We start from the raw sequence: 144,179 nt of genomic DNA on the forward strand, positions 1-144,179 counted from the left end.
ACATATATTTCTATTACATTTGAATGTTCCAGTTGATTCATTACCTTTGTTTTGTAATTTAGATTTAACTAAAGTGTCTTTAATGCTTTGATCACGTCTGTAAGCTATCATGGGTGGTTCTTGAAACATATCTTTTGTAGCGGATTTATCTTCAGTCAAAATTGAAAAGTTATCGCGGACAATGTTAATAACCTTCTTATGCATAGGATGATACGTGAGGACAGAGGTATGCGGTCACAAGCATTTGTATTATGTGTAGGTTGCAATGTGTCTTTGTGCGTTAACTGGCAAACTTTTCTTAGAGATTTCACAGTAATGTCAGATGGATATTCGCGTGCATTGAAAAAATCGATCATCTCAGATGCTTTGATGTTAAAGTCATCATCATCGCTACATAAACGTCGAAGTCTAACAAGTTGCGAATACGGTATAGCATTCTTACAAGCTGGAGGATGCGAAGAGTTGTAATTTAGATAAGTGTGCGCGTCAGTAGCTTTGTAGTGAACGGATGTAGAAAGACCAGGTTTATCAATAGATAAACTAATATCAAGGAAAGGCACACACTTGTCAGATATTTCATGAGTAAACTTTATAGCAGGATGAAAATTGTTCGCAAAGTTAATGAACTCATTAAGTTCATCTAAAGTTCCCGACATAACACCAACACAATCATCAATATACCGTTTGAATAAATCTGGTTTCTTTCCCTTAAAATCTCGTAACACATTCTGCTCAAAATACCCCATAAAGAGGCAAGCAAAGTTAGGTCCCATTTTTGTACCCATGCTTATCCCAGAAACTTGCCGAAAAAACTTTCCATTGAAGTTGAAGGCTGTAGTATTAAGTACAAGTTCAGCGAGACGTAGTATTGTCGATGCGGGATATTTAATTGAAGTATCTAGTTCAATAAAATGTCTCATTGCGTTAAGTCCATCTTGAATAGGAATTGATGTGTATAAGGCCGTAACATCCATTGTAAAAAGATAAGCACTCTCAGATGAAAATATATAATCTTTAAACAAAACTACAGCTTAATTCTTGCTATCTTTGATGTAGGTTGGCAGATTTTGTACAATTGACTTCAAGATTCCATCCAAGAACTCGCTAATAACAACTGTAGGCGCGTAACAAGTGGAAACAATAGGTCTACCAGGACTGTTAGTCTTGTGTATTTTAGGTAACATGTAAAAGCTAGGACAAGTGGCGTCAGAATTAATCAATATATGGGCTGTAGAAGGAAGCTCTTTCTTCTTAATCATACTATTTAAAGTCTTCTTAACAATACCAATATCAGAATCAGTAGGGTCGAAATCAAGTGGCTGATATACGTCAAGATTAGAAAGTTGTCTTTCTCCCTCTGTAATATATAGGTCCCTTCTCCAAACCACAGTAGCACCACCTTTAATAACGTATTCATGATTACCTTTAAGCGATCTAATGCTAAAATGGTGGTAAATATTGAAACTTAAATTTTGGTAGTCAATTGAATAATTTTACCGATCTGGGAGTATGTTCCTAATGTTAAGTCCAAAAGGTTTTGTGGTTTTAAGTAGGAATTCCCAGTGGTTTTCTTTGTCTTTGTGAGTTTTGTCGCTCCATTTGACATCGTGGTCTATTGCAATAACTCTGAAATGTGCAATCGAGTGACCAGCTGAATTAAAATGTTCGGCTACAGGTTGATCAAGCTTTAATGTTTTGATAGCTGATCTATGTTGTGTCATTCTCATACGAAGAGTTACCACTTTGGTTCATACCGTTAGATTAGAAGCCATTTTTGTGTCAAATAATTCGCACGACGCTGAGGACGCGCGCCTTTATTTTTTGTAACGTTTTCCATAAAAAAACACAAGTGAACTTTATAATTTACTGGATCACATGCGCGCAATATTCTTTGCCGCAAGTACTTATGGGCTTAACTCTTATATATATATATATATATATATATATATATATATATATATATATATATATATATATATATATATATATATATATATATATATAAATCAATGATGTTGCGTAGCACTGTGTATATACACAATATTATTTAAAAAACCGTTGCGAATTAAAGTTGGAATTTATTCTGACTTGTTAAGCCTCCACTGATTGTGAGGGCGTTTGTTGTATGAGAGAATGTATCTGGTGGGTGAAAATCTGTGATAATACCATACATGGCTCTGTGGTCTAGTGGTATGATACTCGCCCTGTAAGCGAGAGGTTGCAGGTTCGAATCCAGCCAGAGACATTTTTTCATACAACTAAAAAATACGGAACTTTCGCCAATGAGCTATGCTCGACGCGATTATGAGATCATGTTCCGAATATGAGCACTGTTTCTATAATTTACAGTATATATATATATATATATATATATATATATATAAATCCAAAGGCAAATTACTGAAAAAATGACAATGCTGTGGGTATCAGTGGCTGGATCTCAATGGAGATACAAAAATAAAAAGCGAAAAGCTAAATCAAAACGATAAAGTAAACAGCCAGAAAAGTTAGCAGAGCTTTCGGGCAACACTAGCCCTTCATCAGTACAAGTGAAGGAATTTGGATAACGTCAGAGTATAAAGCTGGCAAGTGCTGCCTGGGTGGACAGGAATAAAAGAAATATAACAAAGGGAGCCAGGGTGGACTCTGAATAAGAGTGGAAAACAAAGAAGGTAGCTTGGTAGAGATATAAACAATTTTGGAATGAGACTAAAAAACAGCTTAAATGGTGTTTCCGACACTGTGCCGATGTTGTGATGCCATGCCTCATTTACATTTTAAATCAAACTAGAAGGCGCTATAACCTATGTTCATGCAGAGCCATATATATGGCTCTGCATGAACATAGGTTATAGCGCCTTCTAGTTTGATTTAAAATGTAAATGAGGCATGGCATCACAACATCGGCACAGTGTCGGAAACAATGATTTTTATGATTTTTTTTTATATATTCATAATCTATATTTAATAAGCTTTAAAATGAGGCGTTGTTTATTAAAATCACTTTCTAGCTCAGGAAATCTTTATTTTGATAAAATCAATAAATAAGTTACCAACGCGGATTGGCTGGTCCGATCAACGCGACAAGACTCTCTGTCAAAACTCGGTATTAGAGAGGTTTCACAATCTTACAATAAAGAAAATGGCTAAGTCACGCACACGTATTCGTTTTCGTAAGCCAGTAAAAATAGGGAGTGTTCACAATCTGACGAATACGATAACGAAAACGGATACGTCACGCACACGTATTCGTTTTTCGTAAGTCTCTTAATCCGTCAATAACTAATAGCAAAACAAATAATACTCTAAAAATAAATTACAAATCTTATCTAATATCAAAATATAAAGTAAATTAATTATTTCGATCATATTAATACTAAAATTAAATTTAATTAAGCAAATCGTATAAATACCGTTTGTCCTTCCTGTCGTCCGTGTCGTGTTTGTATCGTCGTACATGTCCGTCCCTGTCTGTCAGTAGCGCAGCTAGGTACGTGTTGCTTGGTGCTTGGCTGCCAAGGCCGGCCTAGCCTAACATCAAAGCGAGTGAGGACTTTAAAAATTGCTATTTATCAAAATTTACCTGGCATTTTAGCAAATTACTTTAGTAAACTACTTTCAATAAAAGTATAATTATATTATAATCCTGAATAATTCCTGATTCAAAATGCAAAATGTGCAAAATAGATCAAAAACTATACTCGCTTTGTAGTTACGAATATGACTGATGATATTCGTCAACACGAAAACGCTTTACGAATATGAAGTGGGGATCAGCTCAAAAGTTTCAGAAATATGTAACGTATCCGTTTTTTTTATCGTATTCGTGATGTTGCGAAACCTCCATATTCTGTTTCGCATGGCAACGAAATATTGAGGGCACCGTCCAAAATAGGACTGCGGTAAATTTGAACGAAGCGCAGGTACGTGTTTCTTGGTGCTTGACTGCCTAGGCCTAGCGTAACACTTGAGGACTGCTATTTATCAAAATTGATCTGGCATTTTAGTAAATTACTTTAGCAAATTACTTTCAATAAATCTATAATTATATTATAATCATGAAACATTCCTGATTCAATTGCAAAATGTGCAAAATAGATCAAAAACTGTACTCGTTTTGTAGTTACGAATATGACTGGAGATATTCGGCAACACGAATACGCTTTACGAATATGAAATGGGCATCAGCTGAAAAGTTTCACAAATGTTTGACGTATCCGTATCCGTTTTCGTTATCGTATTCGTAAGGTTGCGAAACCTCCCTATTATCTCCCCAAATAACGGCTAACTAGTCGAAAATATATCACTGTGTGGTACATAATATTCTATTTTTTTATTTTTTTTAAATATATGGATAAAAATATCGATTAATTCCTAAATATTCACGAAATGTTGAAACGTTAATTAAAAAAACTACGGTGGAAACCATGCTGTTTCATCGTAAACAAAAGCGTCAGCCAATCAGAGAGCGTAATTTATCTCTATATCCAATTACAGTAAAGGATTCACAGATTCTTGTTAGAAATTTTAGCAACATAACACCTTAATAAAACCAATTTCCATTCGCTATATTAAAGACAATCCCTTAGCTTGTTAAAAATTATGGTAGCTGATATATTTTCGAACAGATAGCTACCAAACATGACGTCATTCGGATTAACGGTTTGTTTACAAAAGCGCCTAAAGAAAGTTGATTTTTAGTGAACAAAAGTACAATTTCCTAATAGATTTTCAATAGAAACGACTTAAATAATTGCAAAATACACATACTTGTGATATTTTCTCATGAACAAGAGTTTGATATGTTAAAGATAAGTGTTTATAGTATCGTTTTTTATTGACATTTTAAAATAGGTAGGTTAGGTCGTTTTTCACATTCTGAACTTCAAGGCTAAATATCTCAAAAGTTCGGGATGCGACTATGCACCGCCTTTGTGATGCCAGGACTCAAATGGTTTAAATGTTGCGGTCCGCCTCAAAGTATCTGGGGTAAACCATCTTGAGGGTTGATTTATGGAAAAGGAAGAAATAATGTAAACAAAGTAAAATAAAAGTTTCTTTCGGATCTGGACACTTTCCGATTAATTTTTGGTTAGGCCCGGCGCACACTAGAGCTATCGGCTTAGCCAACTGGCACGGGTAACACTTGGCTCACTTAAGCCCGGCGCACACTAGAGCTTTCGGCTGAGCCAACTGGCATGAGTAAAGATCCTCCTCGAAAAATACTCAACTGTTTTTAATTATTGAACATTAATATAGTAGCAAGTTATTTTAATAAAGCCCGGCGCACACTAGAGCTTTCGGCTGAGCCAACTGGCACGAGTAAAACTTGGCTCACTAAATACATTGCCGCAAACTGTGATCGAGTTCTATCGGACGCACACTAGACGCCTTCAGTACGCGATTTTCTGATTGGACAATTACTTATTACGCTATACACGCGCTGACATATTATAATATATCAGAACATGTCATCAAAGAATATAAATATTTTATTATCTTTGATGTCATGTACAGTGGCATTTTTGAGTGAGCTATCTGATCACGTTCGGCGCACACTTGAGGAAAGTGACACGCGTGCCAACAAATATTAAACACGATAAATATTTTCCTCAGCAGCAATTTCTCACGAATTCCCCGGCGCACACTGTGAGCAAAGTGTTACCCGTGCCAGTTGGCTCAGCCGATAGCTCTAGTGTGCACCGGGCTTTAGACACCTTCCTTCTTTGACCAACACATCGTACGATATTACTTTGACAACGACTTATTCCGGTTCAAATTTGTCAGCCGGAATGGCGTCCATGGATTACAAACGTCTCACGCAGTTATCTATTTTGCGCCGCTTAGCGACGCTATACAATCTTTGATCATACACCAATGGTATTATATAGCCGAAAGCTGAATGGCAAACTACAATGTTATCGCAGTTCAAAATGTGATTCTCCGACAGGATAGTGGCCAAAGATCGTATAGCGCCACTACGTGGCAAGATATGGAACTGACGCTCGAAAAATGATAATTGCATGGGCAGCCATTCCGGCAAGCGGATTACCCAGTAGGCAATGCGGCACGCCACCTAAATCAATGTAGGCCTAAACAAATAGGATTTACATCTACGCGATAAACAGTACGACTTTATTTTATCTTTTGCGTCAAAATGAAAAAACATCTATATAAAATTCGATTATATAAATTTACTCCATTTGATATGACACTTACATATGCGTATATCATTGTCCAACCTCAAACGGCTACATAATAAACACTGACTGTATGGAGGACGAATTTTGTAGGCAGTCGGTTGAGGTATAGTTATAAATAGTGTCGCGGGGCGCAGCGCAATGCTTCCCACTTCCCGCCCAAGGTCGGTCGCGTTTGGCTTAGGCGGGGATGATGGCACAGTTTATGTGCGAGAGAAGCATTTTTTTGGAGATGAATTGTAATAATTGCCAAATATATTGTCCAAAACTGTCTTTTTATTTTATTTTTTTAAATTAATGGGGGCAGGGGGATGTTCTTTTCCCTGTTCGGAACCTCTCTTTCTATTTTGTGTGCTTCAGGCCTACAAAGTTATTTATTTGCAAGGAGAATTTTACTACGATCTGCCACAACAGTAGTATACTGTACATACATTACTAGATACAAAAACAATTGTTACATTTTTTTTATTTAAAAAAAGTATTAAATATTAATTTTAAAAATTCATAATCATAATTTGTTCTTCTGTGGGACAACCCACTTTTATTAGCTCAAATTTCAATATTACGGACAGGATTAAAATGCAATAAAAATACTGAAAAATCTAACTTCAAAGTTTTTTATACAATATTAAATGATATGGAATAATTAAATACACTCAATAAATAAATTACGAATGTATGGTTTTAGCCTTCTTAAATACAAGGAAAATTCTATAATTATTTTGATTTCTTGTATTACAAAAGAAGCCAATAGGCCTAAACAACAGTACTGATAATAACTGAATTATGGTTATTTCCTTTCACTTTAAAGTCTATGTATATGAACAATGAGGTGTGTGAAAATAGTGATTTTATTTGTTATCCCATAGGATACTGCTCCTTTTCAAGAATCAAAAATATAAATTATTTAATATTACTAATCAAATATAATTGTCCATCAGTTATGGCCTTTGTATTTAATTCTTGTGTAAAATACCACTGTGCACTCAATCATCCATCTTCTCAATAGTAATTATACAATATAATGACAGACTTATATCTTTCTAAAATAAGGAAAAATATATCATTAAATTATTTGGTCACTTTTCGAACTGTTATATAATCATTTGATTACTTATTATAGTATTTTAAAATACTATACATTTTAAAATTCAAAACAAAAGTCAATATACTATTTGTAATTTAAAGTGTGAAAACCTAAGGTGTACCACTTCAATGGTTTGTAAATTATTTAAGTGACAAACAACACTATACATCTGTATAGGGGGATTACCACCTATCTGATAGGACAGTGATTAATTCACTATTGGTAATCCTTGGCCACATTGCCTAAAGACAAAATAAATGAAATAAAACAAAATACATCGATCAATGGTATTGCCTCTGAGCTGCGGCCAGTTTCGTGTGGTGTGCCACAGGGATCCATCATTGGTCCGCTTTTATTTCTGTTATTTATTAATGATTTAAATTATATAAGTGATTGTGCTGAAATTGTTAGGTTTGCAAATGATACCAGTTTATTTATTAATCATTAGGACATCTACCAAGCTATTAATTTAATTAATCGTTAACTAAGTAAAATTGCAAGCTGGTTATTATCTAATAAGCTTTCGTTAAATATTAAAATAACCAAATTTAGTATTTATCGTACAAATCCCAACCCCCTAACATTCCTAAATTATATTACGGCATCAGCAAAATTGAAAGAACAAAAGCAACAACATTTCTTGGAATTTGTATTGAATAATACTTATCTTTTATTTCTCATATTAATACAAATTCATTAAAAGCATCAAGTGGTCCAAGTGGTCGGTGTTGTTCTAAAAAAACTTAAACATGCCTTGCCTTCATCCGTTTTACAATTAATTTCTAAATCACTTTTTTGCCACTTTAATTTATGTTATAACCGTTTGGGTTTTTACTTCAAAAATTAATTTAAATTGTATTTATATTTTGCAAAAAAGAGCTTCAAGAGCAGTTTATAATGTGCAATACCACCATTCTGCTCCTCTTTTTGATTTATCTCATACAATTAATATTTATGACTTACTTACAAAAAATATTTTATTTATGTTTAAATTCAAACATAATCAAATTCCCAGACAAATTACCAAACTTTTAGTTCTGTTCATAATTATTATACCAGAAATAAATATTATAATGCTTATGATTGCTTAAATACGGAGGTTGGCAAGCATGATCCAAAATATGGAATTCTCTACCAGAAGAACTCAAAATTATTAATTTTATATCTTGTTTTAAGTTCAAATTACATGGATACATTGTTTCTATTATTATTGTTTAAGTTAATAATTTGTTTTAAGTTAAATTATAACTACATTCGTTAAGTCAAATGCATTTTTGGCTCAATATCATATTGTTTTTTTTACATGTTTCTTACCTTACTTAAATATCTTACCTGGACTCCAAATTTAAAGCTTAGTTAAAATGGATAATAATGAAAAGATTTTAAAATTTCGACAAAAAAATGACTTTGTATGAATCCTTTTAATGGTAATAAACAACACACTCAAAATTAGATTCAAATACCTATTAGAACATGATAAATAAACAAATTAGATTTTGGTATAAAACGTTCGCAAAATGGCCGACCAACTGACACGCCATCTTCATATGAAAGTTCTATACGCACGTACGTGATCGTCAAGTTTTAATTTGAAACACCCGGAGTTGTATCGACGACAGCAGTCGCTATGTGATTGGTTAATGAATTTCAATACAGGCCAATCACCGTCTTGTCTCGTTCGCGGACTGTGTGTAAACAAAATAAACAAATCCATCATATTTATACACGAGACTCAGGTGTAAGCCCCCTGTTGCTGCTGTCGTAGAAATATTTTACAAATAAATAATGTGTCTGCAAAGATTGTACGTGAAGAACCGAAGAAGGATGTAACTCACGCAGACTACAAAGTAGGCTAGGTCTAGTAGACTATTTCTTCTTCTAAATTCGCTAGTAGGTAGGCCTTAGAGTAGCCGCCGACGTACCTCCAGGAAGTGGTCAAGGCGGCACGTATAGTGGAGCAGTTAAAGCCATAAAAATAGCCAAGTTGTGCACTTTATTACCAAAGCATGAAACTTTCCACAAAGTTTTTTTGATGTATATAGATTCAAAATATCGGGGGGTGCCAAGTGTCCCACGTCCGGTATGGCGGCCATCTTGACTTCAAAATGGCCACCATAAAAACAAAAAGTGTTCATATCTTGGCAACTATAAACAGAAGAGACTTGATTCTGGTGTTAAATTGTTCACAAACCACATATTTCTATTTGCTCTTATGAAAAGTTTCGTCCAAAAATGACCGGAAATGACGTTTCTTCCAGTTTGACCTTTGACCTCTTATCTGTATATCTGAGTAACTACTGATCATTTTCAATCGATTTTGGTGTCATTTTGTTCAGAATATAGACATTTATATTTGTAGTGATGAAAAATTTTCACATAAAATGACTGGAAATACAATTTATAACCTTTGACATATATAATTATGTGAACATACTGTATGTGGTTTACATTGGTATAAATGCACCTAATTTTTATACCTAAATAAATGACACTTAACGCAAAAATGACCAGAAATTATTATTCTGAATTTTTGACTTTTGATGTGATAGGATAGGCATAAAGTATGACAGATCACTGAGCTCATCTATGCCGACTTGTTTGCTTAACTGTGATGTGTCAATCGTTAGATAAAAGTTTTGGTCCTCTCTCCTTCATCTTTTTTTTTTTTATGTATTATACCATATGTTGAATTGAATTGTGAGATGCCATTTGGAAAAATGTTTGATGTAAAGTAGCATTCTTTCGTTGGCCTCTTTGATGTTGCATATGAGACAAGTTCGGAAAGTTCTCATTTTCATGAGTTAAGAGAAGAGAACACCGTCTTTCAAAGTACTTACTACAAACTTATCCTGCATTTGTGCAGTAGACCTACTTTCATTAGTAAAAAACTCAGATAATTCTTGTTCATTTTCGTTGCATCTAAAAAAATGTACTCCATTTTTATGGTAATGGGTCTTTGCTGTAAACCTTTCATCAGAATCATTTTCCTCCATTTTTTAGCAAAATCCGAACCAAATCAATTATAATTATTCAAGTAATCCTCAAATTAGTGATATGGACCTACAATATACTGTTCTGTACAATACCTTTTTAGGCATCCACCTAGACTTTCACTTTGAAGGTCTTGGTCTCCAAATCATACAAGAAACAATGTCTGATTTAATCAATCAAAGTAGTGGATCCAGACAAAGAAGGGGGTGTAAGACCATCCACAGACAAATAAGGGGGTGTAAGACCATCCACAGACAAAGAAGGGGGTATAAGACCATCCACAGACAAAGAAGGGGATATAAGACCATCCACAGCCAAAGAAGGGGGTGTAAGACCATCCACAGACAAAGAAGGGGTGTAAGACCATCCACACACAAAGAAGGAGGTATAAAACCATTCACAGACAAAGAAAGGGGTATAAGGCCATCTACAGACAAAGAAGGGGTGTAGGACCGTCCACAGACAAAGAAGGGGTTGTAAGACCATTCACTGACAAAGAAAGAGGTATAGGACCATCCACAGACAAAGAAGGGGGTGTAGGACCGTCCACAGACAAAGAAGGGGGTGTAAGACCATCCACTGACAAAGACAGTGGTATAGGACCACTTACAGACAAAGAAGGGGGTATAAGACCATCCACAGACAAGGGGTGTAGGACCAATCACAGACAAAGAAGGGGGTGTAGGACCATCCACAGACAAAGAAGGAGAGGTAAGACCATCCCCAAACAAAGAAGGGTGTATAAGACCATCCACAGACAAAGAAGGGGTATAAGACCATCCACAGACAAAGAAGGGGTGCAAGACCATCCACACACAAAGAAAGAGGTATAGGACCATCCACAGACAAAGAAGGGGGTGTAGGACCATCCACAGACAAAGAAGGGGGTGTAAGACCATCCACTGACAAAGAAAGTGGTATAGGACCACTTACAGACAAAGAAGAGGGTATAAGACCATCCACAGACAAAGAAGGGGGTGTAGGACCATCCACAGACAAAGAAGGGGTGTCGGACCATCTACAAACAAAGAAAAAGAAGGGGATGTTAGACCACCCACAGACAAAGAAGGGGTGCAAGACCATCCACACACAAAGAAGGGGGGTATAAGACCACCAACAGACAAAGAAGGGGGTGTAGGACCATCGACAGACAAAGAAGGGGTTATATGACCATCCACAGACAAAGAAGGGGGTGTAAGACCATCTACACACAAAGAAAAGGGTGTAAGACCATCCACACACAAAGAAGGGGGTATAAGACCACCAACAGACAAAGAAGGGGGTGTAGGACCATCGACAGACAAAGAAGGGGTTATATGACCATCACCAGACAAAGAAGGGGGTGTAAGACCATCTACACACAAAGAAAGGGGTGTAAGACCATCCACACACAAAGAAAGGGGTTTAATACCATCAACAGACAAAGAAAGGGGTGTAATACTATCAACAGACAAAGAAGAGGGTATAAGACCATCCACAGACACAGAAGGGGGTATAAGACCATCCACCGATAAAGAAAGGGGTGTAAGACCATCTACAGACACAGAAAGAGGGTTAGGACCATATTAACCCAGGAAGCATACAAAAAGAAGATGCAATCAAAATAGGGGTACCACTTGGAGAACAATACATTGTAGAATAACTGAGGCTTAATTGTTGAAATAAAGGGTTCTTTGTAAGGTCATTAATAATATATTGATATAAACACGATCATCATACTAATTATTTGAAATTCAAATACAGTCTATCTCGAAAAGAAGCTCATACTATCACCTTTTTGAGGTTTTACGGTATTCCATACATGTATGTTATTTCCTCTGTCAAACTATTAAAACTTTTAGCGAATCAGAAGGTGCCAACATCGTTGAACTAATGGTACCACCAAGCACAATGTTTACCATTTGTATGTACTATATACAATTTAAGTCCATTAATCATTTAATATAATTACGCCTATCAGGTAAAAGTTCAAAATTAGGTGCATTTAAGACCAACAAAAACCACATACAGTATATTCACATAATTAAAAATCAATAAATAAATGTCAAAGGTCATAAATTGTATTTTCGGTCATTTTATGTGAAAATGTTCCATTACTACAAATATAAATGTATTCATTCTGAACAAAATGACTCCAAAATCGATTGAAAATGAATAGTAATTACAGAGATATACAAATACGAGGTCAAAAGTCAAACTGTAAGAAACGTCATTTTTGGACGAAACTTTTCATTAGAGCAAATAGAAATATATAGTTTGCGAACAATTTGAGACCAGATTTAAGTCTCTAATGTGTATAGTTGCCAAGATATGAACATTTTTTTATTTTATGGTGGCCATTTTGAAATCAAGATGGCCGCCATACCGGACGTTGGATACTTGGAACCCCTCGATATTTTGAATCTATATACATCAAAGAAACTTTGTGCCAAGTTTCATGCTTTGGTAATAAAATGCACGGCTTATGTCATTAACTGCTCTACTAGTAGACGTATGTACACGGCGATGTAAATAAAAATGGTAAGATCGTGTTAAACTTGTTTTTGGCTTTGAATTTTGTTACTGAATAATATACATACTAATGATTAAAATAGAACAGAGATGGGGCAGAGAGGCTTTATAGTTTATTATTATTTTATTTAGTAATTACATAATAAACCTCTTTCTGATTGTTACGGTACAAAGTCATAAATGTAATACTATACTTATAAATAGGTAGGATTGAATAAAAATAATAGTAAATTTTCATCCACTTATTGTTTTTATCTTTGCAGATACATGAAATGGCTTTGAAAAACTGTAATAGTAAGCCTACTAGTAATACTCCTATGTAAAGCACCTAGAGGGGTCAGTGATCCATTAGGCGCTATATAAATACTGTTTATTATTATTATTATTATTAATACAATTGTAAACATCAACACATTCTATGGCAGAAATAATGTATCAAAATGAGTTTACAACAAGCAGGATTTTTTAAACGGGACATAAATTACTTTTGAGGCCTGAGTCATACATTTTAATTCCATCAACACCAGTCAGCTCCATCATGGATGGATTATTTCGTAAATTTTCATTGTATATAGATTTGGCTAAATAAATAGTATATACAAAAGGAGTATATAGTCGCTTATTTTTCTGTATACCAGACTCGCTATTTGGATGGTTAAAAACAAACACTATATGATGCACTGCTACTGGTGTAATAGATTCTTAAATTTTTATTAACAGCACCAGCATGTCTGGTAGTATAGTACCATTGTTAGAGTATGACTGTAACCATAGCATTCAAGGCTAAAGAATTATTATGCATATTTTACTATTCGTCATAAGTTTTTAGTTCTGTAATTTTAATTGTCTACGCTCATTCTATACTTTGTATATTAGCATAAAATACTGCATGTTTCACTATCGAGCAAGCATGATCCAAGTAGCATCTATATCAAGTACGCTTGGAATCTTTCTATTCACCTTGAAAAAAAGAAAATGCACAAGACAGTTTAATTAAGGACAGAAAGACAAATGTATACGTTCTATATTCCATATCACATGTTTAGGCTTGAATAAATATCTTATTTTCAAACTTTTGCATTCTTCTTACTCATCTCATCCATTTTTGTCTTGGTGAAAAGGGAGGGTATTTTATATTCTTCTCCCGCCGAGTTTATAGCCTCTCAACCCGAACACGAATATTATAGAATAATGACAATTGTCAAAAGAACGTTTTTAATCAATTTTTATCGTCTGGTTATTGCCATGTTGTAGTTATTTTATATATTTAAAATCCTTTTTTTTAATGTAAAATAACGAATGCATATATGGTTTTAAAAACATCAATATCAATCATTTTATGTATATATATAGCAAATGTTTTTATTACAACTACTTTTAACGTTGTAACATATAAACGAGGGTAGAAAGTATGCTTAACATATATAATATTTATAACAGAGTATGATAATAAAGTGGGAACGAACCCACACAAGGCAAAAATGTAGGCTTGATCAACAGATACTTTATTATACTAAAATAAATTTAAAAAGGTTATGGCAACGCTCAGTCTGTTACCTTAATATATTATAATTTGACTCCATTCCAATCAATAAAATGAATTTGCTTATCCCATCTATCAATTATAATAGTAAAACTGTAATATAGACCTGAAGGTAGGTAAGAATACTAACGAATTGTTTATATTATACTGTATTAATAATATATGGCATAAATCAATACAGTTTTTATACGCTATGGAGGTTAAAAAACACCTTGATACAAACTCAAATACTAGGTCTAGCCCGTTAGCGATTTTTTTTTTCGTACATAAGTTAGGGACCCCATGTGAAAGATAGCCGAACTACTTCCTAAATATAACTAAACCTAACCCTCTAAATAATCTCTCTCTCACTACAAAGTAAAAGAAGTAGCTCATGGGAGTCGAACCCCATACATCGACATGTAAAGTCCATAGTCTTATCAACTCGACTAGCGAATTGTAGTTAGCTTAATTCTTACGTCACACTTGTGGATATGACTAATGAATATTCATGTTTATTTTGTGACGTTTCACGAGGGGTCCCCAACTTATGTACGAAAAGAAATATCGCGGCCCGTTAGACCATTTATTAGAGGAAATCCACCTATATTCACTGTACTGTAAGAATCCTAATATTTATGAAACGGTGTTGCCTAGCTAGGCCTTTCCTAGACCATGCATGGAATAATCAAATGATATTATAATAATGTCTTAGTCATATCCAAGGTCAAAATAACGAAAACATATAAAAATGAGTTACCGTAGTGTTTACCTACCGTCAACCGTCCCGAAATTGCTGAAAATGTTAAAAAATGTTGATAATTTTTTAAAAACATTTATGTTTTCCCCCAAGTATTAATATCCAGTGTTAAATAACGAAAAAATAAGAGCATGAGTTAGTGTTTACCAACCGATATCGTGAGCTAAAACATAGTCGTGTTTGCACGCAATTAACACTTTAGGCGATCTTGTCAAATGTAAAGCACCTTCAGCCGTTTTGCTATTCAATATTGAACTTGATTTTGCTGATAGGGCATTGACCAGGTTCCTCTTTCACCCCTCCAAATCGTAAATTAAAAATACGTGAGTATCGTTCATATCGTTCACGGTTTATCATAATAGCAAACACTTTTACTTGGAATGGTCAAGTCTTCGCAAAAGTTGATGTAAGACGAGACAGATTATGTCACGAGTTACAGGTACTGATATATTATGGTTTTTATTCGTTTTATCTTGCATATAAATACATTGTATAATCCGGGTTCTAAAATGAAAACAAACAAATGAAAATGAAAAACTCACAAAGAGATTGTTCTTTCTGAGTAAAATATTTGAAAACGAGATAATGATCATAATGAGGATCATTGTCAAGTGTATAGAAAGAAAATTAATGAAAAAAGGAGGTAATACGGAATTCAAAAATGTAAAAATGTTACTGATGAACTGTATCACTGTAACGACATTTGGAATAAACTAAAATGTGTTAAATAATATGATTTTATGTAATGACATAAGATTATATGAATGTGAATAAAGTGGTGTTTGCGCCACAAAGAGAAAAAGAAGCAGTAACGCAATTGACAATTTGAAATAATACAATAATGTTTATTGAATAAATTGACTGGTATTTTTACTAACTTATTATTATAATAATAATATTTATTCGGTCATCAATGTAAAAATAACCAGGAATGAGAATAGGCTAAAGCCCAAACAGATTCTGCACTCACTCCATACAATACAATCAGTTAAAGATAAAACCATATACAAGAAAATTATGTGTACTTTAGTTCAATTTCAGTTGTTTTTATGTTGATTTCATATATTTGTGTTTCTTTATTATTAGTGTTTTAAAGAAATGATACCTCTTAGAAAAAAAGATTAATATTATTGTTGCTTATACTTTTTAATGCAAATAATATACCGAACGAAGCGAGCTCACCTTCTAGTATACATTACATTGAAAATAACATCGTTTTACAACTACAGTACAAAGTACATACACATTAACGTGATTTCCAATTAATCTTAAATCACTTTTTATATTCGTTTCTTTTTATATGTATTTTTAAAGATTTATGTATGTTTTTACTTTGTTTTATTACAATTAATCTTCAACCATCTTGGTTAAGACCTTCTTGAATTTTCTACGCTTGCTGATGCAATTGTTTTCATTCCTTCCTGTTTTTAAGCTCAGCATAACATTATTATATCAGTGAGATTGGTTCGTTTTAAGTTCGTTTCCCGTAATTTCAACCATGTTTTGTAAAAGTATAAATGCTGCTAAAGTTAACACTTCGTTGTAACTATGTTGAATATGTCTTTATTAAACTGATCTTTATGTATATTAACCATATATCCATTTACTTAAAAGTTGTTTCCAATATCATTTTACACGTTTCCACAGTAAAATCAATAATGTGACCCAAAAAGGTTGCATAATGGTGATTCAATAATTATTTTGTATTTATGTAACTTATTGTTTGATATTAAAATACCAAATAAAATTGTTTTTGTTTACAAAATACTTTTACCATTATCTCTTTAAGTGAAGCAACAAAGAAGCAAGACACCCGTTAAAATTGGCCTTGTTTCATCATCTAAAACAGAAGCCGTCGCACACTGGAAACAGCATCAAGTTACAAGAACAGTACGTAAACAACGGGTGGTTTTTACCAAAGAACAGCTTTTTCACCTAAATCAGATATTCGCTCAAAAGAAATATTTATCTGCAAGAGAATTATATAATATTGCAATACAACTTAAATTAAAGCAAGAAGAGGTAAAAAACTGGTTTCAGAATAATCGCGCCAAGATAAGAACAAAAAATAATTCACAAAATTTAGAATTAACTCAGTCATACTACATGTATGAGCCAGGCATGATTGAGTGTTCGATATTGAATTGTTTTTATCATAATAATGGGTGCTATACTATGCTATATCCTATTATAGGTCATAAACAGTAAATTGTATAGAACTAACCGATTGATTTCGGTACTCTTTTAATATACATCTTCATTTAACTTTATTTTAATAAAGATGACTATTATGTTTTATGATTATGGTTTATTAGAATCACAGTTTTGAGAAAAAAGAAGTCAAAAAGATATCTCTAGTAGGCCTATCCTACTGCTGCATGTATCAGTCCCGGCTACAAAATGATTATCCAGCTTGTTTTTTTTTATTAAGTTCACCAATCTAAATGAGTGCAAACTACTTCTAAGATACCGCCAAATTGGTATTAGTACATTGAAATTGTAAAATGTTCTTTCTTTTATGGTGTTTCCAAATATTTACTGTATAAATAAAATCCAAAACCAACATTACTGAAATAACACTGCTGTGGGTATCTTGTATTCAATGGTATGTAGATCTTAGATAATAATGCATAGAATAATATTTCAATTTGAGTAGTAGTAACAGTAAAATAATAATCTTTAATATAATAATAATCTTTAATATAATAATAATCTTTTTATATGCAAAAAAAAGGGAAATCTTTTCAGGTTATTTATTACATTTTCTTTTTGTTGTTCATTAATAAAATATATTTGTTGTTTGATTAAAGTAATAAGATTAAAAAAAACTTTCTAATTTCTTTGTAGTATGGACATGGACAAAACAAACATTGCATTTGCAAACTTTACACATCGTGTTTCCCTTTAACTTCCTGTCAATCTTCCCTTTTTGTTTTCAATATCTAAAATTCCCTATATTAACTTAGTCATGATTTGTTAAACTTTAAGTTTTAATATCAATATGAAAATCTTGATTTAGATAAATTTATTTGCAATATTTCAACCTTAAAGAAAGTTCGTTTTTCTCGATTTGCCTTTCAATATCCTGTAGACGTAATATTTGTCTAGCAAACGATCTTCTACATGCTGTGCCATCCAAACATATCCAACTCGCATTCTTTACTTGCATCGCTCAACATTCTTCGTTTCTCTCAAAATTATTTTTTTTTCTCTTAACTAATCAAAACTCGTAGCAGTTTGATATGAATCTTACTTTACTAGTGTTTAAGATATATAACCATAAACGAATAGTATCTAATATGCAAGGAACATTCATCGGAAAACGCCCCACTACTGAAAGATTTGTGGAATTACTTCCGATTCCAAGGGCATATTCAAACATTGTGTGTGCACCATTTCAACACTCTTTAAACTGTGACATCCCCATATTTCGTATTAATAGGTGAGTATTGATATTACTTTTTTTTAATTTTTTTTTATTTCATACTCATCCAACAGCGAGTAACCCGCCAATTACAGACTACATAAACAAAGACTTATTATTAAGTCTTTGGGAGTGGAGTTGTAAATTGTCATGAGAAAAAAACCCTGACATATGACAGGACTTGAACCCAGGACCCTTAGATTGGTAGCCAAGCATCATAACCACCAAGCCACAGCTCCACTCCATTTCAAATTAAATAATATGGTCCCATCATTAGGAGGTAATTAAGTATTTAAAGTTAGTTAGTATCTATAGTATTATTCTATTCCCCAAGATAGTTAAAAGAACCAATGTCAATGGAGTTTCTTTTATAAACCATTGTTCAATAGTTTTTAGTTTACCCCCCCTCCCACCCCACAATTTTTAATGCTTTAATATTTTTCTACATTTACCGTGAATCCCTACGGTGGCCCACAACTGCCACGCACACTATATAAATCATATTAGTCACACAATTAAAGAAGGAATCACACAATTAAAGAAGAAATCACACAATTAAAGAAGGAATCGTATATAAACAAAAGAAAGCATGAAAATATAAAACGAAATGCACAAATAAAGAAGAAACGCGCAATTAAAGAAGAGCTAAGCACAATAAGAAGTCCGCAACAAATTCGAAAGCTCCTCCCACAATTAAAGAAGTCCGCAACATGGGGTCAAATGGAAGAAAATCAATGACTGGAAATGAGTCTATGAAAAGTTTACAAACATTTCATCATCATGGCGCCAGCCATGAGTAGCCAACCGATTAAAGATGTGTTGAATAACCTAAAATTAATTCATCTTTTAACAAATTTTGAGAGAGAAAGGGTAAATTATTATTATTAAATGTTAGGCTGACACTAGGCTAGGGAGGCCTAGCTAGCCTAGGCCATAAATCAAACCTTTTCTCTCTCAAAATGGTCAAATTGCAAGTTCTCTAACACATTAATCAGTGTCAATGAAATGATTAGTCATATATTGAAATAGCCTTCAAATTCATTTAATTCAACCAACCAAACACTCTACATGCTGCATCTATATGTTTTGTAAACTTTTCATAGACTCATTTCCAGCCGTTGATTTTCTCCCATTTGATCCCATGTAAAAGGTTAGAATTTAATTGCGCCGTATAAAAAAGGGCCAAATCAAAAAGAGCCGAACGTAATGCAGAAAGAGCCGAATAAAAAAAGGGCCGAATTAAAAAGAGCCGAGCGTAATGGTAAATGGGCCGAATAAAAAAGAGCCGAATGCTGAAAGAGCTGCGTAATGGTAAATGGGCCGAATAAAAAAGAGCCGAATGCTGAAAGAGCCGAACGTAATGGTAAATGGGCCGAATAGAAATGCGACAAATGCTGAAAGAGCCGAACGTATGGTAAATGGGCCGAATAGAAATGCGCCGAATGGTAAAAGAGCCGAACGTAATGGTAAAAGAGCCGAATAGAATTAAAATTTGCTGCCGGAGAGAGCGATGGCGTTCCATACTTTTCAACCTTATTTTTGTAGTTGAGCCTCTTGACCTCAAAATGTATTTTATTCCTACACCAAGATAATATAGTTCCACATACCATGTGCTTGTTTACTAAGAAAAATATTAATTTTAAGTGCTAAAAAAACAGTTTTATCCCGATATGAGGCCTTTTATGATTCGAATATTTCATAGTAACAACCCATCTACCATGAAAAATATCTGTTTTGTCCATTTTAAAAATAATTTTTGGAAAATTCCGAGAGGCTCAACTACCAAAACGCCATTTTATGGTATGATGTCATCGCAAGCCAATCAAACCTTCGCATTCGACCGCTCCACATGTCTCACGGTTGAACGATTGTCACATGGTGTCAGGCCTGTCCAATTACACGGCCGGGAAAATAATGCATTGAAATTCTTCGAATGAGGTTAAATAAACACTCTTTTTTTTTAATATAATAAATAAGTACTATCATATTTGATTGAATTTTACAATGTTGATATACAAAATATATTACTTAAAACCGTGATTTTATATAATTATTTTTACGAAAAAAATGACTAGTTCATGCAATTGTCGACTGAGGGCGCAATTTGTTTACATCATTCGTGGCTAAAAACGATCATTTTCGGCGATGTTTTAAACCCTATATTTCGAAAACTACAAGTCATATTTTCATAATTCTTTCTTTATTATAATATTGATACAAAATACTAACAGGCAATGTATAACTTGTTTGCAAAATATTAACTTTTAATTTTACATCGTTATCCCTAATACTACTAGGCCTACTACTACTAGCCTAGCCTAATAGGACTAGCAGGCCTAGCTACTCTAGGGCCAGGCCTAGCTAGGCCCTAGGCCCTATAGCATAGAGGGCCTAGTAGGCCTAGTAGGCCCTAGCTAGACCTGTGCTCTCTAAAAGCCTACATAGAAGCAGCTTTCCGGCTTAGTTAGCCTGGCCTTGAGTAGGCTAGCCTACTACTAGTACTACTAGGTAGGCCTAGCCTAGTATTACTCTAGTAGGCTACCTAATTAAAATTATGCCGTGGCTAAAGATACGGTACCGTATTCTAACTTCTGTTTACTAAAGGTACGGTAAAATTGCATTACGTCATAACCAGCCAATGGGGTGCTGGTACGTGTGTGACGTCATCGTATAAGGACTTTGTGGATTTTTTTCGTATCGCGAAAACAGTGATCAACCGCATTTTCTTTATGCTTCATTTATCGATATTATCGCCGTCGTGTGTGATAAAAACTAAATGTAGCCTACGTCTGTTATTATTATTGAAAAGCCAAAACATGTTGATTTTAATTCTAGAATACAGAAAACCGTTTCAAAAGAGGCCTAGGCCTACTTACTACGTACTATAACCTCATTATATGAGTTTGTTTGTGTAGGGAAAGCGATGCCAGGCTGGGGCCAACTGCATGTGTGCGCTAATTTCTGTAACTCGTCAGCCCTGGGGCTACTGTCTAAATCATAGTATTTGAGGGCCCCTTTATATACAACGGATGCGATATGAAAAAAAGTCCTTATATGATGACGTCACACACGTCCCACCACTCCATTGGCTGATTATGACGTAATGCAATTTTACCGTACCTTTAGTAAACAGAAGTTAGAATACGGTACCGTATCTTTAGCCACGGCGTTAAAATTAGGCCCAGGCTCTACGCCTAGCTTGGCCTTCTAGGCCTCCTATATATTATTAATATATTATTTAATTATTATTAATTTTAGTTTTAATAAATTTACAGTATTCATTACAAAAACTGTAAATTAATATTATGAGGATTATATACAGTATATACCCTATATGTATGCAATGACATAATAGGGAATATTATATGTAATAATTACAATATAAATAATAATGACAAAAGCATCATATATTAACATTTGGTTTTGCTCATCACTGCATATTTAAATTAGTATGCAATCATATTACATTTAATAAGTTAAGTTAATTTTATAAAATTGTTATAATAATTATTAATGTTATACTATTGACATTGTAGGTACATATATAGCAGCAACCTGAAGTGGCTAAGCAGATTTGGACCATACCTACCATCTATATAGGTAAGATTATTTTACTGTTCAAGAACTAGCAAATATTAAATTGGATGTTAAACAGTTTACCATGCTATTAATTTGTAATATTAACAATCAATCACTACCACTGGCTGGGTAGGCTTTTTATTTTGATATACTAGCTAGACCTGTGCTCTCTAGCACTAGCAGCCTAAAGAGAAGCAGCTTTCCAGCTTATTTAGCCTTGCCTAGAGCAATAGGCTAGGTATAAGTAGGCTACCTAATTAGGCCTAGGATCTACGCCTATATATTATTATTTAATTATTATTAATTTTAGTTTTAATATATTTACAGTATTTATTACAAATAATGTTTATTATGAGGATACCTGGCTATATATACCCTATGCAATGACATAGGGCATACGCCTACAGTACCCTGTATGTAATAATTACAATAAAAATAATGAATTTTAATAATCGTTTTTGCTCATCACTGCATATTCAAATTAGTGTGTATGCAACCATAGTAAATTTGATAAGTTTATTGGTTATCCGCCTCAAGCGGATAAGCCCTTGGAATTGTTGTGTTTCTTTTTTTTTTTCTTTTTTTATTCTTCTTTCTTTCCGCCACTTTTGTACGCGACATTTCTCTGCAACGTGTTAACATAAAATGTTGTAACTTGGTAAACATTTAGACATTTAACTGAAGATGTGCAGCCAAGCTTTTTTGCGAGGTCAGATCCACGTAGCGTAAGTTACGCGCGATTTTCTGAAAATCTTAAATTGATCATAACTTCGAAACCGATAAATATTTTTTAACGTAACTTTCAGCCACGTTTTCTTCACATCAATGGCTAACTTTTTCGATCTTTAGCACATTTTTGAACACGAGAAAGTTTGCGCGTAAATTGCGTTTGAAATTTTAAAATGTTCCAAATTTGTACACGCTGTTTCTCTGCAACGCGTTAACATAACATGTTGTAACTTGGTCAACATATAGACATTTAACTGTAATTGTGCAGCCAAGCTTTTGGACGCTGCAAGAGGCGCGTATCGTAAGTTACGCGCGATTTTCTAAAAATCTTAAATTGATCATAACTTTGAAACAGATTTTTTAACGTAATTTTCAGCCACGTTTGCTTCACATCAATTGTTAACTTTTTAAACCCTACCGAATTTTGTAACATTCGAAAGTGCGCGCGTAAACGGCGTTTGAAATTTTAAAATGCTTGAAATCAATTTCTGATTAAATTAGAGCACGATTCAGGTCATTTTAAGCGTTTAAAAATTGCCACTGGTGCGCACATTTTTACGCGCTCACGGCGCAGGGAACGCGTATGACCCTTTCTTTTGCATAAATTGTGTTTTTCAAACTTCGGTTAACACTTTTACGTTATTTTATTCACGTTTCCACTTGAAATGACGTTCTACAAGCACGTTAAACTTGACCGGTTGCGCACGTAAAACGTTAAAAAATGTGAAAATGTTGCAAAATATGTCTACTTTTAAATATGATACAGTTCATCAGAACGCCAGGTTACCCCTATTTTTTATTTTATTTTCTTACAGTGTATGAATCATAGGTGTGATTTATTATAGTGTTGAATGTTAAAACGTGTTTGATGGCTACATTATTTGCATATTAAATATAATTTTTGAAATTGTTATCATCAAACAAACAATAACATTTTCAAAGAGCAGAACAATAAACAAAACTTTTATATTTTTTCTTCACATGTTGAATATATAAAACTTGAAAGTATGCACTTTCGTAATATGTTTAAAATTTGTGAAGATTTCATAATACTAATAGTTAAACTTATGATTTAGTTTGATATGTAATAATGAACTTCCATCGAGGGGTGTTCACGACATACCGAATGAACGAGTAATTTTTCTTCGGATTTTCTTTAGCAGGAGTTCATATGGCTCGATATGTAGTGCAACCGACTTTGGTATCAGAGGTACCGGGATCGAATCCCATCACGGGAAAGCAATTAAATAAAAGGATTTATTAGGCTATTACACTGAAAGGGCAGTTTTAATTTCGAATAGGCTACTTTTTGGAAAAGGCATAGCTGAAAAGTACTTGAATGCGCAAGATACGTTTTGTTGCGGGCGGATAACCAACTCGTCCTAAAGTGACGAGTTTAAGTTCTAGTTTTAATTAATTCTTATAATAATGTTATACTATATTTTAAGGTACATATATAGCGGCAACCCGAAGTGGCTAAAACATTTTGAACAGATTTGGAACAATACCTATACCTACCATCTATATTGGTAAGTTTATTTTACTGTTCAAGAACTAGTAAATTTTAAATTGTGTTTACCATATGCTATTAATTTGTAATATTAACAATAAATTATTACCACTGGCTGGATAGGCTAGGCCTATATTATAGGCCCTATTTTTATTTTAATATACTAGCTAGACCTGTGCTCTTTAGCACTAGCAGCCTACAGAGAAGCAGCTTTCCAACTTATTTAGCCTAGAGCAATAGGCTAGGTATTAGTAGGCTACCTAATTAGGCCTAGGCTCTACACCTATATATTATTATTTAATTATTATTAATTTTAGTTTTAATATATTTACAGTATTTATTACAAATATTGTTTATTATGAGGATACCTGGTTATATATACCCTATGCAATGACATAGGGCATATACGCCTACCCTCTATGTAATAATTACAATATAAATAATGAATTTTAATATTCGTTTTTGCTCATCACTGCATATTCAAATTAGTGTGTATGCAAACACAGTAAATTTAATAAGTTAATTTTAATTAATTCTTATAATAATGTTATACAGTACTATTTTTTAGGTACATATATAGCGGCAACCCGAAGTGGCTAAAACAATTTAAACAGATTTGGAACAATACCTATACCTACCATCTATATAGGTAAGTTTATTTTACTGTTCAAGAACTAGTAAATTTTAAATTGTGTTTATCATGCTATTAATTTGTAATATTAACAATCAATCACTAACACATGTACAGTACAGCAGTAGTACTATCAATCAATAGTAATTGAAATATTGACATACTATAGTATTACTTTTACATATTTATTATTATATTAGGCATTGTTAAAAGGAAATTAATACAATGCATTGCAATATTCCTTTAACATTTAAAAATGTACAATATTTTATGATCATTAATGTTAATGAATCATTCTTTGTTGGCTTTCTTGCATTTGTTGGGTTTATTATTTCATTTTGTATCATTGGAGATGTGAAAATAGCATGTACTGCCAAGTCATGGGCTTCAATTTAATGCAGCAATCGATTTATGTATATTAATGTATGGATGTTGGTTTGTTTGTTTTTTCGTCATTGTTTTGTCAGTTTGGTGAAGTTGTGAAATTTATAAATAAAAAAAAAAAGAAATCATAATACAAATTCAGTTAAGTATGATTTTTGCACACCGAGAGACGCACCCCCTGGCGCATATACCGATGTGGTCTTTCGTCAGTATTCATCAAGATCAAGATTAGTACTTTGGAATTCTTTCCTATTTAAGCTATTTCTTATCTGACTTGAACGACAACACATTATGATAAATTGATAGTACAAATCACATCCACGTCAAATAGTGATAATGGGAAATTAAGTGTTCCGAGAGCCTTTTTAATTTAAAAGTTAGCCAGAGCCTTTTTCGATAGGCTATAAATAGAAAGTTACCGAACATTTCGAGCGACGCGAGTTCTGACTTCCGTATTTTATAGGCTGTCTAAATTTTCTTTTTAACTCGTTTATATTAAATTATATTGCTGTTTAATTGATTTCTGTGTATTAGGAATATTTATATTAAACAAAAACCACAACAGTACCAATTTTTGTTGATTATGGATTCATTTATTCGAATTCTAAGATAAACGTCTAAGCCAAGTGTAAGCGTAAACAAAGCGAGTCATACGACGAAAACAAGAAAGTGAAAACTAACTAGTTTGTTAAAATAGTTAACATTAATTTGGAATTTTTAAATGAAATTCTGAAAACGGTATAATATAGTCTTATATGTATTTTCTAAGATTTCCAAAAATAAGCTTGGTGTTATTTTTCAAACAAATTCTATAAGGAGTTGAATATAGGTCTGTTTTAAGCGAAAGCACGGTGCGCGTAGGCCTAGGGAGACGCGGCAGGGCTGGAATAATCGTTTTCTTAGGCGCGGCGAAGAGAATGAGGAAAGATGCGCTTCATCATTGGCCCCTCGATTGTTATTCTTGTTAAGTGGCTCATTCATAATCTTAAAATATGAGGACAAAGGGCTTAGAAATTTTGAAATAAAGTGTTGAACTTTCATTTTTCTTAAAATTATTAAGAAGTGGGTGGTGGGGCTGTCTGCAAGCTAGGCCTGGACTGTTTAAATTGGTAAAATACTATAAAATCAATACATTCTTGGGGCTAAATAATTAATGAAATTTCACGATTCCCTTCTTTTTATTATAATAATGGAGCAATAAATGAAATACACACCATTTAACATAAAACCTTTAATATTATCACAAATTAGACAACAAGTTTTGTACATCAAATTAACATCTTTTGTACTAGGCCTTTTTCTATTTATATTTATAATGATTATTTATTGCCGATTTATAAGATTTATAACTTTATAAGAATTACCGCACAACAACCAACCTCCGCTTGAACCTTTAAATAAGTAAATTAGGAAAATATCAAGTTTTTAAAAATTAAATGTCCTTTGGCAATAAAAATCTGTAGATATCCATAAAATTACTGTATGTGTTGTTTCACATATGCCGGTAAATTAATGAGAAATTGTTGTTGATTAATGCTATTTCTATTGTATTGAAGTATGCAGACAGCTTAATAAGAACATCCCTCTGTGATCTGTAAAAAAAAAAAACATTAATAAATTAATAATAATCATTATTTAGTCTAAATATTTGTAATCATTTATTTTTATTTCCTTAGGCCTAGGCCTATAAATACGCGCGCCTGACAATGAACACGCGCCAACAATACACGCACTACTCCACTATAATAACAGGCTAAAGCCTAGCTCTCTTACCTGTAAACTAGGCATAGACTATATTGATTTTTAAATAAAATAAAAGAGGCTTTGTAAAGTTGTATGATTAAAAACAACTTTCCTATATATTATATAATGTTCTTATTATTTTAAAAAGCAACATTTTTAATCTTATGGTGTAAAAAAATGATATTAGCTACAACCATGTGTTCCATTTTCAGCAGTAAAATAACCAAAAAGGCACATGTTTAAGCAGCCATTAAAAAAAAATAAAAAATAACACCAACGAGATTTTTTTATTAACTACTATTGAAAAATTAAATATCCAGAAAATATAAAACCCACCTTCTCAAAAAATTAGGTTGTTTTATTACAGCCTCAACAAGTTAGACGAAATTTTAACATTCGAATACCCTAAAATTGTTTAAAAACATCGGTGTAATTCACCCTTGTTTGACACAGATATAATGGCTTTGTCGATAAAAAAACAATATCACGTGGTTCGTAGATGCTGTGTCAAAAAGGTTTTCATGAATTATTCATTAGTAAATAAAACCAAAAGTTCCAATTGGCCAGTTTGCAAAAACTTAATATTTATTTTTAAAAACAAAGTTGCTTCCGGGTAATTGTTCACGCTGTCTCGTGTGCAAAAACGATTCGCTGCCGATAGAGGGCTCACTACTTTTTTTCCCTGGTGAATTGAATGTGAAATATTGAAGAAATTCATAATAAAATTGTAATAATATATGTTTCTATTCTATAATAAATAATAACGACATGCATATATTTCGGGCGACAACGTTGATTGGGGTGCATGCAACAGATGATTTATTGCGCGATTATTTTTTATATTTTAAAACATAATGTTTAATATTTGGTTACCCTCACATTTACAATTATGACCTGTAGGCAGTAAGCAGTAGCTCAAAAGAGGCTTAGAAGGATTTCTTTTCCACCTCTTGGATCAACATTTTGAAAGTTGATATTGTGAAATGACTAATGTTATTGTTACCCACAATATATCAAAATTTCTCTTATTTTCATATTTTGAGCAATGGCTTCTCAAACGTACCCAAATACTGCAAAAACGGCACTTTTTGAAGTCTGGGGTTACTTTTATGGGCCAAAATCTTTAAAGGTCATTTTTCAAATGTTATACTTTCTCTGTGAATAGTCTACTAGTATATTGTGTACACTTATCGACAATTTTAAAAATAAGTATTTCGTATGTGAGGAAAACTGAAAAATTAAAATTATTTAGTTGTAATTGCACTTTTCAAGATTTTTAAGACATAATATCTTCGTAACTAATTGACATACCATATATATTATTCGAGAGGGTTGTCAGGCAGCTTTAGGAATTTTTTATTTATGAAGGTGCAAAAACTGAGATTTGGCTAATTTTATAGATAATTTTAATATTCTTCGTTGTTTGAGCAGTTATACAGTATCTTGATAATCAACTCTTACTATGTATATATATAATTATATATTCATGCAATGGGTGTCCTAGTGAGTTAGTGACACACAAGTGAAGTTTCAACGCAAATGAAATTATTATGCAATAGTATGATTGTAATGTAACTGCATTTTTAGGTGATCATTTAGAATAAAATGATCACCTATTGTTATTGTATCAAATCTTTATTTTTAGTTTTCCGCATTGAGCGGATAACTCCTTGTAATTGTATGAAATCATCTTTTTTTTTTTTAGTTATCCGCTTAGTAGCGGATAACTCCTTGTGATTGTAGTGGATCAATATTTTTTTTTTTAGTTATCCGCTTAGTAGCGGATAACTCCTTGTGATTGTATTGGATCAATATTTTTCTGTATTATTCTTCTTTCTTTCCTTCCTTTTTGTGAGACGCGTTTCTCTGAAATGGGTAAACATAACATTTCATAACTTTGTCAAAACATGGGCATTTATGTGAAGTTGTGCACCTCCTATTTTGAATGACGTCAGAGTTGCGCAATGTGACTTACGCGCGATTTTATGATTTTTTATGATTGATCTTAGATTAAAAACCAAGCATAATTTTTTTTTTTACAATTTCTGAAAATTTAAGTCATATCAAGGGCAATCTTTCTGTTGATTAAAAATGGCATGTTTTACAAGAAGTTACGCGCGCACGTGCATTTAAAATTTTAAAATGCGCAAAATTAATTTCTAATCAACTTTTTACGCCATTCATGACATTTTGCGCATGTCAAAATTTCCCGCGCACGCGAACAATTTTACACGTGCAGTGCGCACGCAGCATGAAAATCATGTTTTTTTCTATTAAATTGTGATTTTCCAGCCTTTCCTAGTCATTTTTAAAAAGATTAACATCATTTCAAATTAAAATGACGTCATACGTACACGTTGATTTAGACCATTTGCGTGCGTTGTAGTTGCAAAAGTTACAAAATATTGTCAAAATTATGCCTATTTTGAATCTATTATAACTCCTCAGGATCAACCGTTACCCCTGATTTTTTAAATTTAATATGAAAGCAGTTATGTTGTAGATATGAATTCATGCAGAATTTTTTCTTCACGGATGTTGTGACGTCATCATATGGCCACACAAATGTAAAATATAGGATTTTTGTCTCTTTAGTTATTGCTCATCACATTCAATGGAGCGCATCACGCTTATCCATCTTCCATTTTCACCGAGATTTTAACATTGTCTAGGTCAATCAACTATCTTTCGCATGAGTTAAACATATTCTAATTTTGATGACGTCATCATGCCTAAAAATTTTAATTACGTGGGTCATTAATTTCATCTTTACAGTAAATTTTAATCTGTTATAGCTCGTAAGAATAAAATGTGATAATCACGATTAAAACGTTTTCTGGAAGCTATTGGATTGTAGATACGAATTCATGTAAACATTTTGCCAATCAGATGTAGTGACGTCATCATATGGCCAGTTGAATAAAAAAAGTTGTATTTTTATATTTTGCGTCATAGTTCATCACATTTAAAAGAGCGCGCATCTATATTTCACGTATCCAAATTTCTTCTACAGGTTAATATGTTGTTGCTGAGATAATATCCTTCCGAAATTGTTATTTTAGTGTTTCATTTTGATACCGTCGCCATGTTAAAAAATGGTATAAATGACGGGTCCCGTAATTTCACCTATTCTACACTGTATGTAATATGTATACAGATTATACTGTTTATACTGATACTATGATACAAAATTGACAGAATTCAGCACTAACAACATATCATATTCTTCAGATCAGATCAGGTCATAATGCCATTATCTTTTTCTGTGTGCAAAATTCCAACGAGTATGACGTGCACGTGGCGTTTGTCGTGCGGATAACTAACTCGTCAAAGTGACGAGTTTCATGTCTAGTTAGTTATCCGCTTAGTAGCGGATAACTCCTTGTGATTGTATTGGATCAATATTTTTCTTTTTAGTTATCCGCACTTGGCGGATAACTCCTTGTTATTGTATGGGATCAATATTTTTTTCTGTATTATTCTTCTTTCTTTCTCGCTATTTTTGTGTAGAGCGTTTCTCTAAAATGTGTAAACATAACATTTTATAACTTTGACAACATGTGGGCATTTACGTGAAGTTGTGCACCTCCTATTTTTGAATTACGTCAGAGTTGCGCAACGTGACTTACGCGCGATTTTATGATTTTTTATGATTGATCATAGATTAAAAACTAAAAGTGATTTTTAATTGACACTTTGTGAAAGTTTAATTTATATCATGCGCTAACTTTCTGTTTGAAAAAAATTGCGTGTTTTACACAAAGTTACGCGCGCACGCGCATTTAAAATTTCAAAATGCGCAAAAATAATTTCTAATCAACTTTCTACGCGTTTCATGTCATTTTAAGCATGTACAAAATTACCGCGCGCGCGAAAAATATTACGCGCACGGTGCGTATAGAGCATGAAAATCATGTTTTTTTCTCTTGAATTGTGATTTTCCAGCCTTTCCTAGTCATTTTCAAAAAGATTGACATCATTTCAAATTAAAATTACGTCATACGAACACGTTGATTTAGCCCATTTGCGCGCGTTTTAGTTGAAAAAGTTACAAAATGTTGTCAAAATTATGCCTATTTTGAATGTTTTATAGCTTCTCAGGATCAACGATTACCCCTAATTTTTTTAACTTAATATGTAAGCAGATATGTTGTAGATATGAATTCATGCAGAATTTTTACCTCACGGATGTTGTGACGTCATCATATGGCCACACGAATGTAAAATATAGAATTTTTTTGTCTTTCGTTATTGCTCATCACATTCAATGGAGCGCATCACGCTTATACGTATTTCTTTTTCTCCGAGATTTTAATATTGTCTAGGTCAATCAACTATCTTTCGCATGAGATAAAAATATTTTAATTTTTATGACGTCATCATGCCTAAAAATTTTAATTACGTGGGTCATTAATTTCATCTTTACAGTAAATTTTAATCTGTAATAGCCCGTCAAAATAAAATGTGATAATCACGATTAAAACATTTTCTGGAAGCTCTTGGATTGTAGATATGAAATCATGTGAACATTTTGCCAATCAGATGCTGTGACGTCATCATATTGCAAGTTAAATAAAAAAAGTCGTATTTTCATCTTTTGCATCATAGTTCATTATATTTAAAAGAGCGCGCATCAATATTAAACGTATTCAAATTTCTTCTACACGTTAATATGTTGTTGCTGAGATAATTTGCTTCCGAAATTGCTATCTTAGTGTTTCATCTTGATACCGTCGCCATGTTACAAATTTGAATAAATGGCGGGTCCCGTGATTTCACCTATTCTACACTGTATGTAACATGTATACAGATTATACTGTTTGCATGTATATACTATATGACACAAAATTGACAGAATTCAGCACTAACAACATATCATATTCTTCAGATCAAGTCATAATGCCATAATTTTTTCTCTGTGCAATATTCTAACGTATGACGTGCACGTGGCGTTTGTCGTGCGGATAACTAACTCGTCAAAGTGACGAGTTACATGTCTAGTTCTGTATTATTCTTCTTTCTTTCCCATTTTTTTGTGAGTCACGTTTCTCTAAAATGTGTAAACGTAACATTTTATAACTTTGAGAACATGTGGGCATTTACGTGAAGTTGTGCATCTCCTATTTTGAATGACGTCAGAGTTGCGCAACGTGACTTGCGCGCGATTTTATGATTTTTAATGATTGATCATAGCTTAAAAACCAAGCGTAATTTTTTTTTTACCCTTCATGAAAATTTAAGTCATATCAAGGACAAACTTTTAGTTAACTAAAAATGGCGTGTTTTACAAGAAGTTACGCGCGCACGCGCATTTAAAATTTCAAAATACGCAAAATTAATTTCTAATCAACTTTCTACGCTGATCTTGACATTTTGAGCATGTCAAAAATTCCCACGCGCCCGCAAATTTTTACGTGCGCGGTGCGCATGTAGCGTTAAAAACATATTTTCTTCGCTTGATTTATGTTTTTCTAGCCTTTTTTAGTGGTTTTACCAACTTTTAAACCATTTTGACTTAAAATCATGTCATACGAGCACGTCGAACTGAACAATTTGCGCTCGTTTTTGATGAAAAAGTTCAAAAATTCGTCAAAATTATGCCTTTTTTTAAACAGTCGTAATTTCTAAACTGCACGGTCAACTTTTTGTGGATGACATTTTCTGGAAGTTGATGAGTTTTAGATATCGAATAATGTATTAATATGGCTAACCGGATATTGTGACGTCATTGTATGGCCACGCGAATATAAAATTTAAGATTTTTTTGTCTTTCGTAATAGGTCATAACATTTAATAGAGCGCATCTCCACTTATCCCTTTTCCATTTTCACCCCGATTTTGATATTGTCTAGGTCAATCAACTATCTTTCGCATGAGTTAAAAATATTTTAATTTTTTTGACGTCATCATGCCTAAAATTTTAAATTACGTGTGGCATTAATTTCATCTTTACAGTAAATTTTAATCTGTTATAGCTCGTAAGAATAAAATGTGATAATCACGATTAAAACGTTTTCTGGAAGCTACTGGATTGTAGATACGAATTCATGTAAAAATTTTGCCAATCGGATGTTGTGACGTCATCATAAGGCCAGTTAAATGAACAAAGTCGTATTTTCATCTTTTGCCTCATAATTCATTGCATTTAAAAGAGCGCGCATCAATATTTCACGTATTCAAATTTCTTCTACACGTTAATACGTTGTTGCTGAGATAATTTCCTTCCGAAATTGCTACCCTAGCGTTTCATTTTGAAACCGCCAACATGTTAAAAATTGGAATAAATAGCGGGTCCCGTAATTTCACCTATTCTACACTGTATGTGATGTATACAGATTATACTGTTTATACTGTATATACTATATGACACAAAATTGACAGAATTCAACACTAACAACATATCGTATTCTTCAGATCAGGTCATAATGCCCTAATCTTATTTTGTGTGCAAAGTTCTAACGTATGACGTGCATGTGGCGTTTGTTGTGCGGATAACTAACTCGTCAAAGTGACGAGTTTCATGTCTAGTTCTGTATTCTTCTTTCTTTTTGTCATTTTTGTGCAGAGCATATCTCAAAAACGTGTAATGTTAACATTTCATAACTTTGTCAACATATGGGCATTCACGTGAAGTTGTGCTTTTTTATTTTTGAATGACGTCAGAATTGCGCAACATGACTTACGCGCGTTTTAACGAATTTCGCGTATTTAACATAAATCAAAAACCATATAACAATTAAAATTGAAACTTAGCAAAAGTTTAATTTATATTCAGCGCTAACTGACTGTGGAAAAAAAATGGCATGTTTCACACGAAGTTACGCGCGCACGCGCGTTTAAAATTATAAAATGCGAAAAATCAATTTCTAATCAACTTTCTACGCGTTTCATGTGATTTTGAGCATGTAAAAAATTCCCACTCGCGCGCATATTTTTACGCGCGTGGTGCGCACGTAGCGTTGAAAACAATTTTTTTCGCGTGATTTAGGTTTTTCCAGCCTTTTCTAGTAATTTTACCAGCTTTTAAACGATTTCGACTTAAAATCACGTCATACGAGCCCGTAGAATTGGATAATTTATGTGCGTTTTTTATGAAAAAGTTCAAAAATTCATCAAAATTTGTCAAAATTATACCTTTTTTTAAACAGTTGTAGTTTCTAAACTAAACGGTAAAAGTTGTTTTTATTACGTATTCTGGAAGATGATGAGTTGTAGATATCGTATCATGCATCAATATGGCTAACCGGACATTATGACGTCATCGTATGGCCACTCGAATATAAAATATAGGGATTTTTTCTCTTTTGTCATAGCGCATCACATTTAATAGAGCGCATCTCCACTTATCCGTTTTCCATTTTCACCCCGATTTTGATATTGTCTAGGTCAATCAACTATCCTTTGCATGAGTTAAAAATATTTTAATTTTTATGACGTCATCATGCCTACAAATTTAAATTACGTGTGCCTTTAATTTCATCTTTACAGTAAATTTTAATCTGTTATAGCTCGTACGAATAAAATGTGATAATCACGATTAAAACGTTTTCTGGAAGCTATTGGATTGTAGATACAAAATCATGTAAAAATTTTGCCATTCGGATGTTGTGACGTCATCATATGGCCAGTTAAATAAGAAAAGTCGTATTTTCATCTTTTGCGTCATAATTCATTACATTTAAAAGAGCGTGCACCAATATTTTACGTATTTAAATTTCTTCTACACATTAATATGTTGTTGCCGAGATAATTTCCTTCCGAAATTGCAACCTTAGTGTTTCATTTTGATACCGTCTCCATGTTAAAAATTGAAATAAATGGCGGGTCCCGTAATTTCACCTATTCTACACTGTATATAATATATACAGATTATACTGTGTGTACTATATACTATATGACACAAAATTGACAGAATTCAGCACTAACAACATATCATATTCATCAGTTCAGGTCATAATGCCATAATCTTTTTCTGTGTGGAATATTCCAACGTATGACGTGCACGTGGCGTTTGTCGTGCGGATAACTAACTCGTCAAAGTGACGAGTTACATGTCTAGTTAGTTATCCGCTTAGTAGCGGATAACTCCTTGTGATTGTAGTGGATCAATATTTTTAGTTATCCGCTTAGTAGCGGATAACTCCTTGTGATTGTATTGGATCAATATTTTTCTTTTTGGTTATCCGCAACTAGTAAGTGGCGGATAACCCTTGTGATTGTAAATATCTTTTTTTTTTTCATCTTTATTAGTTATCCGCTTAGTAGCGGATAACTCCTTGTAATCGTCCTGTTTCATCAAATTTTTTTTTTTCTGTATTATACTTCTTTCTTTCTGTCATTTTTGTGCGTCGCGTTTCTCTAAAACGTGTAAACAGAACATATCGTAACTTTGTCAACATATCGGCATTTACGTGAACTTGTGCACCTCCTATTTTTGAATGATGTCAGAGTTGCGCAACGTGACTTACGTGCGATTTTATGAATTTCAATGATTGATCATAGACTAAAAACCAAACATAATTTTGTTTTGAAACTTTGTGAAAATTTAAGTCATATCAAGCGCAAACTTTCTATGGATTAAAAATAGCATGTTTCACAAAAAGTTACGCGCACACGCGCGTTTAAAATTTTAACGTGCGAAAAATCAACGTCTAATCAACTTTCTATGCGTTTCATGTCATTTTGAGCATGTCAAAAATTCCCACGCGCGTGAAACTTTTTACGCACGCGGTGCACACGTAGCGTTAAAAACATATTTTTTTCGCGTAATTTATGTTTTTTCAGCCTTTTATAGTAATGTTACCAACTTTTAAACAATTTCGACTTAAAATTACGTCATACGAGCACGTCGAATTAAATAATTTGCACGCATTTCTGGTGAAAAAGTTCAAAAATTCGTCAAAATTATGCCTATTTTTAAACAGTCATAGATTCTAAACTACATGGAGAACTTTTTTTTAATTACATATTCTGGAAGTTGATGAGTGGTAGATATCGAATCATGCATTAATATGGCGAACCGGACATTGTGACGTCATCGTATGGCCACGCGAATATAAAATATAGGATTTTTGTCTCTTTCGTCATAGCTCATCACATTTAATAGAGCGCATCTCCACTTATTCGTTGTTCATTTTCACCCCGATTTTAATATATTCTAGGTCTATCAACTATGTTTTGCATGAATTAAACATTTTTTAATTTTTTTAACGTCATCATGCCTAAAAATTTAAATTACGTTGGTCATTAATTTCATCTTTACAGTAAATTTTAATCTGGTATAGCTCGTAAGAATAAAATGTGATAATCACGATTCAAACGTTTTCAGGAAGCTATTGTATTGTAGATACAAAATCATAAGAAAATTGTGCCAATCGAATGTTGTGACGTCATCATATGGCCAGTTAAATACAAAAAGTCATATTTTCATCTTTTGCGTTATATTTCATTACATTTAAAAGAGCGCGCATCAATATTTCACGTATTCAAATTTCTTCTACACGTTAATATGTTGTTGCTGAGATAATTTTATTCTGAAATTTCTACTTTTGCATTTCATTTTGAAACCGTCAAGATGTTAAAAATTACAATAAAATACGGGTCCCGTAATTTCACCTATTTTACACTGTTTGTGATATGTATACAGATTGTACTGTGTATACTATGTATATGACAACAAAATAACATTATTCAGAAATAACAACATATCATATTCTTCAGTTCAGGTCATAATGCCTTAATATTTTTCTGTGTGCAATATTCTAACGTATGACGTGCACGTGGCGTTTGTCGAGCGGATAACTAACTCGTCAAAGTGACGAGTTACATGTCTAGTTCTTCTTTCTTTCCCGGATTTTTGTGCGCAGCATATCCCCTATTGCTTGTGACTATATCATATATATAACTTTTTCATCATATGGACATTTATCTGAAGTTGTGCACCTCCATATTTTGAATGACGTCAGAGTTGCGCAACGTGACTTACGCGCGATTTTATGAATTTCAATGATTGGTCATAGATTATAAACCAAAAGTTATTTTGTTTTGACACTTGGTGAAATATTAAGTCATATCATGGGCAAACTTTCTATGGATTAAAAATGGCATGTTTTACAAGAAGTTACGCGCGCACGCGCATTTAAAATTTCAAAATGCGCAAAATTAATTTCTAATCAACTTTCTACGCTGATCATGACATTTTAAGCATGTCAAAAATTCCCACGCGTGCGAAAAAAATTACGCGTAATGTGCGCACGGAGCATGAAAATCATGTGTTTTTCTCTTGAATTATGATTTTACAGCCTTTCCTAGTCATTTTAAAAAAGATTGACATCATTTCAAATTAAAATGACGTCATACGAACACGTTGATTTAGACAATTTGCGTGCGTTTTAGTTGCAAAAGTGACAAAATATTGTCAAAATTATGCCTACTTTGAATCTATTATAGCTCCTCAGGATCAACCGTTACCCCCAATTTTTTTAATTTAATATGTAAGCAGATATGTTGTAGATATGAATTCATGCAGAATCTTTACCCCTCGGATGTTATGACGTCATCGTATGGCCACACGAATGTAAAATATTGGATTTTTGACTGTTTCGCTATTGCTCATTACATTAAATAGAGCGCATATCGCTTATACGTATTCCATTTCCTCATATATTTTAATACTGTCTAGGTCAATCAACTATCTTTCGCATGAGTTAAAAATATCTTAATTTTTATGACGTCATCATGTCTAAAAATGTAAATAACGCGGTTCACCTATTTTCATCATTACAGTAAGTTTCAATCTGTTATAGCTCGTCAGAATAAAAAGTGATAATCATGATTAAAACGTTTTCTGAAAGCTATTGGATTGTAGATACAAATTCATGTGAATATTTTGCCAATCAGATGTTGTGACGTCATTATATGGGCAGTTGAATTCAAAAGGTCATATTTTCATCTCTTACGTAAAAGTTCCTTGCGTTTAAACGAGAGCGCATCTCTCTTTTACGTGCCCAAAATTCCTCAAATTTGTATTAATGTAATTATTTAGATAATTATCTTAATATAAAATATCTTTATATGTCAATTTGATGACGTCATCGTGTTAATAATTGGATTTAAAAGATGGGTCTCGTAATTTCGTCTATGCTACACTGTATATAACATACAATGTATTCTGTAAATACTGTAATATGCTGTATGCTACAAAATAGGTTTAATTCAACACTGTAAACATACTTAATTCATGTCATAGGATGGCATAACAATTGTCGAAGTTCATATAGTTTAAAGTATGTGCATGTTGCGTTTGCGCGGATAACCCGAACTCGTCAAAGTGACGAGTTCAAATCTAGTTGGTTATCCGCAACTAGTAAGTTGCGGATAACCCTTGTGATTGTAAATATCTTTTTTTTTTTCATCTTTATTCTTCTTTCTTTCCCGGATTTTTGTGCGCAGCATATCCCCTATTGCTTGTGACTATATCATATATATAAGTTTTTCATCATATGGACATTTATCTGAAGTTGTGCACCTCCATATTTTGAATGACGTCAGAGTTGCGCAACGTGACTTAAGCGCGATTTTATGAATTTCAATGATTGGTCATAGATTATAAACCAAAAGTTATTTTGTTTTGACACTTGGTGAAATATTAAGTCATATCATGGGCAAACTTTCTATGGATTAAAAATGGCATGTTTTACAAGAAGTTACGCGCGCACGCGCATTTAAAATTTCAAAATGCGCAAAATTAATTTCTAATCAACTTTCTACGCTGATCATGACATTTTAAGCATGTCAAAAATTCCCACGCGTGCGAAAAAAATTACGCGTAATGTGTGCACGGAGCATGAAAATCATGTGTTTTTCTCTTGAATTATGATTTTACAGCCTTTCCTAGTCATTTTAAAAAAGATTGACATCATTTCAAATTAAAATGACGTCATACGAACACGTTGATTTAGACAATTTGCGTGCGTTTTAGTTGCAAAAGTGACAAAATATTGTCAAAATTATGCCTACTTTGAATCTATTATAGCTCCTCAGGATCAACCGTTACCCCCAATTTTTTTAATTTAATATGTAAGCAGATATGTTGTAGATATGAATTCATGCAGAATCTTTACCCCTCGGATGTTATGACGTCATCGTATGGCCACACGAATGTAAAATATTGGATTTTTGACTGTTTCGCTATTGCTCATTACATTAAATAGAGCGCATATCGCTTATACGTATTCCATTTCCTCATATATTTTAATACTGTCTAGGTCAATCAACTATCTTTCGCATGAGTTAAAAATATCTTAATTTTTATGACGTCATCATGTCTAAAAATGTAAATAACGCGGTTCACCTATTTTCATCTTTACAGTAAGTTTCAATCTGTTATAGCTCGTCAGAATAAAAAGTGATAATCATGATTAAAACGTTTTCTGAAAGCTATTGGATTGTAGATCGAAATTCATGTGAATATTTTGCCAATCAGATGTTGTGACGTCATTATATGGGCAGTTGAATTCAAAAGGTCATATTTTCATCTCTTACGTAAAAGTTCCTTGCGTTTAAACGAGAGCGCATCTCTCTTTTACGTGCCCAAAATTCCTCAAATTTGTATTAATGTAATTATTTAGATAATTATCTTAATATAAAATATCTTTATATGTCAATTTGATGACGTCATCGTGTTAATAATTGGATTTAAAAGATGGGTCTCGTAATTTCGTCTATGCTACACTGTATATAACATACAATGTATTCTGTAAATACTGTAATATGCTGTATGCTACAAAATAGGTTTAATTCAACACTGTAAACATACTTAATTCATGTCATAGGATGGCATAACAATTGTCGAAGTTCATATAGTTTAAAGTATGTGCATGTTGCGTTTGCGCGGATAACCCGAACTCGTCAAAGTGACGAGTTCAAATCTAGTTGGTTATCCGCAACTAGTAAGTTGCGGATAACCCTTGTTATTGTAAATATCTTTTTTTTTTTTCATTGGTTATCCGCAACGAAGTTGCAGGATAACCTCTTGTGATTGTACGAAATCATCAACATCAACTTTTTATTTGTCTTCTTTCTTTCTGTATGATTTTTGTGGATCGCTTTTCTCTAAAACTTGCAAACATAACATTTTGTAACTTTCTCAACATATCGCCATGCACATGAAGATGTGCAGCGAAGCTTTTCATGATGTTTACAATTGCGCAACGTGACTTACGCGCGATTTAACGATTTTGTCGTATTTAACATAGCTCGACAACCAAATAACATTTCAACTTGAAACTTTGCAAAAGTTTAATTTATATCATGCGCTAACTTTCTGTTGAAAAAAAATTGCGTGTTTTACACAAAGTTACGCGCGCACGCGCATTTAAAATTTCAAAATGCGCAAAATTAATTTATAATCAACTTTCTACGCGATTCATGTCGTTTTAAGCATGTCAAAAATTCCCACGCGTGCGCACATTTTTACGTGTGCGGTGCGCACGTAGCATTGAAAACGTATTTTTTTCGCGTGATTTATATTTTTCCAGCCTTTTCTAGTAATTTTACCAAATTTTAAACAATTTCGACTTAAAGATACGTCATACGAGCACGTCGAATTGGACAATTTGCGCGCGTTTTTTATGAAAAGGTTAAAAAATTTGTTTAAAATATGCCTTTTTTTAAACAGTCGTAATTTCTAAACTAGACGGTCAACTTTTTGTGGATGGCATATTCTGGAAGTAGATGAGTTGTAGATATCGGATCAGGTATTAATATGGCTAACCGGACATTGTGACGTCATCGTATGGCCACGCGAATATAAAATTTAGGATTTTTGTACCTTTCGTCATAGCTCATCACATTGAATAGAGCGCATCTCCACTTATCCGTTTTCCATTTTCACCCCGATTTTGATATTGTCTAGGTCAATCAAGTATCTTTCGCAGGAGTTAAAAATATTTTAATTTTTTTGACGTCATCATGCCTAAAAATTTAAATCACGTGTGGCATTAATTTCATCTTTACAGTAAATTTTAATCTGTTATAGCTCATAAGAATAAAATGTGATAATCACGATTAAAACTTTTTCTGGAAGCTATTGGATTGTAGATACGAAATTATGTAAAAATGTTGCCAATCGGATGTTATGACGTCATCATATGGCCAGTTATATAAAAAAGGTCGTATTTTCATCTTTTGCGTCATAATTCATTACATTTAAAAGAGCGCGCATCAATATTTCACGTATTCAAATTTCTTCTACACGCTAATACGTTGTTGCTGAGATAATTTCCTTTCGGAATTGCTACCTTCGCGTTTCATTTTAAAACCGTCAACATGTTAAAAATTGCAATAAATAGCGGGTCCCGTAATTTCACCTATTCTACACTGTATGTGATATGGATACAGATTATACTGTGTATACTATATATGAATTTAAATAATAAAATTCAGCAATAACAACATATCATATTCTTCAGTTCAGGTCATAATGCCAACGTGAACACTTCCTTTTGTCCTCAACCTATCCCCTTAATGTTAATGTTGCACCACTTGCGCGGCGGATAACCAAACTCGTCAAAGTGACGAGTTACATGTCTAGTCTTTATTCTTCTTTCTTTCCCGGAATTTTGTTGCAGCTATATCTCAAATATTTGTAGACATAACTTTTTATAACTTTGTCATAAGATTAACCTGTAGCTGTAGATGTGCAGGAAACTTTGTTATATGACGTTAGAGTCGCGTAGCGTAAGTTACGCGCGATTTTATGAATTTCAATGATTGGTCATAGATTATAAACCAAAAGTCATTTTGTATTGACACTTGGTGAAAATTTAAGTCATATCAAGGGCAAACTTTCTATGGATTAAAAATGGCATGTTTCACAAGAAGTTACGCGCGCACGCGCATTTAAAGTTTCAAAATGCGCAAAATTAATTTCTAATCAACTTTCTACGCTGATCATGACATTTTGAGCATGTCAAAAATTCCCGCGCGCAAAAAAAAATTTACACGTATGGTGCGCACGGAGCATGAAAATCATGTTTTTTTCTCTTGAATTATGATTTTCCAACCTTTCCTAGTCATTTAAAAAAAGATTGACATAATTTGAAATTAAAATGACGTCATACGAACACGTTGATTTATACCATTTGCGCGCGTTTTAATTGAAAAAGTTATAAATATTGTCAAAATAATGGCAATTTTGAATCTATTATAGCTCATCAGGACCATCCACGACCCCCAATTTTTTTAATTTTATATGTAAGTAGATATGTTGTAGATATGAATTCATGCAGAATCTTTACCCTTCGGAAGTTATGACGTCATCGTATGGCCACACGAATGTAAAATATAAGATTTTTTACTCTTTCGTTATTGCTTATCACATTAAATAGAGCGCATCTCACTTATACGTATTCCATTTCCTCAGATATTTTAATATTGTCTAGGTCAATTAACTATCTTTCTCATGAGTTAAACATATTTTAATTATTATGACGTCATCATGTCTAAAAATGTAAATAACGTGGGTCACTTATTTTCATCTTTACAGTAAATTTTAATCTGTTACAGCTCGTCAGAATAAAAAGTGATAATCATGATTAAAACGTTTTCTGGAAGCTATTGGATTGTAGATACGAATTCATGTGAATATTTTGCCAATCAGATGTTGTGACGTCATCATATAGCCAGTTGAATAATAAAAGTTGTATTTTCATATTTTGCGTCATAGTTCATGACATTTAAAAGAGCGCGCATCCATATTCTACGTATCCAAATTTCTTCAACACCTTAATATGTTGTTGCTCAGATAATTCCCTTCCAAAATTGCTATCTACGTGTTTCATTTTGATGACGTCATCATGTTAAAAATTAGATTGAAAGATGGGTCTCGTAATTTCATCTATGCTACACTGTATATATATAACATATACAGTGTATTCTGTTATAATACCGCAATGATGACGTCATCATGTTAAAAATTAGATTGAAAGATGGGTCTCGTAATTTCATCTATGCTACACTGTATATATATAACATATACAGTGTATTCTGTTATAATACCGCAATGATATAGGTACAATTCAGCACTGTAAACATTTTTAATTCATGCGCGATTTATGAAATTTGAACAAACATTTATTTTTCAATGAAACTTGGCAAAAGTGTATTTCATAATATGGAGCAACTTTTGACATGATAAAAATGGCGTGCTACGCAAAAAAATTAGGCGAATACGCCTATTTGAAATTTCAAAATGCGCAAAATTAATTTCTAATCAATTTTGCGTACATTTCAGGTCAGTTTGAGCGTTCCAAAATTTTCTAATTTTTTTTTGCGTTTTGCGCACGTACATGTGCGCACAGCTCGTTCAAAGCGTAGAAAAATGGTTTTTGCAATTGATTTTTGTTTTTCATACCTTTTGTAGTAGATTTAATTCATTTTGATGAACTTTAATCGCAAAATAACGACGCACGTGCACGTTAAACTTTAATAATCGTGTGCTAAGGAATAGGTAATACAAATTTGTGCAATAATATTCCTATGTTTAATCAGTTACAGCTCCTCAGGATGGTAGCTGACCCTATTATTTTTTAATATTATGGAAGCTGATGAGTTGTAAATATCAATTCATGTAAAAGTTGTACCTACCAGATGTTCTGACGTCACCATATGGCCACTCGAATTTCAAATATAGGATTTTTTTCTATTTTGTACTAGTGAATCCCATTCAATAGAGCTCATCGCGCTATACTAATGCATACAATATTTTCTGCTAGATTTTGATATGTTTTTACTCAATCAATTCTCTTTCATATACGTTTATAACATTTTAATACGCCATCATATAACAAAATTAAAATTACGTGAGTTATTTAATTTTAATGCAGATATAGTATTATTGAAAGTTAGACACTGGCAATATTATAGTTTATATATTTGTACTGTTGATATACACTGTGATCAGTACTTTTAGCTTAGTTGGTCATCGTGAATTTATTAGACACATATTTATTGATACATCAATACACGATTCTCATTTAAAATTATCTGAAATTAAATCTCTAATGAACTACATTACGATAGGCCTATTAATCTTATATCAATAACTGAATGCTTTGCAGCGTGTGAAAGAGCGAATGACTGCATTGATAGGTGCCTTAAAATGGATACCATTTTCCTTGAAGAAATAAAAACATTCCATTGTACACCTAAAAAGGAAAAAACTAAATAAAATAATATTCAAATTGCAGAACAATATTCATACTATAATAGAGATGAGATTAATATGCCCATGATTCGTAAATAAAGATAGAAATGTATTTTACTCACCTGGTATTGTTTCTCCAGTACGAGGTTAGAGTTCCCTGCCTCTCATTCACAGAGAGACATACTAACTTTAAGTATGTCTTTATACTCTTTTTCAAGTTATATTTTCAGTTCGTATTCAGGAAGTTCTTTTACTCAAGTTCTTGTAAAAATTCGACTTTCAAATTCTTTACAAAACATGTTTTTTTTAGTTTCACTTTCGTGTGGATTAACTATATATTAATATATTTTTCAGTTTATCTTTACCAGGATTGCACATGATTGTAGTGACAAAACAGTATATATTCCATTTTATCTTGTTGTTTTTTCGTTTATTAAACGTAATATAATATAATATTCTTAAAACAACATTAAGTTGAAAAATGTAAAATATTGCAATTAAAATTTAATTTGAATGGCTTCATGATAGCTATAATATATTGGAATTACTTCAGCCTGTACCGAATCAAGACCTTTGCTATAGACATGATCAATCAATGTATTATTTTCAGTTGTAGAACTTGTGACATGTTGTTGATACCCATTCTCTAACATTAATGTATTCACTTTAGAAGGTTTTTTGAAAAGATTTTCATTGAAATCACCCATTATAATACATTTAGTACATACTTTATGTATCTCTTCCAATAATTTGCTCAAATGCTGACAGAATTGTTTCATATCATAACTTGGAGGTCGATAAATTACAGACACAACAACTGAAATTGGACTTGTTATTAAAAATGAAATTGCCTCTATATCAATAATACATATGTTTAATCTGCTTGAAAACGTGTTCTTTGAATACACAGCAACGCCACCATGAGCCAGATTTTTTAATTTTGAAGTCACATCATTCCTATTAGAATATGAGTCATATCTTGATTGATGATACAATTTATACGGCTGTATATCTACATCAAAAAAATCGTCATCCTTATTCAACCATGTTTCAGTTAGACATATAATACTAGAATTCATAAACAAATCATTACACTGAAAATCAACAAAGTGTTGTTTAAGTCCTTGAATGTTATGTAACATTATTGAAAAATTAGAATCCAAATCATGACTTTGTTTATCATATGGTACGTATGAATTCCCCTTTGCAAAAAAACCGTATACGAACGTATACGATTTACATACGTTTCGTATATGTTTCGTATAGGAAGTCCACTTCGTATACGAAACGTATACGTCAATTCGGAAGTTCCTGCCCGCATAATAAACACATACGAACCGTATACGATCATTTATAAACAATTTCCTAATTATACGCTCCGTATACGATCCGTATATGATCCGTATACGACGACGCGTGTATACAAACGGCATCGTATTACCAAGCGAAAAGGGACTGTCCCTCTTTTTACAAGACGACGATAGCATACGTTTACGATCGCAGGAGCATCTTGACTTCAATAATTAATGTACAATTTGGTTTTTTTTCAGTCGGTATATGTACATTAAATTCCCTATGATGATTTAGCTCATAGTTTTCGCGAATGAAAATTTGGTGCTGTATTTTACTAGACGTTGTTTTTCTAGCAAGCATAAAAACCCACCCAGGCTGTTCTGTCTTGTTTATCCCCTCTGCTATTTCTTTACCTTTTGTATGTTCCATTAATAAGTGAATCACACAAAATGTGCTGTTATTAATTTGAAAGTGCTTTAAATAATATTAATGTACTTGGAAATAAATAAGTAAATATTAAATTGGGCCCGCAGTATATTAAATTTAAAACGAGTAAGTAAAATCCATAAATTACGATTTAATAAAAATGTAGAATACATGTGGCTCCCTATTATATATATGGAATGATCCAAATAAATTCGCCCAAAACGTGCCTGTGTTATGTGCGCTGCATGCATGCATCACATGGATGGATCAGATTTCATTCATTTTCAATCATCATTGTTGATTTTTTGGCTACGGGTTTTGACTCACCATAAAAAAAAAATGGGATGTAGGCCTAGTTACAGTAGGCCCAGGTAGATAGTAAATTCGATGACTTCTAGCTAGCTAGGCTATAGGCATATTGTAATTGTATATATCGAATATGCAGCAGCTCCAGTAAACAAAGAGTTAACTAGGCCTGGGGAAAATACGCCAAGGAAAAGAGTCTGTGGTACACTCATTGTGAAAATAAGCTATCATTTTAATGAATGTAGTACGAGTCTAACTCCAAATAAAGATATAGAACACATTTTAAGAATTCAAAGTGTTGATCTTTTTTAAGAATCTGATATATACCCTGAATCATCTTTTTACATAATATACAGCATAAGCATGTACAATCTAATTTAATTGTCACACAATTGAATTAACAAAGGACAAGGATTTCAAATAAACTGTTACAAATAAACAATTATTAATGAAATAGTTGGGGTATTGTTGGGTCCATGGGAAATCAACAATGTTTAGTAGACTTATTTAATTTGTTATTTAAAGTTGAGGGTAGTTATTTTTTAAACAATTATTGGAATACCATGAAAATAAAGAAAGATATGTTTTATGATTTCTTAATCACCAAGCAGAAATAATGAAAGCAATTCAATCTGTTCGCTACCGGGAATAAATTGAGATTCGATATAATTGTATTTACTATCACCACTAATTGTGTTTTTTTTATTCATATATAATTCATAATTCATACAATTTATATATATTCAAAATCCGAATGTATTCATCGTTAAATAATAATTATTACTTCTGTTTTGGGTCATGGTTTTCCTCTTCGGCATTGCCGAATTATTGTTACTCCATCTCCATTGCTACAACACACGTCGCGGAATAATATCGCTTAACATAACGATGTAATTTGACCACCCAAAGCTCGCACGTGGCGTGACGAATTGAGAACGACGAACCCGATGATTCACCCGATGATATGCATGATTGGCCACCAGGGAGCCGAGTCGACCACGAGTTGGAACTGTAGGCAACCGAGCGACGCTCGGTCGTCGTCGGCGGCTGCACTTACTGACCTCTGTCATTTTTTATAAAGGAAAACTGCAAACAACATCGTCGATTTGTGAAAATGGCCCCTTGTTTTTTCTAGGCCTACCTAGACCTAGTAGTATACCTGTTTAGCGTACTTTATTTACTTGCGAAAAACGTTGTTTGAATTTTATCGGTAGCCTAGGCTATCTAATAAATATAGAAATAAATATGATCTTATGTTCTAGCTCCTACTACTTATTAATACTACTAGAGGCCTATCTAATGGCTGGTGCTAGCTAGAGGCCTAGCCCTAGTAGGGCTAGGCCAGAGCCTACGTACGTATTTGTTGTAATGACAATTTAAATGTTTTATTTAGCTCTATTCTACTCATTACTGCTATTATAATTTATAAAATGGCCTAGTTTGTTCGTATATGATTCGTATACGTCCCGTATACGATATTCTTATCATGAATAAACAACGTATACGTTACGTAAGCTAAACGTATACGACGCAAACTCTTTGTGGAGCAACAGAGTGGAAATAATGTAAACAGTGAAATCGTATACGATCCGTATACGTCGTATACGTTTTCAGCGTATACGGATCGTATACGGCTTTTTTGCAAAGGGTCATTTTATATAAGCATTTCTGTATGTGTGGATCACAATAAATCAGCTTGGGATTAAAGTTTTCAATGGTAAGTCCAGATATTGATGTAACACGACTGAGTCCTACGTATGCTTGTCCAGGCGCAAAAGTATTTTTAAGAGAAACCAGTGCTTTATTCATTGTCATTCCTTGCACTTTATGAACTGTGCATGCATATGCTAATTTGAGAGGAAACTGCTTTCGACTATATTTGTTCCCAATAGATTCCTGAAACATTTCAATTGCCTGAACACCAATTTCATTATTGTCAAATTTCACTTTAATAGATACTGGTTTAGCGCTTTGACTGGTCTTAATTATTTCTTCAACATGTCCCATACATCCATTTGTTAATCCTTTTTTAACATCTACATTTTTAATCAACATCACTCTGGCATTAAGTGCAATCCACAAATAATTTAATAAACTAGATTGACGTGATTTTTGAGGTTTGTTACATTTTTTGTTTTGTTTCTTGCTGTTAACCACAACATCCTCTGCTTCAATGCATACAATATCTGTACATGTCTTATGCAACATTTTCTTATTCCATTCATTCACTTGCTTGTTACACGGGTAAATATGAACAGCATCTTCACATTCTTTACCTGTTTCACGTGATTTTAAAACTAATAAATCTTTATCAGACAAACATTCATTTCTTTCTTTTGTACGCAGTTTGTTTAACAATAGAGCAAATTCTTTATCTTCTTTTTGTCTCATGATTTGACCTAACTGTACTTGCTTAAAGTTATCTATCCACAATGAGCTTTCAAATGTATCTTTATATAAAGAAGTACCCATCACAGGGGGCAACTGATAAAAATCACCAACTGCAATTACTGAAATATTACCAAATGGACTGTCATTGCGTACTTGCTTGATTTGCCTTAATCTTCCATGAACATACCAAAGTAACCTTTGATTTACCATTGATATTTCATCTATAATAACAATCTGCAACTGACTCAACTGATTACGAAGTGCACTTATTTTTTCTTCTCCAAGTGGTTGATATGGAAATGAGATACTAATCGGGATAGACAAAGCGCTATGTATTGTTTGACCTTTAATATTATATGCTGCAATCCCTGTAGGAGCTAATTTTAATATTGACAAATCATCAGGGTTCTCCATAATTTTGCCAAGAATGCGTGTTCCTTCATTAAAAATACAATTTACCAAATGACTTTTCCCAGTACCAGCGCCTCCAGTTATGAAAGTGTAAAATGGTTCAGGTCGTTTACCATTAACTTTGTCTAAGCACCATTGTCTTGTCTTATAAAATATATGTTGTTGTTTTTCATTTAAAGATCGAATCATTTTGTTTAATTCTGGTCTTGAAATATAAGATGAATTAGACTCTACCTTAGATGTATGATTTTTTTGAAGTCCAAAATCTGGAATGAAAAATTCGTTTTCTTCATCATCGATGTCTACATTTGGCTTTGGATTGTCTAACCTTTCTTTTTCAGTTTCTGGACATAAAAGACTCCATGCATCTTCTTGTGGTCCAAATTTTGCTAAAAACTCTTTTGCGTCTTCAACATCGTCAGCACTTTTTTCATACTGTTTCATGTTTCCTTGAACTATGGACTTTACTCTTTGCAATTTACGATTACCACATAATTTAACAGATCCGTCCTCATAAAATTGTTCATATGTTTGAAAATTTGGTGGTTTTAACTGTTCATCATTTCGAAACGGTAAAAATAACTGCAATATACTTAGATAATATTTGTCAGGATCTCTATCCATATGAAACCGAGGGTATCGGACTATAGCATTGCTAGTTTTCGTTCTTTTTTGTATGAATCCAAATTGCTTTTTTAATTTAAATACATTCTTTTTTTTTCCTTTCATTTCTGATGTACTTAATATTCTATAATTAGAACAAAATGTTGCAAGGCACATTTTATTAAATTCAAAACTATTAGGTCGAGCTTTATATTTATCAAGCTTATTTGGCAACCAGGCACAATCGTTATCATCTGCTTTGTTTTTAATTACACTTAGTGGTAAACTCATTCTAACAGGATTAGGTCCTACTGGAATATATTCCACTTTCCTTGAACATTCCTTTAATCTCAAACCACAGACACGATAAACACTTTCTTGGGCAGAAACTTCTCGATTATTCATGTACACATTACCAATTTTTCGTAAACTTTGTCTAGCATCTTCATTTCCTTCTTTCACTTCTGATGCTGTATGAGATAAAAGTAAGCCCATTTCCCGTTCAGATTTTGACAAATATTGCACAACGTAAGTAATACATGCATATACATTTGTTATATACTGAATATCCATATTAGCATTCCATGCTCTTAATAAGGAAGGATTATACTGATTTACCCATGCGTCTTGAGGGTTTCTCTTCATAACAATCTTTTCTTCAGTAGCTATACAATTATTTGCCTTCTCAAATGCACTTTGTGTAATACCTAAACTTTTGAAAAGTTCTTTGGCATTTTCATATGGTTCTTCATTAGTCACAGCCTCTTTTACTGAGGTTAATAAGTCTTTTGCTTGTTTAGTATCATCATTACCTTCACTCACAGTAGGTCTCATAACAAATGTTTTTTGAGAAGGTTGTCTTGGAAAGTTAAATCTACAAATTGTTCCTTTCTTCTTACACGATTTAGAATGCCTTTTACTGTGAATCTGCACACTGGTAACAATTTCATTCAATTCAGGATCTACAGTTTGACATGGAACAGAACAAGAAATATATTTATCAACAAAATTAATAACTTCCTTATCTTCATCTGAACAAAAAACAGGAGCATTTTCAACCCAAACTAACATATGAACATGTGGACTTCCTCTCATTTGAAATTCAATTCGGTAAAAATAATCTACAACTTTACCAATAGGTTTTGATTCAGACAAAATTACATTTTTCAAAAAAGTGTGAAAACGTTTGTCAAACATTCTCGCAACAGTTACTGGATTCGACTTCAACAAATTACATTTATCTGCCCATTCTAATTCATCAATGTTTCTTTTGTCTCCTGTTTGACTTAATAATGTAGTCATTATTTCTTTCCAACGGAAGTCAGCACTTGAGAATGAAAGAAAAAATGTTGGTTTGCCAATCTGTCTAACCATTGCCATTACGTCCTTCTGTGTTGCTTGCCAGTATGGTGGAGTCCCACGTATTTGTTTTAAAAATTTATAACCCTTGTCAGATTTTAAAATGTCCTCAATTGTGTTAACATTTTTTAAATCTGCAACAGTTACTTTGCTAAAATCATCCTTTTTACTTGATCCCTTTCGCAATGCAATGGAAATACTTGATAAAATTTGTTGAAGTTCATATAAAGATTGAGCATAAAATATGAATTCAGCATTTTTTGCAAATCTGTTATCTACATGCATTAATCTGTTGTGGAAATAACGTCCAAGTGTTATTTTAACATCTCTGGTGTCATGGAATGTTGGTTGACCTGTTGGAAATAACACTGGAAATGATTTTGCTTCATTACTTTCATTCTTTAACAATGCAACGGGGCTATTGTTTTCACAAGGCGCACAACAAATTATATCACGAAAATATTCATCAACCAAATTTTGTCGCCTGTCAACAGGTTGAAGACTTGTGTCAAAAACAGCACCACTCAATCGGTCTTCTACTTCTTCTTCTTCGTTGTTGTCTATACATGTTTGATTATTATTATTATCTCCACTTCCGATATTTTCTTTAGATAAATAATTGTGCCATTCTTCATTAATAGCTACATCAAAGTACCATTTGTTGTGATCTTGTAAATATTCAAGAGCTTGAATAACATTAGCTGTGTTAACAAATTTATATTTATAATAACTTTTGTAAGACAACTTTCGCTTCAATTTTACGGATATTAATTGATCATCAGCCTCTGGTCTAGGCAGCATTTTCACGGTTTCAATAGTATTTGATGGTACACATACGACTGGACCATGTATTCCATGCTGTCCACCTTTGGGTAAATTCATTAATTTCATAAAAGGAATATTTAATCCTATCAAGTGCTGCTCTAAATTATTTAAACACTCAAGCTCAGGAGGAATATCATGCAGTTCTAAATTGTTTGAATTAGCCTCTGCGGGGACTTTTCCATTTAACAATTTCCTGTGGCATGTGAAACAAATCCATAAATGATATCTTGGTGATTCGACAAATTGACAAGGATTATTACATTTGTTATTGCAAATATGCAAATACTTTTCATTTATACACGTCCTATTTTCGTACTTAGCTTTAGAACACTTCATAACTTGATTTTGGAATAACAATTTAAAGCATACACAACAAATATATTCAGGACCACGAGAAATTTTTTCCCTGAAGTTTTTCAAAATAAACTCAAAATTACTCTTTTCTGTTTTTCTCTTTTCCATATTCTTCTGGTTTTTCTTAAAAACTTTTTTTCGGAACACTGGATCACGATGATATTTTTCTGTAAATCTTTGCTTACAACTTTGTTTACACTTTTGTCTGAATTCCAAATTGACACGATATTTTTCTGACAATCTCAGCTTACAATTTTGTCTAAATTTCGAATTACTCCGATACTTCTCTGCTAATTTTTCCTTATACCTTTGACTAAATTTTAAATTATTCCGATACTTATCAGCTAATTTTTGCTTTAAGGTTTCTCTGAATTTGGAATTATTACGATACTTTGATACAAATTTTTGCCTCAAATTTATTCTAAATTTTTTGTCACTGTGATATTTTTCGGAAAATTTGAATTTATTTTTGGATTTTGTGTTATGTCTAAATATTTTATCATTGTGGTATCTTTTCAAATTTTTCTCTTTTTTGGTTAATCGGTAATCAAAATTAATTTTGTAATTATGTCTCGCTTTATTTCGTACTTTAACATTATATTCAGGTTCACATCTATACATTTTGTGTTGTCTTTCGCTGTTTTCCTTCCTTTTTTTGAATTTATAATCATCATCACCATATCTTATTTTTTGTGCTTCCTTTACTTTACGTTTTTTTTCTTCTCTGTACTCAGGGTCACTTTGATATTTGTTTCTATTATTATTTGTTTCTTCTGATTTATCTTTTTGCCGTTTCATTCTTTGTAGATTCTTTTGCTTTTCTTTTCTATTTCTATAAGATTTTTTCTTTTTTCCTTTCAAAATTCTTACTTTACTTTCAGAACTTTCGACTGTTTTACTATGTTTGTGTTTTGGTTCTATGTCTTCAAATGTGTCACATGTTTCTTTTCTCATTAGCTTTCGTTTCTTTGTTGAAGAATTATTTTTCAAACAAATCATCTCTGTTTTTTCTTGAACATAATTTTGACCGACATCGACAGATTCCACTACATTAAAATGTACATTCATGGTGTACACAATATATATACCATTATCAGTTGTAACATCATCTATTCTTCCGGGCTTTTTAGCAGAAAACAATTGCCACATCAAAAGTTGATCATTGAATGAATAAATATCTGTCTTAAGCAAGTTTGCCATTGCACTTATTTCAGTATTGGACGCCCACGTTCCATTATCCATAACTCTTTTTTTAAACACATATTCCTTGACTGATCTATATTCATGACTAAATGTATTAATAAATAAGTCATCAGTCTCCAATAAATGATTAGTAATCGCTTTTCTTAAAAGTAAATGATTATCTTCAGTCCCAGAAATAATGTATGAAATTGCACGATAAAAACAATTACCATCACCTGTAATATTCGTAATTTGAAGAGGATGTCCAATCAGACTAGCTCTGTTAATACCACAATTCTTACCGGTATGGTCACAATGAATGCCTACTTCATTACACATGTTTTTCTTTTGTGCTTCTGAGATCGGAATAAATTTAAAGTTCTTGTCAGGTCTTTCTCCATACTGAACATTAACAATTTCAATATCACTATCACTTTGCCGTCCATTACTTGATGATACATTATGTTTTTGGCCTTTAACTTTGGAATCAATATTCTTGTCAGGTAATCTTGTACTACATTTATGCTGGTAAGACGTACTAGGTTCATCAACATCGATATTTTCTAAGTTGTTTTGTTCACAATTATCATCTAACATGACAGCTGAAGCGGAACATAAAAACATAGACTTATTTTGAACATTTACACCAGTCAGTTCAAATTCGGTTTCATGTAAATTACAGTTCATTGACCTTGCTAATCTTATACAATAATCGTACACACCTTGACAAGATGTACTGTAAAGTAAAATACTCTTTCCATGCTCACTAACACAACCAATACGATCTCTTGCATGTGGATCAAATATAAGGAAACCATTTACACGTTTGATAATAGAAAATGTGCTTCTATTGAAATTCATAAAAAATGCATCATGTTGGTGTAATTCTTGTTCAAGAGCTTGGTGTAATGATAAGGCTCCATATTCAGCCATCAATTCGAGATTCCCATCTATTATGCCAAACACTGATTCTTTGGGAGATATTACAAAGGTGTTATCCAAAATATCCAATTCTTTCGGTAGTTCTGAAATCATCAAAAGGTCCTCATCCATAGTGGAATCTTTCTGAATGTAACAGTACAACTCGTTTCCAAGAGTCAATATTGTATCAAGGTCTTTGGTGTAAAATTCATTTCCATTCCTCTTTGTAGAATAAAGAATAGCTACAAGACTATTTGCAACACACTGTTTACCACCTGCAAAGCCAAATCTATAATTCCCTTGATTGAAACTACCCTGTGCTAGAGTTATGTTATTATCATTACTATTATATAGTTGTAATTCATTTATTGATTGTGTATTCTGCCTTATTGTTGTATTCTTTTGTTTTGGTCCCTCATCGATTATCAATTCTTCCGAAAAATAATTTTTTGTTAAAACTTCAATATCCACATCGATAGTATGTTGGTCACATTTAGGTTTAGTATGGGACATAATTTTTTCAGTCACTGCTTTTTTGGATCCGTCATCAATTATCGATACTTCGTTTTCCTCAAATTCACAACTTGCACATGTTTGATTTTTATGATCTGCAACATTACTATCAAATCTATTAGTTCTGTCATTCATTTTGCTACTATTTTGTGCTTTCACATCGTCAGTCGCTGTGTTGTCGTTTTCTTCAGTACATTTCATTTTAAAGTCGTCATCAGTTTTCATTTCTAAATTGTTATTTTTACCCATGTTCTTTAAAATAGTATCTTCGCCAATCTGTTCCATATTATCGCAATCATTCTTGTGGTGTTTTAAATTCAGGTCCATATTATCTTGTGATTCTTTGTTATCAATCTTCTTACTTTTGACAAAACGACCCTTGTTATTTCGTGAACGTTTCAAACCACCACCTGATTGTTGTTGTATTCCGTTTGTTACTTTTGTATTTTTCAAAACATCACACATAGGCTTACCATTCGTTTCGTCATTTTCCTTGTATTCTCTGCAAGTACTTTTATTCATGTTCCATTCTACTTTGTTAGTATATCGTCTTTCATAGAAATCTTTTACACCTTTACCAATATATTTTACACCTGGTTCTATAATTATACCATTTATAACGCGCTTTCCCCTTTTCTTATTTCCTCTATTTTTACATCTTTTTTTTCTGTTGTCGGTTCTTTTCTTTGATCTCACCCTTATCCAATCATTACCAAGTAAATCTTCACTTCCTGTTTGTTGACATTTTAATTTGGCATTATTACGTTTTTCTTTATTTTTCGTTAATTCGGGAAAGTCTGCAGTGACAGAATCATTAGGTTCTAGAATCGTATACCTATTGAAATGACAGGGCATACCTATTTCACCCAACATATTATTAGCAAAATTACTATACCCACACAATGAACAAATCCAAATTACTCTGGAATCACATAGTTTGTCTTCAAAACTATTTCTTACACATGTCACATGAAAATGTTTACTGCAGCAGTCACATGTTATGTAAATGTCCTCTGCTTTCACTTCAACACTACACAGATCACATTTATCAAACTCTGAAATAAGCGCTGTACCATAAGATAATATGTTCAGGATATCATCAACTACTTCTTTAAATTCAGTTGTATCTTTGATACATTCACAATAGGCATTACCTGTATCTTCACTTTCATTTTTTATAGTGTTTACATCTTCGACATTCTTAGTTGAACAGCATTCATCAAGTAGGTCCAAGATGTCATCCATGACTGTTTTAAATTCTGTTGCTTTATCCATAATTCCACTATCAACATTACCAGCTGTTTTGACAATGTTGCACTCCTTACTTGTCACTTCTTTAGTCGCATACTTACATAAAAATATTACTAAGACAATCACTAACAACAATAGACCATAAACTATTGTTATGAATTTTGTATCCATTATGCAAAAATTCCTTCAAAATACTGAACTCAAATTTCAAATTCAAAAACAATTTATATGTCTTCTACAATTTGAATAAATGTTACAATTAAGTTCCACTTGATATTTGATTTCACTCTTTTAATCGATTCAAACTTTAAAACAATATTGGCTACAGCAAAATATTTGGTAATTAAAATTCTATAAAAAAATATTCAAGTTAATATTATCTTTGGATTCTATGATTTAAATTTCACGTCAATTTTTGTTTCTCTTTATTGATATATCTTTTGCTGGCTTCTTAATAGTTAGCTTCTACAAACTAATTATCAATCAAAGATATATAGGTAGAATTCTATTCTTTTGCAAATTATTCCTTTTGTTTTACAGCAATACCTATTACTTAATGCTTGTTAGTACAGTATTTTGTACTTGTTTCTACAAATAATTCTCTTTCAAGCTTTTGCTTGATATTTTTTTTCAAGACTTCTGTCTATTTAAGCTTCTGCTTAATATTTTTGTGTAAGTTCTATTTGAAATTCTGTTTGATAATTCTGTTTGTTATGCTAAACCCTCGTTGGCACTCTCTTCTGAGAGCAGAATCTCTTCTGAGATTCGGATCTCTTCTGAGATCCAGTGGGTTAATAATATTATAACAGTCAGGTACCTGCAATGAAATAAAGAAAAAGAAAAGTTCAGACATGAAATATTTGGACTACCAAAACAAATAAGGCCAACTCACCACCAAATATGTGAAGATGAGTATTATATCAATAGGGCTATATCTACATCTGATATTAAAATCTGAAAATGTTCAGAGTATATTGGTCTAATTTAATTGTGCAATAGTATTATTATTTTTCAGAACACAGACAATATGGTCAGCATTCAGTATTGTATGTTATAAAGGGCAGAGACAAGAACAAAAAGACAATTCACTCCCCTTTCATAGATAATCTACCAACTCCAATGAACTTATATAGATTGGCTATCGGGCGGACATGAAAGTGATAAAAACAAGAAGTAAACCATAAATATGGCCACCGTAAATATGTTTAATATATATCAAATAATAATATAACATAACAAATTCTGTTCATGCCGTATTACGTATATACAATCAATGCTAGCAGTGGTAGTGCATGACTGCGTATAAAGCATGGCAGGTGTGTTCAATAGTCAATTACAGCCGCCATACTGTTGGGTCCCCTCTCCTCTCAATGAAGAATCACTTATTAACTGCAATAATTTTGGAGTCTACCCTCTAGCCAATCTACAGTAAACTCATTTACCAAAGACTCACATAAACAATGTATGAGAAAGGTGCAACCTATTATGTAGTCACTGTCTTCACAGCTACTGTACAATCTACAAAATACAAACATACAAGAAAAATATATTTTTAATACAAATTTAACAGAAATATTCATCATATTATTGATAATTTTCAGTATTTACATACAACTATCTAATTACAATGATTTAATGGACAAATAATTTTACCAACCAAGTGACAAAGAATTTCACCAACCAAGTATACGTTGAATAACAATTATTTTAAGACACGCGGTCCCAATTCAACTACCATACTATTCTCAATCAATGTCTATTTCCTCACAATCTCATAGCATAGCTAAGAACAGAATGATTAGGGCCTATATTTTTATTCCATTTGAACCAAACAATTATTTAAAACAGTTCCTTTATCTAAATTATGTCAATCTTCTGTAATATAACTGGCTAAAAAAATATGATACTCCCTATCAGTGAGATCCCGGTACCATCAATATCAAATAAATAAATAATTTATTTTCTTTACTTACAAAATTTAAGAGGTTATTAGCTTAAAAAAACTATAACAGCAGAAACAATCTGGCAGATGTTCAGCACAGCTAATACTACAACAGGTAGAACCTAAAAACAAAACATATAAAGAGAAACTTCATGTAAAAATAGTACAGTAATCCAATTGATATCAAGAAGCGAAAATACTATTTATATATACTACTCAAATGCCCCTTTTCTTAATATTTTTTTGTAAGCTAGTCTAATATTTATACTGTATATATAATTAAAACAAATTTAGTTCATTATTTAATAAATTTCTAATAATATAAGCTAGGCCTAGGCTAGGAAAACCAGCATATAAAACTCCATAAACCTACAGTACAGCCGAACTACCATAAACAGTGTTTTATTTTTTAACAATCACGTTCCTATGCCTAGGCCCTAGATAGGAAAGTGTATAAGTCCTAATAATATAATACAGTCTAATAGCCTACTTACTAAGTCTACGTTGATAATTATTTTAAGAAAAATTTTCCCAGACTACTCAGTAAGTAAGACTAAAAGTGAACAAACTATTCATATAGAAGGAGGACAATCCCCAATTTAGAAGTTACGATTTTGACATCTATTAGGCCTACTAACTAGGCTAGGTAGTAGGGATAACGATGCAAAATTAAAAGTTGTTATTTTTCAACCAATTCAAACAATATCTGTTAGTATTTTGTGTCAATATTCTAATAAAAAAAGAATTACGAAAATCTGACTTGTAGTTTTCGAAATATAGGGTCTAAAACATCGCCGAAAAACATCGAACGTTGTAAACAAATTGCGCCCTCGGTCGACAATTGTATGAACACTAGGCCTAGCCGCCTACGCCATTTTCCCCTAAAATATAAATTACATATAGGCCTACTAGGCCTTAGGGCCTAGGCCTAGCTAGGCTAATTACGTTTTATAGTAATTTATTTTATATATCAACATTGGAAATATCAATAAAATATGTATAAAGTTGTTTATTTAACGGAATTCGTTACAAATTCATTGCTCTAAATTTGTGTAATAACGATCAGTAGAGAGACCATGTGACTACACGGTATACACGCCATCCACAGAAAACATTCCGCTGTGGCCACCAATCACAAAAACTACAAACAAGCCTTCCGCCTGTGTAACCCACATTCACATAGGCCTAGCCTACGTAAACAAAACTACAAATCAAACAATCCACATAATTTCTTACCTATTTCTTATAGTATTGAAATCTTAACAAACTTGAGTTTTGTTATTATTATTATTCGCCGACGTTGCGATTCGATATAGAATACAATTTGTAATATTTTCAGAGCGACTCTGTAAAATCAACATGGAGTCTAGTTATCCACGTCGTCAACACTTTTTCTCCTTTCCTCCCTATATAATACATCTTCCGCTCGCTCAAATTTCACATACACAGTATGGCATGCAATATTCGCCAAAAAGACTAATATGAAACGAAAAACGAAAATAGTTTCCACGTAGTAGGCAGGTATCTCTACGTGTATATTGCACGTTGCGTTTGCGCGGCGGATAACCCGAACTCGTCAAAGTGACGAGTTCAAATCTAGTTTTTTCTGTATTCTTCTTATTTCTTTCCCATTTTTTTGTGAGTCACGTTTCTCTAAAATGTGTAAACATAACATTTTATAACTTTGACAACATGTGGGCATTTATGTGAAGTTGTGCATCTCCTATTTTGAATGACGTCAGAGTTGCGCAACGTGACTTGCGCGCGATTTTATGATTTTTAATGATTGATCATAGCTTAAAAACCAAGAGTAATTTCTTTTTTACCCTTTATGAAAATTTAAGTCATATCAAGGGCAAATTGTTAGTGCACTAAAAATGGCATGTTTTACAAAAACTTACGCGTGCACGCGCATTTAAAATTTCAAAATGCGCAAAATTTATTTCTAATCAACTTTCTACGCGTTTCATGTCATTTTAAGCATGTAAAAAATTCCCACGCGTGCGCACATTTTTGCGTGTGCGGTGCGCACGTAGTATTAAAAACATATTTTTTTCGAGTGATTTATGTTTTTCCAGCCTTTTATAGTAATTTTACCAACTTTTAAACACTTTCGACTTAAAGTTACGTCATACGAGCACGTCGAATTGGACAATTTGCGCACGTTTTTGATGAAAAAGTACAAAATTTTGTCAAAATTATGCCTTTTTTTAAACAGTCGTAATTTCTAAACTACACGGTCAACTTTTTGTGGATGACATATTCCGGAAGTTGATGAGTTGTAGATATCGGATCATGTATTAATATGGCTAACCGGACATTTTAACGTCATCGTATGGCCACGCGAATATAAAATTGAGGATTTTTGTATCTTTCGTCATAGCTCATCACATTTAATAGAGCGCATCTCCACTTATCCATTTTCCATTTTCACCCCGATTTTGATATTGTCTAGGTCAATCAACTATCTTTCGCATGAGTTAAAAATATTTTAATTATTATGACGTCATCATGCCTAAAAATTTAAATTACATGTGGCATTAATTTCATCTTTACAGAAAATTTTAATCTGTTATAGCTCGTAAGAATAAAATTTGATAATCACGATTAAAACGTTTTCTGGAAGATATTGGATTGTAGATACAAAATCATGTAAACATAGGCAAATCGGATGTTGTGACGTCATCATATGGCCAGTTAAATAAAAAAAGTCGTATTTTCATATTTTGCGTAATAGTTCATCACATTTAAAAGGGTGCGCATCTATATTTTACGTATTCAAATTTCTTCTACACGTTAATATGTTGTTCCTAAGATAATTTCCTTCTGAAATTGCTATCTAAGTGTTTCATTTTGATACCTTTGCCATGTTAAAAATTGGAATAAATGGCGGGTCCCGTAATTTCACCTTTTCTACACTGTATGTAATATGTATGCAGATTATACTGTAGTGTTTGCATGTATACTATATGACACAAAATTGAATTCAGCACTAACAGCATATCATATTCTTCAGTTCTTGTCATAATGCCATAATCTTTATCTGTGTGCAATATTCCAACGTATGACGTGCATGTGGCGTTTGTCGTGGTGCGGATAACTAACTCGTCAAAGTGACGAGTTTCATGTCTAGTCTTCTTTCTTTCCCAAAATTTTGTGTCACGTGTATCTCAAATTCTGATCAACATTACATCGTATAACTTTGTCAGAAGATTTACCTCTATCTGTAGAAGTGCAGGACAGCTCGTTTTTTTACTTTAGAGTCGCGCAGCGTAAGCTACGCGCGATTTTATGAATTTCGCGTATTTAACATACACTAAAAAGCAAAAGTCATTTTGTAATGACACTTGGTGAACATTTAAGTCATATCAAGGGCAAACTTTCTATGGATTAAAAATGGCATGTTTGAGATAAAGTTACGCGCGCACGCGCGTTTAAAATTTCAAATTTCGAAAAATCCATTTCTATACAACTTTCTACGCGTTTCAGGTCATTTTGAGCATTTCAAAAATTCCCACGCGTGCGCATATTTTTTACGCGCGCGTGCGCACGTAGCGCATAAACATCCTTTTTTTTCTTGATTTTTGTTTTTTCAGCCTTTTCTAGTAAATTTACCAATTTTCAATCAATTTCGACTTAAAATCACGTCATACGAGCACGTAGAATTGAACAATTTGCGCGCGTTTTTGAAGAAAAAGTTCAAAAATTCGTCAAAATTATGCCTTTTTTAAAACAGTCATAGATTGTAAACTACGAGGAGAACTTTTTTTAAATTACACATTCTGGAAGTTAATGAGTTGTAGATATCGAATCATGCATCGATATGGCTAACCGGACATTGTGACATCATCGTTTGGCCACTCGAATATGAAATATAGGATTTTTGTCTCTTTCGTCATAGCTCGTCACATTTAATAGAGCGCATCTCCACTTATCCGTATTCCATTTCCCTCAATTTTTTTATTTTGTCTAGGTCAATCAATTATCTTTCGCATGATTTACCATTTTTAAAATTGTTATGACGTCATCATGTTCAAAAGCGTCAATAACTTTGGTCACTTCTTTTCACCTATTCTGCACTTTATGTAGTACGTATACAGTAGTGTATACCGTATATACTCAGACGTGACACAAAATAGAGGGCGCACTAACATTTTTTTCAATGGCATAATCGTTTTTCTGCGCGCAATATTGTAACGTATGACGTGCACGTGGCTTTTGAGCTGCGGATAACCTAACTCGTCCGTAGTGACGAGTTCAAATCTAGTTATTAGTTATCCGCTTAGTAGCGGATAACTCCTTGTGATTGTATTGGATCAATATTTTTCTTTTTGGTTATCCGCAACTTAGTTGCAGGATAACCCATGTGATTGTAAATATCTTTTTTTTCATCTTCTTTGTTATTCTTCTTTCTTTCCCGGATTTTTGTCTACAGCATGTCCCCTATTGCTTGTGAACATAACTTTGTATAACTTGGTAAAAAGATTGACATTGAAGTGTAGATGTGCAGCCAAGCTTTTGGACGATGTCAGATCCGCGTTGCGTAAGTTACGCGCGATTTTATGAATTTCTATAACTGATCATAACTTTAGAACCAACAAATATTGTTTCATGAAACTTAATAAAATTATAATTCATATCATGGGTCAATTTTCTATGGATTAAAAATGGCATGTTTTACAAGAAGTTACGCGCGCACGCGCATTTAAAATTTCAAAATGCGCAAAATTAATTTCTAATCAACTTTCTACGCTGATCATGACATTTTAAGCATGTCAAAAATTCCCGCGCGCGCGAAAATATTTACGCGTATGGTGCGCACGGAGCATGAAAATCACGGTTTTTTCTCTTGAATTATGATTTTCCAGCCTTTCCTAGTCATTTAAAAAAAGATTGACATCATTTCAAATTAAAATGACGTCATACGAACACGTTGATTTATACCATTTGCGCGCGTTTTAGTTGAAAAAGTTACACAATATTGTCAAAATTATGCCTATTTTGAATCTATTATAGCTCTTCAGCATCAAAGGTGACCCCCAATTTTTTTAACATATTATGCAAGAAGATAAATTGTAGATATAAATTCATTATGTAAAAATGTTGCCAATCGGATGTTGTGACGTCATCATATGGCCAGTTAAATAAAAAAGGTTGTATTTTCATCTTTTGCGTCATAATTCATTACATTTAAACGAGCGCGCATCAATATTTCACGTATTCAAATTTCTTCTACACGCTAATACGTTGTTGCTGAGATAATTTCCTTTCGGAATTGCTACCTTCGCGTTTCATTTTAAAACCGTCAACATGTTAAAAATTGCAATAAATAGCGGGTCCCGTAATTTCACCTATTCTATGATTGTATGTCACTGTATGTGATATGGATACAGATTATACTGTGTATATGAATTTAAATAATAAAATTCAGCAATAACAACATATCATATTCTTCAGTTCAGGTCATAATGCCAACGTGAACACTTCCTTTTGTCCTCAACCTACTGTATCCCCTTAATGTTAATGTTGCACCACTTGCGCGGCGGATAACCAAACTCGTCAAAGTGACGAGTTACATGTCTAGTCTTTTTATTGTTTCTGTACACTATTTTGTGTAACAGTTATCTCAAAAAGTTTAATGTCAATGATTACCAAAATTTTAGAATATCTTTCAAAAAATATAACTTAATCCTAATCAGCTTTCCAGCGTGATCACTCATCCGTGACGTCATTTATACGCCATTTTGTGAAATCACATTATCAATCATATCTCCATAATTCATTATGACATATTAATGAAATTTACTACAGGTAAACTTCAGGTCAAGGGTAAAAATATTAGCAAATAAAAAGTTGCGCGTTTCAAGGTCATGCACGTGAAATCGCGCGTTAAAAATCTAAAACACGCAAAATTAGGTTTTGAAAAAATTAGAGCATGAATTAGGCCATTTGCGCGTTTCAAAAAATTACTGCGCAAAAATGCGTTTTTGTGCGCACGATTCTTAAAATGCGTAAAAAATAAAATTTGATGTATAAATCACATTCTACTCACAATCCTTAGTACATTCACCAATTTTGAGTCCATTCCGACTTATAATAACGCTATACGAGCACGTTAAAAATGACAAAATGCGCACACTAATTTTACAAAAGTGCTAAAAATGGTAAAAAATAAGGACTTTTTAAAATGAATATAACTCTTCAGAATGGCAGATGACCCCCAATTTTTTTAACTTATTATGGAAGCCAATAAGTTGTAGATACAAATGTATATACACATTAGACGTACAAAATGGTATGACGTCATCAAATGGCCACTTGAATTTAAAAATTAGAAATTTTTTTCTTTTTGTGTGGGTTATCACATTCAATAGAGCGCATCTCCGTTATTTGAGCCCGATTTTCGCACAACTTTTAGTATGTGCTTGCTCAATTAATTATTCTTCTAATCGTCTAATGATGTCATCACGCGTAAAAACTTGAATAACCTAGGTCGTGTAATTTCAGCTACACCATACATTTGAATATCTTATAGCTCTTCAGAATTAAAGGTGACCTTGAAGAGGGGTGTCACGAAACCTCAGACCACGAAAGCTCAGACCCCCCTAAGACCTAAGATCACGAAAGCTAAGACCCAACACCTAAGATTACAAATACTAAGATATACTACAGCTTAAAAACAATACTTGTTTATCCATACATAATTTTAAACACAGTAAGTTTCATTTATTACCATAAATATAATTTAATACTACCGCAAAACATAGATAAACTCACATTATTTTCGCCCGTTGAGTAAATGTATATTTTTTCTTTACAACAAACAAACTTGACGGGTTGTTTGTTGGTATATATTTACTCCATTGTGTTGGTTCAGAGGATGTTTTTCTTACGCACCTGCCTTTCTTGTATTTTGACTCCAAATTTGTTGACTAACTTTATCCTGAACACCACACTTTAAAATTAGGACTTATAAGTACTTTCAGAAGGAGAAACACATAATAACAAATAAATAAATCCTTTAAATTGATGATTTTACAGATGTGTTTCTTTGTACTGTATACTGTAATGACAATGTAACTCCTCGAGCTCCCCATGCTCAATGTTTTTGTTTCTATGGAGCGCCAAAAGAGCAACAATAATAGTACAAGTATAAAAACAGAAAGAAAACGAAACAAAAAAACTTATCATGATTTTTAAATTAAAATTTATTTGCCAGTATTTATTTCTTCGTACTTGCATGATTATACTATTATCATTACAATTTTAATTTTACATTGTTCCATCCACACTGTAGATGGACTCCACAGAGTTTTCAGCCCTCTATATAATTTTTGCTTTTTTGACGTTCCATAGAAACAAAAACATTGAACATGGCCCATGGGGTAGGCCTACTGTACTGTAGGCTAGTCATTTTGTGTGCGAGAAAAACGTCTGTAAAATCATCAATTTAAAATGTATTTGTTACTTTTTATGTGATTCTTTTTCATGAAAGTGCCAATTCTAAGGTATGGTATTCAGAATAAATGTTGGGAGTTAAAATACAAGGCAGGTGCGAAAGATAAATATTTGTAATCTTAGGTGTTGGGTCTTAGCTTTCGTGATCTTAGGTCTTAGGGGTCTGAGCTTTCATGGTCTGAGCTTTCGTGACACCCCCTTGAAGAGTATAACTTATTATGAAAGCTGATGAAATGTAGATATGAATTCATATTTATACATATTAAAATTAAGCCTATCGGATGTTGTGATGTTATCATATGGCCAGTTGAATTTAAAAAGTAGTTTTTAAATTTCTTTAGTCAAAGTTATACAAATTTCAAAGACCGCGCATTGCGCTTCTACGTGTCAAATTTTCTTCCAATCCTTATATTTATTTGCTCAATTCATTATCTTTCGAAATTGTCATCTTCGAGTTTATTTTGAAAATTCCATCATACCAAAAAATTAGAACACGATATGAGTCCCGTAATTTCACCTATGCTACACTGTATATAGATATACAGTATATACTGTACATATTGTATGACACATAGGTAGAACTCAGCACTATAAGTGTATATGCAATCATGTCATAGGATGGCGTACATCAACTTTTAACGATCGTATGTTAACGTACATGCATGTTTAAAAAATGTTAATTTTATTAAAATGATAAAAATGATCACCAATAATTCGTCAAAGTGACGAATTAAATTCTAGTTTGTATTGTAATTATTACATATAATATTCCCTATGTCATTGCATACATATAGGGTATATACTGTATAATCCTCATAATATTAATTTACAGTTTTTGTAATGAATACTGTAAATTTATTAAAACTAAAATTAATAATAATTAAATAATATTAATAATATATAATAGGAGGCCTAGGCCTAGCTAGGCGTAGAGCCTGGGCCTAATTTTAATCGCCGTGGTTAGGATTCCGGCACCGGAACTCAACTGCCCACCGTTAGGGAATCCGACACGCTATTTATTGCGCATGCCCAGAGCGCCGGTAGACTTTGGTATCAGAGGTACCGGGATCGAATCCCATCACGGGAAAGCAATTAAATAAAAGGATTTATTAGGCTATTACACTGAAAGGGCAGTTTTAATTTCGAATAGGCTACTTTTTGGAAAAAGCATAGCTGAAAAGTACTTGAATGCGCAAGATACGTTTTGTTTCGGGCGGATAACCAACTCGTCCTAAAGTGACGAGTTTAAGTTCTAGTTTTAATTAATTCTTATAATAATGTTATACTATATTTTAGGTACATATATAGCGGCAACCCGAAGTGGCTAAAACATTTTGAACAGATTTGGAACAATACCTATACCTACCATCTATATTGGTAAGTTTATTTTACTGTTCAAGAACTAGTAAATTTTAAATTGTGTTTACCATATGCTATTAATTTGTAATATTAACAATAAATTATTACCACTGGCTGGATAGGCTAGGCCTATATCATAGGCCCTATTTTTATTTTAATATACTAGCTAGACCTGTGCTCTTTAGCACTAGCAGCCTACAGAGAAGCAGCTTTCCAACTTATTTAGCCTAGAGCAATAGGCTAGTAGGTATTAGTAGGCTACCTAATTAGGCCTAGGCTCTACACCTATATATTATTATTTAATTATTATTAATTTTAGTTTTAATATTATTTACAGTATTTATTACAAATATTGTTTATTATGAGGATACCAGGTTATATATACCCTATGCAATGACATAGGGCATATACGCCTACCCTCTATGTAATAATTACAATAAATAATGAATTTTAATATTCGTTTTTGCTCATCACTGCATATTCAAATTAGTGTGTATGCAAACATAATAAATTTAATAAGTTAATTTTAATTAATTCTTATAATAATGTTATACAGTACTATTTTTTAGGTACATATATAGCGGCAACCCGAAGTGGCTAAAACTATTTAAACAGATTTGGAACAATACCTATACCTACCATCTATATAGGTAAGTTTATTTTACTGTTCAAGAACTAGTAAATTTTAAATTGTGTTTATCATGCTATTAATTTGTAATATTAACAATCAATCACTAACACATGTACAGTACATCAGTAGTACTATCAATCAATAGTAATTGAAATATTGACATACTATAGTATTACTTTTACATATTTATTATTATATTAGGCATTGTTAAAAGGAAATTAATACAATGCATTGCAATATTCCTTTAACATTTAAAAATGTACAATATTTTATGATCATTAATGTTAATGAATCATTCTTTGTTGGCTTTCTTGCATTTGTTGGGTTTATTATTTCATTTTGTATCATTGGAGATGTGAAAATAGCATGTACTGCCAAGTCATGGGCTTCAATTTAATGCAGCAATCGATTTATGTACAGTATATTAATGTATGGATGTTGGTTTGTTTGTTTTTTCGTCATTGTTTTGTCAGTTTGGTGAAGTTGTGAAATTTATAAATAAAAAAAAAAAGAAATCATAATACAAATTCAGTTAAGTATGATTTTTGCACACCGAGAGACGCACCCCCTGGCGCATATACCGATGTGGTCCTTCGTCAGTATTCATCAAGATCAAGATTAGTACTTTGGAATTCTTTCCTATTTAAGCTATTTCTTATCTGACTTGAACGACAACACATTATGATAAATTGATAGTACAAATATTGAAGAAATTCATTATAAAATTGTAATAATATATGTTTCTATTCTATAATAAATAATAACGACATGCATATATTTCGGGTGACAACGTTGATTGGGGTGCATGCAACAGATGATTTATTGCGCTATTATTTTTTATATTTTAAAACATAATGTTTAATATTTGGTTACCCTCACATTTGCAATTATGACCTGTAGGCAGTAAGCAGTAGCTCAAAAGAGGCTTAGAAGGATTTCTTTTCCACCTCTTGGATCAACATTTTGAAAGTTGATATTGTGAAATGAATAATGTTATTGTTACCCACAATATATCAAAATTTCTCTTATTTGGACAATTTTGAGCAATGGCCTCTCAAACGTACCCAAATACTGCAAAAACGGCACTTTTTGAAGTCTGGGGTTACTTTTATGGGCCAAAATCTTTAAAGGTCATTTTTCAAATGTTATTATACTTTCTCTGTGAATAGTCTACTAGTATATTGTGTACACTTATCAACAATTTTAAAAATAAGTATTTCGTATGTGAGGAAAACTGAAAAATTAAAATTATTTAGTTGTAATTGCACTTTTCAAGATTTTTAAGACATAATATCTTCGTAACTAATTGACATACCATATATATATTATTCGAGAGGGTTGTCAGGCAGCTTTAGGAATTTTTTATTTATGAAGGTGCAAAAACTGAGATTTGGCTAATTTTATAGATAATTTTAATATTCTTCGTTGTTTGAGCAGTTATACAGTATCTTGATAATCAACTCTTACTATGTATATATATATAATTATATATTCATGCAATGGGTGTCCTAGTGAGTTAGTGACACACAAGTGAAGTTTCAACGCAAATGAAATTATTATGCAATAGTATGATTGTAATGTAACTGCATTTTTTTTTTTTGTTTTTAGTGCCAATTTTGTGTGAACTCGACTCAAAACACATAAAAGGGGCCTGCATGCATAAATACTATCCCTTTTCTGTTCAACTACCCGAGAGAGTTGGTAAACAACCTTTTTAAACCAGCTTCATGATTTTTTTAATTTAAACGATGTGCTGCACCAGCTGAGAATTTGCTAATTTGATAGATAATTTTGATGTTTTATTTGTTTTGTAGGAGTACATAGGCCTACAGTACTGTACATGATTTCTTAGAAAGTGACTTGCCATAATAATATTTATATTCATGCAATAATGGGTATGCTAGTAGGTTAGTGACACCCGAGTAAATTTTCAACACAAAAAATAAATGATTATGCAATAACTTATTTATTGTAACTTAAAGATTGCATTTTGGGAGGGGGTTAGTGCCAATTAGGCCAGGAGCTTTCTTAAAAACAACCCCTTTTTTCTGTGAAACATCAGATAAGTTGGCCTACCAGCCCTGTTGTTATATTGATAACATGAATGTAACTCTTGTGGAGAGAATTATTATTGTTGAATCTGATATGAACTGGACCTATATACACATACAACAAATACCTTGTGTACATGTACCTCATGGTACATGTATTTTCATTTATAGTCCATGGGCTGGAAGAGGTTACCGTGCACCCTCCCCCACAGTTAAACTTCTTTGCTATTTTTTTCTTCCCACCTGCATAGCGAAAAAATCGATGTTAACAAGAAAAATATAGGGATGCATTGTGTGTACTTGCGTCATTTGTAATGATCATCAGCGTTTTATCTTCAAATATTTTTTTTGGGGTAGGGGGTAACATTTATCCTAACCCAAGAATCAAACATCTAATTAGTATTATCTTGGTACCATTGTGTAGCATACATCATTTAAAATCTTATACAATTAATCGGACGATTATTAAGGTCAGTAGAGGTCAAAGGGCCATTGACCTTTTACAAAAATGCACATTTTTGCCAAAATATAGATAAATTTCAACATAGTGTCTACAATTTTCAATATTTTTTATCTTAATTGTGTTTTACTTGTGCTTACTGACATATTGAATAAGAAAATATATGTTAACAAGATTAAAATTGCAGTTCATTATATACAAATTGTCATTTTTTATTCTTAAAAATTGCAATAAAAGAAATACATTTTTTGGGGTAGGGGGTAACATTAATAGTAATAACCTAAGAATCAAACATCTAATTGATATGATCTTGGTATTGGTGTGTAGCATATGTGTTTTTTTAATCATTTAGAATTTAAATAAAATTAATCGAACGATTACTAAGGTAAGTAGAGGTCAAAATGTCACTGACCTTTTGCAAAAATGAAATTTTTTGGCAAAATGAGATATATTTCAAAATCAGATCTCCAATTTTTGATATTTTTGGGGTAGCGGTTAACATTTAATTAACCCAAGAATCAAACATCTAATTATTATGTTCTTGGTATCGTTGTGTAGTTCTCAATGCCTATCATCCGTCATAATGTCATCCGGCAACTCCGGTACCAGTACATGTCAAATACATCCGATATATAAATTTTATTAGTGAGCTAACTGGCACATCGCGTAACATATTTAGGTCACATAAAATGTTATTAGTTTCCTCTTTAACTCGACTGGATAACGACCCTTTAACATTCTCGACGTGGTACGGTTGGAACACAACTAGTCCTCATTGTACGCACGCGCACCAGAGATCAAATTGATACGCCCTCATCTATTCAGTGAAGCAGCATTCAAAATAAAGTGAACAACAAGAGTTCGCATACAAGTTTTGGTTGTCTTTAAAGGTTTCTTTGTTTATTTTCATCAAATCTTTAAATCTTTACCTTTAGTTGATTTTTAGTCTTATGTAATTAATTTTATTTCTTGGGGCTTTAGTCGCGTGGACGCGACTCTATAGTTCACTATGTCTGTCGGTCTGTCGGTCGGTCTGTCTGTCGGTCTGTCGGTCTGTCTGTCTGTCGGTCCGGTATCACTATGCGTTTTATCGCTTTCTGACCTTATCTTGATATCAGTTTAATCTAGCTAAGTCAATTTTTCACAGTATATTCCTTATGGCCAGGAATCGATGTGGTTATGTTTTCACGGTGCGCAATAAAAAATTACGCGGTCTACGCACGATTTAACAAAATCACGTTTGTAATCATATCTTCACAACCATGAATCACAATTAAATAAAATTTGGTACTCATAAATTTCAGGGCATAAATCATCATATGGCAATACAATTACGTGCGTAGCGCATGTAACGCATGCGTACGCGCGCTTAACATTTTCAAAATTTATTTTCGATGAAATAAGAGTACGTTTCAGGCAATTTTAAGCGTTTACAAAATTGCCATGAGTGCGCAGATTTTTGCGCGCGCACTGCGCGTTAAATGTTAATGCGCACTCTTTTTGACCGATTTCTGTTTTCTTGACTTACTTTTCAACTCGAAATTACGTTATACGAGCACGTCAAAAGTGACAGGCTACGCACGTGTAAATTAAAAAAATTTAAATGTTTTTAAACATTTCAACATTTTTAAACATGTTCAGTAATTTCGGTCAGTTGGTAGGTTGGTCGGTCGGTCGGTCTGTCGGTCGGTCGGTCTGTTGGTCTGGTATCACTATGCATTGTAGCACGCGACTTAATGACTGTTGGCCTTGTTCTTTTACTTTTCTGTTCTTGTTGTTTTTTGTATATTGTATCTGTTCTAAGGGTCCCAAATGATCAGCAAATGCTGGATGGATCACCCTCATTAAATATGGTTAAAATAAATAAATAAAATAAAAAATAAAGTTGTAACCTAAAACCTGTGAAAACTACAACAGTGAAACATTCATAAGTATAATTATAATATCTCTATTGATAGCATCATGCTTTTACTGTTTTATTTAGTTCTAAATGCCTATCATCCGTCATAATGCCATTCGGCAACTCCGGTACCAGTACATGTCAAAATACTTCCGACATGAATAAAAACATGTTATAATTAGTATATTATTGAAACTTACCAGCAAATAAACAGTAAATAAAACAAAAAAAATTGTGCGCATAGTGCGTTATGTTACGTCTTCAGAATTTCCTCTTTAAATGGTTATATATTTGTATATATATTTGCTTTATAAAAATTATTCTCTTATTGTTAGGTCTAATTTTGTTTCAAGAACACGACATTTAAAACTCTTCGATCGAAGATTAATATTGTTAAACTATATGTGTTATGAGATCTAATATGAAAACTGAAACCAAAGCGAAATTTACTTTTGAAAATATAATAATTAGAGACTTAAAGTCGCATGAAGTAAATGATGCTCTTAAATTATTTGAAGAAGGAATGCGTGACTACACTAAATATTTCCACAAGGCAGTTCACTCGTTTACATATTTTTCGTTGCCTACAACTTAACTTATACGATTTGCAGTTTGATGTTCTTCTTTACTTCTTCATTCATGTGCTTGATATGCAGTTTTTTGTTGTGTTTTAGTTTTCGCATTTATCAAGAGATTCTCTGGGTTAAGAAATATATTACACTTGGAATACAAAACAACAATATTATGAAAGAGTTTACTATGAAGGAACGTTGTTGTTACAAAGTTGCTGCTTCTGGGGATGTCGTCTTAGGAACTGTTGCTGTCCAAGATGTTGGAAATGACACTGCAGAGATTATCAGAATGTACGTGTCTAGTGTGTGTCAGAGAAGTGGTGTCGGGGGCAAGTTGATAGATAATGCTATCGAATTCTGTGTAGAGAATGGTTTTAAAAACATTGTAGTCATAACTGGGGCCGGAAATTCCAAAGCAATTTCTTTCTACAAGAAGTACGGATTTATTGAAGTATGTCGGTTTTTGCTGCCTGTACCTGGAAAAGTGTCAATGTTTACTCTAAAGTCCGCATCATTGAAATACGTTTTAAATATATAGAATAAACAATTAAATGACAGAGGGAACGTTTACTTTGATTTAAAGTATGCATGTTTATTATTGTATTATTATATATTTGATTTCATGTTACAACCCCATGATGTAAACCAATAAAAAGTCACTGACTGTCGTGGATTAAGTTCTTTCTCTCTTTTCTAAAGTCAAAATAAATTTTACGTCACCATCTATAGACCAGATCAGTGTTTTGAAAGAGCAGTTTATGTTCAAATTAAAAAGTGTATTAAAGATAGATAGAATAATAATTTTTGTACCAACTCTTACGAGTCTCTTACTCTTTTAAGAGTCGATACTTGTTAGTTCACAGTTTTGAAAACGCCATGAATTTGAATCTAACCTACAGACATTTGTTTTGGTAAAAACAAAACAAAAGTCATTACATTTATAAACATATTATATTAAATCGCCTAAAAGAATCAATTGGAATTAAAATGGGAATTGGAATAATTGGGTGAAATAATATTTTATTGAAGGTGATAATTAGGTAAAGAAATTATGGGAAAATTCATAATACATCGACATATCTCTATATAACTTTACGTAAGGGCAATATTCGGTAAATCGCGTGTTACTTCTAGAATGTTTATTCGGTTGTATATAAAGTTGGTTTCATACTTTCGGTACTGATTTTAACCACCTGATAATATATACAGTCCATAATATATTGTATCTGTACACTTTAAATTGATACGCCCTCATCTTTCAGTATTTTTATTCACGAGGCGGGATCTCAGAAGAGATATTTTTTTGTATATATAAAAACATTTGGCAAATATATATATATATATATAATTTGAAACGATAAAGATGAGGAAATTTGTGAGAATGAGAAAAAATCGCCCAACCGAAACTCGAACTCGGACCGCCTGCTTGATATGCAGATATTGATATTGGATAGCGACTCTTTAACATTCTCGGCGTGGTACGGCGGAACGCGTGTTTTTTTTTCCAGGACGAACGTGGGCAGAAGTCATGAATAATTCATTACCTTAATTATTTTCTATTATAAAGAATTGAAAGATAGCTGATCTACTTCCTAAATATACTAAACCTAACCCTCTAAATAATCTCTCTCAACTATTAAAAAAAACATGTTCATGAAAGACCTCGAACCGAGGGCTTCAGCGTAATAGGTTAAAGCCTTTACCACTAGACCAAACATTTCGGTTGGCAAACGTTGTTTACACTAATTATTTAATCTCTCTGCATTCTTATACAGCGCCCTCTATAATGTTCCCTATTATGTCATAATTAATCATGAATTATTCATGATTTCTGCCTACGTTCATCCTGGAAAAAAAATTACGGCGGCGGAACAGCACTAGTCCTCAGTTGTACGCACGCGCACCAGAGATCAAATTGATACGCCCTCATCTTTCAGTATTTTTGTTCACGAGGCGGGATCTCAGAAGAGATATTTTTTTATATATATAAACACATTTGGCAAATATATATATATTTATTTATTTATTTATTCCACATTTATTTAGTCATCAATTACAGTACATCATAATTACAGTACAACTGAAAAAAGGGATCCTGCATAAAAAAGCTTTAGCTTCATTTTTTTGTAGGACCCTTTTACATAAGAACAAGTATATTGAACTTAAATAATCAAAGGTGTTGTTAATCAGCATATAGTGATAAAAAGTATTTTTTGACCTGTTTTTTATACATTTATTTTGTTTCTTTAAAATAGCCGGTTTATTACCACCATTACAAGTGAATTCTTTCCACAATTTTGGTCCATATATGTGTATAAACTGTTGACTGCAAGTTAGTCTTGTGAAGGGAATTTCAAATTCAGTTCCTGTTCTGTGGTTATGAGTAGGCCTAATACTGTCACAGTAATTAAAAATATTTAAAATGTGATGTGGTAATTCATTGAATTTTACGTTTGCCATAAATCCTATGACGTTTACTTTGTAAATATCATAAACGTTTCATATTTTTAGTTTCTTAAACAGTGGCTCTGAGGCTTATATAATCTATAATAATTATATATAATTTGAAACAATAAAGATGAAGAAATCTGTGACCGCCTGCTTGATATGCAGATGTCCTAACCATTAGACCACTGGGGCTTTCATGGTATTGTTCAAACGCGATTGGATAGCGACTCTTTAACATTCTCGGCGGGGTACGGCGGAACAGCACTAGTCCTCAGCTAGTTGTCAAAGGAAAAAATTCTTACTAAATTGCAGATCCAAATAGTTTATCTAAATCTAAAACAATAGGCTATTGTATATACGACTTCCTGATCACTCACTTCTATTAAGCACTATGAGACAACTGTGTCACTTATGTTTTATATTTCACCTGAAGATATATATATATATATATATATAAATCAATGATGTTGCGTAGCACTGTGTAAATTATATATAAATCATAGAAACAGTGCTCATATTCGGAACATGATCTCATAATCGCGTCAAGCATAGCTCATTGGCGAAAGTTCCGTATTTTTATGAGATCATGTTCCGAATATAAGCACTGTTTCTATAATTTACAGTATGATTTATATATAATTTACACAGTGCTACGCAACATCATTGATTTATATATATACACAATAGGCAAAGAACATTAATTCTAATCCGCCAGGTGATATACTGAAATTTAATTAATTAATTTGAAACGATAAAGATGAGGAAATCTGTGAGAATGAGTCGCCCCTACCGAGTTGTATGAAAAAATGTCTCTGGCTGGATTCGAACCTGCAACCTCTCGCTTACAGGGCGAGTATCATACCACTAGACCACAGAGCCATGTATGGTATTATCACAGATTTTCACCCACCAGATACATTCTCTCATACAACAAACGCCCTCACAATCAGTGGAGGCTTAACAAGTCAGAATAAATTCCAACTTTAATTCGCAACGGTTTTTAAAAATAATATTGTGTATATGTAAATCAATGATGTTGCGTAGCACTGTGTAAATTATATATAAATCATACTGTAAATTATAGAAACAGTGCTCAAATTCGGAACATGATCTCATAATCGCGTCGAGCATAGCTCATTGGCGAAAGTTCCGTATTTTTTAGTTGTATGAAAAAATGTCATACAACAGTTTGTTTGTATGATTTATATATAATTTACACAGTGCTACCCAACTTCATTGATTTACATATACACAATATTATTTAAAAAACCGTTGCGAATTAAAGTTCATTGATCATGTTCCCGCCAGAGACATTTTTTCATACAACTTAAAAATACGGAACTTTCGCCAATGAGCTATGCTCGACGCGATTATTAGATCATGTTCCGAATATGAGCACTGTTTCTATAATTTACAGTATGATTTATATATAATTTACACAGTGCTACGCAACTTCATTGATTTATATATATACATATACACACACACTATATCTCTTCGGAGATCCCGCCTCGTGAATAAATATACTGAATAGATGAGGGCGTATCAATTTGATCTCTGGTGCGCGTGCGTACAACTGAGGACTAGTTGTTTTCCAACCGTACCACGTCGAGAATGTTAAAGGGTCGTTATCCAGTCGAGTTAAAGAGGAAACTAATAACATTTTATGTGACCTAAATATGTTACGTGATGTGCCACTAAGCTCACTAATAAAGTTTATATATCGGATGTATTCGACATGTACTGGTACCGGAGTTGCCAGATGACATTATGACGGATGATAGGCATTCAGAACTACACAACGATACCAAGAACATAATAATTAGATGTTTGATTCTTGGGTTAAATGTTAACCGCTACCCCCAAAATATAGAAAATTGGAGATCTGATTTTGAAATATATCTCATTTTGCCAAACAATTTCATTGTTGCACTATTAATGTTACCCCCTACCCCAAAAAAATGTATTTCCTTTATTGCAATTTTTAAGAATAAAAAATGACAATTTCACAGCTAAGAACTTTCACTTTTTGAAATTCACCAGTCAGAATTTTGTATTGCATTCAGTGTCTGTAAAATAACAAAAATATATATTTCTAGAATATTAAGTTGTAATTAAAGTAATGAATATAGTACACACACAAGAGAAAGTAAATACAGAGATTAACTCTGACTGTTTACTGTTGTTTTAATAGAAATCCATTGTGGCCATGAAATTTCATCTAATAATGAAAATGGAATGCATGTATACAAGGAAATAGTTAATAGAATACATACAATGACTTGAGGATGTTCGTCTGACTGAAGGCAATCATCAAGGTTCAATGAGTATGTAGCACGTCCAGTAATGGCATCTACTGGACCCATCTCAATCCTTAACTTCAGTGCATGGTACAGAACATACAGTGGATGCCCGGCATAGTCCTGCAAAACACATGAATGTTTAAATGAGCAAATGGCCAAAAAGTTAAGACATTGGAACTGTAATCCATAGCCTTATGCCAAGGGTTTGAGGCTCACTTGCTCCATGGTTCTGGTGGTAGAACGAGTCTTCTTGGATAGTTAATAATAGTTTTTAACTGTGTGCTAGTTTATTTTTTAATCTTTTATTTATTTCATACACATCCAACAGCGAGCACAAATAAATATTATTTTTTTGTTACAGAAGTGAATACTCCATTTCTGTCACTTTAGTTAATTTTATTTTTATTGCTAAGGTCAAATCTGGGGGTCACTTCATCACCCTAGATATTTCAATTGTGAAGTATCCTATTAGAAACACAACTTTAATGGACTGTTTTGATAATAATTCAATGTATATCTGACAGTGAATATACCAGAAATGCTTAGGGATATGTAATTTTAGCATGACATGTCCTAATAGACTCTTTCCGAGACGTTTTTTGGGTCTACTGTAGCAGCTGGAATCAATAAATCATAGTGGAGTTTCTATTTTCACAAAACTGTCTGTCCTTAGAACTATAACTGCTGCTTGCTTTAGATTCTGATTGAGTAGTCCTAATGGGACGTAGCGGGCTAGAGCAGCAGCGTGAAAAACTTAAATACTACAGTACAATGCAATCGATATCAAAATATCCTTAATCACAGTACATTACAATCTGTTAAATTACCTACACTCTATAATGTTGTGAAATATAAGAATGATATTTTTAAGTGAGACCGAGAGTCTTTTGGATCCCTGTCAATTTGCCTACCGCTCTAAAAGGGGGGTAGAAGATGCAGTTACAACTTTATGACATAAATTTAATTTGGCCTGTCATGTTGACAGGCCAAATTCGTATGCCAGAGTTTTATTCTTAGATTTTACGCCCGCTTTTAACGTTTTGCAACCTCATATTTTAATGGAGAAAATGAATGCCTTGGGTATAAATCCAGCTAATATTTTATGGAGCAATGATTTTTTTAAAAGATAGGGAACAATTCAGGTGTGTAGAAAGCGACGACCTCGAATTGGACGACGAATTCTAGCTAGGTCGTCCAATTCGAGTTAGTTGGGGTCTTCCAATTCGAGGTCGTCGCTTTCTACACACCTGGAACAATTCATCTGTTTTAATGATAATATTTCAGAAAACCTTATGTGCAATATTGGTGCACCACAAGGTTGTGTTTTATCTTCTATTATATTTTCTTTATATACCAGTGATTTTAAATGTTCAGATGATCTAGTTTTAACCAAATGCTTTACTGTGAAATACGCTGATGACACCGGCCTGATAAAACACGATGACCCTGAGTCATATTTTGATAATGTCAGTTATTTTTCTACTTGGTATCTAAAATTAAATGTTAACAAGACCAAAGAAATGATTATTGATTTTAGAAAAAGTAACAAAACACATGATAAGGAGTGGAGCTGTGGCTTGGTGGTTATGATGCTTGGCTACCAATCTAAGGGTCCTGGGTTCAAGTCCTGTCATATGTCAGGGTTTTTTCTCATGACAATTTACAACTCCACTCCCAAAGACTTAATAATAAGTCTTTGTTTATGTAGAGCATCTTGTGTATATGTTTGTCTTGTGAAATTTTAAATAGTTTATCCATCCTGTAATTGGCGGGTTACTCGCTGTTGGATGAGTATGAAATAATAAAAAAAAAAATAATAATAATAATAATAATAACACTAATACTAACACTAATAATAATAATAATAATAATAATAATAATAATAATAATAATAAGCTATTAAACGATGAAGTGGAAGTTGTTAGTAACTTTAAGTATCTAGGCAGAGTAATCGATGAGTGGAACTTAATTGGAAGGAAAACAGATTCATTGACAAAATTATAATGTTTATTTGTTTTACTGATTACCTAATCAGTATGTGATATTAGATTAAATGTACTACTTTCATCTTTGTTAAATATGTACTCACTGTCTTATCGTTAGATAAATTATATTTTTTATTTGTAACTAGAAAAAAAATAATTTCTTTATATATTTTCTTTATATATTTTCTGTATTTATAAATCCGGAAAAAATTATTCAATATTCACCATAGGGAATCCACCTAATATCCATATTAGGGAAGGATACCTACAAATTACACTATCACTTTCCTGTTCAACTACCCGAGAGAGTTGGTAAACAACCTTTTTAAACCAGCTTGATGATTTTTTTTTATATAAATGATGTGCTGCACCAGCAGAGATTTTGCTAATTTGATAGATAATTTTGATGTTTTATTTGTTTTTGATGAGTACATAGGTCTACATGATTTCTTAGAAAGTGACTTGCCATAAAAATATTTACATTCATGCAATAATGGGTATGCTAGTAGGTTAGTGACACCCGAGTAAATTTTCAACACAAAAAATAAATGATTATGCAATAGAGGGGGTTAGTGCCAATTAGGCCAGGAACTTCCTTAAAAACAACCCCTTTTTCTGTGAAACATCAGATAAGTTGGCCTACCAGCCCTGTTGTTATATTGATAACATGAATGTAACTGTGGAGAGAATTATTATTGTTGATTCTGATATGAACTGGACCTATATACACACAATATACAACAAATACTTTGTGTACATGTACCTCATGGTACATGTATTTTCATTTATAGTCCATAGACTGGAAGGGGTTACCGTGCACCCTCCCCCCACATTTAAACTTCTTTGCTATCATTTTCTTCCCACGTGCATATATTGCGAAAAAATCGATGTTAACAAGAAAAATATAGGGATGCATTGTGTGTACTTGCGTCATTTGTAATGATCATCAGCGTTTTATCTTCAAATATTTGTTGGGGGGTAGGGGGTAACATTTATCCTAACCCAAGAATCAAACATCTAATTAGTATTATCTTGGTAAAATTGTGTAGCCATCTTTTAAAATCTTATACATATCAAGCAGGCGGTCTGAGTTCGAGTCTCGGTTGGGGCGACTTTTTCTCATTCTCACAGATTTCCTCATCTTTATCGTTTCAAATTAATTAATTAAATTTCAGTATATCACCGGGCGGTTTCGAATTAATGTTCATTGCCTAATGTGTTTATATATATATATATAAATCCAAAGGCAAATTACTGAGAAAAAAAATGACAATGCTGTGGGTATCAGTGGCTGGATCTCAATGGAGATACAAAAATAAAAAGCGAAAAGCTAAATCAAAACGATAAAGTAAACAGCCAGAAAAATTAGCAGAGCTTTCGGGCAACACTAGCCCTTCATCGGTGCAAGTGAAGGAATTTTGATAACGTCATAGTATAAAGCTGGCAAGTGCTGCCTGGGTGGACGGGAATAAAAGAAATATAACAAAGGGAGCCAGGGTGGAGTCTGAATAAGAGTAGAAAACAAAGAAGGTAGCTTGGTAGAGATATAAACAATTTTGGAATGAGACTAAAAAACAGCTTAAATTCAATTCAATTAAAACTTTATTATCCCCATGGGGAAACTCTGTTGGCCTTTTCAAAAATACAGTACATACAAATATAAAATGGATACAGTACATAAAATATAAAATACGATAAAAAAAAAGCCATACAAAATATACATATAAAATCCTAAAAAGTCGAATAAAATACTACAAAAAATAAAAATAGCGCATATCATTCATTATATAATCGTATTGCAGCAGGGACGAATGAATTGCCATATCTATTTGTTTTAATTTTTCCTTGAAGGAGTCTGTCACTACGTTGACTTTTGTTAAATTTATAGTGCAGAGGATGAGCGTGGTCTTTTAAAATAATCTTCAATTTTTTAATTACTAATTCCTTATATAAAACTTCAGGTTGAATTTGTTCAGAGCCTACTAATCTACTGCCTTGTTTAACTATTTTATTAAGTAAAAGTCTATCTTTAAAACGTGAATTACCATAATAACATATTAGGCAAAAACTAAGTACACTGTTTAAGATAGAAGTATAAAAAAGTTGTAAAATAGTACGGTCAATCTTAAAAGAGTTTAATTTGCGTCGAAAGAAGAGACGTTTTTGTAATTTATTGTATATGCACCTACTATTTGCATAAAATTTAAGTTCATTATCAATTTCAACCCCTAAATATTTGTAAGTTTCAACTTCCGAAATGGTCACACCATTGATTTTGATCTTGGGAAGGTAGTTTATCTTCTTCCGAAAATCAAAAACCATCTCTTTAGTTTTATTTATATTTAGATCTAAAAAATTATCTTTACACCATTTGTGAAAAATATTAATACTGTCTAAGAAGCCTGTCATTGAATCATCTTTTGAATCCAGATAACCAATCAGAGCAGTGTCGTCTGGTACTGTATTGTATTGTATACAATAAAGGTGACAACACACAACCTTGTGGAACACCCGTGTTAACTTTCAACAACGAGGACAACGTGTGATTAAGCTTAACACGCTGTTCTCTATCTTTAAAAAAATTAAGTAGCCATTTTATAATCAGTGGGTTAACTTCTAAATCGATAAGCTTATTAGCCAGAACATATGGTTGAATATTATTGAATGCACTAGAGAAATCAACAAAAAGAATTCTCGCAAAGCAACCTTTTTTCTCTAGGTGCTCAGAAACATCATTAAGGAGCAGAAGCACTGTATTATTAACACACCTGTTTGGACGATATGCAAATTGATTTATATCTAGCAGATTCTCCACTGAGGCAACTAGCTTACTTTTAACAATGTTTTCTAAACATTTCATTGGTACACATGTAAGGGCCACGGGTCTAAGGTCATTCATTTCCTTGGGATTTGGTTTTTTGGGAATGGGCATGATTGTTGATTTTTTCCACAACATTGGAACTATTGAGTCATTTACAGAGGATTGAAAAAGTTTACAAAAAGGAATGGCCAACTAATCGGCACACCTTTTAAGAGTCTTACAACTAATATTATTGGGACCTTTTGCCTTACGTGGGTTAAGTTTTTTAAATAATAAGTTCACTTCGTCCACAGTGATTTGAAAATGTTCGGGGGGTACCGGCAGTTCATCAACGCGTTTTGTTGTTTCCCTCATGTTCAAGTCAACATCCACTTTATCAAATCTGTTGTAGAAGGCATTTAAATCATTTGCATATTTCTTTTCATTGTCAACAACAACACCCTTTGCCTTCGGTTTATAACCAGTAATATTCTGCAAACCTTGCCAAACCTTAGATGAGTTACGATTTCGGAAGGACCTTTCAATTTTATTTTTATATTCCTTTTTGCATTCAATAATTTTCCGCTTGATTTGCCTCTGTATATCTTTTCGCTTCTCTTTCTCTCCGTCACAAAAACATTTCTTTTTCTTATTAAGGAGTTCTTTGAGTTCTTTGGACACCCAAGGTTTATTATTAGAAAAAAACTTTAATTCTTGATACAGGTATAATCATTTCTTCACAGAATCTTACGTATTCAGATACAACGAGGGTCGCTTCGCTCAAATTTTCTGCATTTTCCGTTAATGCATCCCAGTTTGTGCATTCAAAACACCCTTTAAGGGTCTCGCTGGCTTCCTCAGTCCAACGTTTTACCTTTATTTTCTTTGAGGGTTTATCACGAAGACGGGTTTTATATATTGGAATGAGGCTGATCATATTGTGGTCAGATTTGCCAAGACCCGCCATAGCTTTACACTTGTATGCACCATCAATATTTCCATAGCAAAGGTCGATACACGTATTGTTGCGAGTTGGACAATCAACATATTGCTGGTATGTAGGTAGGTATTCTTTTAATGAACATGAGTTGAAATCCCCCATGATGAATTTAGCTGCTTCAGGCGAATTATTTTCTGCTTCAGAAATGAGATCATATACTGTGGTTGCTGCTATTAATGTCTGCTTATGGTGGGATATAGACCACAAATACCTTCACTTGATGTATCTCCCTTGGGGGGTAATACGGGCGCATATCAATCGCAAGCAATTCAATGTCCTTATTACATACTTCACTCCTTACAGTGATATGCGATGGTTTGCAGTATTTTTCACTTACATAAGCACACACGCCACCTCCTTTGTTTTTACCTGAATTTTCATTTCTATCCATTCTAATCAATGTGTAATCGTCAAGATCAACTGAGGAATCTGGATCATTATCCGTCAGCCATGTTTCTGACAAACAAATCATGCTCGACTCGCGAAAAACCGTTAAGAACTTTACGTTCGCTCTTAGTTCATCTATTTTGTTTCTTATACTCTGTACATTACCAAAAACAACTGTTGGCAGTGGGGTTTTATGCTTTAATTTCTTTAATCGAACTCTAACGCCACCTCTTCTGCCTCGTTTTCTTTTCTTTGTTTTTTTAACGTTTTGAGTACGCACCTGTTGCAAAGGAAGTCACGTCTACTTAAGAGAAATTTTCTGCTGTACGTTAACAATGGCCGCACCTCCCCGCTATTTGTTACCGTGCTAGCACCTACGCTCTCCTTAATGCTCCATATTAAAACAGTTAAAACACCAAACATAGCATAGTTCCAAAAAATATTAACTTTAAACATTGTTCACCAAACTTCCACACAAAAATATATACTAAAACTAGTCAAAAATGGTGGTTAATATTGAAACTTAAATTTTGGAAGTCAATGGAATAATTTTACCGATCTGGGAGTATGTTCCTAATGTATATATATATATAAATCCCAACAAAAATTAATGAAAAAATGACAATGCTGTGGCTGGATCTCAATGGAGATACAAAAAAAAGCGAAAAGCTAAATCAAAACGATAAAGTAAAAGAGCCAGAAAAGTTAGCAGAGCTTTCTGGCAACACTAGCCCTTCAGTGCAAGTGAAGGAATTTGGATAACGTCATAGTATAAAAGCTGGCAAGTGCTACCTGGGTGAACAGGAATAAAAGAAATACAACAAAAGGAGACAGGGTGGAGTCTAAATAGGAGTAGAAAACAAAGAAGGTAGCTTGGTAGAGATATAAACAATTTTGGAATGAAACTAAAAAACAGCTTAAATGGTGGTTAATATTGAAACTTAAATTTTGGTAGTCAATGGAATAATTTTAAGGATCTTAGAGTATGTTCCTAATGTTAATTCCAAAATGTTTTGTGGTTTTAAGTTGTAATTCCTAGTGGTTTTCTTTGTCTTTGCGAGTTTTGTCGCTCCATTTGACATCGTGGTCTATTGCAATAACTCTGAAATTTGCAATCGAGTGACCAGCTGAAATAAAATGTTCGGCTACAGGTTGATCAAGCTTTAATGTTTTGATAGCTGATCTGTGTTGTGTCATTCTCATAATGGAGAGTGTTTTTTTGTTTCTCCGACGTACTGTTTGCTACAAATATGACAGTATATGACATAAATGACGTTTTTGGTTAGACAATTATTAATTGATTGTCTTATCGGAAAAAATGCGGCCAGTTTGGTTACTCTTAAATTTTTCAGTAGAATCAACCAATGAACAAAGTTTTGCAAGATTTGCCGCAAAGGTGACTGCCCAAATTTTGGCTGTCATGAGAGTTCTTTTCACTCTTAAATTTGGATCTGCCTAATATATCACGAAGGTCTACGAAATACAATAATGGGTGGTTCCGAAAAAACAGTCCTGAGACGTTCTGTGGACTGTAGAATGGGCATATGTTTCTCAATAATAGCCCGTAATGGAGGCAACCTAGGGTGATAAGTTGTGACCAATGGCACTCTGGTCGAATTTTTTGGCTGACGTGGTTTGTACGTCAGTGTTTGACATCGAGGAATATCTTTTGCTGTCTTTATAGCAGTTTCGATGTATTCCTTCTTGTAATTTCTATTCCGGAGATAACCAGTTAGTTCTTCGGTACGATTCTGAAAATCTAAATCTGAAGAACAGATACGTCTGATACGTAATGCTTGACTGTACGGTATGTTTTTAGTGTAGTGTCGAGGATGGCAATTACTGCTAGGGAGCAGGTACATATTTTTATCTGTGGGTTTACGGAATAGGTCAGTTTTGAGTGTACCATTTTCTATGGTCACTATAGTGTCCAAAAAAATCAACGCTACTAGTGGATTTGGTAGCTGTAAATTTGATAGTTGGGTGGGTTGAATTAATATTGAGAAAAAAGATTCCAAATTATCTTCACCATGGATCCACATCATGAAGATGTCGTCAATGTATCTAAACCAAACAAATGGTTTATTAGGTTGGAGGGACAGAAAATTGGCCTCAAATTGTCCCATAAATAAATATGCAAAAGATAGCGCCATTTTTGTGCCCATCGCTGTGCATGAAATTAAAGGTAATGGTCATTTCCAAAAATAAAATTGTTGTTGGTTAAAATCAACATGACCAGTTCTCTCGTAAATGAGCTTTAGTAGGCGTTTTGCCTGGAATTTGTTTGTAATTTAAAATACATGCGTCGGCTCCTTCTTCGTGGGGGATATTAGTATACAATGATGAAACACCCCAGGGCCATAGCCAGGATCAGTCAAGGGGGGTTCGCACACTAAGTATTTGGGTCACCCCCACCCCCATACCTACCCCCTATCCTGGGGTGGGGCCTGAGGCGAAGCAAATTATGTTAAATGACACCCCTAGATGGCCGGAAACGACACTCTCATGCAGCATGCTACCAATGAGCAAAACGATCGTACTTGGACTCGTGGACTATTTAAACGATAACATTTGTTGCCGTATGTTAGATGCGCGTGCTCTGTGCGGAACCGCCGATTGTTTGATCATTTACTCGATATTTTGTTTTGCGTTCAAGTTCAATGCGAACGTACGTCTAGGAGAAGCCCCGAAAAAAGCACACTGGGTGAAGGCAAATGCAATTCTTATTATAGCTCTATCTATAATATTTATTTACAGCAATTTGTTGAGGAAATTAAATATGCCAATGTAAATAGGTGATATTGATACATTTGAGTACGTATCGGCTGGTGGTCTAGAAACAAATAATCGGATGCCATAATGTGAACTACAGTACATGATACCATAGATATTATAGTGTAAAATATTAATATTCACTATAATCCTCTATGATACATTATACTTCATAGCTAGCCGGCCTGCGATTTTTTTTTTCGTACATAAGTTGGGGACCCCCTCATGAAACGTCACAAAATAAACATGAATTATTCTTCAGTTAAATTTTCTTGTTCCGTGTGCACCCACAAGCGTATTGCGGTATGATTCTAGGCCTATCTCCGCTGTTGTTGCGGCGTGCGATTTCATAGAAGAATAGCTGCGTTTTGTGTGGATTGTCGAAATAATCAGCATTTAGTTTATGGTCTTTTTAATATAATTTATTACTAAAGAATTACGTGTTAAAATTATAGTTTCTATTAATACTATTAGGCCTAATTATTAGTCTCTAAACCCATGTCTATTCTAGTAGAGCTATGTGGGTGTGTGTGACGTGTGTGTGACACTGTGTTAGGTATGACACAATCCGAGTAATAAGTCAGCAAAATTAAACAATAAACATTACACAAAAATACATTTTTTATTCTCGTGGGTCTAATCTTCCCATCTCATGTGTTCATATACGCGCATTTTTTACAGTTCCTTTGAATTTTGATTATATGCATATTGTTTGATAATAAAATAGCAGAATTTAAAAAATACAGTACACACATTTATAGGCCTACACATTCTTTATTCTTGTGGGTCTAAGCTTTCTTTGGGCTATGTCCAATGAATTACTACTTAATGTAATGTCTTGCCTAGCTGTCGATTGGCCTCGACTCGACACATTTTGAAAAGTGGTGTGTGTGTAAAGAAGAGTGCGCGAAGGCAATCACGTGAGTTGACTTAGAATCCTAGGCCTACTGTAAAAGTATCGTATCGCAGTTGTGTAATCACTTCTTGTTGCTATACGCTTGGGTGCACACGAAACAACAAATTTAACTGATGAATTATTCATGTTTATTTTGTGACGTTTCATGAGGGGTCCCCAACTGATGTACGAAAAAAAAAATCGCGGCCGGCTAGATATATCAATTATCCTTAATCTGAATTTAATACACTCTCCTCTCCGCGTAGAAGTAAACAGGTCAAAGGTCATTTTAAGGATAAGTCAATTACAGTAGTACTGTATTTCTACTACGCGCTAGCCATTACGTGGCGTATCCTTGTAATAGAAGCTTTTTACCTCCTTTAATTCCCGTCGAAGAAGCCAAAAATATTGAAAACCACTTGAAATACCCACTGGATATGTCTTATGAATATTTATATTTTCAGACTCTACCATTTTTTGAAGGTATCTATTAAAATATTTTCATAAACTGCACAGTTTTCTAACAGTGTTTCACGCACTTTATTTCATGAAATCAAGACAAAAAAGGTACTCATTTAAATCACTTATTTATCCCTTTTATAAACTTAATTCACACAAAATGAAACTTGATCTTGATTGTAGAATGGTTGTAGATTCCAAAAAGGGGAAAACACTATTTTCACCAAGATAGTGAGTTTTAACTTAAATAGTACTTCTTTAGGTCATTACACTATATAAAGATCAGCAAGTTATGTTTCACTATGCCAGAGCAGGTCACATATTATATTGGTGGACATAAAATTAGAAATGCTTACATCAACTTGTAATTATGTCAATGAAATATTGCAAAAGATGATTTAACGATTTTACTTACATGATTTTATTTTATTGCTTACCCTCACGTTTTAAAACAACCATCAATCAACAATAACTAAATCAATACGTTAATCTGTTTAGGGAGTATACAGTCTTAAGTATTAAAATAACTAAATTTTGTTGTTGAATATTTAAACTCACCATTGGATCTAATAAGGCCACATGCATTACTAAGAAAGTTATATTCCCCAAAGAAAAGAGGTGAATGTTATGAGTCTTAAAGAATAAATAAAATTAGTTGCTAATTATTAAATATAACATTACTACTGTATACACAAATGAATATGTTAATACATTATTTGTGGTAACAATAACAATTAATATTGGTTTCATCTTTTATTAAAGATTCCCCCTAAAAAGCATGAACAATGGATACTTTGATTAGGCCATTTTGCAGTTTTAACAACATTTATTCACATCAATTTGAAAACAACCCAACAAAAATTAACATTTTTAAAAACAATTTGAAAATTTTCATGTAAACATTTTTTTTTTCAAATTTTGGGTAATAGTGATAACTACTATTTTCCATTGTTCAACAAACATACTAATGTGTATCTTTAAAAATATTTCGTATTGTTGAATTTTAGACGATGTCCACTAAGTTCCAAGCTTTCTTCTACATTTGCTATGACGTCAGGTACTTGCTAGCTCACTTGCACAGTGTTTCCCAAAATGTTAATATAAAGTTTGCGGTACACAACGTATATTAATTTTGAAAAGAACTGTCGAGTTTCTCGACGTTTCGATCAATATGCTTTAATCGTCCTCAGAAGCATATCGAAAACAACGATCGAAACAACAACAACATAATAATAATAATAATAATAACACTAACACTAATAATAATAATAATAATAATATCAAATATTTAAATAATATTTATCGCATAATATACAATCTACGATAATTTAATTAATTGATATAAAAAAATCATTATACCCAACTACTATCTCCGTTTTCTTATGCAGAACATCATTTGAATAAAAGAACAAATCACACATCTACGCATAATCAAACATCTTATACTCTATCTCTAACAATTTTTTCAATTTTCTATCGACTAAAGCCGAAGTATAGTCATTTTCTCGGTACCGTTTCTATGGATACCACCAGGTAGGCTTACTTCATCAAGGCTTCTAAGAATGGATGTACTGGTTGGGAGCAGAAAAACTAATAGACCATACCCAGTACCGTTTTGATTACGATCAATCGGAAAATTACCTCACGACGTGACGAGATAGATTAACATACCAACTTCACTTGGATATATGGAGATTTCGGCATTATTGAAAGCAATACTCTTCCCTCTATGAAAGCAACCAATCACGTATAAGTACCTGCAATAAAAATACAAACGTGGTGTATTTGATTATACAAGTTCTATAGTTTTATAGATACCTTACACTACCGTAGAATGCTTTCAGTCACGAAGATGTATTTGCAGTGGGCATGTATTATATTTTGTTTGGTTCTACAGGAGCATACTGTGAATTGCAAACTAGCTCGAACAGATATTCACGTTGGTTTTAATGAAACCTTGTATGACGATTATCTTTACCACCAAAGAGATCAAGTAGAAATGTCAACAGACGAGTTTAACAACACAGAACTACATCAAAACGACAACGTGCATAGTATAAAGTTGTTTTCAAGCACAGGATATTTTCTTCGGATTGGACCCGAAAGACATGTAACTGGTACACGGAATTGCAGAGACAACTATGGTAAATAAATACCAATAAGAGTGTTAATAATTATTTTATTATCGTATCTTTTCTCAATATTTATTTTTTAAATAATTTTGTTATTGAAAATGTGTGTAGTTAGTCGCTTTCTTGTCGATGTTTTTATTGTAGAACGTAATTTATTTATTTTTCTCTGTTCTGGGTTGACCAACTAGCATAGGTGTTTAGCACCTGTTTGGTCTTTCCGTGCCTCCTTTTATAATTGTTTTGTCTTCTTTGTTATGTATATGGCAGAAATTGAATAATAAAAAAAAATAAAATAAAACATGCAGTCAATCTCAGGGAACCACATCTTTTGGGACATTATACTTTTTTTTAAATGCATTTTGATATATAAGAGCCATTGTCTGTAAAAATAAAATATTTTGTGGCAGATGTAAAAAAATGGATTTCTCTGAAATTTTTACTATGAAAAGAACTTCAATTAAAAGCATATCTAAAACATTTATTTTAATTTTTAGCCTTCGTTGCCATGACAACGGTCAATTATCCAAATTTTGAAGTTTTTGCCATTTTTCACATATTTTCTATAGTAAAAAAGTACAAACTTGTATACTTATTTTAATCAAAAATATTTACAGTACAAAGTTTTTGTTTAGCAGTGTAAAAAAGCAAGTATTGAGTTCCATTTAATGTAGAAAAAAAATTACAAAATGGAGTTTTGTTGATACCATTATTTTAAAAAGGGGGGTGTTTTTAAAAAAATATTTTTTTTATAAAAGTATACCTCATAAACGTACATAGGTTGTGTTTTTATATCAATGAGGTTTTGAAATTGAATAGTCAATAGGTGTTTCAACAATAATCAGGAAAAAAAAGCTGGGGTGAATTACGTACATAGGTTTTGTGTTGCCAAGAAAATACGGAAAATACCAAAAAAATACAAACAAATTAACACCAAACAAAACACATGAAACAAAATTTAAATATGGCTAATCCAGTTTGGCTTGTCATAATGCTGCTAGAGTCATACGAATAGTTTAGATAAAATACGAGAATGTGTTTTCAGGTTTATTTCAATTACTTGCCAGAAAATAATTTTAAACTTTTTAATAATTGCGTCAAAGTTGTTATAAAATATAAATAAAATATATTATGTTTAAAGAGATACAGAAAGATAAGATAACAATTCTCAGCAAATTAAATTTTTTACTTATAGTGTTACATTAGCAACCATATCTATGTGTAACTAAGGAAAATAATTTAAAAAAAAAACCGAAAAAATGGCGTTTTTATGAATACAAAGAGTTGATTGCGTTTGTACTTTTTCTTAATTTTTTTCTACTGCATTCTAATATTCATAAGGTGATGACAAACTTGACCTTATAAATTTCATTCATTTTGAGGTCAAATGAGGTCAACATTTACCATAGTAACTGTTTCTATGCAAAAAAAATTTTTAAAAATAAGGGGTTTTCATAAATACAAAACATTTTTCTACATAGTTTTACATTTCTACTTTTTCCCAAAAAATCTTGATAAATCTGAATAAAGGTAAACAATTGACCTTTAGTGTTATCTTGAACCTGTTTCTATACATAACTAAGGGTAATTTAAAACAAAATTGTCTGTAAAATTATGTCAAAATGTAATATTTAGAACCTGTTTCTATGCGTAACTAAGGATAATGGTTATTTTAAAATACAGTTGAACCTCCCCTCCCATAAGCGGCCGCTCTCGGGACCTGGAAAAATGGCCGCTTACGGAAGGTGACCCCTTACGGGAAGTTCTGCCGATAAAGGGTCACAATCACATATTATGGCTATGTACGATATTTTTCAGTGTTCTTAACGCAACGAGCCTCTCCATTTCCAGCTAATTGTATTATTGTTTATAATCAGGTGGTTTAGTATTATTTATCATTTTCAGTTTCATTATCATTATCAATTTTAACAGCTTTTATCATATGAAAAATGATCGATCCTAATCTGTGTTTTCTCATCTCTTCACAGAAATGTTTTTAAAACCGCTTCGAAATAAAACTAATATATAAAGAAATACAATAAACATGGACTTCTAAATCATAGGTCCATGCAATAAATATTACATTTTTTGGGAATGGCCGCTTACGGGAGGCAATTTACCATACAAAAAAATCTAATTTTTAGAGTAAAAAAGGTGGCCGCAGCTGCTTACGGGAGGTGGCCGCTTACGGGAGGTACCCGCTTACGGGAGGTACCAAATGCACTAATTAGATAGGAAGAACAAACAGGCTTTTGAAAGTGCGTCCGTTAAGGGAGGTGGCCGCTTACGGGAGGTGGCCCAGGCTGAGGTGGCCGCTGTAAATAAAAATGAATAAAAATAATCACAGAAGAAAGTCCTTACGAATATGACCTTGTGAAATGGTGATTTGAAAATGCAAATAAGGCATGCCTGCTAATAATCTACAAATTTAAATTTGTGTAAGATAAGTATATGACAAATATAAAGAATATCTCAATTTTATTTAGCCTACTATAGTAACTGTTGCTATGAATAACTAAGAGAAATTCATTAATTGCCAGATAATTATCAATTAATAATTACAACTGAATCTAACAATCACAGTAAAAAAATATAGAATTAACAACAAATTTAAAATCAATATTTAATAATTATAAAATTTGATATTTTACATGCTGACCTTAAATAATGAAATGAAATTTCACATTAGGGCTTCAATAATTGTTATGTAACATTAACATACCTGAGTATATCATTGACTTTTGATTGGTTCAATTTTGGGGAGGGGAAAGTGGTGGGAGATAGGGAGTTGGAGGCGAGGGTCTTAAAAGTGGAAGTGATGGTTGGTGGGCATGTGGGATATGCTTAGGTTAGCAAATAGAAGAAGTAAAAAAATGAACGAGGAGCTTCAAAATAAGAGAGGAGTAATATGCAATGATTAAAATTCATAATGATCTGATAATTTATTCACATTTCCTATGATATAACCTATAAAATTACATTAAAACAGGGAATTACAGAATCTATAGTTAAAAATATTGTTTTTTTTCTCACAACACAACTAGAATTATATAAAACATTAAGAAATGTTCTGTCCAATGGGTTTAAAATCAGATAATCAAAGAAAATAAAATGATTTTAGTAAGATACCATTTTTTTTATTTTTTAAAATAAAAATGCATATGTTTCTGGCAACACTGCTTGTAGATTTTAAAATTACCCAATATTTTATTTTATAAATCAGCTTAAAAAATACACATCTTTGTGCGTTATGGTGAAGTAAAGTTTAGTTGTTTTTAACAATTTAAAAATACTGAAAAAACACTCCTTTTTAAATAAATGGTATCTCCCAAAGTATGAAATAAAAAATATTTAAAAAAATATGAAACAGGTACACAATGCATTATTATTATGCATACACAAACTGTTTTTTATAATTAAATGAACAAAACAAAAATATCGTTCATCAACGTACTACCAATATCCATTTTAAAAAAACCTTTGAAAGTGATAAATTGTGTCAAAAACACAAATTTGCCCGTTGCCATGGAAATATATGTTTGAAATATAAAATACTTCATATTTGATTTCTCTCAACACATATATAACCATGTGCTAAATTTGAAAGAAATCCATTTTTTTATTCTTCCACTATTTTTGATGTTTCTTGATTCTTACAGACAATGGCTCTTGTATTTATATTTATTTTTGATTGATGTATTTTATCTTATGTTTATAATGAGATGCCAAATAAATGAAATAATATTATTATTAGTAAATGAAATGAACAAGTCTGAGTGTGCTGTTTACTTGTATTTAATATTTAAATTATTCAATAAGAATTTCATTAATTAATTAGTAACGTGCTTTCGTTTACAGTTCGGCTCACAGTCTCAGTTCTTGGTCCAAACTTGTTTGTCATCAAGGGTCTTGGTACAAATCTTCACTTATCGATGAACATAAATGGAAGGATTTCTGCACGATACGTACGTATTATTTTGAATTGATAATTAACAAACACTGGTAAAAAAAATTGTGAAGATTGTTTAAAATTGTCATTTCCGTAAAAACAAAACAAAATAATGATTTCACTTATTAGAACGGTTAAATATAACGAACAACATTGATTTGACAACTAGTTTTGTTTTAAATTACCGTTTTGTCAGATAAATAATAATTTGTAGCGTATTTTCTTAAATATTTTATTTTACTTTTACTATAGCTTATATGCTATGCTATGTTGAAATGCAACTACCTGTAGTTTAAAACTTGCGTAATTCCAAAAGGGTGTCTAGAAAACTCAGATCTAGAAAACTCAGATCTCAGATATATCGGAGTTTTCTAGATCTAGAAAACACATATATCTGACTTTTCTTGATCTAGGAAACTCTGATATCAAGATCTGGGTTTTCTAGTTCCAGAATGGAACTAGAAAACTCAGATCAGCATGTGATTGGTTGGCAGGTCATTTGGATCATTTCATTATTAATCAGAAGGTAGGTCATTTGAAATACTAGAGTATTATTAAAACTGATTACTGTGTACGTTTTCTTACTAATAATGTAACATGTAGAAGCGGCCTACGGCTTAAATCATAAATGAAATACAGTGCATGTTACCGTTAAAATGTAGGTTTAAAAATTAGGTATGTACGAGTTGATGTGGGTACGAGTTGGTTGAGGTACGAGTTAGCCAAGTTGGGAATAGGTACGAGTTATTGTGGGTACGAGTTGACCACTTCTAGCCTAGTAGTAGGGCCAGGCCTACTCTTCGCGATGCATCGTGATAACGCCCACACGTTGAGCTTTGAATTGAGTTTGCTAGGCCTAAATGCTAAGCCTACATTTTAAATTATTATTATTTGTAGGAAAACGTATAATACTGTAGTATTTTAACCAAGCTACCCTCTATTAATAATGGAACGATCCATTTTATGATCTGGGTTTTCTAGTTCCATTTTCGAACTAGAACACTCAGATATTGATATCTGAGTTTTCTAGATCTAGAAAAGTCAGATATCTGAGTTTTCTAGAGCTAGAAAAGTCAGATATCTAAGTTTTATAGATCTAGAAAACTCAGATGAGATCTGAGTTTTCTAGATCTGAGTTTTCTAGACACTCATTCCAAAATGGCAGACGTGGGTTGTCATTTCAGTTTCCGGTCTAAAATTAATGTGCCCTATTTTCGCCATAATTTACTCACCATCGTATATATAGAGTAGTTACTCATCGTCTTTAATCACCATAATTTCTTTGGGCAAAGTTAATATAGTATACATTAAAAATAGCGGCAGATTTCCTAAATATAACTAAACCTAACCATAAAATATCTCCTAACTATTGAAATCAGGTCATATGTTATTGAGATTGGAATCCAAGGCTTTAGGTCCACATTCTAAAAAATTGCTGCTCCACACAAGTTAGCTTGTCGAAAACTATTAATACAGGCTGGTCCGTATAACAATCTTCATGCTTATTATAGCCTATACTCACTACTGTCCCTTTTGATCTGTGTGATATTTAAAAAAAAATATCAATTATTATTTTTTCTTACAGAATACGCCACATGTAACACTTAACCAAAACAATTTTGATATTTTATGGCGGGAATACCACATTGAACAGTCGTGTTTCAGGCTATATCAATCTTATGAACAGTTTAGAGTTGGTATAGCATATAGTAATATGCGTAAAGCAAACATCAGCAACAGTACCAGTAGTTTGAAGCCTGCTCGTTTTCTTGCAATAAAAAGAAATGGTCGAGTCATGTCATCAAGCAAGAAAGGCTTATACAATGGCATTTATAGGTTTCCATGTTGCTAAGTTCCGTGCCAAAATTTGAATTAATAATGTGTATGGTTAAATAGAACATCAGTCTATGTCAGTAATTAGACTTTGTCAATATATTCTGTTTATGGAAAGTTTTCAATAACGAAATAATATAATGTGAATTTTAGGAAATCATTGATTATTAACGTAACGGATTAAACTGTTTGTAATCAAATTCTTTTATCTTGACAGATTATGTGACTGATTAGGAAATGTATTTTGAATCTAGATTGATATGCTATGATAACGATAATTGTAATATTGCTAATATTATGTAATAATTTCTGATAATTAGGCTACACTATTTCTTTTTCACATAAGAACGTATTGATACATCGTAGTTGTGTACATTTATATGGCGAACAAACGTGCAAACTAACTCATAGTATTATATTATAATGTAATACCTGTATTTAGATTATTTATTCACTCACTCATTAGGAGACTATAATGAGAACAATCAATTACAACGTTGCTTATAAGCACATTTCCTTTTATAATTAACATTACCAGGTGAATATTTTGGAATGTTAGCTTTTATGTAACAATGCTTTCTTTTTTTGCCGGTGTGCTATATATATTTATATTATAAGTGAGAGAGTTTGTCTGTCTGTTTGTTAGTCATACAAATTGTTGTTCTGCACGTAACCTTACATATGGGCATGGATTATATTCTTTAATCCATGATATGGGGTATCAAAATGACCGCAATTGTACCGGGAAGGTTCTAAACTACATTTCAACATCATCCGCCATCTATGATCCAAGTTAGGGACCTTTAACCATATCCAGCTATGTATCGGTCTCTTGGATTGTCTCATTACAGACATCCATTCCTGTGTGAACATATACACGTTCTTTACTGTTGTTGTGTTCTACTACTTGAACATCATCGGCCATCCGGGGTATTATTTAAAAAACCGTTGCGAATTAAAGTTGGAATTTATTCTGACTTGTTAAAGCCTCCACTGATTGTGAGGTCGTTTGTTGTATGAGAGAATGTATCTGGTGGGTGAAAATCTGTGATAATACCATACATGGCTCTGTGGTCTAGTGGTATGATACTCGCCCTGTAAGCGAGAGGTTGCAGGTTCGAATCCCGCCAGAGACATTTCTTCATACAACTAAAAAATACGAAACTTTTGCCAATGAGCTATGCTCGACGCGATTATGAGATCATGTTCCGAATTTGAGCACTGTTTCTATAATTTACAGTATAATTTTTATATATATATATAAATATAAAAGATGAGGGCGTATCAATTTGATCTCTGGTGCGCGTGTGTACAACTGAGGACTAGTGCTGTTCCGCCATACCACGCCGAGAATGTTAAAGAGTCGCTATCCAATCGAGTTCGAACAATACCGTGAAAGCCCCAGTGGTCTAACGGTTAGGACATCTGCATATCAAGCAGGCGGTCCGAGTTCGAGTCTCGGTTGGGGCGACTTTTTCTCATTCTCACAGATTTCCTCATCTTTATCGTTTCAAATTAATTAATTAAATTTCAGTATATTACCGGGCGGTTTAGAATTAATGTTCTATGCCTGATTTGTTTATATATATATATAAGTATCTCTCTTCGGAGATCCCGCCTCGTGAATAAAAATACTGTAAGATGAGGGCGTATCAATTTGATCTCTGGTGCGCGTGTGTACAACTGAGGACTAGTGCTGTTCCGCCGTACCACGCCGAGAATGTTAAAGAGTCGCTATCCAATCGAGTTCGAACAATACCGTGAAAGCCCCAGTGGTCTAACGGTTAGGACATCTGCATATCAAGCAGGCGGTCCGAGTTCGAGTCTCGGTTGGGGCGACTTTTTCTCATTCTCACAGATTTCCTCATCTTTATCGTTTCAAATTAATTAATTAAATTTCAGTATATTACCGGGTGGTTTAGAATTAATGTTCTATGCCTGATTTGTTTATATATATATATATATATATATATATATATATATATATATATATATATATATATATATATATATATATATATATATATGTGTGTATTAATTATACACTTGGGAGACATTTTGATGTCTCCCTAATGTTAACATACCGTAAAAAAACACCGTCTGCAGTTGTAACTTAAGATTTGAAGCAGTCTTTCTATTCAAGTACATGTCTAAACACTTAGAATAGTTGATTTTAGTCGTAGGGGTGTTTATTAATAAAATTAAACCCTATAAGAATAAAGGGGGTTATATGTCGTGTTGTATGTATATGACATTTGGTAGACATTCAGTATTTCTTGAATTTTCAACAAAAAACGGATTATATGTTTAGCAAATTAGTTTAGTAATGTTTCCTTAATGATTCTAAATCTGGAAAATTTGCTATACCTGAAATTTAAAATAAACATTGTATTTATTGAAGTTTAATTAAAACAACACCATCATCAGGCGAATTAAAACTTTGAATTCAAAGATCCCACTCCTCCACGCATGCGCAGTGTGCATGCATCGGGCGGCGCGCGAAGCGAGAAGAGGATCGGCGGGAAGCGAGCCGTGGGGTGGTAGTGAAAAACTTTTTTGATGCTTGGTATGCATAAATTAACTACTAATATTTACTAGGCTAGTTTGAATAAAATAAAACAACTAACAACCAATAATATACAGGTCTATTAAGGCTAGTGAGGCTAGGCCCGGGCCAGCGAGAGGGTCTACAAACAAGTACCCTTATTCTATACGATACGTCGTCTAGGCCTAGGCTAGGCCTAGCCTAGCTATAGGTAGGCTAGTAGGCCTAGGCCTAGCCTATTATGCTAAGTAGGCCTAGGTAGGTAGGGTAAGCATAGGCAGCTACTAGATAGGTAGGCCTATAGGGCTACTACTAGCTAGCGGGAGGGGCCTTATTAGTTAGGCCTTGCCCTGGCCTAGGCTAGTCTAGCCTAAAAAGAGAGTAGCCTAGCCTAAACTAAGGCCTAGGCCTAGCCCTACTACTACGTACTAGTCTAGGCCTATATAATAATAAGCTTAGAAGGTTAGTTAAGGCCTCCTATGCCTACTAAAGGTTATAATATTATAGGCCCTCTAGGCCTAAACCTACAAAAATGTTGACATTTACAATGTCAAATTCAAAAGGATGCCTAGCTCTAGGCCTAGGCTAGGCCTAGAGTTATAAAATACAACTCACTCTACTAAGAGCTAGGCCTAGGTAGACCCCTACTATTAAGCCTAGAGTAGGCCTACCCTATGCCTAGGCTACTTTCTACTTCTACAGGCCTAAAGTAGCCTAGTAGTAGGCACTAGTCTAGGTTAACTTTTAGAGGGTTAGCCTATTTTTTAGGTAGCTATGCTTAGTACTCTAGTAGAAGTGGTAGGATGAGCCAGGTTTTTCTGTGACTTTTTTTTATGATTCTCATTCTTATGGGGGCTATGAAGGCAGTACATAGGCAAGTACAGCACTTTGAAGTGCTGTAGGTCTTGTTTGTCTGTTAAAGATAGTCTTTAGGTTTACCATCTCATAAGTCATACCCTCTAAAAACTGATGTGCTTAGTAACCTATACTAGTACTACACAGACAAGCATATTATAAACTGTATAAACTAAGTAAGCCTAAATCTACTTTAACCTTACGTTAAAATGACAGTCAATTCTCAGCTGTATCACAAATTTTATTTTCAATTTCAAATAATTTTCCCTCAAAACAGAAGTAATGTTATTAGCAAGTGTACTCACTCAATGCTTGTGGTATACACTGTGTACAGTAAATAAGTGCATTTTGATTTTATAGCTATTCAAATTCTAGTTTTTTTTAAACTCTAGGAAGGTAATCAATCCTGAAACCGATGGCACTCTCTTTTGAAGATGTGTTTAGAGATTTAAAGAAATCGTAAGTACACATAATATGAATTATATACACATAGGGTTGATACGAGGCCTAATTCAATTATTTCCATTAAGCTTATTGATTACGTTTGACTATCATCAAATCGTTGACTTTAATTGAACTTGACTCAAATTAATAAAACCCATGTCTGTCTGTCTGTCCGGGTTTATTGAAAGACTAGGGGTTGCACGATCTTCAAACTAATAAGTAACCCTGAGGATATAGGTGAGTATGAATCTGATAAATGATGTTTTAAATTACATTTGAAACTTGCTCTGGGGTAGGTATACTTACTGGTAGATAAAAAACATTATTACTGTATTATTATACATTCCAGAGTTAGTTAATGTTTAAAAGTGACATTCAAAATGGTAAGGTTGCAAATCTACAAATGCAAATATTTTCTGTACAATTAAATTCGGCTGACCTATGAATATATTAATCTAGTAATTTAGTTGAATGAGAATTTTACAACCATTTTCTGACTTGTATATTCTTTTTATTTCAGAGGTAGAATAAGGGATGACGACTCATCAAGTGATGAAGAAACGGCTACTATCTTGACTACCACGGAAATGTAAATATTTACCAAATTGAATTGCTCAGTTTGTAATTTTTAATTTGAATTTCATTGTATAGCCCATTTTTCTAAAAAGTTAAGCTCTTTTTCAATGTTGAATTATAAGAATTTTCTGTATTTTTGATTGTAAACACTAGGAAGACATGATGATCGTTGTTCTTCCAACCCGCTTTCAGAAAATGATTATCAAAGTTATTAGAAATATTTATATTTTTAAATAAGCAATAGAACGAAAAGTTATTGTAGTAGACTAAACACCTTTGTAAGCAATGTTGAGTACAAAATTGTGAAGTATTTTCTGTTAATTTCAGTGGTACAATAAGGAGTGGCAACTCATACAGTGAAGATAATTCAAACAAAACTACTTTCTTACCAACAAAAAAAATGTAAATATTTGCCAAATTAAATTGCTATTAACACGATGCACTTGTAATTTTTAATCATGTATCTTGGAATAGTCTATTTTTCAAAAGGGACTAGGAATATTTATATTTTTTAATAAGCAATAGAACGAAGAGTTATTGTAGTAGACTAAACACTTTTGTCAGCAATTGAAAATTGTCTAGTATTAATTATAAATTTTTTTGTTTCAGTGCTACTGACTGTAACAAAACGTTGTTCACCAAAAAAACGTAAATATTTATTTAATTGAATGTCCATAATAAAACTGCTGATACTTTTGTAAATTGTAAACTCAGATTGGTGGTACATAATGTTGGATGTCACTATCTCTAATAGTTTATGAGTATATTTCACTATATGTTATTTGTAAATGTTGCTACCATCCTACTGTATACTGTCATTGGGTTTAAAAATGTATACTTTTATATTATAAATTGCTAATTTTTTATTTAGATTGCGACCAGTAAAGACAGCATATGACATATTAGATGGTCTTACATTCTGTGGTCTAAGAATTGTACGTATTTATTAACTCTTATCAAAATTAAATTATTACAGAAAACTATTGTATTTATATATATGCATAAGCAGAAATTCATAAACGATGCCATTGTCATAAATGTCCTGATTTATTCATTTTTTTAGCCAAGATCAGATACTAAGAATAATGGTATGCAATCTGAAATTTGTATTTCATTTTTCAATTTAGGTTCAGTTTTGTTTTCATGTCCAAAATGTTTTAAATGTTTTTTTTTTGTGTTGATATGTTGATATTTAATAGTAACTTGAATAGTGTATTTTTTCTTTATGATGTTAATTAAAAATAAGTATTGTTTGACTATTTTGACATCATTGGGAAATAAGATATAATTTTAAATATTGAATTTTGGTGTTTTCTTAGACATTGGTACAAACTATGGGGAAGAAGAAGAAGAAGGAACTGTAAGTATTATACCAGCATAGACTAAAATGCTTTAAAAGCTACCCTCGCCCAAATTTTTATATGAAAAGTGTGTATCATTGTAACTGTATGAAACATCCCTCGACGTCTTTTCTAATTAGTATAAAAATAGTATTTTTATGTCTTTTTTTTTTAATAGGTATGTGGACACTTCCTATAGGCCAGATGATTCAATATCTGAAACTAGTGATGAAGTAGGTGTTATACTTTTAATGTTAATTTTGAAATCGTATTTTGAAACTTTTAATGTTATAAAACAAATATTTACTGGGCTTTCATCGGGTAACGGTTACAAATATAGCCCTCGACTTCGTCTCAGGATATAGCATATAGTCTCCAGATCACCTTGGTCTATATTTTTAACCATGCCCCTCAGTCCAGTAAATATTTGTATAACATACAACGTAATGTATTGCCAGGCCTAAACTACTACTTCTCTATCTAGCGAACCATTTGTAAGAAATGAAATACCCCCTATCCCTATCCGCTTACATTATAACACCTTATAAAATACTGTATTGTTATGAATATTATACCAGCATAGACCTAGTGGGTTTAAAATGTTTCTAAAATGCTTTGAAAACTAGGCATGCTATGGCTGCTAAGCTAGTCCCTGCCTAAAAGAATAGTAACTGACGGCAGTGCCAAATAATAATTTTAATACTAAGTATGTTGGTTAGAACTTAGTATTATGGTTTTGCTACAATTATTTGAGTGTATGTTAAAAAAACTTATGGACGAAAAACGCTCCATTACAAAAATAAAAAGGCAAAATGTTGAAAATAAAATATTTTACAGTATATCATTGTAACTGTATGGAACATCCCTCAATGTATTTTCCAATTAGTATACAAATAGTATTTTTATATTTTTCCTTTTGAATAGGCATCTGATGTGGACACTTCCTATAGGCCAGACGATTCAATATCTGAAACTAGTGATGAAGTAAGTGTTTTACATTTTATGTTTCTTTTGAAATTGTATTTTGAAACTTTTAATTTTATAAAACAAATATTTACTGGGCTTTCATCGGGTAACGGTTACAATTATACCGTATGTGTTAAACCAAGGGCTCATAAATTTACCTACTTGTGTTAAACCAACTCTGGCAGACTGAGAGATTGGGATGTTCCATTCATCGCAAATCAATACATTTGTATAATCGTATATTAAATCTATCAAAATAGTATTTTTTAAAGAAAATCGGCCTGTCTTCAACATTATGATGCTGTACTCTAGCTGTTCAACCGGTTTTCAGCTATTAAAAACAATTATCGTAGGAGGATAGGAGAATGTATAAACAAATCACTACATACATAGAAGTCTTGGTCCACGAATATATGAATAACAATTCTCTATGACTTCTTTGATATTTTACAGATGACAGGTTGATGGATTTGGAGGAGGAAGAGGAGATAATTGAGAAAAGTAAAAGAGGAAAAAGAAGGAAAGGTATGAAGAAATATGTGCTGTTTGTGTTTTAAATGTGGCTAAATATTTTTTAATTTGGCAAAAAAAACCAAACCTTTAGGTAAATCTTTGTCTAGAGTATGAGCGACTCCACTACTACAATAGAGTACATAGAAACGTTGCACTCCCTCCTCCCCCATAAAGGGTCTGGTTCAAAAGTTTTATTACCAACCCAGATCTTTGCTCTTGGTACCCCAGAATCAATTTTTTGAAGGCAATTCAGATATTACCAAACAGTTTTGCTCACTAATCTAATATGACTTAGGAATATATGAATAAATAAAAAACAATTCTCTATGACTTCTTTGATATTTCACAGATGACAGGTTGATGGATTCGGAAGAGGAAGAGGAGATAATTGAGAAAAGAAGAAAAAGAAAGAAAGGTATGCAGAAATATGTGCTGTTTGTGTTTTAAATGTGGCTAAATATTTTTCAATTTGGCAAAAAGAAACCAAACCTTTAGTTAAATCTTTGCCTAGAGTATGAGCGACTCCACTACTACAATAGAGTACATAGAAACGTTGCACTCCCTCCTCCCCCATAAAGGGTCTGGTTCAAAAGTTTTATTACCAACCCAGATCTTTGCTCTTGGTACCCCAGAATCAATTTTTTGAAGGCAATTCAGATATTACCAAACAGTTTTGTTCACCATCTAATATGACTTAGGAATATATGAATAAATATAAAACAATTCTCTATGACTTCTTTGATATTTCACAGATGACAGGTTGATGGATTCGGAAGAGGAAGAGGAGATAATTGAGAAAAGAAGAAAAAGAAAGAAAGGTACATGTAGCATCATGTCTATGCTGCCAATCAGCTTGATCGGCGCTTTCTCGTCTGTCCACGACAGTGGCTGTATGAACTGGTACACCAGATGTAACTCCCCTACTTGTCTTTGAAATATGTACTAGGTTCAGCAGTGTGTGTACACTGGACCTACGCTTTATAATCCTTATGCGAGAAGAAAAAAAAATGCAAGAAAAAAAAAACAGGGCATACTCTTTTCAAAAAGTTTGGATGTTTTTTTTCATGTAATAACACATAATAAACCATCAATTAATAATTAGAGATATTATTATTGTTTTTTTGTTTGTATTGTAGCTAAGAATGAAGCTTTGACATTTTTAAACAAATATATGCTGCATGAGAGCTATCCATGGAAGACCGTAAGATCAAAAGTTATGAATGAACAAGTAAAGAGGCAAAGACAAATTAAAGAAAGGATGGAGAAAATGGAGATGTGAGATGTCATAAAAATCAATGTATTAACAATTTGCAAATTGTTAATATATTGATGTAGCAGTCTAAATACATTGCATGCTAATATCAGCTCTATTAACAATTTTCTTAAAGATGTATTGTTGTTAATAGTAGGCAATTTATTGAGACTGCAATGTGTTAACAATTTACCTAATGGCACGAGATTTGATTCTGATTCAATTATATAATTGCTGTATTACAATTTCCTGTAATATTGATAATAGTATGCAATTTATTGAGACTGCAATGTGGTAACAATTTGCCTAATGGCACAAGATTTGATTCTGATTAAATTATATAACTGCTGTAAAACAATTTCCTGTAATATTGATAATAGTATGCAATTTATTGAGACTGCAATGTGTTAACAATTTGCCTAATGGCACAAAATTTGATTCTGATAAAATTATATAATTGCGGTATTACAATTTCCTGTAATATTGATAATAGTGTGCAATTTATTGAGACTGCAATGTGTTAACAATTTGCCTAATGGCACAAGATTTGATTCTGATTAAATTATATAATTGCTGTATTACAATTTCCTGTAATATTGATAATAGTATGCAATTTATTGAGACTGCAATGTGTTAACAATTTACCTAATGGCACAAGATTTGATTCTGATTAAATTATATAATTGCTGTATTACAATTTCCTGTAATATTGATAATAGTATGCAATTTATTGAGACTGCAATGTGTTAAAAATTTGCCTAATGGCACAAAATTTGATTCTGATTAAATTATATAATTGCTGTATTACAATTTCCTGTAATATTGATAATAGTATGCAATTTATTGAGACTGCAATGTGTTAACAATTTACCTAATGGCACAAAATTTGATTCTGATTAAATTATATAATTGCTGTATTACAATTTCCTGTAATATTGATAATAGTATGCAATTTATTGAGACTGCAATGTGTTAACAATTTGCCTAATGGCACAAGATTTGATTCTGATTAAATTATATAACTGCTGTAATACAATTTCCTGTAATATTGATAATAGTATGCAATTTATTGAGACTGCAATGTGTTAAAAATTTGCCTAATGGCACAAGATTTGATTCTGATTCAATTATATAATTGCGGTATTACAATTTCCTGTAATATTGATAATAGTATGCAATTTATTGAGACTGCAATGTGTTAAAAATTTGCCTAATGGCACAAGATTTGATTCTGATTCAATTATATAATTGCGGTATTACAATTTCCTGTAATATTGATAATAGTATGCAATTTATTGAGACTGCAATGTGTTAACAATTTGCCTAATCGCACAAGATTTGATTCTGATTAAATTATATAACTGCTGTATTACAATTTCCTGTAATATTGATAATAGTATGCAATTTATTGAGACTGCAATGTGGTAACAATTTGCCTAATGGCACAAGATTTGATTCTGATTAAATTATATATTTGCTGTATTACAATTTCCTGTAATATTGATAATAATATGCAATTTATTTTTATCTGTACATAATTGTATATGGGTGTTTCCATAAATAAAGGGGCCAAGGTGTGACATTAGGGTCAGAATTTCAAAGTGTGACATTCTAAGTCTAATAATCAATTCTAAATAGTATATCATGTACTTGAACTAAAAAAAAAAGCAAAATACACATTAAATCTGTTGTCTCTATGTAACAGCATTTATATAGTATCAACATGCATAGCAAATTTCACGTGTAACGGAGACACCAAAATCACATTATCTATCCCTCTTATAAGTTATTATTAATAACTTAAAACTGTTTAAATTGGATTTTTAAATAGCTTTTGGGAACATCTTCAATGCAGAAAAATATCATTTAAATCACACCTTTTCAAATTTAAAAAATAGCTTATGAAATAATTATGCAAAGCCGTTAAAGTTGACTTAATTTCTATATAAAAGATTTGTAAAGTCACTGCTGTTTAAAAATTACATGTAAACAATACAGAAATGAACAGAATATACCTCAAGTATATACATTTACTAGCAACAAGTCAAATCAGGATCATACCTCTATGTGGAAATAAAACAATATGGTTCATGAAATATAAATGGAAGATTTCACGTGTAACGGAGACACCAAATGTTCACTTTAACTTGTCACAATGTTTTATGAAATGGTTTGATATGCAGCCATTTTTAAAGTGTAACAAATGTGGTTACTACTGCATACAATTGATAAACTGGTAAAAATAGTATATCAAATACTATCTTTTAATCAATAAAACAATATAATTCATGCAATAAAAAATTGAAGTTTTCACGTGTAACAGAGACACCAAAAAGTTCACTTAAATAAGTCAACAAGAACTACTACATTATTTTTAAAGTGTGACAACTGTAATTACTACTGCACACAACAAACTGCTAATAAAATATACTATTAATAGTCATTTACAGTAAAATCATTGAGAATACATTTGGATATACTTCGCATTAACACTCTTGTTCAATCATTAAAACGTATAATCTATATAAATTTACGTAAGGGAAAAATTTGGTAAATCGCGCATTACTTCTAAAATGTTTACTCAATGGTATATAAAGTTGGTTCGTACTTTCAGTGCTGATTTTAACCACCTGATGTAACCCTGTTTAATAATTTAATTTCAGTTATGTAATTTTTTTTTACGCTGAAATTACTGTATATTCGAAAACCGTCTGTGGGCTGATATTTCTTTGGTTGGTCTTTTTGTTGATGCGGCATCTCTATTTTTGGGGTTAAATGCAGTTCTCAATTGGAACGGTAACATTGTTGATAAACTGCTGATCTGTATAGATGAAAAAAACGACAATGAAACATTAGATTTGCCCATCTGGGTTAAATTTGATTCATCATCATATAGAAATATAAAGTATGTAATTAAGTATTTTTAATATAAATTATACCAATTTAAATAAAAATAAATATATCTATTATTATTATAAAATATGTTAGGCCTACTAGCTACTATACTAAAGAAAGTGTTTTCTTATCTTATGTTGATGGATTATAATATTTATTATTATTAATATAATTATAAAACAATAAATGAACACTTGTCTTTCTTGAGTTATGCTCATAAATTGATTTGACTAAAACTATTGCTTTCTTTTCAGATTATTAGTTTAAAATATTAATTTTATTCATCAAATATTTATTATTATCATTTTATTATTATAATAAAATTAATATGTTACTGATAATTTTGTCTTAGTTATACTGGGTATAAATGTTTTTTACGTATTATTTTTAAATGTTGTAAAATGTCTGTTGACTTTATTTCTCATTCTTTTATAATTGTTTTCAAAACCACATCGGGAAAACAGTAGACTAGTTATAATGTTGAAGTCTATGGAATATATTTAAAACGAAGAGTAAATAAAGGTTCCCCATTAAACTAAGCGCGATCTCTTTGTAGGGAGCCAACGAAGGAAGCGTGTGGGTTTTGGCCAACAAAATAAAGGTTCACCGAACCATGACCGAAATGATACCAGTCACCCCATTTGAGCACCGGGAGTCGCCGAGCCAGCAATCACGTTGATTTTCAACAAAAACTAAAAAATAAAGGTTCATCAAACTGAACAGCTAAAAATAAACGCGATCTCAATTTGGAGGAGAATTTTATTAGCCAAGCACGTGGTGTTTCGGAAAACCCTATTAATAATTATCGTACATGGAGTATACACTGTCGCTGTAGAAATACCGCCGGAGTCGCCGATCTCAATGTGGAGGAGAGTTCATTAGCCAAGCACGTGATATTTTGGAAAACCCTTAATAATTATCGTACAGACCTGTAGAAATACCAGTCACCCCTTTCAGCTTCGGAGTCGCCAAGCCAGCTAAAAATAAACTTATCGCAATGTGGAGCAGAGTTCATTGCCCAAGCACTTGGTAATACTATCCTATTACTATTAGGAGAACCTATTGTTCTTTGTTGTTTTGATTTGATTTCGTTCATAATAAATTGTTATCCACAGCCTTGCGTTTATATTATATGTAATTGTTTTTATCAATTTAAATAAAGTTATTAATTATTATTAAATTTATAAAACCTTAGTATATCTTCCGTAGATTGAAACAAGTTAAATATTCCCTACACATCAAGTGAAATCGCCCAAATATGATGGGCGCGCATACGCGACAACCAAGTTGCTTGGACTCGCTCAATATAGTGGAGGGTATTTTAAATGTATATTATAGTAAACATTTAATTCATATTTATCTTGTCGAATAGCAATGTTAAATAAATAACAAAATTATGTACTAATATTACACATTATTTTGTGTAATATGTTTTTTATTATAACTGAAATGAACCAAATACAATTCTTTTTTTTCCCACAGTAACAAATAGAATAGTCAAAAACGACGAATTTGTTTTTATTCTGAAAGTGGTTGTAAACTATGGACTTTTATCCCTATTTCTTGTGACAATAATTAAATAACTTTTTATTTTTCTGTGTCATATAGAAGCAATAACCAAATAGCAAACACATAATGTAAAATTTAAAGATTTTATGGTAACTAATTGCTAATTATTTGCAAAATACTACACCAGTATAAGGTCTAGTACACTACTACGTAACAAGACACGGCGTATCTTCTACGATGTTACGCTGTAACCTGCCTAGTGGAAAATGTTTTGCAATTTTGCTCATTAATTTGTTAAATATTAATCAATTATAGACATATCTGTTCATTGGGTATACATTATGAAGCTGCTATGAGATAAACAACATTCCTACCACATTAAAACAAATATCAACTATATAGTATCAACAAACTACCAACGTAACCGTGTCTCATTGTGTATACGACACCCAGTTTTTGACTATGATGTTGACGTTAGAGTACGAAGATAGTTTTGGCGTTTAATTTTCTTGTATTTTTCATTATAACCCACTATTTTCTAAATTCTAAAAACTAACAAAATAAAAATACACAAAACTTACATGCAATGAAGCGCGTAGAAGTTATTTACAACGTAACAGTTGAAACAACGTAACAGAGGGACACGAAAAGTCTCTACCGCTGTAACTCGAAATTAGCGCGGATCCTAGCGATGATTTTTTCGCCGAGACTTTAGTTCGCCTGCTTCTTGAATCACGTGACCTTCAACTTCAGAAATAGCTCTCGCGGCGTTCACCACCGATGGTCTATGAATAACTACGTAACGAATATACGAGACACGAAATGTTCTAAAAAAATAGTTTTTCGTCTGTAACTGACTAAATAAAATCGCCATTTTGTAGAACATTGTGTAAGGTAAATTTCAGTGATCTGTTGTAGTGAATGTAATTCGATTTTCGTCATTATAGTGGTACTTCTTGTGTCTGTTCACTAATAAAGATCGTACTAACAACGTAACAAAGTGAGACACGAAATGTTACGTTGTGATGCTGGACGTCGCGGACCGTTGTGTGGAAAACAAAAAATCGTGGGAAATTGTAATTAGTATATATTTAACGTTGCTTTGTACTCTATTGTGATGATAAATAAATACAAAATAACTATTGCTGTAGTATATTTTTTAAACTCTGATATGTCAGTGTATTTAAATGTCACACATATTTTAATAAAATGAGCTAGACACCACGATATATTTTTTTTTTAAATCGTTTTTTTTGCAATTTTTTTTTTCCAACATGTAATAGTATTAACCCATATTATTGTTCTATCATATGATAAAATTATTTTTTAAATAACTATTACCAATTTAGAGTAAACAGCAAACTAACTATCATCAATACTAAAATACCCACTGGCCCCTTAATTTATGGAAACACCCAAATGTAATGCTTGCATAAATGATTTTTATTTATTTTTTTTGACGCAGCTTTTATGAAATTGATTGCCGCCAATGTACATCGTATATGTCAATAAAATATTATTATTATAGCATGCAATTTATTGAGACTTGCTACACTATAATTACTGTGTACTCTATGTATACATTATTTATTTAATGTGAAAACAGTATCAATTACTTTGTTTGTACAATCTTCACCTTACAAGCTAAAATTGTTTCAAAGTTTAGATATTCTGTTAAATTGAATAGGTTTGGCATGTGGACTCTTAATAAATCTATCTTAAAGAAATTGCAAATTTGTTGAACTTCTTTATTTTGAGTAAGTTTGTTGCTTGATCTAATTCATTCGGGCTGGTTTAACTTTCAGCTAGGTTACAAAGCGAAATAAAATGTTCCTTTTATTCAAAAAAATAGAATTTTTATTTTGAATACTGTATTATAACACATTTATATTTTTAGTAGAATTGTTGTCTGAAGATGATCTTTACAAAGCATTTTTAACAATTTGTACCATATTTTAACACCTTGATATTAATCGTGTTGTAGATTTTCATTTCGAGGGTTAATTATTGTTAGCATTTCATGCCCCCACCCTCTTAAAAACCCTTCTGAACAATTAACAAAAAACAATTTTTTTTTCATCAATTTAACATTGGTATGTTTTTTTCTATCAATAGTAATAATTGGAATGGTTTTAATGAGCTTTGTACTGGTATTGTTGACTTTGCACTATTTTTGCACTGTTTAATCTGTAAATAAGACATTTTTATACTGTAATATGTTATGTACACTGTCAAGTCTCCCAAATGTACATTTTAGAGTTTGAAAAACAGTTGGGAGACAAAAATAACAACTTAAAACATATATATCTTACAGTTTAATTGTTATCATAATTTTTTTTGTTTTTAAATATGTAGTAACATGCCTTTAATGAAATAAAATGAAAGGGTGTATGTAAAATATATGTCAAAGTATAATAATCAGCCATTTTGTCATTGTCTCCCAAATATACAAAAAAATAGCATGTCTCCCAAAGTGTTAATTTAGTGGTATATATATATATATATATATATATATATATATATATATATATATATATATATATATATATATATATATATATGTATATAAACCAGAGATCAAATTGATACGCCCTCATCTATTCAGTATATTTATTCACGAGGCGGGATCTCCGAAGAGATATAGTGTGTGTGTGTATATATATATATATATATATATATATATATATATATATATATATATGTATATATATATATATATATATATATATATATATATATATACATATATATACACACACACACTATATCTCTTCGGAGATCCCGCCTCGTGAATAAATATACTGAATAGATGAGGGCGTATCAGTTTGATCTCTGGTTCGTTCGCGTGCGTACAACTGAGGACTATTTGTTTTCCAACCGTACCACGTCGAGAATGTTAAAGGGTCGTTATCCAGTCGAGTTAAAGAGGAAACTAATAACATTTTATGTGACGTAAATATGTTACGTGATGTGCCACTTAGCTCACTAATAAAGTTTATATCGTATCCGGATATTCACCCCCTGGACATTTACCCCCCGGACAACTACCCCCCGGACAACCACCACCTGGACCACTACCCCCTTAGGACAACTACCCCTTTAGGACAACTACCCCCCGGACAAATACCCCCCGGACAACTACCCCCTTAGGACAACAACCCCCTTAGGACAACTACCCCCTGGACAACTACCCCCCGGACAATTACCCCCTAGGAACAATTACCCCCCGGACAATTACCCCCCGGACAATTACCACCCAGAAAACTATCCCTTTAGAACACCCTAACCACCCAGACCATTCAACAACCTGACTCTGCAACTATTAATTAATAACTATATTTTAATTCGTTACTTTGACGAATTACTATTCATTATTGTAAACAAAAGTAAAAGATTGAACATAAATATAGCCTGGTGGTATAAACTGAAGATTGTCACACATGATCATAGGATAGTCGAACGTATTATATAGTACTCCATGTATTTACTGTAAAGACTGGGTTCGCTAATAATAATAATAATTTTTGCGTCAGGACAATGCTTCGATAACCACTGGTCTTAAAAGAATTAATTTTTGTCTCAAATTTGTCATATATGTATTTTTGTACACTTGAAGAATAATATCACTTTTGATATTTGACCTCAATGTTCACTCACCGAATAAACGTCGATCTTTAAATAAATTCCCCTCAAATAAACGGTGACCATGTCACTCCCATGAAACATCATATGGAATAATCGGCGTCTATTTCCATTAGATTATACCCCCTCCCATTGAATAAACAACTTTCTTCCAATAAATGTCCACCTAAAACCACCTAAACAATAAACAGCCCAGGCCGTTTTTTCAATAAATACGGTACTTTAAATCTAGCACATCTAGGGTCTAGCGTGCTGTTAAACAGAATAATCGGTTAAAAACGGGTGTTTCGAAACTAGAGACCCGAGACCAGAGACCAGAGACCCGAGACCCAATACGAAAAGGGAGACCTAAATATACGAAAAGGGAGACCCACGTACGAAAAGGGAGACCCCACTATACGAAAAGGGAGACCCTAATATACGAAAATGGAGACCTAAATATATGAAAAGGGAGACCAAATATACGAAAAGGGAGACCCAAATATACGAAATGGGAGACCTAAATATACGAAAAGGGAGACCCACTATAAGAAAAGGGAGACCCCACTATACGAAAAGAGAGACCACACTATACGAAAAGGGAGACCCTAATATACGAAAAGGGAGACCCAAATATAGGTCTCCCTTTTCGTATTGGGTCTCGTGTCAGGTCTCTGGTCTCGGGTCTCTAGTTTCGAAACACCCGTTAAAAACAGATGATTTCATTTTTACAGAAACCGGTCCCATATATTTGTCTACTTTTGGATTGGAGGGGGGGTAGTTGACCGGGGGGTAGTTTACCGGGGGTAGTTGACCGGGGGGTAGTTGACCGGGGGGTAGTTGACCGGGGGGTAGTTATCCTAAGGGGGTAGTTGTCCTAAGGGGGTGGTTGTCCGGGGGGTAGTTGTCCGGGGGGTTGTTATCCTAAGGGGGTAGTTGTCCTAAGGGGGTAGTTGTCCGGGGGGTAGTTGTCCGGGGGGTAGTTGTCCTAAGGGGGTAGTTGTCCGGGTGGTAAACATCCGGTGGGTAACTGTCTAGGGGGTAGGTGTCCTAGAACCAGTTTATATATCGGATGTATTCGACATGTACTGGTACCGGAGTTGCCAGATGACATTATGAGTGAGTGAGTGGCCGAGCGGTTAAGACAGTGGAACCGTAATCACGTAGCCATAACATCGGCAGGGGTTCGAGGCTCACTCAGTCCATGGTTCTGGTGGTAGAACGAGTCTTCTCGGATAAGGACTATAAACCGTAGGTCCAGTGTACACAACTTGCTCGTTTGCACTTTAAAGAACCTAGTACATCTTTCGAGACGAGTAGGGGGTTACCCCGGTGTATTAGTACATCACAGCCACTGATCACCAACTGGGCACTCTTGGAGATCAGTCTTTGACTGAAGAGTTCACCCAGTATAAAGATAAAACAAACAAACAATGAGAATATATTTATTATGACGGATGATAGGCATTCAGAACTACACAACGATACCAAGAACATGTTGTTTGATTCTTGGGTTAAATGTTAACCGCTATACCCCAAAAATATAGAAAATTGGAGATCTGATTTTGAAATAATAATATCTCATTTTGCCAAGAAATTTCATTTTTGCACTATTAATGTTACCCCCTACCCCAAAAAAATGTATTTCTTTTATTGCAATTTTTTTAAGAATAAAAAATGACAATTTGTATATAATGAGCTGCAATTTTAATCTTGTTAACATATATTTTCTTATTCAATATGTCAGTAAGCACAAGTAAAACACAATTAAGATAAAAAAATTTAAAAAATTGTAGATACTATTGCTGTATTACTATTACTATATATGTTGAAATTTATCTATATTTTGGCAATGACCCTTTGACCTCTACTGACCTTAATAATCGTCCGATTATTGTATAAGATTTTAAATGATGTATGCTACACAATTGTACCAAGATAATACTAATTAGATGTTTGATTCTTGTGTTAGGATAAATGTTACCCCCTACCTCCCAAAAACATTTGAAGATAAAACGCTGATGATCATTACAAATGACGCAAGTACACACAATGCATCCCTATATTTTTCTTGTTAACATCGATTTTTTCGCTATATATACCCGTGGGAAGAAAATGATAGCAAAAAAGTTTAACTGTGTGGGGAGGGTGCATGGTAACCCCTTGCAGCCTATGGACTATAAATGAAAATACATGTACCATGATGTACATGTACACAAGGTATTTGTTGTATATTGTGTGTATATAGGTTCAGTTCATATCAGAATCAACAATAATAATCCTCTCCACAGTTACATTCATGTTATCAATATAACAACAGGGCTGGTAGGCCAACTTATCTGATGTTTCACAGAAAAAATGGGTTGTTTTTAAAGAAGCTCTTGGCCTAATTGGCACTAACCATCTCCCAAAATGCAATCTTTAAAGCCCACTTCCCTACGTTTTTTAGATCTAATTTAAGATCACAAACTATGTTTAATGTAAAAATAATACTATATGGTCCTATTGCGATAACTTTTTTCGTCTTTAAACGGTTAAAAATGTGAAAAATAAGTCGATTCTAATAATTATAGCGGCCCACTATAAATCCCAAAATGCATTGCGCGCGGATTGATATTTTTGTTTTTCACCTGTAATTCGCCCACTTTTCGATCGATCGTGAGGCCAAAACAAATGGAAGACTCCTAACTTTTCAGCGAAAATACCGGGTTTTCCCCAATTTGTATCAACGGAGTCTGGCAAAAATAGAAAGACAATTAATGCAGCAACTATACAACGTCAGGCAGGTATATAGTTAGCGTATGATGTTCGTACGTTACCGATGTTTACCAGCTAGGCCTACAAAACTGACCGTCCACGAGAGGTCGATCGCCGCGAGCAACTTAGGTAGTGCATTGTTTCGCACTTTTTATCATAATTTACCATAAAACGTACATTTAAGACAAGGAACGACATGGTTTAATGTTTTTAAAGTGATATATATATGTATTATTTAAAAAAAAAAAACGTCCAAAATTGCAGGGAAGGGGTCTTTAAGTTACAATAAATAAGTTATCGGATAATCGTTTACTTTTTGTGTTGAAAATTAACTCGGGACGTGTCACTAACCTACTAGCATACCCATTATTTCATGAATATAAATATTATTATGGCAAGTCACTTTCTAAGAAATCATGTAGACCTATGTACTCATCAAAGTCAAATAAAACATCAAAATTATCTATCAAATTAGCAAAATCTCAACTGGTCCAGCACATCGTTTATATTAAAAAAAGTCATCAAGCTGGTTTAAAAATGTTGTTTACCAACTCTCTCGGATAGTTGAACATAAAAGGAATAGTATTTATGCATGTAGGACCCTTTTATGTGTTTTGAGTCGAGTTCACACAACATTGGCACTAAAAACAAACAAAAATGCAGTTGCAATCATACTATTGCATAATAATTTCAGTTGCGTTGAAACTTCACTAGGATACCCATTTACTTTTTGCATTTATAAATCGTGTTTAGTACTAAGAAAAGAAAAAAAAACAAAATCAGGAATCAAAAAAATTTGGAGATTATTTTACTATGAAATAAAGCATTTATTAACAAATGAATTTATGCATAATTTACATAAGGCTCAGAAGAAAAGGACGAATAACTTAAAAGATAAACTATCAAAAGACTTGATGTTAATAATTTAATTATTTTATTGATTCCTTTTTCTTTCTTACCTTATCATAATGGACAAAAATCCTGTATATTAACGTAAAATCTGTTTATAGGCATCATATATACATTTTTAAGATGACAATAGTTCAAATACATGTAGCATGTCAATATAATCTGTATGTATTGGTATTTGTTTAACATATATATTTTTCTATATTTGCAATATTTTATATCGTATACATGTCAATTTAATCTATACGGTAGGTATGTGTATTTTTTCAATATATATACTTCTATATATTTTTATATATTTGCAATATGTTATACCGTAAATACACATTGTAAGTAGTAGTTGTACTAAGATGACATAGGGTATGAAGCGTGTCACAAACACACATAGCCAAAATTGCATATTGGACTTGCACAGTGTATGGACTCTAACCTTACGGTTTTCATTAAATATACCATTTCATGCTATCATTCTAAATAACTAACTTTCAACCTATTGCATTCCTCTTTTTTTTCATTCCATCCATCTTATCTTGTTGAAAAGGGAGGATACTACATTTTTCTCCCCTGAGTTTATAGCCTCTCTACTCGAACACAAATAAGAACACAAATAAGATAGTTTAACAAGAACATTTTAATCATGTATTTTACCGCCATTTTTCATTTCTACATTTTAATTAACATCGTACCTAAAATTTTAAATGAGAAAATATATGTTTAATACTGAATTCTGGCATCTTATTATGTAAATATAACGGTATTTTAACTACTCTAAACACTTACTTTTAATGTCACAAATGTACTTATATGTATATAATATATTCATCAATGAGAATTTAAATAAACGTGAGAAGAACTCACACAAGATAAAAAAAAAAGATACCCATTGCATGAATATATATATATATATATACATAGTAAGAGTTGATTATCAAGATATAACTGCTCAAAAAACGACTAAAGAATATTAAAATGATCTATAAAATTGGCCAAATCTCAGTTTTTGCACCTTCATAAATAAAAACTTCCTAAAGCTGACAAGTTAAAACTCTAAATGTTGGTTACCATTCCTCTCGAATAATATATATATGGTATGTCTTAGGTGTACGAAGATATTATGTTTTAAAAATCTTGAAAAGTGCAATTACAACTAAATAATTTTAATTTTTCAGTTTTCCTCACATACGAAATACTTATTTTTAAAATTGTTGATAAGTGTACACAATATTATACTAGACTATTCACAGAGAAAGTATAATAACATTTGAACAAGGACCTTTAAAGATATTGGCCCATAAAAGTAACTCCAGGGCTAAAAAAGTGGCGTTTTTGCAGTAGTGGGGTACGTTTGAGAGGCCATTGCTCAAAATTGTCCAAATATTTCGAAGAGAACTTTTGATAAATTGTGGGTAACATTATTAATTTCACAATATCAACTTTCAAAATTTAGATCCAAGAGTTGGAAAAGACATCCATGTTCTAAGACTCTTTTGAGCTACTGCTTATGGCCTACAGGTCATACATGTAAATGTGAGGGTAAGCAAACATTAAACTATAAAAAATAATAGCGCAATAAATCATCTGTTCCATGCAACCTAATCAACGTTGTCACCCGAAATACATGCATGTCGTTATTATTTATTATAGAATAGAAACACACATTATTACAATTTTATTATGAATTTCTTCATTATTTGTACTATCAATTTATCACAATGTGTTGTCGTTCAAGTCAGATAAGAAATAGCTTAAATAGAAAATAATTCCAAAGTACTAATATTAATTATACAAATATTTATAATATTAAATACATACCAACATTTTTGTAAGGCTCCAAATGATGATGGCATCACATTACTGTACGATCAGGTCCACGAAAAATATATATCTAATACTTTTTAGCTTTTTTTTTTTGCTTTTATAGTTACAGTTTACAGCGTTCAACTAACATTTTAATACATCAATGATATTTTATAACAGCCTTTCAAATACAAATTAAATTCACTACACACTATAAACTTAACGTACACGTACGCAAAATTACGTGTCAAAAGTTAAAATTCGCAAAATAAATTTCTAATAAAATTAGAGCATCGTTCAGTCTTTTGAGCGTTTAACATTTGTCAATTTCAATACTAGATTCTATACGAGAAACGTACATAATCATTGGTGATGATTTAAAAAAAACAAAGACTCCAATAAAAACAATAGTACCGGTAGTTGCCAGATGACATTATGACGGATGATAGGCATTCAGAACTACACAACGATACCAAGAACATAATAATTAGATGTTTGATTTTTGGGTTAAATGTTAACCGCTACCCCAAAAATATAGAAAATAGGAGATCTGATTTTGAAATATATCTCATTTTGCCAAGAAATTTCATTTTTGCACTATTAATCTTACCCCCTACCCCAAAAAAATGTATTTCTTTTATTGCAATTTTTAAGAATAAAAAATGACAATTTCACAGCTAAGAACTTTCACTTTTTGAAATTCACCAGTCAGAATTTTGTATTGCATTCAGTGTCTGTAAAATAAAAAAATATATATTTCTAGAATATTAAGTTGTAATTAAAGTAATGAATATAGTACACACACAAGAGAAAGTAAATACAGAGATTAACTCTGACTGTTTACTGTTGTTTTAATAGAAATCCATTGTGGCCATGAAATTTCATCTAATAATGAAAATGGAATGCATGTATACAGGGAAATAGTTAATAGAATACATACAATGACTTGAGGACGTTCGTCTGACTGAAGGCAATCATCAAGGTTCAATGAGTATGTAGCACGTCCAGTAATGGCATCTACTGGACCCATCTCAATCCTTAACTTCAGTGCATGGTACAGAACATACAGTGGATGCCCGGCATAGTCCTGCAAAACACATGAATGTTTAAATGAGCAAATGGCCAAAAAGTTAAGACATTGGAACTGTAATCCATAGCCTTATGCCAAGGGTTTGAGGCTCACTTGCTCCATGGTTCTGGTGGTAGAACGAGTCTTCTTGGATAGTTAATTGTTTTTAACTGTGTGCTAGTTTATTTTTTATTCTTTTATTTTATTTCATACACATCCAACAGCGAGCACAAACTCGCCAATTACAGGATGAATGAACTATTTTATCGTGCTTATAAACTAAGTCTGATTTGAGTGTTAGAGAGTGGAGTTAAAAGAGTCTTGAGTTACAACCCTGCCACGAGGTCAGGATTGAACCCTGGACCTTGGGATTGGAAGGCAAGCATGTTTTAACCACCAATCTACAGCTCCACTACAATGCGATATGCTATGCTTTTCTGTTCAATGCGCATACTACACTCAGGGAGTGGAAAGAAAAAATAAAAATATAATAATTTTCACGATAGAACCACACAGACTAAGAATTGAACTTACTGGCATATAATTGCATCACAACGCATTCGCATTAATAGATGAAAGTTGATCCAATGAATATGATAAAAATGTGCAATTATCTCTGGGTTAATTTCAATGTTTAGTTAATATAAAACTAATAAACATTTTAAGTAAATCTTCCAAATGATTATTTTAATTATATGAATGTAAGAAAAGCAATATAAACATACCTTAAGGTAATTGTACATTGATAAAGCTATCCAATTGGACAACAGCTTTGCAGTCACAGAGTCTGTTCTATAAATGTTAAACAATAATTCAGTTTGAATATGTTAAACTTATTTTCACATTTACTGTAACTAACAATAAATACATTGACTTTCATTGCACCAACATTAACAATGTACAGTAACATAGTAGTAAACGTATTTTCTATTTTCTAGTAAGAATGTGCCCTCTAATTTGCATAGAACACAAGATAATATACACAAGATGACCTGAAGTAGTTATGACAGTGAACAACTTTAACAATTTGGTTTGATACTCAATGCAGAAACTAATGCCATCTCAGCAACTCCATTTTGCAAAGACAATGATTTTAACATAGAATACATCTGACTCAAAATAATGAGACAGAAGCTATGATTGAGCCACCGTTTTGATCTTTATTGGATCAATAAAGATTGAAACGTTCAAAACTGACTTCCCTCTCATTATTTGGATTTAGTTTTCCATGCTATCTAATATTGGATTAGGTTTGTAGATCATCTTGTGTTTTTGTTGTCTTGCTTTAGTATAATATCGGACATTATTATACGCTGTTGACAAAGGAAAAATAAAAACAAACTGACCTGGCTAGGACTTGCTTTGCTTTATGCGATGACACACAATAATCAATGTTGTCTATTAACAACTCCTCAAGTACCCTATAACACAACACAAATTATTGTCAGTTTCATTTATTTACACAATTAATTGTAACCAATAAATGTCTATATTTGCTGGATTGTTGTGGTGAAACAAGACTTAAAGACACTTAAGGTTGGCTTTCTTCCAGATTATGTATTTTATTGTTTTACTGATAATCTGTATTAATGTTTGATGAAGTGTGAAATAAAAACGAAAAAAAAAAAAAAAAAACACGGTTTGAACATCAAAATTGTTTAATTTGATTAAGACAAAATGGAAGTGAAATTATTTCCATCAAATGTATTATAATATAAAAAAAAAAGTAATTTACTCAGTAAAATAATCCATTTTATCTTTGATGAGAAATTCCACCACAAGTAAATATGCGATGTTACATCTAAAACATGACAAAATAATACACTTTAAACCATTGTTTAATTACAACTTTTTGGAAAAAACTATTAAAAAACTCTTGTAAGGACAAAATAATATAAGGACAAATTAATATGTTTCTTATATATAAATCTTAGATGTCAAATTATGGGAAAAGTGGAATGTTCAACATATGACATTGGTCAACAAGAAAAAAAATATGTTGCCTAACATTGCATTAAATTTAATTAAATGAATTTGAGCTGATTTTGCAATTTAAATTTGGTTAAAAAACTGTACACTGTAAATTGTAGACCTGAACTTTTCCATCATTTTGTGTCAATGATAACAGGTTTTGAATTTATAAAGCGCACAATTAAGCTAAACTTTAAAGGTTATCTTCTTTAAAGATGGTTTTAAAAAAACAAATTATATTCAGTTTAAATGAAAAAACAAAAACCACAATATTAAAGTAAAAATAATTTAAAATAAAACGTTACATCACAATTAATATTTGTCTCCATTTGTTTTTCAAACATGCAGCAAGTTTTCAATAAAATGGAATAAACAACATGAACAACAATATGTATAGGGAGGTAAACATAAAATGTGGTACAAATAATGTAACCATATCAACAACAAAAAGAATAAAACAGTTTGAATGCAAACAAATTAACTGAACCAAAATGTTGAGTGCAAAAGGTAAAAAACCCAAACTTTACCACAATGAACTGAAAACTGTAAAAGCTGTGGAGAAATGGTATGATATTAACTTGAGGCAAATAAAAAAAAAAATATATGTTGTGATACACCTTCTTTGAGACCTCCAATTAAGGGAATACACACCTCTATAAAAACAAACTTTCATGTGAAATGAACAAGGGCAATATTGTTTCAACATTATGGCCAATTACCTTGTTAGTCCAGTCAATCTATGACAAAAAAGGGCGTAACCCAAAACAAATTGCAATAGTTTCCAAACCTTTTTTATTTGATTCTATAAGCATCTGGGAATCTGATCATTTCCAAAATCTACCAAAATCGGTTCAGTGGAACATACTTTTTAAGGGGTTTTAAGGTCATAGGGGTCAAATTACACATTTTTCTATTTTGAAAACTACTAGGCGTAGCATGTTAATTTTGGTGTCAAACTATTCAGAAGACCCATATTTATATGTACTCTAATGAAACCTTTTTACCAAAAATTACAGGAAAGCATGTTTTTTACCTTTGACCTATTTTATTGTATATTTTCGTATATTCGTATCTTAGTAACCAGTGGGCGTAGATGAGCGTTATTTGCGTCAAACTACTTAGAAGGTCAATGTTTATATTAGCTCTAATGGAAAAGATTCATGTAAAATGACCGGAAGTCATTATTTTGACCTCTGACACATATTCATTATTTTAGATTTCTCAGTAAATACATTTTTTATATCTCAGTAACCACTGAGCACAACTTCGTCAATTTTGTGTCAAAAGATTCAGAAGACTCATATTTATATTCACTATAATGAAAAAGTTTTTTAAAAAATGGATAGAAACTGTTTTTGACCTTTGACCTATTATACCAGTATATTTGTTTATATTTACTCTAATGAAAACAAATGCAAATGTACAATATAACCGAAAATCATTATTTTGACCGTTAACATTTTCTAGTCGTGTCATGAATAAATCTCGAGTCTAGAGTATAAAATTTTAAATTTGACCAAATAATAAGTGCGGCGATCTGGCAGACGTTGGGCTGGAATATCAACTGATCTTGCCATAGAACAGTGTCTTATGCGTAGCATAAAAACAGGAGGAGGTCTAACAAGAGGGCGAAGATTAACTTGTCTGGGTCCTTTCAACTCCAGTCACTACTGTCATGTGAAATGAACAAGGGCAATATTGGCCAATTACCTTGTTTAGTGGACACTTTCTTGTGAACAGACAAAGGGTAATGTGTTTTAACACTACGCTAACCACTATTCAGGAAACATCTTAATTAAGGCAAAGTTTTTTTTTGAGTTGATGTATACTTTAAAATGCCAAAAAATTATACAACTCTTATAATTTCGGTTTGTAAATTCAATTTGAGACAATATTTTCTAGTACAGGCTAGATTGTGTCAATATTATAATAATAATATTTGCCTTCATCTTGATTTGTAGGATTATGTTCATTTTTGGAATTTGAAACAGTATATAAAACATACGTAAAGATGGCTCACTAATAATTGAAATGTGCAGTATTAAGGGTAAAAAACTTACTTCTCTTTAACAGTAACTTTTGAATTGCTGTCCAACATTTTGATGAAAGTTAACAAGAAACTCTTGTTAAGAAGAAGCTCTGAAAGTTGTTGTAAACGTTTTGTAATGTTTTCACTATCCTAAGTAAAGTAAATTATTAGAAAAGAAATAATTACTACACAAATATTTATTTCATATTATTAATTTTATTGATCAGAGTGTTTAAACGCAAGAAATTGGAATGTTGATCGTTGTCGAAGAATACTGGGACTTTTAAGACCAAAGATTACCGTACACCTTGCGTTAGATAACTAACCTAACGCTGTGAGTCTGAACAAACAGAAATGTTTGCTGCTTAACTGTTACTTTGACCACTATCACTCATCCATATTTATTGCATATGACCATGGAGTACAACTCGGGTTGTATACAACTGAATAGGAAATAGTTGAATGTTAAGTTTTTTCGTTCATAGTTGTTTTAACTCTTTCTAATTATCACTTCATAATATCAGGCTTGGGAGTGCTTGCCTAATACACTCGAAAAAATGCCCTGGAGTCGTGCCATTTACTGCACGTTTGGTAAACTTTTACACATGAACAGCAACAGCAAACCTATAGCACACTATGTGCTGAGGAGTACAATGTGTAGCACACTAGCAATTTTAAAGACACAAAGCCTGTGATATGATATAATATGAGTGGAGAAAATAAACAAACAAACTTACTTTGTTTTGTGAATCTGGAATGTTCAAAGCCATTGAACATCATGTTACAGACATATTGTTTGTGAGTAACAAAAGGCATTACAATTCCTTGAAAATCATCTGCCGTCAAATCAGTCAAGTAAACAGTTAAATCAGCGAATGCTATTACAAAAATAAATAAAAATGATAAGTTTGTGTTTACTAAATATTTAACCAAATATTCTACACTATGTTATAATGTTCTTTACAAAATATTCACATTTCTATACTTCATTCAATATGATTGTGTTTGTATTTTGAGAAAAATACTTTTTTTTATTGAGGTTGCATGACAAAGCTATATGAAGTCATCATTGCTTACAATTTGCAACTGTTGAGTTGGTTAGGACCATCAAACCGGGCAGGGTTGGGTTTCACGGTGCAAATGAAATTGTTGGCCTAAGGATTGTAGAGTACAGCCAGGTGTACATGTAATAAGAGGCAGTTGTAAAGGTTGTATATTCTGGCCAGTAAGTTTCATCCACTAAAGACACAACAGAATGCTGAGTACTTTGGCAATAAAAAAAAAAGATGGGAATTTTGTGTACATAATTGAAATATTGGGACATACTTATGAGAATGAATGACATTATACCAGTTTAAAAGTACTAATTATGGTAAATTAAATTATAATGGTAACCTTCAATTTGGTCAGTGTTATGCCCAAATAAGGTCAAGTTATGCTTGAATTAATGATTCACTCATTCATTTCAACATAAGCTTTTTTGTTTTCTTTGTCATATTGTTTAATCCTTCTTCTATGGATCAGAAGAATGATAAAGTAGAAGTAGAACACCTATTACTGAACAAATTACAATAATTATTTCTACTTGAAAGTTGGAAGAATATTCGATGGGCCCAAACGTCACATTAATGTTACCATGTTGAATCTGAAAAGAAAAAAAAATTGAATTATAATACTATACACCATTATTTTGTTTTTTGTAAAATAATATTTTTTTTTTCATTTCATTTCTTTATTCGAATTCATAAAATAACACAACATAAAAAAAATACAAAGAATGAATTCAGGGTAACACAAAAAAGTAACCAAAGGTCAAACTTATTTCCATTGTGGCCCTTAAGGATAAAAACACCATAAGAATAAACATTTACAATAAACAATAACACATGTAGTAACAATATAAATATAAATTATAATCTTTCAAGCATAACCTCTTTGAGATGTTTCCTGATATTTCTTTTGAATTGATTGATGGTTTCTGAACACTGTATCAATTTTGGCAGGTGATTCCATGACGTTATTGCCGTGTTAACAAAGGTTGTTTGGGAGTGGTTACCTATATATGGTCTATAAATTGATTGAGTTGCAAATCTAGTATTGTACTGGTGAATTACATTTGCTCTACTAATACCATCATTCATAAACGTAGGGCTTAATCCATTAATAATACGATACATGTGACAAAGTTTTATCTGTTTAACTCTTAAGTCTACTGGGAGCCAATTCAGTTTGTTTAATTCATTAGCCCCAATGTGATCCCTTGGTTCAAGACCAAGAATACATCTGACCGTCTTATTTTGTGCAGTTTGCAATTTAACTTTTAATGTTTTTTTTAATCCAGAGTACCACACGCTACAAGCATAATCATAAAGGCATAACACCAAACTATTTGCTAGTAACTTAAGATCTCTGAAAGTTAAGTACTTTCTATTTCTATATAAAAATTTTACCCTTGAGTTTACTTTCTTTATAACTGATTTACCTATATAATCTCCAGTTAGATTGTTATCGAGTTCAAGTCCTAGATAACTTACTGTAGGTTTGTTTGTGATTATATAATCATTGCATGTAACTTTCAATTCTTGTTGATTTCTGAGTTTACGTTTAGATCCAAATAGAATTGAATACGTTTTGCCTAGATGCAATGACAATCTATTATCTAATAACCAAGAATTAATAGATTTTAATTCTTTTGACAATACATTTTGTATATTGGCGACACTTTTATCAGATACAACTATAGCAGAATCATCGGCATAAAGGAGCAGTTTACAACTCAATGCAGATTCCATATCATTCACATACATTAAGAACAACAGTGGGCCCAATATTGACCCCTGAGGGACCCCACATGTTATTTTTTTCCACGTTGAAAGAGTACCACAATTATCAACTACCTGCCATCTATCTGTTAAATATGATTTAAACCAACCTATTACTGTTTGGGACAATCCTAATGCTCTCATTTTGCCTAGTAAAATCTGATGGTCTACAGTATCGAAAGCCTTTTGTAGGTCTAAGACTATCATACCTGTTAAATTACCTTTATCCCAATTCTTTTTAATATGGTCAGTTAGGTGAATTAAACAAAGATCTGTCGAAAAATTTGCTCGGAACCCACATTGGAAATCATAGATAAGTGATTTAGAATTAAGGTATTCCATCAATTGGTCATGTACTAGTCTTTCAACAACTTTAGAAAAAGCCGAGAGTATAGACACCGGACGATAGTTACCTACCACCGTTTTACTACCCTTTTTGTGAATTGGGATGACTCTCGCTAATTTCCATTCTTTGGGTACAATACCGGATGTGAAGGACAACTTAATAATATGAGTTAATGGTTTTGCTATTGCAGAAGCCCCATCTTTGAAGAATTTGGCTGGTAGAGTATCTATTCCGGTAGCTTTACTCGTCGATAATTGTGTCAAAGCTTTAAGAACATTATCTTCAGATAATTCTATGAAAGAAAAATCATTAGGAAAGACACCTTTGCTACTGTAAAAGACATTGACATGTCATTAATTTGGATATTATACATATAATGAATGTTTATGAGTTGATGGTTGAAAGATTGACTGCTCCCATTTAACGGGTACCAAGAGTACAATCATAGGTGTTATAAAAGACATTATTTGTGATAAAAGATATGTCAATTGCAGAAGATTTGGCAAAATCAGGAGCAGAGTATTTTATTTTGAAATGAGAGGTTACCTCACTTGGCTTTTAATTGAACTAAAAATTCTATATAATAATATTATAAAATGTCCTTTTCTGTACCATGCTGTCTTAGAGGTTACTTTTAAAATGAGTAATAATTAGATTATGATTCTTGTGATCTGGCGACCACAAACATTTGCAATACATGTACCTTAACTATAGGATGATCTTCACCATCTACTGGATTAGGTTCCTTGTCTGGTACTTCAACAATAACTACTGTACGTGTTATTGAATTTACAGTGCATTTAACCCTTCCTATGAAGACTTCAACATCCTCAATGTCACTAGCAAGGTTGATGTCAGAACCCTAATAATAAAAAATCACAATCAGTAAATAACTGATTAAGGATTTTAAAAGTTCTTTTTCAAATTTTAAAATAAATGTAGCTCAATAATACACTTTACACTGAACAAAAACTAACTAAATAATTATAAAAATTATGAGATTTGTGTAAATATTTTGTGCAGCAGTAGAAACTAAGTTTGGTTGCTCCTGAGCACGCATTGCATGATGTAAGCACAACACAAGTAACTTGACTATTCATGACACGACTGATGGATCAACCATTGCATCATGATAATAGTCAAATTACTTGCGTTGTCAATTACATCCTTCCATTGTGTTAAGTAGAGTTGATTTAATGCTTTTACGCAATACACTGCTGAAGAAATAAAACTATATATTTACCATCAACTTTATAAAATCATCAATATCTTTGTCATATCTGTATATTCCATCTACTACAGTCTCTCCATAAAAAGAAATATTATCAAAGGGATAATATATTGGATTAGGGTAAACTGAGAAACCAAAATCACCACTCAATGCAGGAACGAAACCATCAAATGAAAAGGTCAAAGGTAAAACTGTCCGGTCTGTCTGTCGTCTGCTACGATAACCTGATGTGGAGAGATCAGCTGGTGGACTTTCACAATCCATCTCTTCATTTGACAGAATTATACAGTTCTGAAAAAACAACACATCATTTCTTTATTTATTAATTAAAGAACAATTTACAAGGAATTTTCAAAATAATTAATTAATTTTCATAAAGTCATATACTTTGCTTAAATCTGACAAAACAATTCTACTTAGTAACAATTATAATCAAAATAAATACACAAAAGGCCTATATTGTGTAAATAAAACAGAAGAGAAATCAGAGTGTTAATGTTGGAAAACAAAAACATGATCTTAAAATTATCTTTACTTGATAACCAGATGCTTTTGGAGTTGATTTAATGTACTGAGCATTGAGTACAATTACATCAGAGAAGGATTTATGCTTGGTTACTATTAGAGATGCACAAGGACGCATGTAACATAAGTGATTTGACCAATCACAAGCGATTGATTATTCCAACCTTTACTTTTCATTGGTCAACTAGCTTGCGTTGTGTCTACATCCTTGAGTTGCGTCTCTAGTGGCAACCAAGCTTTAAAGCACTCAGATTTTATGGATGGATTATGGATATATTCTTATGGATGAATGATATGGATGTAAACATTGTTGACTTCTAAGGAAAACCTCTCTTTCTGTTGAAATTTATTATATTAGAAATGTAAATGTATCTGAAGCTTACATTTTCAGCTGATACGATATTTAACAACATCGTTGCTTTCTGTACATATTGGAAATTTGTTCCGGTCACTCTGATGTTTTGACCACCTCTGCAAAAATAAGCATTTTAAACATTATCATTACATGGAATATGGTGCTTTAAGTATGAAGGAGTCAATTGATTTTACTTCCAATTCTTAAAGCCCAACATTGTCACATTGTTTTGTATAATAATTTAATACACTGAGCTTTTGTATCAAGGTCAGTACAGTTTGTATCTTACTATAGTAAAGCAAGGTCAGTTGGCTTGGAACTTTCCATTTTTCGTTTTTTTGACACACGATTTTCAGCCTGAATGAAAAATTAAGAATAATTTTGTTAACTGGCATATGTAGAGTTTCTCAGTTTACTACCACTGCACAGTTGTATATTATATCTATTTGTTGGCCTACTTCTAATTTTAAGTCTAGTTACTTTCACTGTTCGAGTCACTGTTAGGGCCAAGCCCTAGCTAGGACTAGATAAAGGACCTTATTTTGGAAAGGTAGGAGGAGGGGATTCTTCTGTTGGCCTAATTTTATATATTTTGGTTTGAATGGTGGCACTAAAGGAAATAAACCTAGGCTAGTGAATATGTTAAACTTACCAATTCTATCGTTCTTGTGTTGATATATTTACGATAACAATGGTGATGAAATTCAAAATATGGATGCTTTGTTATTATGTCTTCATATGACGCATTAAGAATATCTAGCTCAGATACTAGTTTATTAGCAATATCTTTACAGGTACCATCTAAGTTTACCCATAACTTGGTACAAGCAACAACCTTGTAAAATCGAACTTCCGTAATTGGAAATGCCGTTTTATCAGTAATGTTTTCATGGTGAAAACAACATTTTATTTGAAGATCACACACGTGGCTTTCATCAATCGAAGCCATGTTGTTGTTTGTGCACAGTTCATGTCACGCGTCCATATTCACCAAATCGTTAACAATTGTTGTACTAAAATTACGATAATACTGTTTTATTATCAAGTTTCCTGTTATAATTAATATACTAAATATCACTGAACTTATTCAATGTAGTTTTTGTGAATAAATATTTTATTTAATGAATAAAACCTTAATGAAAAAAAAAATTTGTTTGGCTAAAGAAGTTTCTCGTGTGGAAAAGGTCATGGGTTAACACAATGTAAAAAAATTTTCAAATACTGACGTTGAAATGTGATTTCCTTGTTATATGATACGTTTTTTAGGTGAAACTTTGTGTTAAAACTTATTACTTTTAAAATATTATTAACATAATTATCATGTAGAGTTTTTTTAGGCTAATGAGACTGGAACGGGATTGAACGATAGGATTTTCACCCGATGGCCTAAAATAAATAATGAATTTCTCTATAAAATCATTAACTTAAAATGTTTACCTTTGTTGCATTTGGTAAATTCCTAATTGGTATTATGACTTCTTTCTGTAATTGTGCATGAATAAGTTCCTCATCTGGTTGATAAATTTGTGGACATGACCCTTGACCTTGAAAACCATTTGGTGGTGATGCTGCCTACATATTAAAACAATAGCTTATAAGTGATATTATAACAATAATGTCGTAAAACATTTTGAATGCCATAATTACAAAAATAGATAATTTTCTGTTTGTTCTTCTCACCGATAACTGTAGATGATCTAATGGAAACTGTTAATACGAACCGTGGTAACTACTGTAAATTACTGACAAAGATCACTAAAATATATTAAGAATACACCATTATTCTTACAAGTTCTTTATCTGGCACGGCACCTAATGTTCCATCTGGGTAGATTAAGGGTATGTTCAGACTCACGGAGTTACGATGGAGTTATGTAAGCGGCGTACATATTTTTGTGTTTGAACCAGGCCGCGGATTAGCGTTAGGAAGCTGTTACTCCGCGCCAGTGGCGTTATTAACTTTGGCTGGAGAGGGTAGATTTAATAACGCTAATCCAGTGATGCATCAGTGATTTTAACCCTAACCAATGAAAAGAAACGACCACGATTAGCAGACAGCAACTACATACCTGTACCCTAGTATACAACAGCGAAATAGCTATGTCAAATGTATTTTAGGTTTCCAAGTTTAAAGAACAGTAAAGTTGGTGTCAGTGATATGATATTTGCCTAAAATAAATCAATTAATCAGAACATTTTCCGTGTAATAATTATGCTTTAACTTATTTTGAATTAAAATGCAATTCTACAAGTAGCAAGAACAAATAAGTATATGTAACATTATATAAATACAAATAACAAAAACCAATTTAACGATGTAAACTTTCATGCATTGTCATAAATGTATACATATTATAATTCAATCTGTTTTGACCTGATCAGAGTTTTTTAAACGCAAGGCATTGGAATGTTGATCGTTGTGTCTGAACACCTTGGCTTTTAACGCCACAGATCACCGTACGCCTTGCATAGATAACTCCACCGTAACTCTGTGAGTCTAAACATACCCTAAAGTATCTTGCCTAAGGACACAAGGCATGCCACCTCATAATATAATTTCTATAAGCGGCATACTATAAACTGAGCAACCCATTCGCACCTTACCAACCCCTTCCAAATACAATTAGCCTAACCATGTTGTCTCAAAAAGTGCTTATTTGAGCAATACAAGTTCCATTTGATTATATAGCACAAAAAAGAAAAAAAAGTCATAATTACTTACGTTTCCTTTCAAAATAATTTTGTCTGCTGTGCACAATATTGATGCATTATGGGTACATTTGTTGTCGTAGACACACCAATCACAAGTAAAACTTAAAACACATCCAGAACAGCTACAGTATTGAAAATAAAAACAAAATAACATTGTTAAAAAGTAAAACACCATTTACTTATTTTGCACAACAAATGACAAAGTGCCAATCATTATCTTATGTAATGTCAATGCCAACGATATAAAGATGTTGTTAAAGATAATTATTAAATCATATACTATCATTTTTCTACTCCTCAGGGGACACTTTACTGCCAAACGAGGAGGACTATATTTTAACACTGCGGCCAACCCTTACAAAAGGAACACCTAGACTGGGCCTAAAAAAATCACTGAATTAACATAATGATCTATTGTATATTTCACAATTCTGAGCACAAATGTATACAGTAATTTGTTAAGGTAATAACCAGTGCAAACGCATCACAGTTTGCTAAAGTTTAAATTCTCAATTTCAAGAGCCAATTCATTCATTTTTCTTTTTTTTTTGCATATTTTTTTTTTTCATAAGGAGAATTTTTTTAGGTCCCAATAGTGTCCCCTAATAAGGGGGTCTACTGTATAATATTTTGATATTGTTAATATTATTTTGAACAATGGGAGAAAATTAATCACAGCACATGGTACAAAATGAATGAAATTGGTGGATACACTTAGGTCTGTTACAGTACATTTAACAGCAGAATAACTCACTGAGTTCAGATTTGAGAGAGCATTAGTATTAGTTTGTTATATTGAACAAAAGTACAGTATTGGTAAAACGGTATGAACACATTTTCCCACGCCAACTTCCCTTTGACTCAAAATAACCTTTTGTGTTACAAAAATAATAGGCTAAATTTAGGTAAAGTTATTGTTGAAATAAAATTCAATAAACAATACAGAAAACTTTAACAACAGAATCAAATCCTTGATGATATAATAGAGAAGGTTTACAGTTCTGGTTTCCGTAACAGCAAGTCAGAGGCTGACAAGTTAATACCAAGAAGCAAAGATTGATGTATTTTGTATCGTTGATTAAATAACCTGATTAATTAAGTATGTGAATGAAAGGCATTAAAGCATGCTTGACTGCACAGGCAAGTCAAGCAAATGCTGTCAAATGGTTCGATTAACATTGCATACAATTATACTGTGGAATTTATTAGGGTTGAGGGAATGTTATGGTTCCAGGTAACTGTAAGCTTATATTGGACATGTCCACATGCTTTTTCGACTTCTTGTTAAATGTTCTGTGAAGGTTAAAGATCATTCAGGAAAGCATTTTCCTTACAAACCTATACATTTAATAGGCTAACTACTATCTACTCAAATAACACATATAATAACTTAACTTAATTCAATAATAATAATAATCAAATGAATCATTTGAATCTAGTTCAATTATCAAAACACTAACAGTAACTGTTTTTAACACAGTGAGAGTATCACTCTCAATAGTTATGTTTTAAATTATAAACAGTTTTCTCTTACAATCTAAACTAAATTCCTTCATGTACACCAAGTAGTTTATGATTTATGACATGCAAATACAGTCAACTTTCCTGTCAGTCAAAATTAGAAACTAAGCTGTCAAAATCACAATGTGCTTAAGAATCCAAAAGTTCTTGATAATTGTGGAAAAACCTTAGTGTGCTCTAAGACATTGCCATGCTTTTAAAAAGCCAGATATTTATTTTTTTCTGATCTCTGAAGACTTTGGAACAACCCAACCCAAGAGTTTGATTGATAATATTTGAATTTTTAAAAAATACTTAAATTACATTACAACAAAGATAAATAAAAAAGGTGTTATTTAATCTACAATAAACAAGTAACTGATGAGTTGATTGTCTTGAAAGGAAGATATATTGGTTAATTTGGCTGAACTATCTATCTGATTACAAATAGGGAAGTATAACAATGATGATTCAGTGTTGACACATTGGTTTTTTAACTGTGTTTATTCATTCCCTCACAGCTATCAATATTTGCTATCCTGGTTCCAATATAAAATCAATTTGAAGGAACCACTCTCATATGCATTGTAAATGTTTGTACAGTAACGTGTTACACAATTATAACTGTCCCATTACAACAATACTATCAATATTGTATTTGATTTCCTTATGTACTTAACACGTTCACTGCCACGGCGTATTTATACGTCAAAAATTGCGTGTCGCTACTTGCCAAGACGTAATACTACGTCAAAATCGTAGCACTTTTGTATTGTATGTAGAATCGCTGGCAGTGGTGATTGGAACAGGAATTATCGCATGGCAGTTTATGAATGATGTACGTAAACGATAATCTAAAAATAAATGTCATATGTTTGTTTGTGTTTATTCCCTCATGCATTGAATATGGTTGATACGATGGCGCCCTCACACTCAATATAATCATCTCAAACATGTCATAAATTGCGCTAATAGTAAATAAAAATAATAAAGGATGAAATGATTCAGTGTGGTTTACTGTTTTTATCTCTCGATGATAGGTTTGACCGATTTTAGCGCGGAAAATCCCCGACGTATATTTACGTTCCTGGCAAAGTCAATAAAATTGTTGGACCATTGCCAGTGACGTATTTATACGTCTCAACGGTTTTTCCCGCCATCGTATTTTGAATGACATCATGATATTCTGTGACCAGATGTTACACTTTCAAACTGTAATTTAATATGTAAACGGGACTTGGCACTGGGACAGAAATTACGGAAAATGCCTTGGCAGTCAATGTGTTAAAGATGACAGTGAGATTACAACAAATTATGTACATTGCAACCTGGTAAAGATGACAGTGAGATTATAACAAATTATGTACATTGCAACCTGGTAAAGATGACAGTGAGATTATAACAAATTATGTACATTGCAACCTGGTAAAGATGACAGTGAGATTATAACAAATTATGTACATTGCAACCTGGTAAAGATGACATTGAGATTATAACAAATTATGTACATTAATTGCAACCTGGTAAAGATGACAGTGAGATTATAACAACTTATGTACATTGCAACCTGGTAAAGATGACAGTGAGATTATAACAAATTATGTACATTGCAACCTGGTAAAGATGACAGTGAGATTATAACAACTTATGTACATTGCAACCTGGTAAAGATGACAGTGAGATTATAACAAATTATGTACATTGCAACCTGGTAAAGATGACAGTGAGATTATAACAAATTATGTACATTGCAACCTGGTAAAGATGACAGTGAGATTATAACAAATTATGTACATTGCAACCTGGTACAGTAGAAACTATAACTAAACAATATGTTCATTTCCTTAAAATAATGTGTCAATTGAATTTCAGATCCTTTTATTTCGTTATTATCTTTAGAAAATGTTTGTTTACAATAAAAATTTGATATTTAAAGTAATGAAATTTGAAATAATTTTAAATGTTTATTTATTACACATGCTTATAAAAAAAATTCAGTCAGAAAAGTCAGTACTTACGAAGTAATGACACTGCAGTCAAAGAATGTGAAGTCAGTGGAAACAAAATCAACATCAGTTACGGATGAGTGAACTGATAAAATAACATCTACAGAAGCTGTAAACAAACTATTTAAAGGTTAGCTACTGTGTAGGCCTAGGCCTTAATTTCAAATGCATTTCATTGGTAAATACAAAATAATTGAAAATTCAATACAAAAATCTCTACAAAAAACCTAAATGTAATATTTAATTACTTTTTTTTTCCAGAGGTAGATAGGTTTAAATACTTGGTGCAAACGTCTCCCAAAAAATGTGATATGCCCATATATGGAGATGATGATGTGATATCACTACCATTTTTGGGCATATCACTACCATATTTGTTTTGTTAATCAAGTTTGATAGTGTAGACAAAGCTTAAGATATCAGTAGGTTGAAACAAGGGTCACTTTGGGGGAATCCCCCTTGTTGCGAATGTAGAGTAATGAGTGCATAATTTCTGTAATCCATGGTGTGTACTAAAACCTATTTCCTCATGAGCTATTAATAGTATATACACCTCCTACAGAGGAGAATGCATACCATGTGTGAAATACTAGTACAGCCACGTGCTACAGTTACATTAAATAAAGAAAAATAAAACAGAAAGTAAAGCATATTAGCATAATGTTTAACTCACCTTGGCTGGTTGGTATCTGTGGCACATGTGATGATGGCGGTGAATTACAAGTCAATGTTTCTGCATCTTTTATTGCAGATGATTGAAAGTCACCAAATTTACAATTATAATTTTGGTTGATGTTTAAAGGAGGAAGTTGCTCAACAGTTAGAGAAATCTATGAATACAAAAAAAAATATTCCAGATTTTAATTTTAAGATATCTGTTTAATTGGAGTGTACTGTACAAAAACTTGTATGTATAATAGGTTTTGGTCCCACAACAACCTATAAATCCTGGCTTGACACACTGTGATCTAGATATCAAGCCAGGCTTCACAATGTTGGGAGTAATAGTTACTTGGGATGACCTCTAGAGTCAATACATGTTGGTGCACACTCAAAAAGGTTGTATTGCAACCGTAGCTGTTCATCCACTTTTTTTTTCTACCATCTTAATTGGGACATAGGGCCGGAATTCATGTGTCCGTTTGTAAAGAAATGATTTTAACTGGTCGATGCAGTAGGATTATAGACAAAGGCAAATGTAACATGAATCTGTGCATCATGGCAAACACCCTAATCTAGAGTGTACACCATCGGAGGTATTCGAAAAGAATTATGGCTGTGGAAGTGCCGATTTTATGGACATGGCTTGTGGTGCCCCTGCCTTGAGTAGCAGTGCTCAAATTCTAATGGCTAATGGCAAAATGATTTTATTTAAAAAGCATTACAAGCCTGAAAAACAAATGTAACAAATTGTTCTTCACAACTCACACTGATATTTTCAAAAGTTTGAGGAATAAAAGGTGGTTCAACACTTGTAATCTCTACACACTGTTGGCATTCATTATATCTGGTACATCTAAAAAATGACAAGCAATCATAAGTAAGTGCCATGAAAGACTATGAACATTTAAATCCTATATATGGAATCAGATTTAAAAAAAAACTGTTTGAATAAAAAAGGATTGAAAAAACAATTAAGCCTGATGCATTTGGAATGTACAGTAACTAATTTCTAACATTTAATAGTTTATTGTTTTACTAAAATATGTGAAACAATTTGTAAAATGCAATAATAAAAGACACAGCGACCATACAAATTATAAAATATTGGGATTGAAAAAAAAAATGTTAATGAAAATGAAACTCTATTTACTTTTTGTGTAGTGTACACCATCCACAATAAGGATCTCCATCTTCTAGACCTGGTATAATACACTCATCACATGTGAAGAACTGACTGCAGTTTGAAACTTGTAGCTTAATCAACTAATCAAATATTGTGATAATTATACAAAATAAAGAAATATTATGAAACATAATCAAAAACTAGTAAACAGACAACAAGATTTTAAAACATTTACCATACATTTCCTTAGGATAATTCAATCATAATTGTAAAAGTAACTGATTTAAAGTCTGAAGGGGTTTACATTGAATAAAAAAAGTTTTTGTCCTTAATAGGGTTAAAAGCATCATGGAACAAGTATAAAAAATGATGGAGATGGACACCTCAACAGAACGAACAACAGAACGTTTCACGGAATGGACTAAAACATGCACAAAGACAAGATAAAGAGATGATATGGCAGTATTTGCGGGAATATCTTGAAGAGAATGAGAGCAGGAGAGGACTTTGCCTATGGCTAGAATTATGCTGACGATGTTGTACCTCCTTGAAATATAAACCAAATTATATTAAAATAAACTAACCTTTTTTGCTGTAATTAGATGTTTCATCTATAAATGTGTCTGACCTGACCTCTTGACCTGTGTATCTATGGTGATAAATTCATACACTCTAGATAGATGAGGCTTTGTTGGTTAACTCAGCCTGACAAATTGAAAGAAAATATAACTTAATTAATTAAGTTCATTCAAACATATTTATACATTTAAGCAGTGTTAAAAACTTTAATAAATTAGTGACAGAATGCTGGTTTAATAACAACCTGTAAATAAATGCCAACAAATATTCATGTCTCTGTACCTGATCTTAAGCCCGGCACACACTGTAGCTATCGGCTGAGCCAACTGGCACGAACAACACTTTGCTCACAACAAAAATTGTCACAAACTGTGATCGCGTTCTATCGGACGCATACTAAACGCCTTCAGCATTCGGTTTTCTCTCCGGGATAATTACTTACTATCAAAGATAGTGTAGTAGGAAGATGTTACACTTCCTATTCGTTCAATGCAAATAAAAGCGAGACAACATGGAGCTAAATTTAAAGGGCGCCTCGCACGTCGAGTAGGGATACGGAAAGTTATTGTATAGGAAATAGGCTATTATAACAGTAGAATAATATGATTGTAAAATTAAGATTTAATACGAATTAACATATAAAATGTAATGTTATCTTTATAGAAAGTGCAAATGAATCATATTTATATGTTTTGGAATACAAATTTGTGTTTCAATTACCTGGAATTGTTTAGGTACCTGGAATTTATCTACCCGTATTTTATTTCTTTTATTTTAATGTTTTTATTTGCAAATCAATTGAACTTTTTTAAATTATTTACATTTAATGTTTATCATTGGACATAGATAGAAAATTTAATACCTAGCTTTAGAAACACTTCTTCATCAGAGTGAAAGGTAAATAGGCCTACAATGTATGCCTATATAATAATCGATAATTACGTATGGTTTATATCTAAATGGGTAATAAAAGAGAATAGGTAGTATGGCATGTAATCAATAATCAATCAATCAATCAATATTTATTATAATCAATAATATTATACAAATAGTCGATCTGCATAAACTGAATACGGTACCAGTAGGCTTGAACATTATAGGAATTTAGGACTACGAGTATGTTTTTTTACTGAAAAAAAAAACCAATTATTGTTAATTATCTATTAATTTTAATAATTTAATAATACTGTAACTAATTATTATATTATGCTTGTAACACTCCGAACTTTCGTGCATTCATCGTAATTGTATATGCCCTGATTATGTAACGCCTAACAATATTGATAATATTAATTATAAGCCAATGAGTTCATTATTGGTAAGGTTATATCAAGGAAAAAATATCCGTGGGGAGGCCTACTTTACCCCCTTTCATTATACTACCCTTACAAAAAATGTTCTATCTATAGAAGTTTTAGAATTCTATGTTAATCTATAGAAAAAGATAATTTCTATAGCCTAATGAATTTACAGATTCTACCCCTAGAGTTTTATAGAAATTGCAGAAGAATTGCTATCATTTATTCATAAATCATATATTTTTTGTCAACAACAATACTGTATACTGTAAAATTAGCATTATGACTTCAGACTTAACTGGGGTTTACCAAGATAGGTAAGAGTTTTTATGGGTACGGGTTGGTTTGGGTACAGGTTGGTTTGGGTACGAGATGACCAGCATCCATTCATGAATGCGTCTACAGGCGCGCGTAAGCCTCCTCCTGATCCTAGCTCAGTGTTTACAGTCATGTCATGACAAAACTCACTCCAAATAAATGTATTAACAATTAAAAAGATCCAAAAACAGTATGAAAACATCATATTAATTTCCAACTTTGTATAATAAAGACAAAAAAGAAGTTTTTGTTTGTTTTTTGTGGCTTATTTTTACAATTTATTGCCAAAAACACCATTTTCACTGGGCTTTGCCATTGCGCTCCTCATGTTTCAGATTCGTCTATCCCTACTCGTCGTGAGAGGCGCCCTATCTCGAGCGGTTCTCTAATTTTTGAGCGAAGTGTAACATCTTCCTACTAGACTATCTTTGTTACTATGCTATAGGGCACGTGCTGACATACTATAATAAATGACAACATTTTTCAGTAAGCTGTTAGCTTATGTTCGGAGGAAAATGACACGCATGATAGATACTTTCCTCAACAGCACATGTGGCCGATTCCTCACAAAGTGTCCGACACACACTGTGTGTGAGTAAAGTGTTATTCGTGCCAGTTGGCTCAGCTGATAGCGATAGTATGCGTCGGGCTTTAAATATTCATAAACCATTGTCAAGTACAATACTAATTTCATACTAACCTTAATAAGTTGTCCATTATCCGTGCCTATAAAAGCTATTGTATGGTTCCCTTCTATTGTTGTAGTAACTGATGTCAATGCTTCTGATACTGCTGCTTCTGTGTAATTACATTGGGAATATTGGCTGAGCAGTCCAACACCACTTATTGATGGACACATCATTGATTGAACTTCAGCAGAAGAAAAACTATAACTCTTCATTAAACAAAACAAAAAAACAATATTATAACTTATTAATTACCAGTTTTGATAATTCTAATTCTAAAATATTAAGTATTATACACTAAATCTATTTTTGTCACCAAAATGACTGGTTGTAATAAATTACTATCTTTCTAAGTAAATATAAAATATATATGTACTTGTGGACACTTAGCATCATCAGCATAGTCTAGAGTATGAAGACCTTTATTACTGTTTAAACATCCTCTTAATGCTTTGAAGAATGATCTTCTATATCATTCCACTTGTAAATACACATTGCAGATTGTCCAGTGGCAACTCCACTTCCATCACGTTTAGCAAACACTCCATACAGGACATTATCTCTAGATTGTAGGCCTACTGAAGTAGCTAACTCAGCTCCAACAGGACCAACGGACATGGCTTGGAATACAGAAATCACTCCGGCCGAGCTTCACTCCGGCCGCGCTTCAATCCGGCCGCGATTCATTCCGGCCGCAGCTATGGAGCGCCCAATGAGTCTTTTACAACCGAGACACGTTTTTTGTAGAGAATCAAAATAAACATTTGTAATCATACAGTATATTTTTTCTCTTTCAGGATCACAACAACATCGCAAGTGTTTTAAATTAGGTCTAATGCTAAAACAAAATAATTTATGTGTTTTATCCATGTAATAGGCTAGTATATTAATTGTAATTTGATTAATTAATGTAATTTATTGCAATGTACCCTATATGTCATATTATTTTTATCATATATAAATTAAAATATAAAATCATTGTAAATTGGACTGTACAAAAATGATATATTAATTCTTGATACAATTCCAGGTAATTAATTAGACGGATATTTGATTATTTGAAATAAATAAATTAATATTGTAAATATTGTTATTAACTATAACAAACATCAATAATAATTGATTATTTGAAAAAAATTAATTAATATTTTACATATTGTTATTAACTATAATTAGTAAGTATGGGTACTGGCAAGATAAAATGTTATAAAAATAAGGGTTTTAACTAATTTTTAATGTTAATAAATGTAAAGCTATAAAAATAAATGTACATAGAAAGAAATTAAATATTGTTATTCAAGCATTAATTAGACGGGTATTTGATTATTATTTTATTATTCAGTGAATTTAATTAAGTTAAGTTTAGTTTGAAAGAAAAAGCAGTTCCAACTTCTTTGAATGTTATTGTTAATGAAAAAAGTAAAATTGTTGCTAATAAATATTCAACTAGCCTAGTTCCATTTAAATTCACCAAGAATTTGTTATAACACTGAACAGTATAGAAAACTTAGATATGGGCGCTCCATACTAACGGCCCCTTTGCACAGGAAGTCGAATTGAATATATAGCGGCCGGAGTGCATAACATCGCGCTAAACTGATACGGCGGCCGGAGTGAAGCGCGGCCGGAGTGATCGGCTACCTAAATTGTAATCAACATTATTAACTAAACATCGAATGTAGATCTCAGAAAATGTATGAAATGAGTTTTCTTGACAAATTCGACTCAGTCGTGAATGAAAGTAATCAGTATCATCTGGCCTAAATGAAACAGAGTAAGTATATCCTTCATAAGAGAATGTATTTGTAAAACTGATAGGTTTTTTAAAACTTGGAGATGGTGAAATAGTATTAAATTGAATATTACGAGCTTCAAATATCATCTGTTTCAAGATGTCTTCTGGCATTAATATACCTAGAAAACTCTACTTGATCCATAGAGATATTATAGTGAACTATATCTCTATGTTTGATCCATTGACGTATGACCAGATGACACATATAAAACGTTCCTTTTGATAACATCATCTCTATCCCATTTGGGGATCCAGTCAAGTCGCCCCATTGCAAAGTCGCCCCATAACAAAGTCACCCCATAACAAAGTCGCCCCATTTGTACCATCACCCAACACACCAGGTGCAATGATTCCAACTGCTGACAGTTCACTCACTACTATTTCATCTATTACTTTACTTTCATGTAATTTGTTTAAATCTACAAGAGATCTTCCTTCAAATCTTCCATTGTTTCCTCGTCCGCACGTGATCAATCGTTCATGATCATAATCAATTTCTAATATTTTATTTATGTTATCACAATCATCTGATGAACATGTTGAAATATTAGCAATGATATTAAAATCTTCTGACAGTCTGTACAGTGTGTTGTAAGCTCCTATGTAAATATCTCCTGTTGTACTATGGATTTTGACATGGTACAGAGCTTCATTTTCATGAGGTGTAAATTCGAGTAACACATCATTGTCGAATGCCTGGATGCTTAGCAGAATGTTGAAGAATATAGCAGAAATGCAAAAATGTTTAACAATGTTGGAAAACTCATATTTAAAGGTGAGAAAATGTCATTACCTTATATAAAAGAAAATACAAAAACACTACTTTAAATAAGAAATACAATACAATGAATCATTAATGATTAATTTTTATATGCCTTTACTGAATAGCAATCTACTATCTATACTCATTAATTAAAAAGCTAAAACTGGATTGTACTAAGATTGATTTTTTGACCAACAAGCATGGAAAAATATCCCACTCAGATAATATTGCTCCTTTCAGGATTACATGCTGCACAGGATAGTTTAGTACAGTATGTATAGTATCAGAGTATCAGTTTTGTCTAATACCCTTTTTATATCTGCATACAAAATTTGTATAACTTGTAATGCACTTGTCAATTGTATGACCCACTATACGACCCCCGGGAGAGGTGCGTCATTTGTCCGATGTCAGGCCCGTATCCAGGGGGGGGGGGGTGCGTTGGGTGCAGACGCACCCCCCCCCCCCAAGTCCCAAAAGGTCCACTAATTCCTCGGTTGGTATTTTTTCTTGTCTTGTTTAACTAAAGACAATATCATTATATATATACAAAATTTACATTATCAATGGTATACAAACAAAAATATGCTAATATAAAATGAAAAAATACCGGTAATTAAATTACGGAATCTGAACTGACTACAAACTCGATGTAAAACATGCGCAGTCGATCATGTGACGACAAGCAATAGCGTAGCGCTTCATGTACGCGATACGCGGTAAAGTGTTTGCTGGAGAAATACAGACAACTTAACCGGCGGTAAAGACGTGTCTGGAAATACAGACACTATCGAATACGGCGCCTAAACAAGGGAAGGCCAACTACGGGGGCTCTAGCCCCCTCGTCGGGGAGCCGACTTTGCACTTATAATATGATATATTTTGTTTGTTGAGATGGCGTCAACAAACAGCGAGTTTCACTGAAGAATTAAGTAACAGAAGAATTCCATATATATGCACTTTTATGCATTCATTATTGCCAGCGATCTAACTTACTACTAAACATTAGCTAGGTACGCACTTGTCTGGCGGTATCCCTTTGTACGAATCGTTCAACGTTGGGTCGAGACGCGTGATATCAAGTTTCATCCAGGGACCAAAATGTGTAATGTAGTTATTTTCCAGGCGAAGTTTACCGACGGTTACCGAAGGGAACACGTGTACTTTTTGTCGGGGAATATAATATACAGTAAAAAGCGTTCGCGTTCACTTCGTAGCTAGCTTCAGCGCCTAGAAAACCGCGACGTTTCATTGACCGTGAGAGTACGTCAGAGTGATATTATGCACTTTATATGCATTCATTATTGCCAGCGATCTAACTTACTACTAAACAATAGCTAGGTACGTACGCACTTGTCTGGCGGTATCCCTTTGTACGAATCGTTCAACGTTGGGTCGAGACGCGTGATATCAAGTTTCATCCAGGGACCAAAATGTGTAATGTGTTATTTTCCAGGCGAAGTTTACCGACGGTTACGTCGTGTACTGCGTCGACGTACGCTACACTACAGCAAAAACGAATTATGTTAATTGTTCTTTTGTTCACCAATTTTTTAATTTACAAGTAACCTTCTGTACCGTGGGGCACCTAAAATAAAATTTTCATCCATTACTAAACAAAAAAACATGCCATTTTCGCTTAGCCAACATTATAGCTATAGTTATTACATTTTCAATATCCTGTATGTCATGAATTTCTCACCACTCGGAAGTCCAGATGGTACGCATGCATACACCTGGGAGGAATAAACTTTTTTCCCCGACTGAAAAAGGTCTACGCTTGCGTTTTTTAAGCCTCTAGGCCTGATGTTTCCAAAGTATAAAATGCAATTTTTTGAAGACCTGCAGCTCTAGTTTTAAACATTTTCTTAGCTCAGCCCCAACAATAAAGCTGGTCATATTTTGAAGAACAAGAAGTACATTTTCCGGGACCTAACATCTCTATTTTTCAAACATTTCTTAGCTCAGTCACAACCCATGATAGGGACTTATATATTTCTTTTCATGTTTTGAAGTATAATAAGTCCAATTTCCGGGACCTCCAACTCTATTTTTCTAAATTTTCTTTGAACTTTTATTTTTTAAATTGAAAAATATGGATTGAAACAGTCATCGCGCATCGTTTTTTTGCATGCAGTATTTTATTTATGCATTATAAAAAATGGAAAAAATGGCTACCCTAAATCTGATTAAAAAGACCTCAAATGACGCTAGAACGCGTTGCTTCCGGGGGCTTCGCCCCCTGAACCCCCACCGAGGGCCCTTGGCGGCCCCTGGCCCTCAGCCTAGTGATGGATGCTCGCTTCGCTCGCATAGCCCCCTCGTCGGGGAATGTAGCCCCGCGTCGGGAAGATCCTGGCGCCACCCCTGCTGAGTTGGCCTCATCATGAAAGCGTTAAGTTCTGGTTTCCATCGTTCAACTAGCCCAAGCCACAACAGAGAGTCTTACATCAGTCTTTAGAACGTCAAATAACGCAAATTTTTCCAGGGCCTTCGGCCCCTGACCTGGCCCCCAGCCATTGTTGCTCGCTTCGCTCGCACCCCCCCCCCATTATAAATGCTGCATACGGGCCTGGATGTGCGTCATACTTTTGAATACCATGACGCACCCGTGCGTCAAAAAGGTGACTTACCTTTAGGTGACCATGACGCACCCATTTTGACGCACTGTGACCATGTTGTTTATGATATGGTGGGTGGTAAAGTGACGGACATTGACACACCTTGTTCATTGATGTGACGTACCATCTAGGTTTTTTGACGCACCCCTGCGTCAGTAATTATTTGTAAATGACGCACCCATGACGCACCTCTCCCGGGGGTCGTATAGTGAGTCATACAATTGACAAGTGCATAACCAGTGTTTAATCTCCTGATTTATTCCACATTTTCATTAACGCATATATGCTGGGAAATATCGGGAGGAAAGCGTACAGTAGTTGCACGCTATTTGATTACTATGAT

The 144,179-nt window shown here is 32.6% G+C and overlaps 4 protein-coding genes, 1 long non-coding RNA gene and 1 other non-coding gene across 19 annotated transcripts; 3 read left to right on the plus strand and 3 right to left on the minus strand.

Annotated features, from left to right (window-relative positions):
- Positions 1 to 155: 155 nt before the first annotated feature.
- Positions 156 to 974, minus strand: LOC140058195 (uncharacterized). The gene has a single exon (XM_072103759.1). It carries the CDS (start codon positions 972 to 974, stop codon positions 156 to 158), a length of 819 nt encoding a protein of 272 aa, XP_071959860.1.
- Positions 975 to 15,665: 14,691 nt separating this feature from the next.
- LOC140058196 (uncharacterized) lies at positions 15,666 to 73,221 on the plus strand. Its single transcript, XM_072103761.1, has 8 exons — positions 15,666 to 15,714; positions 16,861 to 17,202; positions 22,068 to 22,095; positions 24,252 to 24,332; positions 24,882 to 24,962; positions 66,809 to 66,889; positions 67,441 to 67,521; positions 72,588 to 73,221. Exons 1-8 carry the CDS (start codon positions 15,666 to 15,668, stop codon positions 73,021 to 73,023), a joined length of 1,179 nt encoding a protein of 392 aa, XP_071959862.1. The 3' UTR covers positions 73,024 to 73,221.
- Positions 56,441 to 59,617, minus strand: LOC140058522 (uncharacterized). Its single transcript, XR_011847018.1, has 4 exons — positions 59,291 to 59,617; positions 58,086 to 58,176; positions 57,566 to 57,630; positions 56,441 to 56,929 (listed from the first exon to the last, which is right to left on the minus strand). It is a non-coding gene; the product is annotated as an uncharacterized lncRNA (long non-coding RNA).
- Positions 73,222 to 96,509: 23,288 nt separating the features above from the next.
- On the plus strand, positions 96,510 to 96,581 carry Trnat-ugu (transfer RNA threonine (anticodon UGU)). The gene has a single exon. It is a non-coding gene; the product is annotated as a tRNA-Thr (tRNA).
- Positions 96,582 to 97,630: 1,049 nt separating this feature from the next.
- LOC140058989 (uncharacterized) lies at positions 97,631 to 103,503 on the plus strand. 6 transcript variants are annotated; one of them, XM_072104784.1, is made up of 12 exons: positions 97,631 to 98,011; positions 99,238 to 99,304; positions 99,810 to 99,878; positions 100,193 to 100,267; positions 100,475 to 100,513; positions 100,737 to 100,800; positions 101,185 to 101,225; positions 101,384 to 101,438; positions 102,130 to 102,189; positions 102,625 to 102,696; positions 103,034 to 103,099; positions 103,437 to 103,496. In XM_072104784.1, the coding sequence occupies exons 2-10, from the start codon at positions 99,261 to 99,263 to the stop codon at positions 102,634 to 102,636; spliced, it is 459 nt and encodes a 152-aa protein (XP_071960885.1). In that variant the 5' UTR covers positions 97,631 to 98,011; positions 99,238 to 99,260; the 3' UTR covers positions 102,637 to 102,696; positions 103,034 to 103,099; positions 103,437 to 103,496. The 6 variants fall into 6 exon arrangements, with proteins under 6 accessions (XP_071960885.1, XP_071960886.1, XP_071960890.1 ...); XM_072104785.1 differs by lacking the exon at positions 102,625 to 102,696 and having other exon boundaries at positions 103,437 to 103,503; XM_072104789.1 differs by lacking the exon at positions 100,737 to 100,800.
- A 13,008-nt stretch (positions 103,504 to 116,511) lies between these two features.
- On the minus strand, positions 116,512 to 136,483 carry LOC140058521 (plexin-A1-like). Of its 9 annotated transcripts, none has more exons than XM_072104163.1 (10): positions 136,361 to 136,483; positions 135,804 to 135,916; positions 135,419 to 135,506; positions 134,664 to 134,820; positions 134,003 to 134,099; positions 130,495 to 130,606; positions 129,210 to 129,344; positions 128,062 to 128,129; positions 127,801 to 127,888; positions 127,136 to 127,183 (listed from the first exon to the last, which is right to left on the minus strand). In XM_072104163.1, coding segments are annotated over exons 1-9 (798 nt in total). In that variant the 5' UTR covers positions 136,388 to 136,483; the 3' UTR covers positions 127,136 to 127,183; positions 127,801 to 127,887. The 9 variants fall into 9 exon arrangements, with proteins under 9 accessions (XP_071960269.1, XP_071960273.1, XP_071960272.1 ...); XM_072104164.1 differs by lacking the exon at positions 127,136 to 127,183 and adding an exon at positions 128,425 to 128,785 and having other exon boundaries at positions 127,830 to 127,888; XM_072104168.1 differs by lacking the exons at positions 127,136 to 127,183; positions 127,801 to 127,888; positions 128,062 to 128,129; ... (5 more) ...; positions 135,804 to 135,916; positions 136,361 to 136,483 and adding exons at positions 116,512 to 118,158; positions 118,365 to 118,511; positions 119,219 to 119,285; ... (3 more) ...; positions 123,231 to 123,371; positions 123,889 to 123,909.
- Positions 136,484 to 144,179: the final 7,696 nt, after the last annotated feature.

This window comes from Antedon mediterranea, chromosome 9 (assembly GCF_964355755.1).
Source record: "Antedon mediterranea chromosome 9, ecAntMedi1.1, whole genome shotgun sequence".
Lineage (NCBI taxonomy): Eukaryota > Metazoa > Echinodermata > Crinoidea > Comatulida > Antedonidae > Antedon > Antedon mediterranea.

Excerpts from the sequence above, each read along its gene's own strand:
- LOC140058195 (XM_072103759.1), bottom strand. The coding sequence starts at position 974 with ATGGATGTTACGGCCTTATACACATCAATTCCTATTCAAGATGGACTT.
- LOC140058196 (XM_072103761.1), top strand. The coding sequence starts at position 15,666 with ATGAGGATCATTGTCAAGTGTATAGAAAGAAAATTAATGAAAAAAGGA. Across the intron at positions 15,715-16,860 it reads AAAATTAATGAAAAAAGGAG|TGAAGCAACAAAGAAGCAAG; the intron begins GTAATACGGAAT and ends TATCTCTTTAAG. Across the intron at positions 67,522-72,587 it reads TATACCTACCATCTATATAG|TTTTCGCATTTATCAAGAGA; the intron begins GTAAGTTTATTT and ends GTTGTGTTTTAG.
- LOC140058989 (XM_072104785.1), top strand. The coding sequence starts at position 99,261 with ATGGCACTCTCTTTTGAAGATGTGTTTAGAGATTTAAAGAAATC. Across the intron at positions 100,514-100,736 it reads ACGTTGTTCACCAAAAAAAC|ATTGCGACCAGTAAAGACAG; the intron begins GTAAATATTTAT and ends TTTTTTATTTAG. Across the intron at positions 101,439-102,129 it reads TATCTGAAACTAGTGATGAA|GCATCTGATGTGGACACTTC; the intron begins GTAGGTGTTATA and ends CCTTTTGAATAG.
- LOC140058521 (XM_072104163.1), bottom strand. The coding sequence starts at position 136,387 with ATGAAACATCTAATTACAGCAAAAAAG. Across the intron at positions 130,607-134,002 it reads GACTGCAGTGTCATTACTTC|CTGTTCTGGATGTGTTTTAA; the intron begins GTAAGTACTGAC and ends TCAATACTGTAG. Across the intron at positions 129,345-130,494 it reads AAATTATTTTGAAAGGAAAC|GCAGCATCACCACCAAATGG; the intron begins GTAAGTAATTAT and ends TTTAATATGTAG.